We start from the raw sequence: 144,179 nt of genomic DNA, 5'->3' as shown, positions 1-144,179 counted from the left end.
TGGGCATTCAGCTCTCTTCACAGTCCAGCTCTCACATCCATACATGACCACTGGAAAAACCTTAGGGACCTTTGTTGGCAAAGTAATGTCTCTGCTTTTCAATATGCTATCTAGGTTGGTCATAACTTTCCTTCCAAGTAGTAAGCATCTTCTAATTTCATGGCTGCAATCACCATCTGCAGTGATTTTGGAGCCCCCAAAAATAAAGTCTGACACTGTTTCTATTGTTTCTCCATCTATTTCCCATGAAGTGATGGGGCCAGATGCCATGATATTCGTTTTGTGAATGTTGAGCTTTAAGCAAACTTTTTCACTCTCCTCTTTCACTTTCATCAAGAGGCTCTTAAGTTCCTCTTCACTTTCTGCCATAAGGATGGTGTCATCTGCATATCTGAGGTAATTGATCTTTCTCCTGGCAATCTTGAAAGTAAAATTAGAAAGGGGCAAAAGAGGATGAGATGGTTAAACAGCATCACTGACTCAATGGACATGAATCTGAGCAAACTCCTGGATACAGTGGAGGACAAAGGAGGCTGGTATGGTAAAGTCCATGGGGTTGCAGAGTTGGTCATGATATAGCAACTGAACAACAAAAGTAATACAGCTCTATTAAAAATGAATATAACTATTGAAGAACGTTCTAAATATGGTAGCTAGTATATTGAAGTGGGTATAAATTACTTGTTTTTTAATCTACTGAATGTAATTAGGCCCTGTCAAGTCTCCACATTTATCTGTAAACTGTATCTTGAGCAGATATCAAAATTATCTGATCACTTAGAAGTTTTAAATAAATAATATTTTTCTAATTAATTTTTCTCCTCCTCCAAAGACAATTCTTATTTTTTTTTCTGAGACTTTAAATGGTGCAAATAAAAAAGGAAGTTTATGTTTAACTTTAAAATCACTTTTTGTACTTTTCCTTTTTAAGGCTAGATTTTTCAAACTTATTGAGGAGATTGAAGAGAGCTGGGGGGGGGGGGGGGGGAAATCTTTTTACCCAACTGACACCTGCTTTATTTTACTTAGTTTTTTTTTTTTGACACTCTGGTTGACATTAATTGTCCATGCATGTCCTTTGTGTTGTGCAATCCAAGATTAACATTTAAGTTCTTTGGAGGACCTGGAGAAATTCTATCTACGTAGACCTAATTTGACCGAGTCCTTTTATAGGAATGCCCTGAACTTCTGCCCTCAGGCATCCACAGTTCATGTTGTTTGTGTTCATGATTTGCCCACAGTCTTCTGGGAGATATAACAACAGTTCAAGTTCTACTCACTTCTGGGGTATACACTTGCCCTGTTGAAATATTCACTTTTTCTGCCCTAGAAACACACAGTGGACTGTTGGCTTCCCTATTGCTTTTATCCATGCTCTATATCTCTTCAATTCTCTATTCTGTTGCTCAGAGATGAGCAAGAGAATGTTGGCATTTTTAAGTTTTCTTTTTAAAAGATACTTATATGGATCAACTTTATTCAAAGAGAATGCACAGAGATATTGCAGCATGCAGAAATTTCCCCAGTATTAATCCCTGTGTTAGAACTTTGTTTGTTTGTTTGTTTTAATTTATTATGAAGAAAATAATCTACTTATGGTGCATGTATGCTAGTTTGCTTCATTTGGGTCCAACTCTTTGAACCCTATGGATTGCCGTCTACCAGGCTCCTCTGTCCATGGGATTCTCCAGGAAAGAATACTGGAGTGGGTTGCCATGCCCTCCTCTAGGGCATCTTCCCAATCCAGGGATTGAACACATGTCTCTTATATCTCAAGCATTGTCAGGTAGGTTCTTTAACACTAGCACCACTTGGGAAGCCCAGTTATTTTTTTTTTTTCTTTATTTACTATAAAGAAAATAATCTGTTTATAGTATTAGCCACTTTTTTTTCCAAGAGTTCTTTGCTTTTCTGCATGCTCCACAATTTTTTTTTCCACGTAAAGATGTACTCTTTCATTTCCTAAATTAAGGTCTGGAGAGAGGGATCAGGTGGTTTAACGGCTTCATTCTTTTGACAAACTAAAGCATTTCACTTGGGTGTTTTGATCCAAGAGTAACCTTCGTAATAAGTGTGTTTTAAAGTTGAGTGATATAATCGTGGGCAGGATGACAAACTGCACAATGTTGTGACTTTAAGCAGAGAGTCTTAATGGTGTCTCATTATTCGTACATTTCCAGAAGTCCTTTGCTAGATCTCCCAGCTCCCTTCTGAGAAGATACAGGTTTTATAGATTACAGCATGTCATGTAGGGGGCCGGGGAGGTTCATCCCATGAAGATGAGAAATCTAAAGTCTGTTGTGGTTGTTTTACTTGCTAAGCCACGTCTGACTCTTTTGCGACCCAATGGACCATAGCCTGTCAGGCTCCTTCTGTCCATGGGGTTTTTCAGACAAGAATACTAGAGTGGACTGCTATTACTTTCTCCAGGGGATCTTCCTGACCCAGGGACTAAACTCAAGTCTCCTGCATTCAGTTCAGTTCAGTTGCTCAGTCGTGTCCGACTCTTTGCGACCCCATGAATCACAGAAGGCCAGGCCTCCCTGTTCATCACCATCTCCCGGAGTTGACTCAGAATCACATCCATTGAGTCAGTGATGCCATCCAGCCATCTCATCCTCAGTCGTCCCCTTCTCCTCCTGCCCCAATCCCTCCCAGCATCAGAGTCTTCTCCAATGAATCAATGCTTCTCATGAGGTGGCCAAAGTACTGGAGTTTCAGCTTTAGCATCATTCCTTCCAAAGAAATCCCAGGGTTGATCTCCCTCAGAATGGACTGGTTGGATCTGCTTGCAGTCCAAGGGACTCTCAAGAGTCTTCTCCAACACCACGGGTCAAAAGCATCAATTCTTCAGCGCTCAGCTTTCTTCACAGTCCAACTCTCACATCCATACATGACCACAGAAAAAACCATAGCCTTGACTAGATGGACTTTAGTCGGTAAAGTAATGTCTCTGCTTTTGAATATGATGTCTAGGTTGGTCATAACTTTTCTTCCAAGGAGTAAGCGTCTTTTAATTTCATGGCTGCAGTCACCATCTGCAGTGATTTTGGAGCCCCCAAAATAAAGTCTGACACTGTTTCCACTGTTTCCCCATCTATTTCCAATGAAATGATGGGACCAGATGCCATGATCTTTGTTTTCTGAATGTTGAGCTTTAGGCCAACTTTTTCGCTCTCCTCTTTCACTTTCCTCGAGAGGCTTTTTAGCTCCTCTTCACTTTCTGCCATAAGGGTGGTGTCATCTGCATATCTGAGGTTATTTTTATTTCTCCTGGCAATCTTGATTTCAGCTTGTGTTTCTTCCAGTCCAGCTTTTTTCATGATGTACTCTGCATAGAAGTTAAATAAGCAGGATGACAATATACAGCCTTGACATACTCCTTTTCCAATTTGGAAGCAGTCTGTTGTTTCATGTCCAGTTCTACCTGTTGCTTCTTGAAATGCATACAGATTTCTCAAGAGGCAGGTCAGGTGGTCTGGTATTTCCATCACTTTCAGAACTTCCCACAGTTTTACTGTGATCCACACAGTCAAAGGCTTTGGCATAGTCAATAAAGCAGAAATAGATGATTTCTGAAACTCTCTTGCTTTTTCAATGATCCAGCGGATGTTGGCAATTTGATCTCTGGTTCCTCTGCCTTTGCTAAAACCAGCTTCAACATCATGAAGTTCACGGTTCACGTATTGCTGAAGCCTGGCTTGGAGAATTTTGAGCATTACTTTACTAGCATGTGAGATGATTGCAATTGTGCGGTAGTTTGAGCATTCTTTGGGATTGGCTTTCTTTGGGATTGGAATGAAAACTGACCTTTTCCAGTCCTGTGGCCACTGCTGAGTTTTCCAAATTTGCTGGTATATTGAGTGCAGCACTTTCACAGCATCATCTTTCAGGATTTGAAACAGCTCAACTGGAATTCCATCACCTCCACTAGCTTTGTTCATAGTGATGCTTTCTAAGGCGTACTTGACTTCACATTCCAAGATGTCTGGTTCTCGATTAGCAATCACATCATCATGATTATCTGGGTGGTGAAAATCTTTTTTGTACAGTTCTTCCGTGTATTCTTGCCACCTCTTCTTAATATCTTCTGCCTCTGTTATGTCAATACCATTTCTGTCCTTTATCGAGCCCATCTTTGCATGTAATGTCCCCTTGGTATCTCTAATTTTCTTGAAGAGATCTCTAGTCTTTCCCATTCTGTTCTTTCCCTCTATTTCTTTGCACTGATTGCTGAAGAAGGCTTTCTTATCTCTTCTTGCTATTCCTTGGAACTCTGCATTTAGATGCTTATATCTTTCCTTTTCTTCTTTGCTTTTTGCCTCTCTTCTCTTCACAGCTATTTGTAAGGCCTCCCCAGACTGCCATTTTGCTTTTTTGCATTTCTTTTCGATGGGGATGGTCTTGATCCCTGTCTCCTGCACTATGTCATGAACTTCATTCCATAGTTCATCAGGCACTCTATCTATCAGATCTAGGCCCTTAAATCTATTTCTCACTTCCACTGTATAATTACAAGGGATTTGATTTAGGTTATACCTGTATGATCTAGTGGTTTTCCCTACTTTCTTCAATTTGAGTCTGAATTTGGTAATAAGGAGTTCATGATCTGAGCCACAGTCAGCTCCTGGTCTTGTTTTTGTTGACTGTATAGAGAATCTTCATCTTTGGCTGCAAGGAATATAATCAATCTGATTTTGGTGTTAACCATCTGGTGATATCCATGTGTAGAGTCTTCTTTTGTGTTGTTGGAAGAGGGTGTTTGCTATGACCAGTGCATTTTCTTGGCAAAACTCTATTAGTCTTTGCCTTGCTTCATTCCGCATTCCAAGGCCAAATTTGCCTGTTACACCATGTGTTTCTTGACTTCCAACTTTTGCATTCCAGTCCCCTATAATGAAAAGGGCATGTTTTTTGGGTGTTAGTTCTAAAAAGTCTTGTAGGTCTTCATAAAACCTTTCAACATCAGCTTCTTCAGCATTACTAGTTGGGGCATAGACTTGGATAACTCTGATATTGAATGATTTGTCTTGGAGATGAACAGAGATCATTCTGTCGTTTTTGAGACTGCATCCAAGTAATGCATTTCGGACTCTTTTGTTGACCATGATGGCTACTCCATTTCTTCTGAGGGACTCCTGCCCACAGTAGTAGATACAATGGTCATCTGAGTAAAATTCACCCATTCCAGTCCATTTTAGTTTGCTGATTCCTAGAATGTTGACGTTCACTCTTGCCATCTCCTATTTGACCACTTCCAATTTGCCTTGATTCATGGACCTGACATTCCAGGTTCCTATGCAATATTGCTCTTTACAGCATTGGACCTTGCTTCTATCACCAGTCACATCCACAGCTGGGTAATGTTTTTGCTTTGGCTCCATCCCTTCGTTCTTTCTGGAGTTATTTCTCGTCTGATCTCCAGTAGCATATTGGGCACCTAATGACGTGGGGAGTTCCTCTTTTGGTACCCTATCATACTGCCTTTTCATACTGTTCATGGGGTTCTCAAGGGAAGAATACTGAAGTGGCTTGCCATTCCCTTCTCCCGTGGACCACGTTCTGTCAGTCCTCTCCACCATGACCCGTCTGTGTTGGGTTGTCAGGCAGGCGTGGCTTGTATTCATTGAGTTATACAAGGCTGTGGTCCTAGGATGATTACACTGACCAGTTTTCTGTGAGTATGGTTTCAGTGTGTCTGCCCTCTGATGCCCTCTTGCAACACCTACCATCTTACTTGGGTTTCTCTTACCTTGGACATGGGGGTATCTCTTCACGGCTGCACCAGCAAAGCATAGCCGCTGTTCCTTACCTCAGATGAGGGGTATCTCCTTACTGCTACCGTTCCTGACCTTCAACGTGGGATAGCTCCTCTAGGCCCTCCTGTGCCTGCGCAGCGACTGCTCCTTGGGTTGCTACTCCTGGCTGCGGGCCCTGGCCTCGGGCGTGGGTGGCTCCTTCCAGCTGCTGTCCCTAGCCTCGGGCTTGGGGTGGATCCTCAGGGTCACCGCCCCTGGCCTTGGGCGCGAGGTAGCTCCTACCGGCCGCTGCCCTGGCCTCAGATGCAGGGTGTCTCCTCTTGGCCGCCCCGACCACGGACGCAGGGTAGCTCCTCGCAGGTGGATTCTCTACCATGGAGTCCCCAAGACAGCCCAGACTATAGGCACCCGCTACAAAAACCTCAACAGAAATGTATCTGGGCCCCAAGACGAAAAGAAATTTTTCCCCTTTGAACTGCACTAGTGAATAATTGAACAAATGCAATCGAAGACCATTGTTTCTTTCCTAGAGCACAGGTTTAGGGGTCATATTCTCAATCTCTTGCTCATCAGTTGTTGGCTCTTCTACCTTTGGATTCACCCATCCTGGGTGGCTCCAAGGAGGCCTATCCATTTGCAGCTATAAGCTTCTTTATGTTCTTTCTACTTGTATGATCACACATCTGAGCAATTTTATTTTAAATGAAATGTTTTGGCTTATTCTAAGTCAAAGCCTAAGCATCAGCTGCAAATGTTATGGGAACAAAGGTAATAACTGAAGCAGTATCTTCACTTACATATTTCATTAAACACACACACACACACACACACACACACACACACACACAAACACTTTAGTTGCCTGGGTTTCAGTGAAACAGAGTCAAGCACTTGTGATGTTCTGAGTCAAGGACACCATATTTTCCTTAATTCTCTCAGCTATGATATCCAGGGAACCAGGAATGGGATATGGGAGCCATTGACTGCAAATGACACTGATTTGAACTTATAAATCAGAATGTCATGCTTCCTGGGATCCAATTTTTAACCCTGCAGGAGTCACTACTTCATCAATTTTTTCTTTGTCATTTTTTAAAACAGTATAATACAAATTCCTTATATTTTTCAGAATCAAGTCTTGAAATAAAGGTTTTCTTTAAACCTTTTATAAAGGTTTGTTTCCATTTGCCTAAAATTCAGGTGATGAATAAACTTTCAATCTCTCCTTTTGGAGAACATACACACTCACACACATACATATGATGCTAATGGGAGAGCAAACCATGCTCCTCCTCAAAGCTTGGACACCAGACCCTGAGCAATTTGACTACACTACACTGCCTGTGAACTTGTGTCTCCCTCACTTCCACACTGGCTCAGGCTTTTTTCCTCCCTGGTATTTTTACCGAGCCTGGAAAATTTGGTCATATGTCTTGCTCACTTTAGTCCTAATGAAATCTGCTTTTGACTGGCTGTCTATGAATGTGGGTTAGTTTGGGCATTTCTTTGGCTCCAATTCTGATTCAATAGGAAAGGTACTACTAAATATCTTGCATTCTTATAATGATCAGTAAGTATTCTGGCTTTTACTCTGGATTAAACTAAATTGAGGGCTTCTCTGGTGACACGCTCAGTCATGTCTGACTTTGCGACCTCGTTGAGTGTAGTCTTCCAGGCTCCTCTGCCCATAGGATTAACTAGGCAAGAGTACTGAAGTGGGTTTCCATGCCTTTCTCCAGGGGATCTTCCCGACCCAGGGATCGAACCTGGGTGTCTAGCATTGCAGACAGATTCTTTACCATTGGGTTTACCTGGTGGCTCAAATGGTAAAGAATCTGCCTGCAATGCGGGAGACCCAGGTTCAATCCCTGGGTATGGAAGATTCCCTGTAGAAGGAAAGAGCAATCCACTCAGTATTCTTGCCTGGAGAATCTCATGGACAGAGAAGCCTGGGTAGCTACAGTCCAAGGGTCACAAAAAATAAGACACAATGGAAGTGACTTAGAATGCATGCATGCATGCATAGATTACCATATATATATATATATATGTATATATATATATATATATTCATATGATATAAATGATATCTACATTGAAATTATATACCTATATTTTTAGATATAGTTAATTTTCTTAATATTATTCCTTGCTGATTGATCAGAGTGTTGGTTGTTAAATATTGGGTGATTGTGACAATTTCTTCAAATTAGAAAACAATGAATTCTGCCTCGTTAATTGACTTTGTTCTTTTGTGAATTATTTCTCTGTAGCACACAGTGTTGTTTGATAGCATATAATCCATGGTAGATGGGTTTCCTTGAAACTCTTTCCTTGAAAATTACAGTCAGTGCTCTCAAAACCTGCTACTTACCATTACTAAGAGTGATAGTCTAAATCCTTTGTTGTGATTTCAATAATCTTCACACTGTCTTCACCAGGAGTAGATTCTGTCTCAAAAAAAAAAAAAAAAATTTTTTTTTTTTTCTTGCTCATTTATAAGAGGCAACTCCTCATCCATTAAAATTTTGTCATGAGTTTGTATTTAGAAATTTGGTCATATGCTCAGGTTCTTCTTGTAATTCTTTCGCATGTTTATGTTTGCTTTTTCTTCCTTATCTACAGTTATTTCCTCCACCAAAATTCTGAGCAGTTCAAAATAATCCATAAGGGTTGGAATCAACTTCTTCCAAATCCCTGTTAATGTTGATACTGTGATATCTTCTCATGAATGTTATTAATGACACTGAGAATGCTGAATTGTCTCCATAAGGTTTTCAATTTACTTTGCCTGGATCCATCTGAAGAATCACTACCTATACCACTTATAGGCTTATGAAGTTCATTTCTTAAATGATAAAACTTGAAAGGCTACTCTTTAATCCATGGGCTATAGAATAGATGCTGAATTAGCAAGAATGAAAATAAAATCTCCTTGTACATCTCTATCAGAGCTCTTTGATGACCAGATATCCTGTCAATATACAGTAGTATTTTAGAGATTTTTTTTTTTTTCTTGAGCAGTAGGTTTCAATGGAGAGCTTAAAATATGTGATAAACCATGTTGTCAATAGATGTACTATTATCCAGGCTTTTTTACTCTTCTTATAGATCACAGGAAAGGTAGATTTAGTATAATTCTCAAGGACCCTAAGATTTTTGGAATGATAATAAATGAGTAGTGATGCTATCGGTAAAGAGTCTACCTTCAATGCAAGAGAAGACCTGGGTTCGATCCTTAGTTTGGGAAGATCCCCTGGAGTAGGACATCACAACTCACTCCAGTATTCTTGCCTGGAGAATCCCATGGCCAGAGGAGCCTGGAAGGCTATAGTCCATGGATCCACAGAGTCAAACACAATTGAGCAACTAAGCACAAATAAATAGTGTTTTCAAATTAAAGTCAACAACTTCATTAGCAGTCAGGCTGTCTTTTGAAACTTTGAAGCTAAGTATTGCTTTATCCTCTCTAGCTATGAAAGTCCTAGATGGAGACTTTTTCTAATATAAAGTAGCTTTATCTACACTGAAAATACATTGCTTAGTGTATTCATCTTAATTATCTTGGCTTGATTGAATAACTTGGTGAGACTTCTATATCGGTGCTTATTGCTTCACCTTGTACTGTTACGTTTGGAGATAACTTTCCTTCAAGCTCATGAACCAAACTCTTGCTAGCTTTAAACTTTTCATCTGCAATTGCCTCAGCTATTTCTGCCTTCATACAATTGAAGAGAGCTAGGATCTTGCTTTGGACTGTCTTTGAGTTAAGGGGAATGTTACATTTGGTTTAATCAATCCACATCACTAAAACTTTCTCCATATTACCAAGAGGGCTGTTTTGCTTTCTTATCATTCAAGTGTTCACTGGAGTAGTACTTTTATTTTTCTTTTGAGAAATTTTCCTTTGCAGTCACAACTTGGAAAGCTGTTGTATGCAAAAGGTGTAGACTTTGGCCTATCTCAGCCTTCAACATGCCTTTATCACTAAGCTGAATCCTTTATTATTTTTCAATTCAAAGTGAGAGATGTATGACTCTTCCTTTCACTTAAAAGCCATTGGAGGATTATTAATAGGTCAATTTCAATATTGCTGCATCTCAGGAAGAGGGAGGCCAAGGGGAGAAAGAAAGATGGGGAATTACTGGTCAGAGGAGCAGATTGTCCAGAGAAGACAATGGCACCCCACTCCAGTACTCTTGCCTGGAAAATCCCACGGATAGAGGAGCCTGGTGGGCTGTAGTCCATGGGGTCGCTAAGAGTCGGACACAACTGAGCGACTTCACTTTCCCTTTTCACTTTCATGCATTGGAGAAGGAAATGGCAACCCACTCCAGTGTTCCTGCCTGAAGAATCCCAGGGACGGGGGAGCCTGGTGGGCTGCCATCTATGGGGTTGCACAGAGTTGGACACGACTGAAGCGACTTAAAAGCAGCAGTAGCAGCAGCAGCAGCAGGAACAGATTGTCACACACATTTATTAATTTCACTGTCTTACAGGTGTGATTCGTGAGATTTCAAAATAATTAGAATTACTGATTAGAATTACAGTTATAAAAAGATTACTGATCATCATAACAAATATAATAATAATAAAAAAGTTTGAACTATTGACTGTTACTAAAGGTGACCAAGTGATATATGAGGAAATACTGCTAGAAAAATGGGACCTATAAACCTGCTATATGTAGGGTTGCTACAAACGTTCAATTTGTATAAAATGCATTATCTGTGAACCTCAACAGAGTGAAGCACAATAAAAAAAAGAGACATACTGGAATGTGACCTCAACTGGGCCTTAGAAAGCATCACTATGAACAAACCTAGTGGAGGTGATGGAATTCCAGTTGAGCTAATTCAAATCATGAAAGATGATGCTGTGAAAGTGCTGCTCTCAATATGCCAGTGAATTTGGAAACCTCAGCAGTGGCGACAGGACTGGAAAAGGTCAGTTTTCATTCCAACGCCAAAAAAAGGCAATGCCAAAGAATGCTCAAACTACCAAACAATTGCACTCATCTCAGACACTGCTAAAGTAATGCTCAAAATTCTCCAAGCCAGGCTTCAGCAATACGCAAATCATGAACTTCCTGATGTTCAAGCTGGTTTTAGAAAAGGCAGAGGAACCAGAGATCAAATTGCCAACATTCGCTGGATTATGGAAAAAGCAAGAGAGTTCCAGAAAAATATATATTTCTCCTTTATTGACTATGCCAAAGCCTTTGACTGTGGAGATCACAATAAACTGTGGAAAATTCTGAAAGAGATAGGAACACCAGACCACCTGACCTGCCTCTTAAGAAACCTATATGCAGGTCAGGAAGCAACAGTTAAAACTGGACATGGAACAACAGACTAGTTCCAAATAGGAAAAGGAGTACGTCAAGTCTGTATATTGTCATCCTGCGTATTTAACTTATATGCAGAGTACATCATGAGAAATGCTGGTCTGGAAGAAGCACAAGCTAGAATCAAGATTGCCGGGAGAAATATCAGTAACCTCAGATATGCCAATGATACCACCCTTATGGCAGAAAGTGAAGAGGAACTAAAAAGCCTCTTGATGAAAGTGAAAGAGGAGAGTGAAAAAGTTGGCTTAAAGATCATGGCATCTGGTCCCATCACTTCATGGGAAATAGATGGGGAAACAGTGGAAACAGTGTCAGACTTTATTTTGGGGGGCTCCAAAATCACTGCAGATGGTGATACAGCCATGAAATTAAAAGATGCTTATTCCTCGGAAGAAAAGTTATGACCAACGTAGATAGCATATTGAAAAGCAGAGATATTACTTTGCCCAAACAAAGGCCCATCTAGTCAAGGCTATGGTTTTTCCAGTAGTCATGTATGGATGTGAGAGTTGGACTGTGAAGAAAAATGAGCACCAAAGAATTGATGCTTTTGAACTGTGGTGTTGGAAAAGACTCTTGAGAGTCCCTTGGACTGCAAGGAGATCCAACCAGTCCATTCTAAAGGAGATCAGTCCTGGGTTTTCTTTGGAAGGAATGATGCTAAAGCTGAAACTCCAGTACTTTGGCCATCTCATGCAAAGAGTTGACTCATTGGAAAAGACTCTGATGCTGGGAGGAATTGGGGGCAGGAAGAAAAGGGGACGACCGAGGATGAGATGGCTGGATGGCATCACTGACTCGATGGACGTAAGTCTGAGTGAACTCCGGGAGCTGGTGATGGACAGGGAGGCCTGGTGTGCTGCGATTCATGGGGTCGCAAAGAGTCGGACGTGACTGAGCGACTGAACTGAACTGAACTGACTATATATCAGCTTATCACTTGATATTAATAATGCCTAGATCATATATTACCTTAACGTAATAGGGCTTAAGCTCACTTAAGCACAGATATGAACTGGAACAATTACTCAGTTATACTTGAACCAAAAAATAGTGTTAATTTAGCAACTCAATATTCTGCAAGTCTTCATTATACTTGGAGGAATGAAATGATGATTATTTCTATGAGTGGAGATGTTAATATTAACAATGTTCAAAGATTTTTCTAATTTTTTTCTCACAAAGCTTACTATAAAATAGGATGTTTCCATGAAATTTGATTAATGAATGATTTTGTATATCACAAGGTGTTATATTTTCCCAGTATAAGAATCTGATATAGGCCATACATATATTTCACTGAATTATTCCCAATGTAACTGTATATTTAAATATCTGAATAGATTGTCTTGTGACATGAGATGGCATATTCATATTATGCTTTTTATTCATTCTGTTAAAATTCTGATATTTGAAAAAAATTAGAATCATTTATTTACCTGTCTATAAGATATATTTCTTTATAATCAGAAGCAAGGGTTTTACTGTAGTATAATTCTGAGTAACACTTTCAGTATTTCTAATTTCTTAATCTTACAAATATATCAATTTTATCATTATATTTAAGGTCCATAGACACAAATTAGAGATACAAGACATTATTTTTCCTTCCTTTTTTTAAAATTTTGGAATAAAAATCTTCAATACACTTTATCCATTCAGCTATTTTACATTGTACGGCAGTAATTTTTACCTGAGATAATCTCTTACTTATAAATGAAACCTATATATATATATGTATATGAAAAGAATATCTTAATCATCACATTGAATTGTAGATTTTCTATATATGATACATTTAAGTAATACGGGATCTATTATTTAAAGAATTATCACCATATAGAGGGGGAACAAATTATAATAAATATGAGTTAAAAAACTAAAGCAAATAACTTAGAAGCAAAGAATATAATCAAGCAGTTAGTGAACACTACTTAGGGAAATTTATATATTTGCCACAATAAGTAAAGTCTGGAATAGCTTAATATCAAACATTTGTAATATTCATGACTCTATTATCATCTTTTCATATGCATCAGCTTATTTAAAATCCACAAAAATGTAATGAGGTAGATATTACTATCTTCCTTTTATAAATGAGGAAACTGAAATGCAAGATAATATGTAACTTGTCTATGTTTGTATGTAAGAAAAAAGAAATGAGATTCACACCCAGTTTGTCTTTATCCTGAACCATTGAACTATATTGTCTTTTTGTGAGGTGTCCATTCTATTCCTTGTGTGTTTCTATTAATTTTTAAATTGTATCTTGGTAAGTGAAAAATGTATTATTCTCAAGTTTGAAGATATATAATTAGTTCACCCACAGTTCAAGCCAAGTCTATTGATCATTCAAACTCAGAGAAAAAGCTCATGACCTTAGTAGAATATATATCAAAATAAACACATAAAATTGGGAAGAATTGTTTTCATGTCTATTACTACTTTGTTGGATTTACCTAACATTGCAGTGTAATTGTTAGGGAAACAATTATGTCCTAAATTAAAGCAAGAACGTTTTATCAAATTGATACTAAATATCAGTTGATTATTTAACTTTATGTAATACCTTTTTTGTTGTTTCTTTGGGAACTCACAGCAAAACTGTATCTTTTACTCTTATTATTGTGATATTATAGTAAAAACAAAAACAACAACAAAGGAAAAACATTTGTTTTTACTATATTGAGATTGGGGTTCCCTGGTGGCTCAGACAGTAAAGAGTCTGCAATGACAGTGACAACTGTGACATAAGTAGCTTACAGCTTTTTTATTTTCTTTTTACTTGTTCTCTTGGGAAAAGAGTGCAGAACTTACTAACATGTATATAGCTTGAAATGCACTGGATCATTTCAATGTGAACCTGTGAGAAATGCTGCTGTCCAGTGGCCCTATGCTCTCAGTCCAGCAGTAGAATTGACTTAGGGCATTTTCTGGGCCCTTCTGCAATATCTCCTTCTCTTCCAATTACTCAAATTAAGTTAAGGTTCTTTAGATACATTTCCATCCTAATTAAAAAGTAAATAAGTATAAAAATATTTTTTGATTTTAGATTTCACAGTCCCCAGTTTTAATTATATATAATGAAACTTATATTTTTGTTTTCTAATATGAACGTATAAAAGGGCAACTTTCAGCAGAAATATAATTCAGTGTACATACAAAACATGTTTGACTAAAAAGTGAAAATAAAAAGTGAGTAAAAGAAGACATATTTCTAATCTATTCATGCTACAAAAGCAGCATAAACCAATACAATATATTGATCATGTTTTGTGAGGCTTTTTTATTTTTTTCTTTCTTCTAACTTCTGCTTAGAGGAATTTTTTTTTTTTTTAATACTTAAAATGGCAGTTGAAGCTGACATATTTTTGAAGTGCCATTTAAGAGAGAATTTTTGAAATTAAAGCTCTAAATGTGGTTAGCACGGTGTATGTGAACAGAATAAAGACATTGGTGAACTTACAGCTCATGATTAAGCTTTTACCTCCTTCCCTTAAATCTCACAATAAATCTTTTTTTATTTTCATTCTTCTATAATAGTTTTTTTTCTTTTCCTCTTGAGCTTGTTTCTGTAAACACCAGTCACTTGAAATTGAATATCCAGAGATCAAACATTTTAAGAATATATCCTACCTTACTAAATATACTAATATATAACATTCATATATGCTGTTCTCTATAATGATATACTTGGGAAATCAAATATCCTTAAAAGAAAAGTTGACTATAATAAATACAGTCGACTCTATTGTCACACTGCTTATTTAACTTATTTGCAGATTACATCATGAGAAACGCTGGGCTGGAAGAAGCACAAGCTGGAATTAAGGTTGCCGGGAGAAATATCAATAACCTCAGATATGCAGATTACACCACCCTTATGGCAGAAAGTGAAGAGAAACTAAAAAGCCTCTTGCTGAAAGTAAAAGTGAAGAGTGAAAAAGTTGGCTTAAAGCTCAGCATTCAGAAGACGAAGATCATGGCATCTGGTCCTATCACTTCATGGGAAATAGATGGGGAAACAGTGGAAACAGTGTCAGACTTTATTTTTGGGGGCTCCAAAATCACTGCAGATGGTGATGCAGCCATGAAATTAAAAGACTCTTACTCCTTGGAAGAGAAGTTATGACCAACCTAGATATCATATTGAAAAGCAGAGACACCACTTTCCCAACAAAGGTCTGTCTAGTCAAGGCTATGATTTTTCCTGTGGTCATGTATGGATGTGAAAGTTGAACTGTGAAGAGAGCTGAGCGCCAAAGAATTGATGCTTTTGAACTGTGGTATTGGAGAAGACTCCTGAGAGTTCTTTGGACTGCAAGGAGATCCAACCAGTCCATTCTGAAGGAGATCAACCGTGGGATTTCTTTGGAAGAAATGATGCTAAAGCTGAAACTCCATTACTTTGGCCACCTCATGTGAAGAGTTGACTCAATGGAAAAGATTCTGATGCTGGGAGGGATTGCAGGTAGGAGGAGAAGGGGATGACAGAGGATGAGATGGTTGGATGGCATCACTGACTCGATGGACGTGAGTCTGAGTGAACTCCAGGAATTGGTGATGGACAGGGAGGCCTGGCGTGCTGTGATTCATGGGGTCGCAAAGAGTCAGACATGACTGAGTGACTGAAATGACTGAACTGACTCTTTACATACTTAAATAGTGAATAGAGTTTCGTGTGTATACATAAGTTTACATTGTTTGTATGGTTCAGTTTGCAACTTATAGATTTAGAAAAATGTTAGCTCAAGTACAATAAATGTGTTTTATCAAAAAAAGTTATCTTGAGAATTACTGAGCTAATAGGACATCAAAATAACACATTCATGACAAACAACCAGATGATTGGCAGTCAACAAATTATGAAAGCAATTTAGGATGGGTTTAGGGGGAACGAGAGTTAATACACACTATAACAGTAGATGTCTTCAAATTACCTTCTGAACAAGGCTGCTGATTGCTCCTTTCATCTCCTCTTGTGAACTTTTGTTTCCTTAAAAAGAGAATCAGTGGAGTATCACAGTTGGCAATTTGATACAAGTTTTTGCACCTATACAATATACTCTGGCTAAATTACATGTTGTTTCCATATATGGACTTCCCTGGTAGCTCAGCTGGTAAAGAATCTGCCTGCAATGCAGGAGACCCTGATTTGATTCCTGGGTTGGGAAGATCCACTGCAGAAGGGATAGGCTACCCACTCCAGTATCCATGGACTTTCCTGGTGACTAAGATGGTAAAAAATCCACCTGTAATGCGGGAGACCTGGTTTGACCCCTGGGTTGGACAGCTCCCCTGGAGGAGGGCATGGCAACCCACTCCAGTATTCTCACCTAGAGAATCCCCATGGACAGAGGTGCCTGCAGGGCTACAGTCCATGAGGTCACAAAGAGTCAGACGCAACTGAGTAACTAAGCACAACACAGCACTACTACAAAGTAGGCTCAGCTGCCCCACCAGTCAATCCCCCAGCAGTTATAATTTCCTCCATATCCATCAACGTTCAAAACCTCCATCACTGCGCCCACCAAATTCTCTGCAGCTGCTTGTATTTGCCTCCACCACCTCTACTCCTGCTGGCACTGCTGCTATTGAAGCTGGAATTGCTGGCAACACGACTATGTTGATGACCTCTGGCACAAATCTGCCTCAGAATCTACTACTCTTCTAATGTCTATTGCTGCTCCCCTTTTAGAAGTGTTGATATGCCACCTTTTCAAATGACAGGGGCACTTTTTGTTTAGCTGCCACAAAAAAGATCCAACAAATCTTTGGTCATATTTATGATTCTTTAGTTAAAGAACAAGCTGACAAGGCCAAGATTTCCTACACATCCTGTACAGTAAAGGCAATACATATTTTCTTTCAATATCATCCTTCTAGGGAGAAAGCAAATTAGCCAAATTAGCCAAGTGAGTTCAGGCTGTCTTCCCCCATGTTTTGTAAATAATGACTATGCAAAAGCTGAGAGCACTTGTAGCACTGTGCATGCCAGTCACAAGGTACTCACATGCTCATGAGATACTTTATGCTGTCCCGATATATGGGCTCCACCTGAAAGTGGTGGCCTTTCTGTTGCATCACAGCCGTGTCTGCTGGGTCAGCCACAAGAGGAGGGAATACAGCATGTATACTGCTACAGCTGCTGCGTCAACCAGATGAGAATGCTGTTATGGCCGCTGCACCAGCCGGGAGAGAGGCTGGGTTGTGTTACCTTATGCTATGGTTGCTGCTATGCCTGCTGCATCAGCTGGAAGAGAATGAATGTGTCTGCAGCTCCTATAGTTCCTTGAGTCTTCTTCCAGCCTCTTAGCTCATACCTTGCCCACCAGTGAGCAGTGCAAACACTGTGAAGAGCAAGACAACCGGCTCTGTGAGGAGGATGAAGAGTGATACAATTCTGAAAATCAAAATTGATAACTTGTTTCCCATTGAAAATGTCCAGTCCTCTCACTTCTGTTGCTCTGGTCACTAGAAATGGACTTTTCCCTAAGAGGAATTTGTGAAATTTTCTTCATCATCTCTTTAAGATCATTCTCCCTGGGTCTTGGTTCAAGCATGTCCATCATGGTTTAAAGAATTCTACAGGGAATCTGTACCCTTTCCAGTTCAGTTCAGTCGCTCAGTTGTGTCCGAAACTTTGTGACCCCATGAATCACAGCACGCCAGGCTTCCGTGTCCATCACCAACTCCATCACTCAGACACGTCCATCGAGTCAGTGATGCCATCCAGCCATCTCATCCTCCGTTGTCCCCTTCTCATCCTGCCCCCAATCCCTCCCAGCATCAGAGACTTTTCCAATGAATCAACTCTTCGTATGAGGTGGCCAAAGTACAGGAGTTTCATCTTTAGCATCATTCTTTCCTGTACCCTCTTGGGGCTCCACAAACACTAAAGGTCAAGAAATTCTTTCCTGATGCATCTGCTTATCTGACTCTTTTAATGTGTTGTTCTCAAAGGTAGCTTCCCTTGTGGAGCAGATGGTAAAGCGCCTGTCTGCAATGCAGGAAACCCGGGTTCGATTCCTGTGTTGGGAAGATCTCCTGGAGAAGGAAGGATAGGGCAACTGCCAGTATTCTTGCCTGAAGAATCCCACAGACAGAGGAGCCTGGTGGGCTACAGTCCATGGGGTTGGGTCGCAAAAGTCGGACAAGACCTAGCGACTTCACTTTCACTTTCTCAAAGGTAGAGCCAACATTTCTACAACCAAAAAGATGTACTTGTGATTTCATCAAGAAATCATGAGCAAGTACCTGCATTTTCTTAGGGAAAGGAGTGCTAAAAATGTTTTGGTAAACTTCCTTCAGTAACATACTCTCTTGTTCAAATAGTCTATGTGTTTGAGCTTTACATCTCATATCAGTATCAGATTCACTTTACCCAATACCTTTGTGGAACTTTAATATTTCTCTTTCCTTCATGTTTACCATGCCTCCAGGAGTAGCTAACATGTCCCATCCACATTCTAAGTATCAAACCTGATAACCACTATCAGCATCACCATAAATGATGTAAGGACGATCTTCAGACAATTATGAAAAATTTCTGGCTTCCTTATAGATTGGTACTGCCAAATTTCTCTTGTTGGTGCTAATAGCAAGGAGACTGGATATTGTTGGCAAAGACCATATTTTACATTTTCCTTCCTGGCTCTCAAAAACTCTCCTTGACCATGTGAGTAAATCTGATTCAAGATCCACAAGAGAAATGCTGCAAGTTTTAGAAATGTTGTTTGAGTAGAAGACATCAAGTGTTTTGTTTGTTCGTTTGTTTTCTTTGTCTTTTGTAAAATGAACAGGACAGTTTTGCAATGGAGCCAAGTGAGTATAAAAACAAATAAGATTGATGTTTCCTATAATAATTTCTTCCATCTCAACATCAACAAAACTTTCAGTGTATAGGAGACAACTTTTGCCTCAATTTAAAGGTAATATTTCTCAGTTGATTCCAGTGTTATATTTAGAAAAAAGTTCCTATTAAAAATATTAACTTGGTGGAAATGGTTTTGACCAAATATCTTCATCTATTTGTCACCCCCGTGATTCCTTCCACCTTATTCAAATTTTTCAAAGCCACATCTGTCACCATGGCAATCAGTAATGTCATAGACACCACCTTCCATGTCAGCAAACCTTCCCTTTAGTCACTTGACAATCACTGAAGGATCTAGACTTCCCTCTTGAATAATGTGAGACTCAAAATACTGCCTGTGTCCTTATCTTTACTAGAACTCCACCCTGAATTCTCTTTATAGTGTGTAGGAACCTTGTTAGGTTCATGTTAGGTCCATGTCAAGGTAATTTTGAGTGGCAAAACAGGAGACGGCAAGAGTGATCATTGACATTTTAGGAATCAGTGAACTGAAGTGGAATGGAATGGGTGAATTTAATTCAGATGACCATTACATCTACTACTGTGGCAAGGATCCCTTAGAAGAAATGGAGGAACCCTCATAGTCAACAAAAGAGTCTGAAATGCAGTACTTGGATGCCATCTCAAAAACTACAGAATGATATCTGATCTTTTCAAGGCAAGCCATTCAATAGCACAGTAATCCAAGTCTATACCCCGACCAGTAATGCTGAAGAAGCTGAAGCAGAACAGTTCTATGAAGACTTACAAGATCTTCTGGAACTAACACTAGTGATTTTGGAGCCCAAGAAAATAAAGTCTTTCACTGTTTCCATTGTTTCCCCATCTATTTGCCAGGAAGTTATTGAACCAGATGCCATAATCTTAGGTCTTTTAATGTTGAGTTTTAAGCCAGCTTTTCACTCTCCTCTTTCACTTTCATCAAGAGGCTCTTTAGTTCTTCTTGCTTTTTGCCATAAGGGTGGTGTTATCTGCATATCTGAAGTTATTGATATTTCTCCCAGCAATCTTGATTCCAGCTTGTGCTTCATCCAGCTCAGCATTTTGCATGATGTACTCTGCATGTAAGTTAAATAAACAGGGTAATAATATACAGTCTTGACATATGCCTTTCCCAATTTGGAACCAGTCCATTGTTCCATGTGTGGTTGTATCTATCTGGTGCTTCTTGACCTGTGTACAAATTTCTTAGAAGGCAGGGAGAAGGTAGCCTGGTATTCTCATCTCTTTAAGAATTTTAAACAGTTTGTTGCAATTCACACATTTAAAGGCTTTCAGTTCAGTTCAGTCACTCGGTCATGTCTGACTCTGCGACCCCATGAATTGCAGCACGCCAGGACTCCCTGTCCATCACCAACTCCTGCAGTTCATTCAAACTCACATCCATCGAGTTGGTGATGACATCCAGCCATCTCATCCTCTGTCGTCCCCTTCTCCTCCTGCCCCAATCCCTCTGAGTATCAGAATCTTTTCCAATGAATCAACTCTTTGCATGAGGTGGCCAAAATACTGGAGTTTCAGCTTTAGCATCATTCCTTCCAAAGGACACCCAGGGCTGATCTCCTTTAGAATGGACTGGTTGGATCTCCTTGGAGTCCAAGGGATTCTCAAGAGTCTTCTCCAACACCACAGTTCAAAAGCATCAATTCTTTGGTGCTCATTTTTCTTCACAATCCAACTCTCACATCCACACATGACCACTGGAAAAACCATAGCCTTCACTAGATGGATCTTTGTTGGCAAAGTAATGTCTCTGCTTTTTAATATGCTGTCTAGGTTGTTCATAACTTTCCTTCCAAGGAATAAGCATCATTTAATTTCATGGCTGCAATCACCATCTAAGCAGAAGTAGATGTCACAAAGAATCAGACATGACTGAGTGACTGGACTGAACTGAACTGAACCCTGAACTGTCTTTATCATAGATTTCTTTACTAATTTCTTTGTGCCTTGAGTGAGAAGAAATATAATACCTTTTGTGGTTCTACTTCCTTGACTGATATTATCTATAGAATTCATGTATACACAAACTGCTGGCCCAGAGGAAGTGAATTTTCTACCATCACAGGATCCATCCATAAAGAATACAGAGAACTTGGACTCTCCCTCTGCTGATGAATACATTTGATTAACAGTAAAGGCGCTCTCATTTGAGAACTGTGGCTCTCTAACAAGTATAGAATTAGCTTCCAAAAAATAACGTCTCCAGATATATAACAGTGCTTGAAAGAAATGTCTTGGAATAATTTACAATACAAAAAAATATATAACATCACACAATGAACATAAATTTGGCTAAAATAAAAACATATAATAACTGTGTAAGTTAATATTTTATAAATTTTCTAAATAAATTTTAAATTACTTAATTTAAAAAGCCTCTTCAAATGTGTTTCATTGATAATTCTTTAATCATAGTATCATCTCTGTTTAAGCATTATACTGTATAATTCAGTTAGAAAGACTGATTGAGGTTTTATAATTTGTTTTTTTCTTCTTTATTCTATTCTGAGGTCCAGTATGACTTAATGGTCTATTCTTTGTGATAAGGGGTAAAGTTTTTGGCTACTAGGCAAAGAACTGTGAATTTCCTAATGTTCTGAATGTAGCATAATGCCATAATGTAATTGTGCAAAGTCAAAACAATTATTTTAGAGATTGGCTTGGATTTCAATTTTGCCTACACATGGGTTTATTTTGAATATTACAGGCAGTTAGAATTACTATAACTATGTGGGCTTTGGAGTATATTTTATAAATAAATTCACAGATAATGCATCTTGACATATTCAGGGTTAAAAACTGACAATTGCAGTGCAAAGTCTTTCACCTCAGTTCAGTTCAGTTCAGTTCAGTCAGTTCAGTTGCTCAGTATGCCTGGCTCTTTGCGATCCCATGAATCACAGTACGCCAGGCTTCCCTATCTATCACCAACTCCCAAATTTCGCTCAAACTCAAGTCCATTGAGTCGGTGATGACACCCAGCCACCTCATCCTCTGTCATCCCCTTCTCTTCCTACCACCAATCACTCCCAGCATCAGGGTCTTTTCCAATGAGTCAACTGTTCACAAGAGGTGGACAAAGTATGAAAGTATGACTTTCAGCTTTAACATCAGTCCTTCCAATGAACACCCAGGACTGATCTCCTTTAGGATGGACTGATTGGATCTCCTTGCAGTCCAAGGGACTCTTGAGTCTTCTCGCACACCACAGTTCAAAAGCATCAATTATTCAGCACTCAGCTTTCTTCACAGTCCAACTTTCACATACATACATGACCACTGGAAAAACCATAGCCTTGACTAGACGAACTTTTGTTAGGAAGGTAATGTCTCTGCTTTTCAATATGCTATCTAGGTTGGTCATAACTTTCCTTCCAAGGAATAAGCATCTTTTAATTACATGGCTGCATCACCATCTGCAGTAATTTTGGATCCCAAAAACTAAAGCCTGGCATTGTTTCCGCTGTTTCCCATGAAGTGTTAGGCCCAGATGCCATGATCTTTGTTTTCTGAATGTTGAGCTTTAAGCCAACTTTTTTTTTTCTCCACTTTCACTTTCATCAAGAGACTTTTTAGTTCCTTTTCATTTTTTGCCATAAGGGTGGTGTCATCGGCATATTTCTCCCAGCAATCTTGATTTCAGCTTGTGCTTTTTCCAGCCCAGCGTTTCTCATGATGTACTCTGCATAGAAGTTAAATAAGCAGGGTGTCAGTGTACAGCTTTGGCATATTCCTTTTCCTATTTGGAACCAGTCTGTTGTTCAATGTCCAGTTCTAACTGTTGCTTCCTGACCTGCATATAGGTCTCTCAAGAGGCAGGTCAGGTGGTCTGGTATTCCCATTTCTGTCAGAATTTTCCACAGTTTATTGTGATCCACACAGTCAAAGGCTTTGGCATAGTCAATAAAGCAGAAATAGATGTTTTTCTGGAACTCTCTTGCTTTTTCAATGATCCAGCAGATGCTGACAATTTGATCTCTGGTTCCTCTGTCTTTTCTAAAACCAGCTTGAACATCTGGAAGTTCGCAGCTCACGTATTACTGATGCCTGGCTTGGAGAATTTTGAGCATTACTTTTCTGGTGTGTGAGATGAGTGCAATTGTGCAGTAGTTTAAGCATTCTTTGGCATTGCCTTTCTTTGGGTTTGGAAAGAAAACTGACCTTTTCCAGTCCTGTGGCCACTGCTGAGTTTTCCAAATTTGCTGGCATATTAAGTGCAGCACTTTCACAGCATCATCTTTCAGGATTTGAAATAGCTCCACTGCAATGCCATCACCTTCACTAGCTTTGTTCGTAGTGATGCTTTCTAAGGCCCACTTGGCTTCACATTCCTGGACATCTGGCTCTACGTGAGTGATCACACCATCATGATTATCTGAGTCGTGAAGCTCTTTTTTGTTCTGTTCTTCTGTGTATTCTTGCCACCTCTTCTTAATAGCTTCTTCTGCTGTTATGTCCATACCATTTCTGTATTTTATTGAGCCCATCTTTGCATGAAATATTCCCTTGGTATCTCTAATTTTCTTGAAGAGATCTCTAGTCTTTCCCATTCTGTTGTTTTCCTCTATTTCTTTGCTTTGATCGCTGAAGAAGGCTTTCTTATCTCTTCTTGGTATTCTTTGGAACTTAGCATTCAGATGATTATGTCTGTCCTTTTCTCGTTTGCTTTTCACTTTTCTTCTTTTCACAGCTATTTGTAAGGGCTCCTCAGACAGACATTTTGCTTTTTTGCATTTCTTTTCCATGGGGATTGTCTTGATCCCTTTCTCCTGTACAATATCATGAATCTCAGTCCATAGTTCATCAGGCAATCTATCTATCAGATCTAGTCCCTTAAATCGATTTCTCACTTCCACTGTATAATCATAAGGGATTTGATCTAGGTCATACCTATATGGTCTAGTGGTTTTTCTTACTTTCTTCAATTTAAGTGTGAATTTGACAACAAGGAGTTCATGATCTGAGCCACAGTCAGCTCCTGGTCTTGTTTTTGCTGACTGTCTAGAGCTTCTCCATGTTTGGTTGTAAAGAATACAATCAATCTGATTTCGGTGTTGACCATCTGGTGATGTCCATGTGTAGAGTCTTCTCTTGTGTTGTTGGAAAAAAGTGTTTGTTACGACCAGTGCGTTCTTTTGGCACAACTCTATTAGCCTTTGCCCTGCTTCATTCTGTACTCCAAGGCCAAATTTTCCTGTTACTCTAGATGTTTCTTGACTTCCTGGTTTTGCATCCAGTCCCCTATAATGAAAAGGATATCTTTTTTGGGCGTTGGTTCTGAAAGGTCTTGTAGGTCTTCAGAGAACCATTCAACTTCAGATTCTTCACTGTTACTGTTTGGGGCAAAGGCTTGGATTATTGTGATATTGAATGGTTTGCCTTGGAAATGAGCAGAAATCATTCTGTCGTTTTTGAGATTGCATCCAAGTAATGCATTTCGGACTCTTTTGTTGACCATGATGGCTGCTCCATTTCTTCTAAGGGATTCCTTCCCACAGTAGTAGAGAGAATGGTCATCTGAGTTAGAATCACCCATTCCAGTCCGTGTTAGTTCGCTGATTCCTAGAATGGCGACATTCACTCTTGCCATCTCCTGTTTGACCACTTCCAATGTGACTTGATTCATGGACCTAACATTCCAGGTTCGTATGCAATATTGCTCTTTACAGCATTGGACCTTACTTCTATCACCAGTCACATCTACAACTTGGTATTGGTCTTTCTTTAGCTCCATCCCTTCATTCTTTCTGGAATTATTTCTCTACTGATCTCCAGTAGCATATTGGGCACCTACCAACCTGGGGAGTTCCCCTTTCAGTATCCTATCATTTTGCTTTTTCATACTATTCACGGGGTTCTCAAGGCAAGAATACTTTACCCTCCTTTTATGTAATGCAAATAAAATACAACATGTGTAAATGCTACATGTTAATGGATTTCCATAATTGTAAATCTATAAATAATTTTTTTTAGGTTTCAAAATGCAATGAAGAAAATCACAAGTCTAGTGCAAAAGAGTGTTTGTTATGACCAGTGCGTTTATTATTTTCTTAGTGTTCTTTCTTGGATTGTGCACGAATGAAGTATAACCAGTACTTTTTGCTTTTTGTTCCTTTGGAATTGATAAAGGATAATATTATTTAATTTTTAGAATTATCTGATTTTTCTTATTGTTAAAGACTTATAAAATACACATTCAGGCTATTACCTTACATATAAAAAAATAGGGATCAAGAAGTTAACTGACTTGCCAGTTCCAAGCTTGCAATCTAGTAGCACATTTAATAGAATAAGTTAAGATGCTTGATTCCTATGTCACTGAAACATTCTGTACAAGACACCACCTTTCCTTTTAAATTAACATTATTTCACAATAAAGAGGTATTTTACATAGATACTATTATTCCTTTAATTCAGCCTTCTCTTCTTACAATGGTCACAACTTCTGGATTAACTGAGAAAATATAAGATTTCTTCTTTATATTCTGAGTACACAGCTTTCCCAAACTCCACCTTATATGAAATTTGCTACCTCTACCAAAACCCAATGAATAAGAGAAAATTAATTTCTTTTTTTCCCAGTTATTCAGAAATTTCCCAGAAATAATTAAAGTAAAAGGCTTCATAAGAAGATGAGTCATATGCTTAAAAGTTTTGTGTTTAATGAGAGTTAAAGCATTCTTGGTAAAGAATATATAAGCATGGGAATGTACATTAATTCAACATACAGATTTGCTCTAATGAAACAGAATTCCATGAACAGAGGAGGCTGGTGGGCTTTAATCCATGTGGTTGCATAAAGTCAGACATGATTGTGGGACTAACACAGAATCTAAAACAAGAGGGAATATATATATAGATTTACTTTGCTGTACTGCAGAAACTTACACAACATTGTAAATCAACTATACTCCAATAAAATTTAATTTAAAAGTCCAGTTCAGTTCAGTCACTCAGTCATGTCTGACTCTTTGCACCCCCATGAACCGCAGCATCCCAGGCCTCCCTGTCCATCACCAACTTCCGGAGTTCACCCAAACTAATGTCCATTAAGTCGTTGATGCCATCCAGCCATCTCATCCTCTGTCATCCCCTTCTCCTCCTGCCTTCAGTCTTTCCCAGCATCAGAGACTTTTCAGATGAGTCTGCTCTTCGCATAAGGTGGCCAAAGTATTGGAGTTTCAGCTTCAACATCAGTCCTTCCAATGAACACCCAGGACTGATCTCCTTCAGGATAGACTGGTTGGATCTCCTTGCAGTCCAAGGGACTCTCAAGAGTCTCGTCCAACACCACAGTTCAAAAGTATCAGTTCTTCAGTGTTCAGCTTTCTTTATAGTCCAACTCTTACATCCATACATGACTACTGGAAAAAACATGCTGCTGCTAAGTCACTTCAGTCGTGTCCGACTCTGTGCGACCCCATAGATGGCAGCCCACCTGGCTCTCCTGTCCCTGGGATTCACCAGGCAAGAATACTGGAGTGGGTTGCCATTTCCTTTTCCAGTGCATGAAAGTGAAAGTGAAGTTGTGTCCGACTCCTAGCGATCCTGTGGACTGCAGCCTACCAGGCTCCTCCATCCATGGGACCTTCCCAGCAAGAATACTGGAGTGGGTTGCCATTGCCTTCTCCGTCCAGTTGCCAACTCAGCTAGTAGTTGGATTAAATATGGCAATGCATGTTAAAAAGACTATTTTTCCCTGTTTTTGTATATGCTTCAATATAGCATGATTAAAAATGAATAATCAAAATATTTCATAAGAAAAGTGTACTCTGGTAACTACAGAAATTGGCAGATTAACAAATTATTTTTATAATCTTAGGAGAGAAGCTCAAATGAGATAAACTTCAATATGTAGTTTAGCTTAATTTTACTTTCTGAACCCTAAGCTGCCAAGTGAAATATCAAAACTTTTATCTTTATGATTATTTAAATGGATAGCAAACTTTTCCAAAGCTGTACAGTGATGGATTTAATTCAGAGAGATTAGTTGTCCCTTGGTCCCTGGAACTGATTAGTTCATTCTCCCAAACTTAGATGAAATTTATTTATAGGTCCTCAGGCTTTTATTGTTTAAATTATAAATATTCCCCAAACTATCTCTTTCCCAAACTAAGTATATAAAAAATAAATTATCAGAAACAACACAAGTCTACACATACTTACATTTCTAATTCAGTGGATAATCAATTAGGTACAGGTCCCCATATCTTCACTGAGGCTGAGGTGGATCAGTGAGGAAGTCTTATAAAGATCTGCATCTTGATAAACTATCATAACTATTTAAAACTATTTTACCATTTTTATTCATAGCCCAAGAATTGAAAGCTGTGCCACTAGATTCATATTTTTTAATTATGATTTTCAATCCCTTTAACTTTTTTCACTCCCATAGATAAAAGGAAATGATCTGATTTCCTAGATAATGGCTATGGTGAGTTACTAACATCATCATTATTATACTTACATTATTAAGATATAACAGATGTGTTTATGCTGAAGAACTCTTTAAGTGATAACTCTTTTAATATTTCCAGGAAATATCTTACCCAGTGCATAGTCACATCCATCAGTTGACTAGCTTCGGAGGTATCATACTGAGGTAGTTTTATCAAGTTTAATTATAAAAAAGAGCACAGTAATGTAGGGTGTTTTATTTTTTTCTTAATTCATCTGTTTCCTTATTTTTGTCATCTTTTAATATTTTTTCCCAAGTTCCAGCACCTTTGACTGTCATTAACTGTTTGATTAAGAAAGAAATAATCAAGCATTTATAGAACCTCAACTGTGTGCCACTCAATATGTTGATGGATTTTTCCAAACATCTCATTTTTTTCAGCTTTACAGTTCTGTGGACTGCAAAATCACTCCTCATTTCGAATGAGGAATTTAAAGTGTAAAGAAATAAAGAGTGTTGGTCCAAGTCAAACACAATAAGTTTTAATTATGGTTTTACTCCCGACTTTCTGTAAGTCAGTCACCTCATAGGCACCTATATTAAATTGGGTGCCTTCATAATATTTTCATTTATTTCTTTATTTCCATACAGTGATATAATCTGCTGTGATAGTGTTGGTTTTTAATTCCTTCTCTCCCCCTTCATCTCTTCCTCTTTCTTTCTTCTTTTCAATAGTACTGATGTGATAATAAATTTTTCTTCAAAATAAAAATCTTTGGCATGTGACCTTTGGTGAGCATTTAGTGATTTTTATAATGGATTCTTAAAGCATATATATATATATATATATATATATATATATATACCACAGAAACCTCCTTTCTTGATGAGAAAATAAAATTCCAGAGTTATTTCTACTATCTTAATGTGATTTTTCTCTCTTCTGAGCATTTAACAGAAATATATTGGTTGAATCATATAAATTGCCTTCACAGTGAAGTCAGTATTAATATGCAATTTATTATAGAATAGACAAGTATTTTTAACATATTAATAGTATTTTTGAGGTCAGACAGAAAGTCTGAATGCCAGTTGCAAATGTAGTAAAAATTAAATTTATTTTCTAATCTGCCAAAAGTCCCTATAGTCAAAGCTATGGTTTTTTGAGTAGTCATGTATTGATGTGAGAGTTGGACTATAAAGAAAGCCTAGCGCCAAAGAACTGATACTTTTGAACTGTGGTGTTGGAGAAGACTCTTGAGAGTTTCTTGGACTGCAAGGAGATCAAACCAATCAATCCTAAAGAAAATCAATCCTGAATATTCACTGGAAGGACTGATGCTGAAGCTCCAATACTTTGGCCCCCTGATGTGAAGAACTGACTCATTTGAAATGACCCTGATGCTGGGAAAGATTGAAGGCAGGAAGAGAAGGGGATGACAGAGGATGAGATGATTGCATGGCATCACCAAATCGATGCAAATCAGTTTGAACAAACTCCAGGAGCTGGTGATAGGCAGGGAAATCTGGTGTGCTGCTGTCCGTGGGGTTGCAGAGTCGAACTTGAATCAGCAACAGAACTGAACTGGATCTTTCTGTTAAGCACTCACTTCTGTTTAATATTGATAAACAATTGTTTTAGGTTCTCATGATTCATGGATTATGTGCTAGCCTGAAAAAGACCATACTATTATGCCAATTTACTTAAATTTATATAGATTATATACTGTCTTAGTTCCTGAGGTGCTATAACAAAGTGTCACAGACTAAGTAGTTTATACACAATAAATACTGATTTCTTACAGTTCTGGAGGCTGGGAGTCTGAGATTAGCGTGCCATCATGTTAAGTGAAACTTTTCATTGGGTCCTTACATGGCAGAAAAAGAAAGAAAATGCTAGCCACTCAGTCGTGCCCAACTCTTTGTGACCCCATGGACTGCAGCCCAATAGGCTCCTCTTGAGATTTTCTGGGCAAGAATATTGAAGTGAGTTGCCATTTTCTTTTCAAGGGGATCTTCCTAACCCAGGGATTGAATCCAGGTCTCATGCACTGCAGGCAGATTCTTTACTGACTGAGCTATGAGGGAGGAATAATGTTGTTTATTCTCATAATGTTGTTTATTCTCATAATGTTATTTAAAAAATTCAATCCAATTTACTAGATTTACACCATCATGACTTTAACTCCTCCCAAAGATAGTACTACCATCACCTTTGAAAGTTAAGATTTCAACAGATAAATTTTGATGGCACGTAAGCATTCAGACCATAGCAAATAGGCTCAAAACAGCTAGAGGTTTTAAGATTTGAATTTTCATTTTCATTATACTTAGTTGTCTATAGGAAAGTTGTTCTATCTGTGTTATTTTCTTTTTGGTGTTTTAATTTAATATACTGAAAATCCCATGGACAGAGGAGCCTGGTAGTCTGCAGTCCATGGGGTTGCAAAGAGTCGGACGTGACTGAGCGACTTCACTTTGACTTTTCACTTTCATGTATTGGAGAAGGAAATGGAAACCCACTCCAGTATTCTAGCCTAGAGAACCCCAGGGATGAGGGAGCCTGGTGTGCTGCCGTCTATGGGGTCGCACAGAGTCGGACACGACTGAAGTGACTTAGCAGCAGCAGCAGCATACATTCTTGATATAGCAGAACTACAATGTTCATAGCAAGATTATTGTGAGATCAGTTAGCTTATATACATACCAGGGTTTCAGCCACGTAGAAATAATTTATCCTTTGACAGCAAGATCAGGTGTTGCATCTCTGTAACAATTTGTGCTTCCCTTTTAAGCTCTAATGGAATCACTTAATATTATAAGTCTTTTAAAATGTCATTAGTGAATCATAAGCACCTAAAATACAAATTTTGTCTGTTTTATTTGTGTTTAATCCCTGTCTACTAAGTATATTTCTAGCAAATAGTAAAATTTCAATGAAAATTTACTAAATAATAATTCTGGAGTTTCCAGTTGTGCATGTAAGAAGTTTAGAAGCCAGCACTTTGTTCAACAAATAAAAGTTAAACCACTGAAAAATCCTTCAATCCTACTAAAATCCCCATAGAGATGAGGACACAGGCACAGTAATGCTTACAAGGGAGACCAGATGGGCAAATACAGAGAATAGCAACTTACCAAAGCAGAAATGGGGAGAAACTGCCGTGGTCACCAGTGCCCAAGTAGAAAACCAGAACTGCATTTGCCATATTGCTGGAGGTTAGATATGGAAAGTTCTGAGAGTTAATGTTGAATGGGGGACAAATCCTAGGTGGGCCCACAACATGAGGCTTAACTCCAAGAACCCACCAACGTTTCCATGATTAACATCAGTAGAAAATTGCCTCCTACTTTAGTAAGAGGCTTGAGAAAAGAAATACACCAGAGCACTCTTAGCAAGGCTTGCTCTCAGCTGAAACTAGTTCAGCAGAACCTAACCTGCCTGCAGAAGTGTTATCAGATCCTAATTAGCTGGGATAAAGGAAAAAAACAAACAAGCAACTCAAGACCATGGTAGCCAAACTCTCCCATCTAAGGGGAATAGACAAAAAAGAAAAAAAAAAAATTAAACATGAGAATTTTACAGTCCAGAGGCAGGGATGGTAAAATAAATCTGACACTGTTTCCACTGTTTCCCCATCTATTTCCCATGAAGTGATGGGGCCAGATGCCATGATCTTCGTTTTCTGAATGTCGAGCTTTAAGCCAACTTTTTCACTCTCCTCTTTCACTTTCATCAAGAGGCTTTTTAGTTCTTCTTCACTTTCTGCCATAAGGGTGGTGTCATCTGCATATTTGAGGTTATTGATATTTCTTCTCACTAAAATACTGAGCCTTAATCTCAAGGTTCAAAATGCTTCTTCTGTGCCTTCACCACAACATTAGAGAAGGCCAATTTACACAGTTCCTTTATCCAATCCATTCTGTCTGGCTATCAAGAAAAATTATATGGTATAACAGAATGTCTTTTCCAATCAGTTGGCTCTTCACATCAGGTGGTCAAAGTACTGGAACTTCAGCTTCAGGAACAATACTTCCTGAAAAACAGAACTTGAAGTGGAAGAGTAAATCAGAATCAAACATAGTAAAGATGTTGAAATTATCCAAAGCAAAATTTAAGACGACTGTGATTAATCCCCTTCATGGATCACAAATCCAAAGAGTTTCATAACTCAATGAGCTATGAGCCATGCTTTGCAGGGCCACCCAAGACAGATGTGTTATAATGAGGAGTTCTGGGGAAAAAAAAAAAGATTTACTTCTGCTTTACTGACCATGTTAAAGACTTTGACTCTGTGGACCACAACAAACTGTTGAAAGTTTCAAAGAGATGAGAAGACCAGACCACCTCACCCGTCTCCTGATAAATCTATATGTGTGTCAAGCAGCAAAAGTTAGGATTGGACATGAAAAAATTGACTGGGTCAGTATTAGGAAAGAAGTAAATCAAAGCTATATATTGTCACCCTGTTTATTTAACTTATATGCAGAGTTCATCATGCAAAAAGCTGGGCTGAATGAATCAGAAACTGGAATCAAGATTGTCAGGAGAAAGAGCAAAAACTTCACAGCCACTATGGAGAACAGTGTGGAGATTCCTTAAAAAATTGCAAATAGAATTGCCTTATGACCCAGCAATCCCACTGCTGGGCATACACACCGAGGAAACCAGAATTAAAAGAGACACGTGTACTCCAATGTTCATCGCAGCAGTGTTTATAATAGCCAGGACATGGAAGCAACCTAGATGTCCATCAGCAGATGAATGGATAAGAAAGCTGTGGTACATATACACAATGGAGTATTACTCAGCCATTAAAAAGAATACATTTGAATCAGTTCTAATGAGATGGATGAAACTGGAGCCGATTATACAGAGTGAAGTAAGCCAGAAAGAAAAACACCAATACAGTATACTAACACATATGTATGGAATTTAGAAAGATGGTAATGATAACCCTGTATGCGAGACAGCAAAAGAGACACAGATGTACAGAACGGACTTTTGGACTCTGAGGGAGAGGAAGAGGGTGGGATGATTTGGGAGAATGGTTTTGAAACATGTATACTATCATGTAAGAAACGAATCGCCAGTCTATGTTCGATACAGGATACAGGATTCTTAGGGCTGGTGCACGGGGATGATCCAGAGAGATGATATGGGGTGGGAGGTGGGAGGGGGGTTCAAGATTGGGAACTCATGTACACCCGTGGCAGATTAATGTCAATGCATGGAAAAACCAATACAGTATTGTAAAGTAAAATAAAGTAATAAAAATTAAAAAGAAAAAAAAAATTCAGATATTCAAATGACACCACTCTAATGGTAGAAGGTGAAGGGGAACTACACAGCCTCTTGATACCAGTGAGAAGAGAGTGAAAAAACTGGCTTGAAACTCAACATTGAAAAACGTGAATCATAAAGGTAATGTCGTCTGCATATCTGAGGTTACTGACATTTGTTCCAGCAATCTTGGTTTCAGCTTGTGCCTCATCCAGTCTGGCATTTTACGTGATGTACTTTGCATATAATTTAAATAAGCAGAGTGACAATGCACAGTATTGACATTCCCCTTTCCCAATTTTGAATCAGTTCATTGAAACATGTCTGGTTCTAACTGTTGATTCTTGACTTGTAGGTTTCACAGAGGCAGGTAGGGTGGTCTGGTATTACCATCTCTTTAAGAATTTTACACAGTTTGTTGTGATCCATCCAGTCAAAGGCTTTAGCATAGTAGATGAAGTAGATGTTTTTCTGGAATTCTCCTGTTTTTCTGTGATCCAACGAATGTAGGCAATGTGATCTCTGGCTCCTCTCTCTTTTCTAAATCTGGATTTAACATCTGGAAGTTTTCAGTTCATGTACTCTTGAAGCCTAGCTTGAAGAATTTTGAGCATTACTTTGCTAGAACATGAAATGAGTGTAATTGTGCTGTAGTTTGAGCATTCTTTTGCATTGCTCTTTGTTGGAATTGGAATGAAAATTGTCCTTTTCCAATGCTGTGGCCACTGCTGAGTTTTCCAAATTTGCTGGAAAATTGGGTGCAGCACTTTCACAGCATCATCTTTCAGGAGTTGAAATAGCTCAGCTGGAATTCTGTCACCTTCACTAGCTTTGTTCATAGTGATGCTTGCTAACGCCCACCTGACTTTGCACTTGAAGATGTGCGGCTCTAGGTGAGTGATCACACCATCGCATGGGTCATTAAGATCTTCCTCATATAAGTCTTCTGTGTATTCTTGCCACCTCTTTTTAATATCTTCTGCTTCTGTTAGATCCATACCAAGACAAATGTAGACAGCATATTAAAAAGCAGAGACTTTTCTTTGCTTACAAATGATCATATTGTCAAACCTATAGTTTTTCCAGTAGTCATCTAAGGATGTGAGAGTTGGATCATAAAGATGACTGAGTGTGGAAGAATATATGCTTTGGAATTGTGGTGTTGGAGAAGACTCTCGAGAGTCCCTTGGACTGCAAGGAGATCAAATCAGTCAGTCCTAAAGGAAACCAGTCCTGAATATTCATTGGAAGGCCTAATGCTGAAGCTGAAGCTCCAATACTTTGGCCACCTGATGCGAAGAGATGACTTATTGGGAAATACCCTAATGCTGAGAAAGATTGAAGGCAAGATGAGAAGGGGGCAGCAGAGGATGAGAAGTTTAGATAGCATCACCGAATCAATGAACATAAATTTGGGTGAGATCTGGGAGATAGTGAAGAACATGGAAGCCTGGAGTGCTGCAGTCCAGGGGGTCCCAAAGAGTCAGGCAAACCTTAGTAACTGAACAAGAACGAACAATTAATATGCTAAGTGCTCTCTTGAATAAAATAGATGTCATACAATAGCAGATAGGCAAGGTAAACAGTGAAATGGAAACTCTGAGATTAAAAAAAAAAAAAGAAAGCCAGAAATAAAACTCAGTATAACAGAAATGAGAAAAACATCTGATGACATTACTAGTAGACTGGTCATAGCTGAGGAAAGAGTCTCTGAGCTTAGGGCTAGGGTATCTCAATAGAAACCTCCCAAACTGGAAAGCAAATAGAATAAAAACTTTACAAAAAAAAAAAAAAAAAGAGAGAGAGAGAGAGAAAAGAACAGAACATTCAAGTACTGTGGAACAATAATAAAAGGTATATCACATGCATGATGTAAATGTCAGGACAAAAAGAGAGAAAGAATATTTAAAAGACCAATGAACACTAATATCCCCAGTATAATGTAAGATACCAAACCATTAATTCAGAAAGCTCTGAGAACATCAGCAAGATAAATGCCAAAAAACATCCATGTAGGAATGCAATAATCAAATTACAAAAAAAGAAAAAGAAATCAAATATAATGGCTCACAGACTCTAACAAACATCTCACAAGGAAGATAAAGAGTTATGAAATAAGTATATGGAAAAATGCTCCACATCATAGATTAAAACAGCTTAAAATCTGGAACACTGACAAAAACAAATGCTGAGGAGAATGTGGGGATATGGTAACTCTTGGTGGAAATGAAAAATGGTTCAGACACTTTGGAAGAGAGTTTGACAATTTCTTATAAAAGTCAACAAGGTTTTACCATATAATTTAACAATTGTGTTCTTTGGTATTTACCCAGAGAGTGTGAAAACGATGTCCACATAAAACCTGCATATGATGTTTACAACAGTTTTATTCACATTTGCCAAAACTTAAAGCAATCAAGATGTCCTTCAGTGGATGAATGCATAAATAAATTGTAGTACATATAGATGAAGGAATTTTATTCAGTGCTAAAAGGCAATGAGCTTTCAAGTCACAAAAAATGAAGGATGAACTTAAATGCATATTACTAACCTAAAGAAGCCAGTCTAAAAAGACTACAAAGTATATGACATTCTGTAAAAGTAGAATTATGAGCCCAGAAAAAGATCAGTGTTTGTCAAGAGTCAGGGAGGAGTTGATGAGACAGGATGAATGGGCAAAGAACAGATGATATTTAGGGCAGTAAAAATACTCTGTATGATGTTAGGATGATGAACACATGTCATTATACATTGGTCCAAACCTGTAGAATGTACAACATTGAATGAACACTAATGTAAACTATGGACTTTGGGTGATTATGACATGGCAGTGTCAATTTATCAACTGTAATAAATATATCACTATAGAGGAAGAAGTTGATAATGGGAGTTAATATACATGTATGGGGACAGAGGATATATGGGAAATTTCTGCATCTTCCTTTCAATTTTTCTGTGAAGTAAAACTGCTTTTTAAAAGTCCTTTAAAATAACAATAATAATACTTCTGAATTGTGTGAATTTCTTTCTGTATCTTACTGCTTGCACTCAACAGATAATAATATTCACAATAATTTAAAAGTGAATATGATGTTGTAAAAGCTAAAAAGATAAATTTGTTATGCTATCAGATTTAAGCAATTGAAAATCAATTTTAAATAAATTCACTTCAGTAAAATATTTAGATATGCATTCAAAATTCACTTTTCCAAAATTATAGATTTATACATTTATAATTATCTCCACTTACAAACATCTGTATTATAGAAAAGCAAAAATGTATGAGATAAGATTTAAGCTGTGACTATATGTCCAAGGAGAATGCAATGGCAACCCACTGCAGTACTCTTGCCTGGAAAATCCCAGGGGTGGAGGATCCTGGTAGGCTACAGTCCATGGGGTCGCTAAGAGTAGGGCACGACTGAGTGACTTCACTTTCACTTTTCACTTTCATGCATTGGAGAAGGAAATGGCAACCCACTCCAGTATTCTTGCCTGGAGAATTACAGGGACAGAGGAGCCTAGTGGGCTGCTGTCTATGGGGTCGCACAGAGTCAGACACAACTGAAGTGACTTAGCAGCAGCATATGTCCAAACCCTTTGTACCTACTTTCCATAGGAGAATGTGTCCTGCCCACCAAATTGCAATGGATTCAGTAAGTTTCTTGAACTCATATGTTTGGCCCATAATATAACCAGCTTTCTTAGCTCCCAGATCAAAGATAAACAATGCCCTCTCTACAGAATTAAACTTCTATATACGGATACCAGAATACCAGACCACCTGACCTGCCCCCTGAGAAATCTGTATCCAGGTCAAGAAGCAACAGTTGGAACTGGACATGGAAAAACAGATTGGTTCCAAATCAGTAAAGGAGTATGTCAAGGCTGTATGTTGTCACCCTGCTTATTTAACTTATATGCAGAGTACATCATGTGAAATGCCAGGGTGGATGAAGCACAAATTGGAATCAAGATGGCAGAGAGAAATATCAATAACCTCAGATATGCAGATGACACCACCCTTATGGCAGAAAGCGAAGAACTAAAGAGCCTCTTGATAAAAGAGGAGACTGAAAAAGTTTGCTTAAAACTCATCATTCAGAAAGCTAAAATCATGGCATTCGGTCCCATTACAATATGGAAAATATATAGGGAAACAATGGAAACAGTGAGAGACTTTATTTTTAGGGGCTCCAAAATCATTGCAGATGGTGTCTGTGGACATAAAATTAAAAGGCACTTGATCTTTGGAAGAAAAGCTATGACCAACCTAGACAGCATATTAAAAAGCAGAAACAATATTTTACCAACAAAGGTCCATCTAGTCAAAGCTATAGTTTTTCCAGTAGTCATGTGTGGATGTGAGAGTTGGACTATAAGCAAAGCTGAGCACTGAAGAATTGATGCTTTTGAACGGTGGTGTTGGAGAAAACTCTTGAGAGTCCCTTGGACAGCAAGCAGATCCAACTAGTCCATCCTAAAGGAGATCAGACCTGAATGTTCCTTGGAAGGACTGATGCTGAAGCTGAAACTCCAATACTTTGGCCACCTGATGCGAAGAACTGACTCATTGGAAAAGACCTTGATGATAGTAAAGTTTGAAGGCAGGAGGAGAAGGGGATGCCAGAGAATGAGATGGTTGGATGGCATCACTGACGTGATGGACATGAGTTTGAGTAGCCTCTGGGATTTGGTGATGGACAGGGATGCTTGGCATGCTTCAGTCCATGGGGTTGCAAAGAGTCGGACACAAATGAGAGACTGAACGGAACTGAACTGAAATTTTAACTGGATATGATTCTGGGGATTTACCTATGGGAAAACTTTTACCTGAACATTTTATTTATGAACCTGTTTTACCAGCAATTTCATTAACTAGTTGTTCCCTATACGTCCATACTGTAACCACTGTATCCTGTACATCAATACACCATATATCTCCATAGAGAAGATTTTAATGCAGAATGAATATTTTTGGACTTTTGATACAAGAATAAAAAATTAATTATGTTGAGATCCTGCCTGTAGGATGGCCTTTAGAATGGGTTTTGAGAATATGTCATTGTTTTTTAAAGTAGCATTGTTGTAATAAAAATAACAAAATATTAAGTAGTGACACGAACATAATTGACATGGTTTAAATTACAGTACTTTTTGTGAGACTCTGGATTAATATACTCTGATTACATGTGGCATTTGATTAAATAATTTTATCAATTTCATTTAAATACTGCATTCTATAAATATCATTAACATACCACTTTCATTCAGATCACCAAATATTTGAGTGATATTTGAGAATTGTGATCATATGCAAAGCACTAGAGATTTTAAATGAATGCCATGTTATCTCTCTGTTTTTTCCCTTTAGTTGTAGTAAACCTATAGGGGAAGATATGAGGGTAAAATTATCACTTAATTTTGGTAAATAAAATGCTATATTATTTGAATGTAGATTTTCAGTGGCAGAGAAAGTGATCAAAGCAGCATGTTTGGGAAAAGAGACATGGACAGAACATATCTGTGAAACTTTTATCTAGTACAGGCTTTTTAACTGTCTTAATATGAAATCTTGAGCAAAGAGTGTTACAGTTGATCAAGTTCCTTTAATTGTTAAATAGTTAACTGACATTTAAACAACTAATATTTCTTGTCAAGCTTCAATTTATTAAAAAACAAACAAACAAACTACTCAAGCTCTTCTTAAGAATATGAAGATCTTACTGAGTAAGAAATGAAGTCTTAGCAATAGTATATAAAGAGAGCCCAGCATGAAAGAAACATAACACTGAGTTATACCCCCTGCAAGTTAATACATTCAGATCACAGTATTATTTTCTAAGATCCCAGAGGAAAAAGTAATATAATTGTCTGAAACATGAAGGAAAAATGGAAAAGATGGTAGGTGCATTCAGCTACCTACATGAGGAAGACAACATTTTTTTTTTATTTTTTAAATTGCATTTATACTAGTTTCTGTTAAGGTAACAACTATCAAAAAGATAAAATACAAATGAGACATTTTGAAGCATGATTTTACAATAAAAATCACATAAATCTGGATTATAGTGATGCTTTTGCTTTTGGTCTAGTTGGGGGTGTTATAATGTGTTGCAGGGTCTGATGAGAGTAAGAGTGCTAAAGTATTTCCACTGAAGTAACTGTGATTACAGCATGAAATTATAAAGTTTTCCCCACTACAAGTGAATTCTCTAATTTGTTTCTAATAATAAATTAAAATATATTTCCCCTCAAGGAATATCTCTTCTTTCTAAATTAAATTTTAAATGAATTTGTTGCAAGCTGATCTTTCTTTTAAAATTACAAACAAACATGGAAAAAGAGGGAATGCATGTAGTCTTAGGTATGCTCATAAACACATTCAGTTAATGTAAAATGGAATTATTTATCTTTCCTGAAAGTGTTCAAAAACTAGTACCCTAAGTAGCTAACCTTGTGTCAACAAGATAGATGAATATTGAATTGCACACAGAACCTGAGATACATAAAATAAGTGCATACAATCTACAAATTTCTGCACAAATATATCCTCTTCCAAGAAATGATTTCTGTCAGTTTTTGTTCTCCACTGATACTGCTAGATGTCATGATGACATACGATAAGGGTTATAAGATGTTAAGACATAAAGTTTCAGAAATACATTTTTTTTTAAACATCAATCAGTGAAAATATTGACTGACCACTGTTTAAGAAAGTTAATCCTGAGCATAAATAAACCATTAAACCTTGAAAAAAAATGTCTAAAAAAATGTGCTGTTACCCCCATGGGTAGCTATATTTTCCATCTGGGTGAATTGAGCTGTGCATATTAGAGTGCAATCACAAACCAAGACCAAAATAAATCCAAGTCATAAGGGAAAAATATCAAACAGGGAGGATGAGAGAAAAGTAAAAAAGAACCCCTGTCTCTTTTCCCAACTGCTTTCCTTTTAGGTTTTCAAAGAAATCTGTGTTGGACGAGAAACACTTTTATTTTCAGAACCACAGACATATTTTCTTATATATATGGAAACAGTGGGGGGTAAAAAAAAAAAAAAAATGGCCTGAAGGTAGAATGACCAAGTCAATAGTATCTGAAAAGATACAATGAATTGGAAAATATTGTCTATTCTTAAAGTGTCTACAAACTTGGCTAAGTTAAATATATCTAAAGAGAAATCACAATTCTATTTTGGAAATATTTATGAAAATAAAAAATATTTAATTGCATTTTATTTTAAACCAAGATAAGCATTCCATTTCTTTGGATTATATTTTTGATTACTTATTATAGGTCATTATGTTACTTTCTACATTTACCCTATATGTGTGTAAATCACACAGACATACTTAAGATTTGAACACAGATGATAACACATATGCACCAAGAAAGTATAGGAATATTTACTACTCACATACTAAAACTTTCTACACAGAAGATGGTTGATTCCCAAGTAGGTCCAAAAATGTTTTGAAAAAGCAGTAAATAAAGGCTGGCTTTGGTTTCTCCAGCACGTAGGGTATAAGATTGTTGGCAAAGTTCCCTGTGTGATGACAATATCTGTGGTCTGAAGCTTCCTAGAGTGCCCAAAGTGGGAGCACTCAGACTTTCTTACCAACCTGCCCAGATCAGTTCAGTTTTATGGCCTGAATGTGATGTACGTTTGTAAATATTTCAAGTATGCTTGAGAAGATGTGTTTTCTGTGGTTGGATGGAAAATTCTGTAAAGTTAGTTTGATCAAGTTAGTCCATAGTCCTGTTCAGGTCAACTCTGTCCTTCCTGGTTTCCTGCTTGCTTAATCGATCAATTTGTAACAGAGAGGTTTCAAATTCTCCAACTTTTTTGTTGATTCTATATTTTTTTTTTTAACATTTTCCCTTTGTGTATTATTTAGTTTTTGTTTCCCTTAAATCTATGTTAATGGTTGTCCTAAAATTTACAATACGTGTGTTTACATAATGTATGTGCACCGGCCCTTCTCACTATAACACTTTCGTCGCAACTGTCAGGACCTCAGCTGAGTTGAGCTAAAAGAAACCTAGCCGACAAATGTCGGAGAAGCCAACTAAAACAACAAACTAACAAAGGAAAGTTAAGTCTTTAATCATTTACTGCAATGGGGAATAAGCAAGAGGCTAAAACCAAGGAAGCCCAGCTTCCGCCTTTCCTTTCCTCAGATGGACCCGCTTAGATGTGGGGACTGGCTTACTGCTGAGAGCCTAGAGAAGGACCCTGAGTCAGGGGGGTGGGGGTGTGGGGTGGCAGGGGGGGAGTGGACAGGAGTGGAAAGCACTTGGGACTGAGTCAGAAAGTGCCATGGAGAATGTGAAGAACCTGACTGCCTGGGAGCCTCAGACCCTCCTGCAACTCTCTTCAGTTCACTTCAGTTCAGTTCACTTCAGTTCAGTTCACTTCAGTTCAGTCGCTCAGTCGTGTCCAACTCTTTGTGACCCCATGAATCGCAGCACGCCAGGCCTCCCTGTTCATAACCATCTCCCAGAGTTCACTCAGACTCATGTCCATCGAGTCCATGATGCCATCCAGCCATCTCATCCTCGGTCGTCCCTTTCTCCTTCTGCCCCCAATCCCTCCCAGGATCAGAGTCTTTTCCAATGAATCAACTCTTCATATGAGGTGGCCAAAGTACTGGAGTATCAGCTTCAGCATCATTCCCTCCAAAGAAATCCCAGGGTTGATCTCCTTCAGGATGGACTGGTTGGATCTCCTTGCAGTCCAAGGGACTCTCAAGTCTTCTCCAACACCACAGTTCAAAAGCATCAATTCTTCGGCGCTCAGCCTTCTTCACAGTCCAACTCTCACATTCATACATGACCACAGGAAAAACCATAGCCTTGACTAGACGGACCTTATTCGGCAAAATAATGTCCCTGGTTTTGAATATGCTATCTAGGTTGGTCATAACTTTTCTTCCAAGGAGTAAGCGTCTTTTAATTTCATGGCTGCAGTCACCATCTGCGGTGATTTTGGAGCCCAAAAAAATAAAGTCTGACACTGTTTCCACTGTTTCCCCATCTATTTCCCGTGAAGCGATGGGACCAGATGCCATGATCTTCGTTTTCTGAATGTTGAGCTTTAAGCGAACTTTTTCGCTCTCCTCTTTCACTTTCATCAAGAGGCTTTTTAGCTCCTCTTAACTTTCTGCCATAAGGGTGGTGACATCTGCATATCTGAGGTTATTGATATTTCTCTCAGCAATCTTGATTCCAGCTTGTGTTTCTTCCAGTCCAGAAAATCTCTTCAGAGACTGAAATGCAGGAGTTGTGCACCAAGTCCAGGGTGGAGAAGGAAGCTTTGGCTTTTAAGACATGACAGGCAAAGTCTTTATAATTGACTATAATCAAGTCTGAAAATACACACATTTCTTTTTTATCCCAAAGCCAATCTGGTGTCTCAGATGGTAAAGAATGTGACTTCAATGCAAGAGACCTGTGTTCAGTCCCTGGGTTGGGAAGATCCCCTGGAGAAGGGCATGGCAGCCCACTTCAATATTCTTGCCTGGAGAATCCCCATGGACAGAGGAGCCTGACCTGCTACAGTCCATGGGATCTCAACGAGTCAGAAACAACTGAACGGCTAAGCATAGCAAAATTTCAATTACCCCTAAGCATTTATCCTCACTTCCTCTGTCCGAGAGCTTGTGATATTACTGTCATTTATATCGATTGTCATAGATTCTACATTCTTGATATGTCGTTACTAGATTGCTTTAAACAAACAGCTGTCTTTTATATCAGTAGAGAATAAGAAAGAAAGACTTTATTATGTTTTCATTTATACCTTTGGCAACCCTCATTTTATGTAGATCCAGTTTCTGACTTATATCTTTTTTTCTTTTTTTTTGCCTGAAGTACTTCCTTTCACATTTCTTGCAGAACAAGTCTGCTAGAAATGCTTTTTTAATTTTTTTTTCCCCAAGTCTTTATTTCTTCTTCACTTTTGAAGGATAATTTCACTAGATATATATAGATTGGATATAGATTTCTAGTTGTTTCTTTTTTTACACGAAATGTTTCAACCCACATTCCTTTTTTTGTTTTTCTGCATGGTTTCTGATGAAAAGTCTGCTGAAATTCTTATTCTTATTTATCTTTAAATGAGCATCCTAAATGAGAAAAGAATCTGAAAAAGAATAAATACATATATTACATGTATAACAGAATCATTTCACTATACACTTGAAACTAGCACAACATTGTTAATCAACTATGCTCCAATATAAAATAAAAATTTCAAAGAATGAATATTCTGTTTTTATTTATCATTCAATGATTTCTCTTCCCCCCCTGCAGTTTGAATATGGTATACCTACTTGCAGTTTTTTTTTTTCTTTTTATTAAGTCTCTCTTGTTCTCTTAGATTATTGAATTTATAGCTTAATGCCTGTCATTAATTAGCAATTTCTCAATTACTTATTTACTAATTACTAATTTATAACTGGATATATGAATTAAAATATTTCTTCCATACTCTCTCTTTCTTCTTTTCTGGTATTCCAATTGTATGTTTTGCCTTTTTAATTATTATGATTTTCCCACAGTTCTTCGATGTTCTGTTTATTATCTTTCCTTATTTAATTTTACTTTTAATTCATATTTCTCTTTACATTTCAGTTTGTAAAATTTCTATTACTCTGTCTTCAATTTCACTTACTGTTTCCTCAGCTATGTAGAATATATTAATGAATCTGTCCAAGGCAATTTCCAGTTCTGTTAATGTATTTTTAATTTCTAAAGTTTCCTTTGACTCTTTCTTAGTGTTTTCATCTGTTACATTATCAACATAACCTGTCATGTTTTTTAGTTTTTTCCTTTTGAACAATTACCTTAGTAATTTTAATGATTTCTTCTGATAATTCCTACATGTGTCATATCTGAGTCTGGCTCTGATTAGTTGCTTTACTTTTTCAGAATATTTTTTCTTGCTTTTTAGCATGCTTTGAATTTTTCTTCTTTCATTGAAGCTGACATGTTATGTAAAGTAATGGGGATTTAAATATTTCAGCAATTTATGTTAATCTGGCTAAGAATAGGGCTATGTTAGTGTATACTGTAGGCACATATACAACAGATATCAAATTCATTTAGAGTCCTTATATTCATCTCCTTACATTTTAAGGCTTCCCTTGGTACAGATCCTTAGAGAGAGTTTATGTCTGACATTTCTTTTAGCGACAATTCTTAGTTATAATCCTGAGGGCTCATAGGAAGTAGGAGGCTTTGTAGGAATCTTGGAGGCTTCATAGAAAGTAGGAGGGAATGGTCTATAATTCCATGATTTTGTCTCCATCTTTTTATGGACTGTTTCTCAGGTGTGTGGTTTTTCACTAAGATTTCTACAGCTCTTCCACGTGTACAGGTTTTTATCATCTGATCTCTGTTCCGTTTCACATCTACTTTCTGTAGAATGTGAAAGCCCTTTTTCTGTTGAATGTTCCCTCCTTTGGTGAGATAAGGACTGAGACAGAATCACATTTTCAAAGTGCAGTAAGGTTTCAGAATTTCCCTTTGTGGAAGTCTTTCCCCCTCAAGATTAGAACTTGGATAGGGAGAAGAATCTAGGTGGTTTTCCAAATACTACTTTCCCCCTCACTTTGACCAAAGTCATAAAGACATTTTTCTGACATCCACTTCATGGGAAACTGCTGAGTATCCTTATATAAAATCCACCATGCCAGTATAAGAATTTCTCATTCTCACACTAGTGTTCACTAAACCTGCAGTCATTCTCTAAAATAGACATTTTGGTTACTATCCTATTGATTCTAGCAGCTTTTGCTGTAGGTAATAAAATTCAGGATCATATCCTTCTGAATATGATTCTTTCAAAATTTTAGTAATAGTGATTTGTTGAGCTACATCAATGATATACTTATCTGATGAGTCTCAGAAAAGCCTCAGATTTTCAGTTGGTATATCTTTCTCTTGTCATAAGGACGACAACAAATTTCAAGCACTTTTCTTTTCAGATCTGATGCTGTCCATCCTGAAGAATAGCTTTTGATTCAGAAAGTTCAAGCAAGTCCAACTAATGGTGACCAAACAATAATCATACATCAAATTCACATCACTCCAAACATAGTAGTGCTTCTAGTCAATTTAATTACAAGTCTTTGAGAATGGTTGACTTGCAGATCATTTTGCCCTAGAAAATGTATTCTAACAATAATTATTTTTAATTTAAAATGTATTTTAGCTACAATATGGCAGTCGAACATGGAAGATTGACTTGGTAAATTAACCATTGTAAAATGCCACTCTTCATATGGTGAAAATATGTTTCAGGTTTCTCATAAGTAGTGATAAAGAAGTCTTGGAATAAAACTAGACTGTAAATTATAGCCTGCTTTCAAAAGGTAGATATATCTGAAACCTGAAGAAACTTCTACAGCTTAATACTAGGATTAAAGTTTTTATGACCAAAAAATAAACAAACAAACAAACAAAACCCCTTACTTGAATGTGCACTTATTACTCTGATGCTCTGTTTACTTCTATTTATTATATACGTATAAGTTTTCACTTCCATAGAGATGAAACCTGGAGGTACACTCTTTAGGAGTAAGTGTTTTGCTTGATTGAGGCTTCATTATTTCAAAGAAATCAATAAAATTTACTGTGGGAAGGGGAAAAAGAAGAAAAAGAGAATAAGAATCAATTGTATTATAGTGATATGAGTAGCTAATTCAATGGGAATAAGTAATTATATATTCATATTCAGAAAAAAACAAATTATTTTAACAATAGTGTCTCCCATTACTCAAAAGCAGAGTTTGGTTTTCATCAATAATTCACAGTAAAATAAATAATTACACATTCAAAATTAATTTTAGAATGTTATAATCTGCCTTATGTTGAAGATTGTGTGAAAGAAAATCCTTAAAATACAAAGAAGCATTTTCACCAAAATAGTTTTGGTGAGTTATGTACATAGCGGGCCAAGGGTGAATTTACTGTTTGAGTCACATAATCATCACTGTCAAATTACATGGAGAAGTATGCATGACAAATTGCAAGGATAAACTGTGTGATATTTTTTCTTTGTGTTCAGGGATGGAGAGTTTAGTAATATATCTTTCTTATTCCCTCTGTCTTCTCACTGACTTAAATGCCATTAAAGGAAACTAGCTTACTTAATTTCAACAGCTTCTGATCTTGTGAGGATTCAAGTTACCATAAGAGATTACTCTAACGTAGATTTATTTCTTCCCCAATGACTGAACTTTCTGAAAATGAACCCCAATTAGGCGTGAATCATGTCTCCCAGAAAAGACTGGGTTTCATCCTTGCCTTTTCAAAACTTTCAAATAATTAAAATCAGATAGTATAACATTTTCATTCTTCCATCATGAAAATTTCTCAACCTATCTATTTACTTTTCCAGAAGTGAGAAAGGTGGGGTGTTGTATCAATACTTCTTGCTGAATAATAGTTAAAGCTACCCATTATATTTGTCTGGGAAGTTCAAACTCAATAAGACAGTGATGGGAAACTTCCCAAGCTAGTTCTTTTAATGGGTTTAATTGAAACATTTCAACTATATGTTAATGTAATTATGGTTTCTACATCATGGTAGTCCAGATTTATGCCCCAGTGACTTTTAATTTCAGAGAGTGTAGAGAAATAAGGTTTTCGAGTTGTTGATGATATCAAACACTACAATTTAGTTTCATCTCATTTGTAAAACTATAAGGTTGGATTAAATGCTATTATCTCGCCATCTATTTCTTTTGTTCCATTAAAGCAATTACATTATATCTTGTTGAAGAATGAAGATGTGCCTCTATAATACCAAAATAAACCTTTATTAACAGTCTACTATATTCTTATAGCTTACATGTGATTTAAGGAGTAGAAAAACCCATAGATAACAAAGCAATGTTGTCATAAATGAAATAGTCCCATCCTTGGGCCATTATGGAGACTGCTGATACTAGCTAACTTATAAAAATATGCAATTTTTTTAAAGTCCAAACTTCTGGAAAGAGTAATCTTAACCTCTAAACATCTTATAAATACAAACACTGATATTGACTTTCTGGGCAATTAAATTAATCCAATGAAACTGTCCCAAGTCATTTTACCTGAAAGAGAAATAATAGATGATAACTATAATAAAAGCTTAAAATGAGTTGAGGAATTGAGACAAATGATATTAGAATAGGACATATGAAAGAAGACTGAATTTTAGTTGTGTTTACTCTGACCTCAAAACATATAGGTAATTTTTAACATGTGGTATTAGCTTTAGACACACGGAGTTTGAAGTAATGGAAGCAATTTTAGTACAGAATATATAAGTAGAAATAGATATGGAATAGATTGGTATGGAGCTGGTGGTTCAAGATACTTAAATAAGTGCATTCACTTTACCATCATCATAGAAAATTAAATATATATTTATTGGTCACTCCTCTACATTTATGCAGGAGTCCTTTCTATTCTGTGAACAAATCAGAAATGGCATTGAGGGATTTTGTGCTTGCTATTCCCCCTACTTAGACTGTTACTTCTCAATACACTTTTTTTTTTTTTTTTTTTTTGCAGCGGGTTTGGGGGGGAGGTGGTCAGTTTTGTCAAGTTCTTACATTTTTGGCCCATGTGTCATGAAATATACAACAACCGCCTTCATAAAATGTATATGATATTTGCAGGGTGGTAGTATACGAAGCTCCATAATTTCTGTTCTCACTCAGACAACCATGATTTGTTTTTAAAAATCACTTTAAAAGGCAAAATTTAGTCTCTGAAAATTATCTTAAGATTTATATATCTGCTGCTGCTGCTGCTAAGTCGCTTCATTCGTGTCCAACTCTGTGCGACCCCATAGACGGCCTTCTACCAGGCTCCTCTGTCCCTGGGATTCTCCAGGCAAGAACACTGGAGTGGGTTGCCATTTCCTTCTCCAATGCATGAGAGTAAAAAGTGAAAGCAAAGTTGCTCAGTACCATCCGACTCTTAGCGACCCCATGGACTGCAGCATACCAGGCTCCTCCATCCATGGGATTCTCCAGGCAAGAGTACTGGAGTGGGGTTTATATGTCTAAGATAATGAGTAAAATAAATTATAAATAAATTGAGAAATATTTATTCTGGAAAATCTTCTACATCTTGATAAAAAGAGTGACAGTTCTTGACATTTGACTCAAGACCCACACACTCTCTGCACCTACATTTCTGCTATAGAACTTTCAGAGTACAATAAGACATGGCTCCATCTTCATTCAACACTGATCTCTTTTCAGGAAGAGAATGAAAGAGGTGAGGCTTTGTTGGGAGCTGTGTTAGGCATTAATGACAAAATGGAGGCTCGGCCCCAGGTCCCCTCTCCTCATTCCACAGGCACGGATCCCGGGATGAAGAAGTTAGGCCTTGTAATTCTGACTTGTCTTTTCCTCTCCTCGGCTGAGTTGACTGAAAAGGAATATTAAGGTGCTTATTGTTCTTGAGAGGAGCACGAGAAGGCACAAAGCCTTCTGCAGCATTGCTCAGAAAATAATTCATAAAGTTAATCATTGACATTTGTTCAAGAACTTTTACAAAAGGGTATTCCAGGATGAGCACATAGGCCGTAGCTTGAGGCTTTAGGAGGGATTAATATCTGACGCCTATTTGAGAGGAGAATGTTTATGGCAAAGGAATTTACTGAATTTAGATCTTAGAAATAATTAAAATGGTTAGAAGTTAAAGATTTAAGGAATGTTGTAAAGTTAGCATATTTTACTATAGCTTATATAAGTTAGGAATTTTTAGAGACACTATAGCTAGAAGCCTTTTTAAGAGACAGTGAGCTCAGGATGTTAGGGGCAAACAGGATTTAGGAAGATAAGTAGTAAACTGAGGAATGTAGCATGAGTTACAATGTAATCACAAGTTAACTATAGGACACATTAGAAGAGAGAGAATAGATGATAAGGCTGATTCCAAGAAAATCACTGAAGCAGGAACTTTGTTTGAAGAGCAATGATGATTTATGGAGATAATAAATCTGGGAGAGGGGGAACTGAAAATGTCAAACTTCTGGCCTAATGTTTTTGTAAAAGTATAAAAGAGAATCTTAAACTTGAAATAAACAGGCAGTCCATAGAAAACAGAGGCTGTCTAATTCACTGACACCATTCACCTCTTCAGGTTGAATCCCTGGCTGCTGGAGTTGGACTCTGACAAGGCTTCACTCCTCCACCCAGCTTTCATTAGTGCAGCAGAATGCAATGATTTTTCAAAAAATGAAAGTGTTAGTTGCTCAGTCATGTCTGCAATCCCACAGACTGTAGCCCATGTTCTTCTGTCCATGGAATTCTCCAGGCAAGAATACCCAAATGGGTTGCCAATCCCTTCTCCAGGAGATCTTCCTGACCCTGGGATCAAACCGGGGTCTCCTGCACTGCAGAAGGATGCTTTATCATCTGAGCCACAAGGGAAACCCTTCTCATGGAGAGAAGACTGAAAATATTTCATCTTGATTTCTCATGCTTCAGCTTCAGATGGAATAAAGGTTCCATGGTGTATGGAGCAAGTCAAGAATCCTAGATACTCTCACTGTATCCAGGGCACCGAAAAGGATATCACTTCAGTAGCAGTCTCTGCTCCTAGGCCTGGAGACTAGTAAAAAGATCTTTGCCATGGGGAGAAGCCAACCATAAAAATAAATATGTCTATAAATAGCTCTTCCAGGAACAAACTTCTTTAGGGATACAGTTTGGGGGAAATTCAAGAATATGAGTATTGTTGAAAACAATAGCTATGTTGGTGATAAACAACTAAGGCAAAGCTGGTAGTTTCATTAGAACCAAAACTGAAACCAGAGAACATTCAGAAATTTAACAAAGAGAACAAGGAAAAGAAATCACTAGAAGATGAGTTTGGATCAAGTTTTAAATATTGACCTCAAATACTTCCCCTGGGAAGGAGCCTGGATTTAACTGTGTCAATAAATATGCAATAATATAAACTATATTATATGTGATTCAGTATATGTTATACATAATACTATATACTATACTATGTATAATACATTATAAAGTGATTCATTATTGAGGGCATTTAGAAAATAAACAGCAACAGAACATATGACAAGCAGTAAGCAATTAGTAGACGTAAACAACTGGGTGTAATGGCAACAAGCAGGAACCTTAACAGAACAGTTGATGAAAGAGACATTCCAAGAGAACTGTGAAAAAGCCATTATTATTCTAGAGTAGCTATGCGCACATCCATGGCTGAACCTTTTGAGAAGCAACATTGGAGACTCGATACTATGGGGATAATATATATCATTAATACAGTCAACCAAATCACTAAAGAAAAATAAACATGCAAACCACAAGAATAAGCCACAGAGTTTGTGAATTATTTCCAGGCTTACTTCTAAACTTTAACAAAAACGTTCATTTTCAACAAAAAATTCATGAGAAATTCAAAGGAACAGGAGAGTATGACCCATAAACAGTGACAAAAGCATGCAACTGAAACTGCCTTTAAGAAACCACACAAAACATGCTTTGTTCTAGCAGACAAAATACTGACATCACTATTATCAGTTCAGTTCAGTCGCTCAGTCGTGTCTGACTCTCCACGACCCCATGAATTGCAGCACGCCAGGCCTCCCTGTCCATTGCCAACTCCCTGGATTTTCTTAGACTCATGTCCATCGAGTCAGTGATGCCATCCAGCCATCTCATCCTCTGTCAACCCCTTTTCCTCCTGCCCCCAATCCCTCCCAGTATCAGAGTCTTTTCCAATGAGTCAACACTTTGCATGAGGTGGCCAAAGTACTGGAGTTTCAGCTTTAGCATCATTCCTTCCGAAGAACAGTCAGGGCTGATCTCTTTCAGAATGGACTAGTTGGATTTCCTTGCAGTCCAAGGGACTCTCAAGAGTCTTCTCCAACTCCACAGTTCAAAAGCATCAATTTTTCGGTGCTCAGCTTTCTTCACAGTCCAACTCTCACATCCATACATGACTACAGGAAAAACCATAGGCTTGACCAAATGGATGTTTGTTGGCAAAGTGATGTCTCTGCTTTTCAATATGCTATCTAGGTTGGTCATAACTTTCCTTCCAAGGAATAAACATCTTTTAATTTCATGACTGCAGTCACCATGGGCTGCAGAGCCCAAAAGAATAAAGCCTGACACGATTTCCACTGTTTTCCCATCTATTTCCCATGAAGTGATGGGACCGAATGCCATGATCTTTGTTTTCTGAATGTTGAGCTTTAAGCCAACTTTTTCGCTCTCCTCTTACAGTTTCATAAAAAGGCTTTTTAGTTCCTCTTCACTTTCTGCCATCAGGGTGGTGTCATCGGCATATCTGAGGTTATTGATATTTCTTCTGGCAATCTTGATTCCAGCTTGTGCTTCTTCCAGCCCAGCGTTTCTCATGATGTACTCTGCATAGAAGTTAAAAAAGCAGGGTGACAATATACAGCCTTGATGTACTCCTTTTCGTGTTGGGAATCAGTCTGTTTTTCCATGTCCTGTGCTAACTGTTGCTTCCTGATATGCATATAGGTTTCTCGAGAGGCAGGTCAGGTGGTTGATTATAAATATATTCAAAAAACTAAAAGAACCTATGCGTACAAGTGTATAGAATGGTATACACACAGTGTCTTATCACGTAGAAAATGTCAGTAAAAAGAAAGAAATATGAAAGAGAATAAAATTGAAATTCTGAAATTTAAATAGTGTATTTCTATCAACAGGAGAAGGAAACAGCAAATGTGAAGATATATCAATAGAGATTTTGCAAAGTGAACAAAAGAAAGCAATATAAGAATTACTCAGAAAGCCTCAGAGAAAGCTTACCAGATGCAGAGGAGAGAAACAGGAGCAGAAAAAACAAAAACAAAAAACAGGAAATTTCCAAAATTATATGAAAAACATTAATCCACACATGAAGGAATCACAACTAACTCTAAGTAGGATAAATGAAAGAGATTGTAGTCTAGACTAATCACAGGAAAAATGTTGAGAGACAAAAAAATAAATAAATAAAAATCCTGAAACAACAGAAAAACAACTCATTGACAGAAGCCACATTAAATTAGCAACTTATTTCTCAATCAAAAAGGAGGCCAGAAGGCATATTAAAGGTACTGAAAGGAAAAAAAAAAAAAAAAAAAAAAACCAACAAACAAACCCCTTATGTAAACTTATATAGAGTAAATCTCTGTTTAAATAATGATGGAAAAATAAAGAACTTCCCAAATAAACATAAATTGAGAAAATGTAACACTGGAAAAGATTTATTAGCCAAAAAAAAAAGTTTTCAGAATGAAAAAGTGACACCAGATAGCAATTCAAATCCACATTAAAAATAGAGGACAAGTAAATATGATCATGGAGATAAGTATAAAACAGTATGCTTAACCACCTAACCTGTCTCATGAGAAATCTGTATGCAGGTCAGGAAGCAACAGTTAGAACTGGACATGGAACAACAGACTGGTTCCAAATAGGAAAAGGAGTACGTCAAGGCTCTGTATTGTCACCCTGCTTATTTAACTTATATGCAGAGTACATCATGAGAAACGCTGGGCTGAAAGAAGCACAAGCTGGGATCAAGATTGCCAGGAGAAATATCAATAACCTCAGAAATGCAAATGACACCACCCTTATGGCAGAAAGTGAAGAGGAACTCAAAAGCCTCTTGATGAAAGTGAAAGAGGAGAGCGAAAAAGTTGGTTAAAGCTCAACATTCAGAAAACGAAAATCATGGCATCTGGTCCCATCACTTCATGGGAAACAGATGAGGAAACAGTGGAAACAGTGTCAGAATTATTTTTTTCGGCTTCAAAATCACTGCAGATGGTGACTGCAGCCATGAAATTAAAAGACGCTTACTCCTTGGAAGGAAAGCTATGACCAATCTACATAGTATATTCAAAAGCAGAGACATTATTTTGCCGACTAAGGTCCGTCTAGTCAAGGCTCTGGTTTTCCTGTGGTCATGTATGGATGGTGACAGTTGGACTGTGAGGAAGGTTGAGCGCCAAAAATTGATGCCTTTGAACTGTGGTGTGGGAGGAGACTCTTGAGAGTCCCTTGGACTGCAAGGAGAACCAACCAGTCCATTCTGAAGGAGATCAACCCTGGGATTTCTTTGGAAGGAATGACGCTAAATCTGAAACTCCAGTACTTTGGCCACCTCATGCAAAGAGTTGACTCACTGGAAAAGACTCTGATACTGGGAGGGATTGGGGCAGGAGGAGAAGGGGACGACAGGGGATGAGATGACTGCATGGCATCATGGACTCGATGGACGTGAGTCTGAGTGAACTCCTGGAGATGGTGATGGACAGGGAGGCCTGGCATGCTGCAATTCGTGGGGTCACAGAGAGTTGGACACGACTGAGCGACTGAACTGAACTGAACTGAACTTTGCTTTATTGACTATGCCAAAGTCTTTGACTATGTGGATCACAACAAACTGTGGAAAATTCTTCAAGAGATGGGAAAACCAGACCACCTGACCTGCCTCCTAAGAAATCTGTATGCAAGTCAAGAAGCAACAGTTAGAACCAAACATCGAACAACAGACTGGTTCCAAGTCAGGAAAGAAGTACATCAAGGCTGTATATTGTCACCCTGCTTATTTAACTAATATGCAGAGTACATCATGAGAAATGCTTGGCTGGATGAAGCAAAAGCTGTAATCAAGACTGCTGGGAGAAATATCAATAACCTCAAATACGCAGATGACAACACTTTTATGGCAAAAAGTGAAGTACTAAAGAGCCCCTTAATGAAAGTGAAAGAGGGTAGTGAAAAAGTTGGCTTGAAACTAAACACTCAAAAAACTAAGATCATGGCATCTGGCCCCATCACTTCATGGCAAATAGATGGGGAGACAATGGAAACAGTGACAGACTTAATTTTGGTGGGCTCCAAAATCGCTGTAGATGGTGATTGCAGCGTGAAATTAAAAGACACTTGCTGCTTGGAAGAAAAGCTATGACCAATCTAGACAGCATATTAAAAAACAGAGACATTACTTTGCCAACAAAGGTCCATCTAGTCAAAGCTTTGGTTTTTCCATTAGTCATGTACAGATGTGAGAAATGGACTATAAAGAAAGCTGGTTGCCAAAGAATTGATGCTTTTGAACTGTAGTGTTGCAGAAAACTCTTGAGAGTCCCTTGGACAGCAAGGAGATTCAACCAGTCCATCCTAAAGGAGATCAGTCCTGAATATTTATTGGAAGGACTGATGCTGAACCCGAAACTCTAATGCTTTGGCCACCTGATGTGAAGAACTGACTCATTTGAAAAGAGCCTGATGCTGGGAAAGATTGAAAGCAGGAGAAGGGGATAACAGAGGATGAGATGGTTGGATGGCATTACCGACCTAATGTACATGAGTGTGGATGAGCTCCAGAAGTTGGTGATGGACAGGGAGGCCTGGCGTGCTGCAGTCCATGTGGTTGCAAAGAGTCAGACACGACTGAGAGACTGAACTGATTGAACTGATAGTATGGTATGTAACTAAAGTATTTATCTCAATAAAGCTACTTTAAAATACAAATAATTTTAAAAAAAATTTGAGTCATCCCTTAACCCCATCGTTTTTACTTATTTTGGCTTTTTATTTTTTACTTAAAAAAAATAAAAATCCTAGAATGGAGGAGAAAAGGGACAACAGGTATAACTTAAATGACATTTGTGATGTTGGCTTTCTGATGGAGAGTTTTACATCATAATAAGATGAGCGGATCCTCTGGTTTTTAGAGTAGGCAATGCATACAGTATATAGATGTGATAAAGTATCATATTTAAATTATAAATTTCACTTCTAGAACAACTCATTCTGTGTCTATACCATGAAGGGAGGGAGAAGAGAGGGAGAAAGAGAAAGGTGGGAGGGGAGAGATGTAAAATAATATGCTAACATTTGTGGTACCTGGGATAAAAGGTTTGAGACTATTTGTAAGGCTCTTGCATCTGTTTTACAAGTTTGAATTCATTTCAAGTGAAAGTAATAGAAGGAAATAATAAAATGAACACATTAATGAATAATTTTAATTCATGGAATACATATATGGGAGAGAAAATACTAGATGGAGTGTCCATGTTTATAAGAAAAGTTGGAAAATAGGAAAAAGTAAGAAATTACACAAATGAGAATATTTATCAAATTGAAGACTGCAAAAAGAAATTTTCCAGTACATGAGTTGATCAAAGTCATCAAATTCCATTGTGATTTCAAAGAAAACATTTGCAGGTAATACCATGGTAATGTTCATCTACATTTCTATTTTCTCAGCTGAGCCCTTTAGGTGTTTTACACACAGGGATCTAGGGAAAGAGATAAATGAAAGGAAATTTTCTAATACTTCATCAGAGCAGAAATTTAGCTGACAAGGGCTCACAAAAAGCAGTATGACTGTGTGATATCTTTTATTTAAAAAAGAAAATGACATGAATATTCATAAAAAATAGGTTATGAGACATAATTTATCCCTTTTTTCCATGTCATCTATTTAATTAGATTATTTTTCTGTGATCAGAAATATAAGACATAGGAGTTTCTTCACATTTTTTAAGAGGCATAGAAGCAAAGATATAGTCCCTCTCCCTTTTCTTTCTCTGATGAACTCTTAGTCATTTCTTAATATATACCTAGTATGTCCCTCTCTAAGAATTTGCTGGTACAGTCTGAGTTTTCTATGTTCTGCCCTGCTGCACATCCCTATGTATACCTGTAGTGTACTACATATGCAATGTGCTGACAATATTCCTGTACTTCTAATTGTAAGGTTTTCAATGACAGATGACAGAGATAAAGCCAGACTTTAGAATATGACAGGTACACACCAGATATTGAAAGCTTGAGATATGAATGAATAAAGAAAATTGAATAATTCTAGTGTAATACTCCATTCTTCGTCTTTAACACAGTGAAAAATATTAACTGATGATAAATTGAAATGTCAGCAGGTAACATCCTCAAAAGAGGAGATGTTATCAACAGCCCAGTACTCCTCTCATTAAATAGCTCTTTTGTTCTGTGAATGAGAGGATACTTGAGTTTTTGAACTTCTCAGAAAAACAGCACTCTAGTTCATGACTAAGAGACTAAACAATAGCAACAACTTCATCTTACCTTGATTTGTAGTTTTGTTTTTTGGTTTCTGTTGCTCAAATACTGATTTTTTTAATGTAAGGCAGAGAAAGGCTAGTGGTGTAAAAAAATAATAATAATAACTGGGATACACTTTAAAGATCCTATTGACTTTATTCCGTGATTCATGGATTGGACAGTAGTCAACCTAGAAAAACACTCTTAGAAACTGTATGAAATGAGAGAATTTTATACAAGGAGGAAGGAACAAAGAAGCTACACTAAAAAAAAAACAAATTGGTTTGTTATGGCAAGGTTAGTTTTCTTTAGGAGAGGGCTGGAGTCTATCAGGCGAATGACACAGCCACTGCTGATTAGATAATTGATTGGTTTAAGATGCTATTTCTAGGAGACCTGAAACTGCAGTTAGCTTAAGTTTCCTGATATGGGACTTAGAATAAGAAACTTCATTTTGGGCCTGTCATTTTGTTTTCACCAATAGGGAGTCATGACTATTAACTAACTTATGCTTTGCTCACCAACTAAGGAATGCAATTTTCTAGAAAGTGATAACATAAAACTTTAGTAGATATTAAACTATTATGTCAAAGAAAAAATGGTGCAATTCTTTGAAAACATTTTCTAACTGTTCCAAAAAGTTGCAGAGGAAGGAATACACCCCAACTCATACTATGAGACCACCAGGAGCTTGATAACAAAACTAGACAAAATATACTACATAAAAAAGAAAATTGCAAAACAATATCGCTGATGAACAGAAACAAAATAATTCATTGTAAATTTAATCTCCATTAAGATTTAGAATAAGTAATCATTGGTTAAAAATGCAATTGAAACTTGTTTAAACAACAAACATCTACTGGTAGTCTATTCATCCTAATAATATTTTCTGTCCATGTAAGGATCACTGCATCTAAGTTTCCTAGAGATGAAGGGAATTTAGGATTACTCTTGAGTATTATACTTTTAATTGATAAGGTGGTTTTCCTACACAAAAAGAAGCTTTATTCACATAGTTTTTTTTACTTATAACAATTTGTATTGACTATTGTTAGAAAGGGGCAGCGGCCAAGAGGAGCAACCCCATGACCAAGGAATCGTGGCTGCTCGGGTGCAGGACAGCCTAGAGGAGCTACTCCACATTCAAGGTCAGGAGGGGCAACGGTGAGGAGATACCCCTCATCCAAGGGAAGGAGCACTGGCTGCCTTTAGCAGGAGCATCCCTGAAGAGATACTCCAAGTCCAAGGTAAGAGAAAACCAAATAAGACAGTAGGTGTTGCAAGAGGGCATCAGAGGGCAGACACACTGAAACAATAATCACAGAAAACTAGTCAATCTGATCACATTAGGACCACATCTGTGTCCAACTCAATGAAACTAAGCCATGTCCTGTGGGGCCACCCAAGATAGGGGGGTCATGGTGGAGAGGTCTGACAGAATGTGGTCCACTGCAGAAGGGAATGGCAAGCCACTTCAGTATTCTTCCCTTGAGAACCCCATGAAAAGTATGAAAAGGCAAAATGATAGGATACCAAAAGAGGAACTCCCCAGGTCATTAGGTGCCCAATATGCTACTGGAGATCAGTGGAGAAATAACTCTAGAAAGAATAAGGGATGGAGCCAAAGCAAAAATAATACCCAGTTGTGGATGTGACTGATGAAAGGACCAAGGTCCGATGCTGTAAAGAGCAATATTGCATACGAACCTGGAATGTTAGGTCCATGAAACAAGGCACGTTGGAAGTGGTCAAACAAGAGATGGCAAGAGTGAACGTCGACATTCTAGGAATCAGCCAACTAAAATGGACTAGAACGTGTGAATGTAACTCAGATGACCATTATATCTACTACTGTGGGCAGGAATCCCTTAGAAGAAATGGAGTAACCATCATGGTCAACAAAAGAGTCCAAAATGTAGTACGGATACAATCTCAAAAATGACAGAATGATCTCTGTTCCTTTGCAAGGCAAACCATTCAATATCACAGTAATCCAAGTCTATGCCCCAACCAGTAATTCTGAAGAAGCTGAGGTTGAACGGTTCTATGAAGACCTACAAGACCTTTTAGAACTATCACCCAAAAAAGATGTCCTTTTCATTATAGGGGACTGGAATGCAAAAGTAGGAAGTCAAGAAACACCTGGAGAAACAGACAAATTTGGCCTTGGAATACAGAATGAAGCAGGGCAAGGGCTAATAGAGTTTTGCCAAGAGAACAGACTAGTCATAGCAAACACCCTCTTCAAACAACACAAGAGAAGACTCTACACATGGACATCACCAGGTGGTCAACATTGCATCCAGATTGATGATATTCTTTGCAGCCAAAGATGGAGAAGCTCTATACAGTCAACAAAAACAAGACCGGGAGCTGACTGTGGCTCAGATCTTGAACTCATTATTGCCAAATTCAGACTGAAATTGAAGAAAGTAGGGAAAACCACTAGACCATTCATGTATGACCTAACTTAAATCCCTAATGATTACACAGTGAAAGTGAGAAATAGATTTAAGGGCCTAGATCTGATAGAGTGCATGATGAACTATGGACTGAGGTTCATGACATTGTACAGGAGACAGGGATCAAGACCATATTCATGGGAAAAAAAAAGGCAAAAAAGCAAAATGGCTGGCTGAGGAGGCCTTACAAATAGCTGTAAAAAGAAGAGAAGTGAAAAGCAAAGGAGAAAAGGAAAGATATAAACATCTGAATGCAGAGTTCCAAAGAATAAGAAGAGATAAGAAAGCCTTCTTCAGTGATCAATGCAAAGAAATAGAGGAAAAGAACAGAATGGGAAAGACTAGGGATCTCTTCAAGAAAATTAGAGATACCAAGGGAACATTTCATGCAAAGTTGGGCCCAATAAAGGACAAAAATGGTATGGACCTAACAGAAGCAGAAGATATTAAGAAGAGGTGGCAAGAATACATGGAAGAACTGTACAAAAAAGATTCACGACCCAGATAATCACGATGGTGTGATCACTTATCTAGAGCCAGACATCCTGGAATGTGAAGTCAAGTGGGCCTTAAAGAGCATCACTACAAACAAAGCTAGTGGAGGTGATGGAATTCCAGTTAATCTATTTCAAATCCTGAAAGATGATGCTGTGAAAGTGCTGGATCCTATATGCTAGCAAATTTGGAAAACTCAGCAGTGGCCACAGGACTGGAAAAGGTCCGTTTTCATTCTAGTTCCAAAGAAAGGCAATGCCAAAGAATGCTCAAACTACCGCACAATTGCACTCATCACCCACTCCAGTGTTCTTGCCTGGAAAATCCCAGGGACAGGGGAGCCTGGTTGACTGCCGTCTATGGGGTCGCACAGAGTTGGACACGACTGAAGTGACTTAGCAGCAGCAGCAACAGCACATGCTAATAAATAATGCTCAAATTTCTCCAAGCCAAGCTTCAGAAATATGTTAACCATGAAATTCCAGATGTTGAAGCTGGTTTTAGAAAAGGCAAAGGAACCAGAGATCAAATTGCCAAGATACGCTGGATCATGGAAAAAGCAAGAGAGTTCCAAAAAACATCTATTTCTGCTTAATTGACTATGCCAAAGCCTTTGACTGTGTGGATCACAATAAACTGTGGAAAATTCTGAAAGAGATGGGAATACCAGACCACCTAACCTGCCTCTTGAGAAACCTGTATGAAGGTCAGGAAGCAACAGTTAGAACCGGACATGGAGCAACAGACTGGTTCCAAATAGGAAAAGGAGTACGTCAAGGCTGTGTATTGTCACCCTGCTTATTTAACTTATATGCAGAGTGATTGCAGCCATGAAATTAAAAGATGGTTATTCCTTGGAAGAAAAGTTATGACCGATCTAGATAGCATATAGTAAAGCAGAGACATTATTTTGCCGACTAATGTCCATCTAGTCAAGGCTATGGTTTTCCTGTGGTCATGTATGTATGTGAGTGTTGGACTATGAAGAAGGCTGAGCGCCAAAAATTGATGCTTTTGAACTGTACTGTTGAAGAAGACTCTTGAGAATCCCTTGGACTGCAAGGAGATCCAACCAGTCTATTCTGAAGGAGATCAACCCCTGGGATTTCTTTGGAAGGAATGATGCTAAAGTTGAAGCTCCAGTACTTTGGCCACCTCATGTGAAGAGTTGATTCATTGGAAAAGACTTTGATACTGGGAGGGATTGGGGGCAGGAGAAGGGGACGACAGAGGATGAGATGGCTGGATGGCATCACGGACTCGATGGACGTGAGTCTGAGTGAACTCCGGGCGTTGGTGATGGACAGGGAGACCTGGTGTGCTGCGATTCATGGGGTCGCAAAGAGTCGGACACGACTGAGCGACTGAACTACTCCTTGGAAGGAAGTTATGACCAACCTAGACAGCATATTAAAAAGCAGAGACATTACTTTGCCAACAAAGTTCTGACTAGCCAACCGTATGGTTTCTCCAATAGTTATTTATGGATGTGAGAGTTGAATTATAAAGAAAGTTGAGCATCAAAGAATAGATGCTTAAAACGGTGGTGTTGGAGAAGACTCTTGAGAGTCCCTTGGACTGAAAGGAGATCCAACCAGTCCATACTAAAGGAAATCAGTCCTGGGTGTTGATTGGAAGGAACGATGCTAAAGCTGAAACTCCAGTACTTTGGCCACCTCATGTGAAGAGTTGACTCATTGCAAAAGACCCTGTTGCTGGTAGTGATTGGGAGCAGGAAGAAAAGAGGAAGACAGAGGATGAGATAGCTGGAAGGCATCACCCACTCAGTGGACATAAGTGTGAGTAAACTCCGGGAGTTGGTGATGGACAGGAAGCCTGGCATGCTGTGATTCATGGGGTTGCAAAGAGTCGGACACAACTGAGCATCTGAACTAAACTGAACTGATGGATTAAAAAATTATACTATTTGCCCTGATCAGTTCCCTGTATTCAATTTATGCCTTAATTTTTAACTTCAAAAAAAAACACACAGAAGACATGTCACAAATTAGCTACTTCCTGACTAAAAAAGCATACATCATATTTAGTGTTGAAAGTCCCAGAATTCTTAGATACAAAGACAGGATTGATAGATTTCTTGTACAGAGTACATCTCAATTCTCCTACTTTGTGCCATATTTCAAAAATCAAGATTTTGTTTAGCAACAATGTGTCAATATTTATTCTGTAACATTTTATTCATATACAAATAATTATGTCCCTGATAATGGACATATATTTTCCATTAAACCAAACTTCTCTCAATAGTAACAACACAATTATTTATTCTTTAAATGAAAATGCACACACTCTGACTGTTTTATATTAAAAACACATTTAATAGACCCTGGTTGTATATTATTTCAGAACTCAAAAAGATGACCCAATTTTTAAATGTTTTTACTTTGAACTCTTCTATATTTAAACCCACTAGTGAAAACTCTTCCATGCAAGATATAGTATGACAACATGAAATTAAATTAGAATATGAGATACAGCATAAATATTTTCAGTTTTGTAAGATTCTTACATTAGGTGTCAAAATAATACCGGAAAAAAATCTTAAATACTGAACAATGTAGATCAAATACGATAAATTCCCTCCCAAAAGAGAATGACCAAATAATTAGAAAATAAATTCCCTCTAAAAATAAAATGTTGAGCATTTAAACAGAAAAAAGTTCAATATCACATAACTTTAATACCATTTCTGTAATTTCACATATCATTCTGATAGATGGCATATAATATTTGACATGAAAGAATTCAAAAGATTCCAATCTAGAAACTAAAATTGTAATACAATTTGAGGCAAACTGCCTTGCTCAACCAAAGTGTTTTAACTTCCAAGAATTCCAACAAGCAAAACTATTCTAGAACTTAATATTTTAATTAAGGAAATACAAATGCATTAGAATTAAGTAAACATTCACTAATTGGGTAACATTAGTGGAAAGTTAAATTTAAATCAGGCTCAATTGGTAAGGAATCCACCTGCAATGCATGAGACCCTGGTTTGATTCCAGGGTCTGGAAGATCCACTGGAAAAGGGATAGGTTACCCACTCCAGTATTCTTTGGCTTCCCTTGTGGCTCAGCTGGTAAAGAATCCACCTGCAATGTGGGAGACCTGGGTTTGACCTCTGGGTTGGGAAGATCCCCTGGAGAAGGGAAAGGCTACCCACTCCAGTATTCAAAGAGTCAGACTTGACTGAGCCACTTTCACTTTCAATTTAAATTAGTGCATAATTTGGGTCTTGAAGATGTTATATTATATAAAATTTAAAAACATTATTTTAAAATATTGATTAACAAATCAACATATGGTCAATAAATAAATGGTTAATTGCTAAACTTCTCAGAGAACCTGAGTAAGCAGATGTTTCAAATAAACACAAAGGCACATGAGTATTTGAGGAGTAACAAAGTGGGAAATGAATCAGATACATATTTGTATTTTTACTTTCCTACTTCATTTTTAGGATGTTGTATCTTACCTCAGAGACCATGTTTTTTGATGACATAAAATGGAAATAGCAGTGTTTCCTTAACGTGACTGATCAAAACAATCAAATGGAAAGTATACAGTTTTAGGCAAGTACTCGTGTACTCAGTGCAGTTCAGTTCAGTCGCTCAGTCATGTCCAACTCTGCGACCCCATGTAACACAGCACGCCAGGCCACTCTGTCCATCACCAACTTCCGGAGTTTACCCAAACTCATGTCCATTGAGTCAGTGATGCCATCCAGCCATCTCATCTTCTGTGGTCCCCCTCTCCTCCTGCCCTCAATCCTTCCCAGCACCAGGGTCTTTTCAAATGTGTCAGCTATTCACATCAGGTGCCAAAGTATTGGAGTTTCAGCTTCAACATCAGTCCTTCCAATGAACACTCAGGACTGATCTCCATTAGCATGGACTGGTTGGATCCACTTGCAGTCCAAGGGACTCTCAAGAGTGTTCTCCAACACCACAGTTCAAAAGCATCAATTCTTCCGTGCTCAACATTCTTAATAGTCCAACTCTCACATCCACACGTGACCACTGGAAAAACCACAGCCTTGACTAGATGGACCTTTGTTGGCAAAGTAATGTCTCTGCTTTTGAATATGCTGTCTAGGTTGGTCGTAACTTTCCTTCCAAGGAGTAAGCGTCTTTTCATTTCATGGCTGCAATCACCATCTGCGGTGATTTTGGAGCCCCCAGAAATAAACTCTGCCACTGTTTAAATTGTTTCCCCATCTATTCGCTTGGGTATGCATCTACGAAGCTTGGATTCTAGTGGTAGATTAATAAATGCTTATTTCTTTTACAATTAGTATTTTTTTGAAATGTGTAAGGATCTTTGCAAACATTTTGAATATTATGAATATATTTAAAATGTTTTTCTTCATCATTGTATTGATGGTGTTTAGTTAAGCATAAATTAAATTAATACAAAAATAAATCATAGATAAAACAAACCACAAGGCATGGAAAAATTTAGTCAACGTAAGATATATTTAAGCAGCATTTGAATATAGGAATTCTATTCCTATATTATATATTTATGAGTTACTTTTTGATCAGAAAATGGGATTAAAAGGCCAAAAGATAAAGTCACATTTAATATCAATATTTACATTTAAATAGCACAATAAATCTAAAATAATTTAATTCATGGACAAAAATAGCAGATATCTAATATTAAGCATTGCTATGTGATCTCAAGATACTGAATAATTGCAATTTTGAGGACTCTGGTAATTTATTTCACAATATTTTAATGTTTCCTTGAAATCTACTTCTGATTTATGGTTACAGTAAACTCTGCTAATCAAAATACTTTTGACATAGTAAACAATAATTTGAAACTAACATTTTACACAAATTCACTTGTATGGAAAACTGGTTCAATAAGATGCATGTATATAAAATGCACATTTGCTTCAGTTGATTAAAGAAGAGAATATAGATTATATACTTTCCTACTACTTTTACTTTCATTTGTAACTGAGATATCCTGAGTTGTCCAAGAAGTAATATTTAAGTAGAAGAAAAAATAGTCAATAGCATATTCTCATATGTAAAAATGATAGTTTATATTTCCAGTGGTGTTTCTCCTGTCCAGATTAGTAATCTCAACTAATCTCTTTTGCTTTTAAAACATATTCTTTAAAGTCAAACTTGAAAGTTCTTATCATAAAATAAAATAATCTTGTAAGTCTGTATAGTGACAGATGTTAAGTACAAGTATTGAAATGATCACTCTGCAATGTATACACATATCAAGCATTATACGATATGGCGTACTTGAAACTAATATAATTTTTTTGTCAATTATGTCTTAATGAAAATTTTAAAAATAAAGTAATAAAAAATTTTAAAGAAAGGCAGTTTGCGATACAAAAGGAAGATACCAAATCATCTCAAATCCTCTAAAATTTAATTGTCAATTTACTTTTGAAAGGTATAACAGGAGATCTTTTATTCAATTTGTCATTTTCATTTAACAATTTCAAAATTGTAGATTGTGATAATTTTCAAAAAATGCACTAATATTTGAGGTCAACAAGTTCTGATTCTTATATTTCTTTTAGAGAAACAAAGATCGTTTTTATTAAAATGCCTTTTTAAAATTGGTTATTGTAGGACAGAGAAATCCAGAAATACTGTAACAAATGTCCAGCTTTTTAAAATGTACATATGTACATTTAAATGTATTTTTAAAGTGTTTTCTTTTAAAGTATTATTAAATATAAAATTATTTTATACATTGAAATTAGATTCAATGTGACAAACACGATTTTACCCTTAACCTTCTTTGTCTCACATTGCATACTGAAAATTTTGGTTACAAGCTTCCTTTAACAGACTGTGACATATCTTGCTAGAGTAGAATATATACAAAAAAAAAAAAAAAAGCAAAGGTTGGAAAAACAAGTTTAGATTTGACACATCATGTAGAATGAGTATAATCATGTCCATTACATTTTCTACTTGAGAGGATTAGTCCTCTACTCACAAAATGATATGCTATCTCCACTAGTTCATATGAATGACAAAAAGAGAAAATAATTATCCCATGGGGCTTCCTTGGTGGCATAATGTTAAAGAATCCACCTGCCAATGTGGGAGGTGAGAGTTGGGTCCTTGGGTCAGGAAGATACCCTGGAGAAGGAAAAGGCAACCCACTCCAGTACTCTTGTCTAGGAAATGTCATGGTCAGAAAAGCCTAGCAGGCTACAGTCCATGGGGTCTTAAAAGTGTCAGACATGACTTATGACTAAACAACAGCAACGATCACCACATGTCAAAATGCTTTGCAAATTGAAAATTAATATAAATATGAGGTGGTGTTCTATTTAATGTTGTTGTTCTTCAGTCCGTCAATCATGACCAACTCTTTGCAACCCACCCCATGGATTAGAGCATGCAAGGCTTCCCTGTCCTTCACTATCTCTGGGAGTTTGCTCATAGTCTATTGTATATTGAGTCAATGATGTCATCCAAACATCTCATCCTCTGTCACCCCCTTCTCTTCATCTTTAATGTATATTTGCAAAAACATAGCAAACAAGTGGACTCCACTTTAAACCTAAATATATACCTGATTTCTAATGCCTCTCTAGGGTAAAGGTTTCTGAAATTTTTCACAGTTGATGTTGAAGTTTTTAGCACTAGGAATCCAGTGATCAAGAAATAAGTGTTATAGAGGTTCAAACCTGTTGATCTTTCTCAAGTTTCAGTGACTTATGATGAGCAGAATTCAATGCTGCTTACCATTATGTTTTAAGTTCTTTAGGTTGAATGATATTATCAGTGCCTTCTATTTTTGCAAACCAGATAGATACAATTATTAGAATGATTTTGAAACCAACTGAAGTCTTAGGAAAATTGTTAACTAGTTCCTGCTGTTGCATAACACAATACGTGAAACCAAGAAAAACACAGCACTATTCTTACGGTGGATAATTATGCGGCATAATTTTTAAAATGTCATAGAAAAACTGCAATTTTAAAATATAAATAAAGAAAATTTGACCTCTTAAATATTATATAAATAGACTCAGTTCAGTTCAGACGCTCAGTCGTGTCCCACACTTTGCGACCCCATGAATCGCAGCATACCAGGCCTCCCTGTCCATCACCAACTCCCAAAGTTCACTCAGACTCACGTCCATCGAGTCCGTGATGCCATGCAGTCATCTCATCCCCTGTCGTCCCCTTCTCCTCCTGCCCCAATTTCTCCCAGCATCAGAGCCTTTTCCAATGAATCAACTCTTCGCATGAGGTGGCCAAAGTACTGGGGTTTCAGCTTTAGCATCATTCCTTCCAAAGAAATCCCAGGGTTGATCTCCTTCAGAATGGACTGGTTGAATCTGCTTGCAGTCCAACGGACTCTCAGGAGTCTTCTCCAACACCACAGTTCAAAAGCATCAATTCTACGACACTCAGCTTTCTTCACAGTCCAACTCTCACATCCATACATGACCACAGGAAAAAGCATAGCCTTGACTAGACGAGCCTTAGTCGGCAAAGTTATGTCTCTGCTTTTGAATATACTATCTAGGTTGGTCATAACTTTTCTTCCAAGGAGTAAGTGTCTTTTAATTTCATGGCTGAAATCACCACCTGCAGTTATTTTGGAGCCCCCAAAAATAAACTCTGACACTGTTTCCACTGTTTCCCCATCTATTTCCCATGAAGTGATGGGACCAGATGCCATGATCTTCGTTTTCTGAATGTTGAGCTTTAAGCCAACTTTTTCACTCTCCTCTTTCACTTTCATCAAGAGGCTTTTTAGTTCCTCTTCACTTTCTGCCATAAGGGTGGTGTCATCTGCATATCTGAGGTTACTGATATTTCTCCCGGCAATCTTGATTCCAGCTTGTATTTCTTCCAGCCCACCATTTCTCATGATGTACACTGCATATAAGTTAAATAAGCAGGGTGACAATATACAGCCTTGACATACTCCTTTTCCTACTTGGAACCAGTCTGCTGTTCCATATCCAGTTCTAAGTGTTGTTTCCTGACCTGCATACATATTTCTCAAGAGGCAGGTCAAGTGATCTGGTATTCCCATCACTTTCAGAATTTTCCACAGTTTATTGTGATCCACACAGTCAAAGGCTTTGGCATAGTCAATTAAGCAGAAATAGATGTTTTATTGGAACTCTCTTGCTTTTTCCATGACCTAGCAGATGTTGGCAATTTGATCTCTGGTTCCTCTGCCTTTTCTAAAACCAGCTTGAACATCAGGGAGTTCTTGGTTCACGTATTGCTGAAGCCTGGGTTGGAGGATTTTGAGCATTACTTTACTAGCATGTTAGATGAGTGCAATTGTGTGGTAGTTTGAGCATTCTTTCGCATTGCCTTTCTTTGGAATTGAAATGGAAACGGACCTTTTCCAGTCCTGTGGCCACTGCTGAGTTTTCCAAATTTGCTGGCATACTGAGTGCAGCACTTTCACAGCATCATCTTTCAGGATTTGAAACAGCTCAATTGGAATTCCATCACCTCCACTAGCTTTGTTAATAGCGATGCTTTCCAAGGCACACTTGACTTCACTTTCCAGGATGTCTGGCTCTAGATGAGTGATCACACCATCCTGATTATCTGGGTCGTGAAGATCTTTTTTGTACAGTTTTTCTGTGTATTCTTGCCACCTCTTAATATCCTCTGCTTCTGTTAGGTCCAGAACATTTCTGTCCTATATTGAGCCCATCTTTGCATGAAATGTTCCCTTGGTATCTCTAATTTTCTTGAAGAGATCTCTCGTCTTTCCAATTCTGTTGTTCTCCTCTATTTCTTTCCATTGATCACTGAAGAAGGCTTTCTTATCTCTTCTTGCTATTCTCTGGAACTCTGCATTCAGATGCTTATATCTTTCCTTTTCTCCTTTGCTTTTCACTTCTCTTCTTTTTACACCTATTTGTAAGGCCTCCTCAGACAGCCATTTTGCTTTTTTTCATTTCTTTTCAATGGGGATGGTCTTGATCCCTGTCTCCTGTACAATGTCACAAACCTCAGTCCATAGTTAATCAGCACTCTATCTATCAGATCTAGGCCCTTAAATCTATTTCTCACTTCCACTGTATAATCATAAGGGATTTGATTTAGGTCATACCTGAATGATCTAGCGGCTTTCCCTATTTTCTTCAATTTGAGTCAGAATTTTGTAATAAGGAGTTCATGATCTGAGCCACAATCAGCTCCTGGTCTTGTTTTTGTTGACTGTATAGAGCTTCTCCATCTTTGGCTGCAAAGAATATCATCAATCTGATTTCGGTGTTGACCATCTGGTGATGTTCATGTGTAGAGTCTTCTCTTGTGTTTTTGGAAGAGGGTATTTGCTATGACCAGTGCATTTTCTTGGCAAAACTCTATTAGCCTTTGTCCTGCTTCATTCCGCATTCCAAGGCCAAATTTGTCTGTTACTCCAGGTGTTTCTTGACTTCCTACTTTTGCATTCCAGTCCCCTATAATGAAAAGGACATCTTTTTTGGGTGTTAGTTTTAAAAGGTCTTGTAGGTCTTCATAGAACCATTCAACTTCAGCTTCTTCAGCGTTACTGGTTGGGGCATAGACTTGGATAACTGTGATACTGAATGGTTTGCCTTGGAGACGAACAGAGATCATTCTGTTGTTTTTGAGATTGCATCCATGTACTGCATTTCAGACTCTTTTGTTGACCATGATGGTTACTCCATTATTTCTGAGGGATTCTTGCCCACAGTAGGAGATATAATGATCATCTGAGTTGAATTCACCCATTCCAGTCCATTTTAGTTTACTGATTCCTAGAATGTCGATGTTCACTCTTGCCATCTCTTGTTTGACCACTTCCAATTTGCCTTGATTCGTGGACCTGACTTTCCGGGTTCCTATGCAATATTGCTCTTTACAGCATCAGGCCTTGCTTCTATCACCAGTCACATCCACAGCTGGGTATTGTTTTTGCTTTGGCTTCATCCCTTTATTCTTTCTGGAGTTATTTCTCCACTGATCTCCAGTAGTATATTGGGCACCTACTGACCTGGGGAGTTCCTCTTTTGGTATCCTATCATTTTGCCTTTTCATACTGTTCATGGGGTTCTCAAGGCAGGAGTACTGAAGTGGTTTGCCATTCCCTTCTCCAGTGGACCACATTCTGTCAGACATCTCCACTATGACCCGCCTGTCTTGGTTTGCCCTGCGGGCATAGCTTGGTTTCATTGAGTTAGACAAGGCTGTGGTCCTAGTGTGATTAGATCAACTAATTTTCTGTGATTATGGGTTCAGTGTGTCTGCCCTCTGATGCCCTCTTGCAACACCTACCATCTTACTTGGCTTTCTCTTACCTTGTGTGTGGAGTATCTCTTCATGGCTGCTCCAGCAAAGCTCAGCCGCTGCGCCTTACCTTGGACGAGTGGTATCTCTTTAATGCCACCCTTTCTGACTTTCAACATGGGATAGCTCCTCTAGGCCCTCCTGAGCCCACACAGGCACCGCTCCTCTGGTTGCTCCTCCCAGCCGCTGCTCCTGCTCTCGGGCACCAGGTGGCTCCTCTTGACTGCAGCCCCTGGCCTCGGAAGCAGGGTAGCTCCTCTTGGCCACCGACCCTGGCCTCGGACACGGTGTAGCTCCTCTTGGCCATTTCTGCTAGAATTAAAATAAATAGTAAAAGGTATGTTTTACTACCTGCTTTCAATTATTCAAAGATGTTTACTGATCATCTGCCTTTGCTTTATGGAAAACTAAGTCAAGTGTCATATAAGACATTTTCCTTCAATTCAATGTGTAGTACAACTAAAATCATACTAAAAATGAGGCAAGGGATCTAATAGAAACATATTCAATTTATATATAGGAGCAAAGAGGAGAAACTTCCACATAATTCATTAAATTAACTAAGAAAAGTCAAAGGACAAATTATACTAGAAGGCATCTAGGTCTGACATAGCATATATATTAAGAGAAATGTCCTTTACATCTTTTTTCATGATGATTTTAGTCTATTCTGTTAAATTCAAGGAAACTTGATAACAATTTTAGACATATTGCACATACAAAGGTCACCATTCCGATTTTCAAAAGGGATATATAATTTTTTTTTTTTTTTTACAATTAATCTGAGCTCACAGAAAGTTTTCCAATTTTTTTAGTGTAGAAAAAATTTCAAAAAGTACTAATAATGAATAATTTTAAAATCTACACTGGTAGTCCAGTGATATCATAGAAATTGGTGGACAAGGCTGCTCTTGTACTTGGTTCTTCACTTTTAGGTTGGCATAAAATGATAGAATCGGTTTTAAAATTCTATAATCAAATACAAAATCTATAGCAATCTATTGAGAGGAGTGCTCAATAAACAATCATTAAGTATTAGCAAAAATATATTTTTACGTATGTGAACAAAACACAGACATCCCAAATATATGAAGCACACATTGAAAGAATTGAAAGTGAAAAAAAAAATAGTTCTACAGCAATAGTTGGAAATTTCAACATATCACTTTCAATAAGGCATCTAGACAAAGATCAATAAAGAATTAAGGGCTTAAACAATATTATAGATGCACTAGGCCTAATAAACATACATAAATTTTTCTAGAAAACAATAGATTTCATGTCCTTATCAATGTACATAGAATGCTCTCCAGAATAGACCAAATTTTAAGCCACAAAACAAGTCTCAATAAATTCTAAAAGATTAAAATCATGCAAAGTATTTTCATCATGCAAAGATGACAATGGAATAAATCTAGGAACCAACAGAAGAAAAATTAGAAAGCAAACAGGTAATGTGGAAATTAGGGAACCCATCGTTAAACAATGAAGGTGTCAAAGAGGAAATGACACAGAACATTAGAATGTTGTTCTTCAGTCGTTCAGTTGTCTCCGACTCTTTGCGACTCCATGAACTGCAACTTGTCTCTCACTATCTCCCAGGGTTTGTCCAAGTTCATGTTCATTGCATCGGTGATACCATCCAGCTATCACATCCTCTGATACCCTCTTCTCCAGCAAATGTTGGCAATTTGATTTCTGGTTCCACTGCTTTTTCTAAACCAAGCTTGGACAACTGGATATTCTTGGTTCATGTAATGTTGAAGCCTAGCATGCAAGATTTTAAGCATGACGTTATTAGTATGGGGGATGAGTACAATATTCATATTAGGAGTGCAGCACTTTGATAGCATCATATTTTAGGGTTTTGGATAATTCTATTGCAATTCCATTGCATCCATTAGCTTTATTCACAGTGATGCTGCCTAAGGCCCACATGACGTCATACTCCTAAGTTCTGGCTCTGGGTGACTGATCACAGCATCATGGTTATCTAGTTCATAAAGATCTTTTTTGTATAGTTCTTCCATGTATTCTTTGCATCTCTTCTTGATATCTTCTTCTACTTGCTCTCTATCATTTCTGTCCTTTATTGTGCCCATCTTTGTGTGAAATTTTCACTGGCTATCAGAATACCTAAAGACAAATGAAAGCATAGCATATCAAAACTTAAGAGATGCAGTAAAGGCAATATTCTATGGGAAATTTAGAGCTGTCAGTTACTTTGGGCTTCCCTGATAGCTCAGTTTGTAAAGAATCCATAAGTAATGCAGGAGAGCCTAGTTAGATTCCTGGGTCGGGAGAATCCCCTGGAGGAGGGATAGGCTACTCACTCCAGTATTCTTGGGCTTTCCTTGTGACTCAGCTGGTAAAGAATCTGCCTGCTATGTGGGAGACCTGGGTTCAATCCCTGGGTTGGGAAGATCCCCTGGAGAAGGGAAAAGCTACTCATTCCAGTATTCTGGCCCAGAGAATTCCATGGACTCTATTGTCCATGGGGTTGTAAAGAGTCAGACATGACTGAGTGACTTTCACTTCACTTTATGCTTACATTAAAAAGAGAAAAACAGTAAATCAATAATCTAATTTTATATCTCATGCAACTAGAAAAAGAACCAACTAAATGAAAGCCAAAGATAGAAGAAAATTATAAAGGTTATAGAGAAATTACACAGACAATAGAAGAAAACAGTTAAAGAATCTATTATACTGAAGACTGGCTCTTATTGACAAGCCTTTAGCTAAGAAGATGAAGTAAAAACAAAGATTGGAAAACTGCAAACAGAAACCAAAGTGGGGATTTTACTATGGATCTTATAGAAATAAAGAAAATTATAAAAAATTATGTAACCATTTGTATGTTGACAAATTAAATGACAAATAAATTGGATACACTTCTTGAAGTATAGAAGGCTCCAGAAGAAATAGAAAATCTCACAATCTCATAACAACTAAACAAGTTAAACATGCAATCGAATACATCAAACCAAAGCAAAGTCCAAGAACAGAGATCGTCACTGGAAAAAGATACCAAAACCTTAAAGATAAATTTACAACAATCCTTCTCAAATTCATTTAAGAATGAAAAAGACAAATCACTTTCTAACCCATTCTTTAAAATCAGTATTACCCTGATATCAAGACAGATAAATCACAACAAAAGAAAATTACATAAAATCCTTTATGAATGTAGTTGCAAAAATCATCAACAATATATGTCAAAATAAATTCAACAGCATATTAAAAGGGTTATTGATCATGACCAAGTGTAATTTATCCCAGGAATGCAAGGGTAGTTCAACACAATAATATAATCCTTATAATATTCAACATAGATAGAATTAAGGGAAAATCCATATGATTATCTAAGTTGAGACAGAAAAGGTATTTGATAAAACCCATCCCCATTTTATGATAAAAACCCAGAAAACTTGGAATAGAAGAGAGCTTAAATATGATAAAGGCATTAATAAAAAAAGAAACACATTGATAACATCATGTTCAAATCTGAAAGAATAAAAAAAAATTCCCCTAAAATCAGGAATAAGGTTATACTACTCACTTTCACCTCTGCTGTTTAAACTTGTACTTGTTCAGCCAGAACAATACAGCAGGAAAAGGGATTAAATACTATCTAAAAAGGAAATAAATAAGGAAAACTATATCTACTTACAAATTACATGATTCTAGGTATATAGAATATACTAAAGAATTCACAGGAAAGAAACTAGAGCTAATAAAACAAATTAAAGTAGCAAAGTACAAGATCAACCTGAAATTTTGAATATATCCACACTAAAAAATTGAAAAGTATATTAAGTAAAAATTACATTAACAATAGCATGTAAAGATTAGCAAGAGGAAGATTAAATTTAAGGGTTGTATAAGGAAAACTAAAATCATCATTGAAAGAAATTTAAGAATGTATTCAGTTAGATGGTAAAAAAGGAAGTTGTAGTCCATAGAGAGATAATTTTAGCAAATGCTAATGGATGATGCTGAAGTTGAAGTTCCAATACTTTGGCCAACTGGTGCAAACAGCTGACTCGTTGGAAAAGACTTTGATGCTGGGAAAAATTGACGGCATAAAAAGAGGGTGTCAGAGGATGAGATGGTTTGATAGCATCACCAAATCAATTTGACATGAGTTTGAGCAAGCTCCAGGAGATGGTGAGGGACAAGGAGGCCTAGCATGCTGCAGTCTATGGGGTCACAAAGAGTTAGACATGACTTGCTGACCAAACAACAGCAACATGGATGAGAATACTGTTATAGGGACCTGGGAATCTACCTGAGAGTTTCCACTTCCTCAGTGGAAAAAAAAAAATATGAGAATAGATACATTGAAGAAGACAAAAATAGTTTTTCCTTATGTTGGTCACACTTCCTCTGAGGCAGCACAGCTCAGTGCCAAGAGATACTTCATGGTCTCTGACTTCACAGGAAAATGTGACAGCAAATTCCAGCTATCCCAGGTTTGTGGGATTTGTCCCAAAGGGTCCCTTTTCATCGGAAGCAAAATACTGAGAGGATCAGTGTGAATTAGGCTACTCAGTCTGGAGAGAGATAAGATTAGGGAAAGGAGGTGATGGTCATCACAGTTGATGCCTGAAACTCAATAACTAGCTTCAGATTCTGCTAACTGGTCCAGGGATTCCACCAAGAATGTTTCACAAAACCCTGAAGGACACTTCAACTTTAGAGGGACTCAACTCTCTGATGACCTACCCCAACTCTTGACAATAATAAACCTGAAAGTTGGACAGATCTTTTGGTTATAGGTTGAATTGTGTCACCTCCAAAATTAATATGTGCAGGGTCCAAATTTCCCATACCTCAGATAGTGAGTTTACTTGGAAATATTATCATTGCAAATGCAGTTAGTTAAGTTGAGTAGGGTGAGCCCCTGTTCCAATATGACTCCTGCCATAATAAAAAGGAATTTGGATACAGATACATATGTAGCGACATATACAAATGTCAACATGAAAAATACTTCTCCAGACAAAAATTACCAGAGATGTCCAGCAAATAGAAGCTAAGCTAGAGGTATTGAAGTGATTCTTCCTGACAGCTATTAAAAGGGAAAAATATGGCTGACATCTTGATCTTCGAATTCTAACTTCTGAAACTATTCAACAAATATGAGTTGGCTTACCCACAATTGCAATTTAATGAAACGTTCAGCCAACTAGATGTAAGAGTTTGCTGGTCCCATCATTTAATGGCAAATACATGGGGAAACAATGAAAATAGTGAGAGACCTTCTCTTCTTGGGCTCCAAAATCACTACAGATGGTGACTGCAGCCATGAAATTAAAAGATGCTCGCTCCTTGGAAGAAAAGCTATGAAAAACCTACACAGCATATTAAAAAAAAAAAAAAAAAAAAAAACCAGAGACATTAATTTGACAACAAAGTTTCATCTAGTCAAGGCTATGTTTTTTCCAGTAGCCATGCATGGATATGAGAGCTGGACGACAAAGAATGCTGTTCAGTTCAATTCAATTATTCAGTCGTGTCTGACTCTTTGTGACCCCATGGACTGCAACAAGCCAGTCTCCCCTGTCCATCATCAAATCCCAGAGCTTGCTCAGATTCATGTCAATCAAGTTGGTGATGCCATCCAACCATCTCATCCTCTCTCGATCCCCTTCTCCTCCCAATTTCAATCTTTCCTAGCATCAGAGTCTGTTCAAATGAGTCAGTTCTTCACATCAGGTAGCGAAAGTACTGGAGCTTCAACTTCAGCATCAGTCCTTCCAATGAATATGCAGGACTCATTTACCTTAGGATGGACTGGTTGGATATCTTTACAGCCCTAAGGATTCTCAAGAGTCTTCTCCAACACCACGGTTCAAAACCATCAATTATTTGATGTTCAGCTTTCATTATAGTCCAACTCTCACATCCATACATGACTACTGGAAAAACTATAGCTGTAAGTAGATGGACTCTTTTGGCAAAGTAATGTCTCTGCTTTTTAACATGTTGTCTAGATTGGTGATAGCTTTTCTTCCAAGGAGCATGCATCTTTTAATTTCATGGCTGCAGTCACCATCTGCAGTGATTTTGGAGCCCAAGAAAACACAATCTGTCACTGTTTCCATTGTTTACCCATCTACTTGCATGAAGTGATGGGACCAGATGCCATGACCTTAGTTTTTAAAATGTTGAGTTTAAAGCAAACTTTTTCACTCTTCTCTTTCACTTTCATCAAGAAGCGCTTTGATTCTGCTTCACTTTCTGCCATAAAGGTGGTGCCTTCTGAATATCTGAAGTTATTGATATTTCTCCTGGTAATCTTGATTACTGCTTGTGCTTCATATAGCCCAACATTTCACATGATATACTCTGCATATAAGTTAAATAAGCAGGGTGACAATATGCAGCATTGACATACTCCTTTTCCTATTTAGAACTAAGATTTTTCCACAGTTTCTTGTGATCGACACAGTCAAAGGATTTGGTGTAGTCAATAAAATAGAAGTAGATGTTTTTATGGAACTGTCTTACTTCTCCAGTGATTCAACAGATGTTGGCAATTTGATCTCTGGTTCCTTTGCCTTTTCTAATTTCCAGCTTGAAGATATGGAAGTTCACGGTTCACGTACTGTTGAAGCCTTTCTTGGAGAATTTTGAGCATTACTTTGCTAGCATATGAGATGAGTGCAATTGTGCAGTAGTTTGAACATTCTTTGGCATAGCCTTTCTTTGGGATTGGAATGAAAACTGAGCTTTTCCAGTCCGGTGGCCACTGCTGAGTTTTCCAAATTTGCTGGCATATTGAATGTAGCACTTTCACAGCATCATCTTTAGGATTTGAAATAGCTCAACTGGAATCCCATCACTTCCACTAGCTTTATTGTTAGTGGTACTTCCTATGGCCCACTTGACTTCACATTCCAGGTGTCTGGCTCTAGGTGAGTTATCACACCATCGTTGTTATCTGGATCATGAAGATCTTTTTTGTATAGTTCTTCTGTGTATTCTTGCCACCTCTTCTTAATATCTTCTGCTTCTATTAGGTCCATACCATTTCTGTCCTTTATTGTGCCTATCTATGAAAGGTTCCCTTGGTATCTCTAATTTTCTTGAAGAGAACTCTAGTGTTTCCCATACTAGTGTTTTCCTCTATATCTTTGGACTGATCACTGAAGAAGCCTTTCTTATCTCTTCTTGTCATTCTTTGGAACTCTGCATTCAAATGGATATATATTTCCTTTTCTTCTTTGCCTTGAGCTTCTCTTCCTTTCTTAGCTATTTGTAAGGCCTCCTCAGAAAACCATTTTGCTTTTTTCATTTCTTTTTCTTGGGGATGTTCCTGATCACTCTCTCCTATACAATTTCATGAACCACTGTCCATAGTTCTTCAGGCACTCTATCAAATCTAATCATTTGAATCTGTCACTTCCACTTTATAATCATAAGGGATTTGATTTAGGTCATACCTGAATGATCTAATGGTTTTCCCCTACTTTCTTCAGTTGAAATCTGAATTAGGCAATAAAGAGTTCATCATCTGAGCCACAGACACCTCCTGGTTTTGTGTTTGCTGACTGAATAAAGTTTCTCCATCTTTGGCTGCAAAGAGTATAATCAATCTTACTTTGGTATTTATCATCTGGTGATATCTATATGTAGAGTCTTCTCTTGTGTTGTTGGAAGAGAGTGTTTCCTATGACCAGTGCATTCTCTTGGCAAAACAATGTTAGGCTTTGACCCTCTTCATTTTGTACCCCAAGGCCACATTTGTCTGTTACTCCAGATATCTCTTGACTTCCTACCTACGCATTACAGTCCCTTATTATGAAAGTACATCTTTTTGGTGTACTAGTTCTAGAAGGTCTTGTAGGTTTTCATAGAGTCATTCAACTTCAGTTTCTTTAGCATTACTGGTCAGGACATAGGCTTGTATTATTGTGATATTGAATGGTTTGCCTTGTAAACAAACAGAGATCATTCTGTCATTTTTTAAACTGCATCCAAGTACTGCATTTCAGACTCTTCTGTTGACTGTAATGGCTACTCCATTTATTCTAAGGGATTCTTGCGGACAGTAGTAAATACAATGGTCATGTGAGTTAAATTCGCCCATTCTGGTCCATTTTAGTGCACTGATTCCTAAAATGTTGATGTTCACTCTTGCCACCTCCTGTTTCACTACTCCCCATTTGCCTTGATCCATGGGCCTAAGACTCCAGGTTTCTATGCAACATTGCTCTTTACAGCACTGAACTTTACTTCCATCACCAGTCACATCCAACAACTGAGCATTGTTTTTGCTTTAGCTCCATCTCTTCATTCTTTTGCAGTTATTTCTCCACTGATCTCCAATAGCATATTGGGCACTTATTAGCCTGAGGGATTCATCTTTCAGTGTCACATCTTTTTGCCTTTTCACACTGTTCATGGCAAACCACTTGATTATTATTGTCTTGAGAACACTACGAATGGTATGAAAACAAGGCTGAACATCAAAGAATTGATGTTTTTGAACCATGGTGTTAGAGAAAACTCTTGAGAGTCCCTTGGATTGAAACAAACTTAAATGAGTCAATCCTAAAGGAAATCAATCCTGAATATTCATTAGAAGGGCTGATGCTGAAGCTCCATTACTTTGGCCATCTGATGCAAAGAACTGACTCATTAGAAAATATCCTGGTGGTGGGAAAGATTGAAGGCATGAGGAGAAGGTGATAACGGAGGGTAAGATGATTTGATGGCATCACCAACTCAATGGGCATGAATTTGATCAAGCTCTGGGAGATGGTGAAGGACAGGAAGTCTTGTGTGCTGCAGTCCATGGGGTCCCAAAGAGTTGGACATGACTGAACAACTATTCATTAACAACAAGATGTAACAAACATACATGAAATGCATGGATACATGTATGCTAAGCCACTTATGTTGTGTCTGACTCCTTATGCCCATATGGACTGTAGCCTCCAGGCTTGTCTGTCCTTAGTATTCTCCAGGCAAGAATAATAGAGTGGGTTGCCATGTCCTCCTCTAGGGAATCTTTCTGACCCAGGGATGGAACCCTAGCCTCTTATATCTCTTGTATTGGCAGGCAAGTACTTTACCACTAGCGCCACCCAGGAAGCCCCATACATAGTATACATCCCCCCAATTCCACAGAATACATACTCTTCTTCCATTCCATTCAGTCACTCAGTCGTGTCCAACTCTTTGTGACCTCATGGACCGCAGCATACCAGGACTCCCTGTCCATCACTGGCTCCTGGAGTTTAGCCAAACTCATCTCAGGTGAATCGGTGATGCCATCCAACTATCTCATCCTCTGTCGTCCCCTTCTCCCCTAGCTTTCAATCTTTCCCAGCATCAGGGTCTTTTCTAATGAGTCAGTTCTTTGCATCAGGTGCTTCAACATCAGCCCTTACAATGCACACCCAGGGCTGATCTCTTTTAGGATGGACTGGTTGGATCTCCTTGAAGTCCAAGGGACTCTCAAGTGTCTTCTCCAACACCACAGTTCAAAAGTATCAATTCTTCGGTGCTCAGTTTTCTTTATAGTCCAACTTTCACATCTATACATGACTACAAGAACAACCATAGCCTTGATTAGATGGACCTTTGTTGGCAAAGTAATGTCTCTGCTTTTTAATATGCTATCTAGGTTGATCATAGCTTTTCTTCCAAGGAGCAAGCATCTTTTAATTTCATGGCTGCAGTCATCATCTGCAGTGATTTTGGAGCCCTCAAAAATAAAGTCAGCCACTATTTCCCCATCTATTTGCCATGAAGTGATGGGACCAGATGCCATGATCTTAATTTTCTGAATGACACCCAAAAAGCATTCTCCAGGACAGACCATATGTTAGGCCACAAAATAATAATATATTTTGAAAGCTAGAGGATAGACATAAATTATAGAAAAAATTTGAAAAATTAATAAAATGTGAAAATTAAGAAATATACTTTTTTAAAATATAAATTTATTTATTTTAATTGTAGGTTAATTACTTTACAATATTGTATTGGTTTTGCCATACATCAACATGAATCTGCCACAGGTATACATGTGTTCCCCATCCTGAACACCCCTCCCTCCTCCCTCACTGTACCCCCACAATCCCTCTGGGTTGTCCCAGTGCACTATTTATAGAAATATACTTTTGAAAAGAACACAATAGCACAAAAAGGAGGAGAAAAAAAAAAAACGCAACCATCTCAGGTAATGCAGTAAAACATTTTGACAATGCATAGCATGTCTTTATGACAAATAAAATCCAGAAAGCTAAGATGATGACTGAATTAATTTATCAGATGCTCTCCACAACACTGTAGATAGTGTATTAAACAACATTGTGAATATGTAAAATATTTTCTTCACTCTGAAATGATTACTCTTATGTTATATTAATTTCACCTCAGTCTAAAAAAGATGAGATAAAGACCAATATCATATGATAACACTTATATGTGGAATCTAAAAAAAAAAAAAAAAAGATACAAATGAACATATTTACAAAGCAGAAATGGACTTAGTGACATAGGGAACAAATCTGTTTGATGGGGAAAGAAGTGAGAGAGGAATAAATAAGCAGTTTTAGATTAACAGATGCACACTGTGTGCATATTAAGTTGCTTCAGTCATGTCTGACTTTTTGTGACCCTATGGACCATAGCCCGCCAGGCTCCTGTGTTCACAGGATTCTCTAGGAAGAATGCTGGAGTGGGTTGCCATGCTTTTCTCCTGGGGTTCTTCCTGACCCAGGGATTGAACCCGCATTTCTTATATCTCCTTCAGTGGTAGGCATATTCTTTACCGCTAGCATCATCTGGGAAGCCCAACAGATGCACACTACTCTATATAAAGTAAAGAAGAAAGGGCTACTGTATACCACAGGAACTATATTCAGTATCTTATAATAGTCTACTATGGAAAAACTCTATGTGTATAACTGAAGACTTTGCTATACACCTGAAATTCTCTATACTTCAATTTTTTAAAAATGAGATGAAAATTTACATTTTTGTTCATCAATATTAAGAAATTGGTATAAAGTTCATAAGTGTTGCAGAAGTAAAATATTAACCAAACTTAAAAATACAGTGTAGATGATGTGATGAAATATAGGAGACTGATAACAGCTCCTTTTCATTTATAGTATAATCATACATCTTGCCTGTTGGCTTTTATTTGATCTTTATTTTGATAAATAAATTTTCTCCTAAATATTTATGATAATTATTTTAACATATTTTATTAGTTAATTATTTAAAGGATGGTAATAAACAATGAAATGCAAATTAGAACTTGTCCAAAATATGGAAGAAATATAAAAATTTAAGGTGTACCTACACTTCACGTTTAAGTGGAAATAGATAAGTTGGTCTCATATTCCCATCTCTTGAAGAATTTTCCACAGTTTGCTGTGATCCACACAGTCAAAGTTATTAACATCTTCAGTGAAGCAAAAGTAGATGTTTTTCTGAAATTCTCTAGCTTTTTCTGTGATTCAATGGATGTTGGCAATTTGATCTCTGTTTTGTCTGCTTTTTCTAAATTCACCATGAACATCTGGAAGTTCTTAGTTAAGGTACTGTTGAAGCTTAGCTTGGAAAATTTTGAGCATTACTTTGCTAGTATATGAGATGAGCGCAATTGTGCAGTAGTTTGAACATTCTTTGGCATTGCCTTTCTTTGGGATTGAAATGAAAAGTGACCTTTTCCATTCCTGTGGCTGAATTTTCCAAATATTCTGGTATATAAAGTGCAGCACTTTTCAGTTCAGTTCAGTACTTTAACAGCATTGTACAGTTCAGTACAGTTCAGTCGCTCAGTCGTGTCCGACTCCTTGCAACCCCATGAATCGCAGCACGCCAGGCCTCCCTGTCCATAACCGACTCCCGGAGTTCACACAGACTCATGTCCATCAAGCCAGTGATGCCATCCAGCCATCTCATTCTCTGTCGTCCCCTTCTCTTACTGCCCCCAACCCCTCCCAACATCAGTCTTTTCCAATGAGTCAACTCTTCGCATGAGGTGGCCAAAGTACTGGAGTTTCAGCTTTAGCAGCATTCCTTCCAAAGAAATCCCAGGGCTAATCTCCTTCAGAATGGACTGGTTGGATCTCCTTGCAGTCCAAGGGACTCTCAAGAGTCTTCTCCAACACCACAGTTCAAAAGCATCAATTCTTCAGTGCTCAGTCTTCTTCACAGTCCAACTCTCACATCCATACATGACCACAGGAAAAACCATAGCTTTGACTAGATGGACCTTAGTTGGCAAAGCAATATCTCTGCTTTTTAATATGCTGTCTAGGTTGGTCATAAGTAATCAAGTTATTTATTACTTTATTTTAACCTGATGGTGTTAATAACACTGAGACCAATACCAAATATGTGGTATGATCGCTAATCAATTGAGGCAATAAAATCAGCTATTTATGTTACATTCTAATAGAGTAAAATCCCCAACCTATGAAAAATTTTACCTCTCTCTCTCTATCTATATCTATATCTACCTATCTACCTATCTATCTATTTATAGAGTATGTGTGTGTGTATGTGTGTGTGTGTGTGTGTGTAACTGTTCATTTGTTAAGTCATGTCTCACTCTTTTTGACCCCATGGACTACAACAAGCCAGACTTTTCTGTCTTTCACACCTCCCAGAATTTACCCAAATTCATGTTCATTGAGTCAGTAATGCCTTCACTTAAATGACTAGCCTCTTAGCAGAAAGATTTGTAAACCTGGTTCCTGCTCTCTTTTCATGTAGTCTCAATATCTCTACACATGTTATTTCTATAAGCTAACTGAACCTTTCACACAGGATCTGAAAGCTTCAGGAAGGAAGTCTTACAGACTGGTAGGAAGAACATGTGTAGAAATACTGGTACAATGTTCATTCTGCCATATTTTTCAGGCAAAGCAGTTACAGAGAGCACTCAGATTGAAAGGGAAGAAAGAATGAATACATCATGTGACTGGAGAATCTTCAAAGATACCACTACAGTCTGTCATAGTGACCCATATATATTTACTGGCATGAATATGGTTTTTATGTTCAGTAGAAACAACATCTTGAATTTTCCATATAAAACCAGCCACAGAAATCAAAACTCAGTCAAAATCATGTAGAGAAGAAGAATTAGCCAGCAGATCTGTTCATGTCACTGAATTACAAAATCATGAGATGTAATAAAATAGTTGCTTTATTTCACCTGCCAAAAAAACAAATCAGAGCACTGGCCAGATTCATTCAAACTTGCTGTTCCTCTATCTTCATTATGAAACTTCTACACATGACTGTCCACATGATTGGCAACATGCCAGCTATCATTTTTAGATCTTGTTAGTATGAAAGATAAAAAAGCAAAATTCAGGATGTGCACCTTTCATGATGTTATAAGCAAAATTTTGAAAATATAACTTATTTTCCCCATGTGATAATATGAGCAAATATTTTTGCATTTCTTTGTTTAGGTCTTTTTGACCAGGTTTTGCTGAAACTTGAGAGCTAGACCAAAAGAGTGAGACTTAACATATTAATTTAAAACAATATAGAAGCCATATCCCAGGTGGTGCTCCTTTGATACACATCTTAATGGGAGGTCCACAATTTTGACACATCCAAGAGGAAAATAAAACTCAAAGATTTTAGGGCAGCTCTATGCCACCTCAAAGAGCATCCAACAGAAGAATGGGGAGGCCTGAACAGTCCCCACATGGCACCCTCTGGACAGAATTTGAAGGAAACACTTGAAAGTTACAAGGAGTATGAGATGCAGTCAGACCTGGGTTTAAAGATTCATCTTTCATGCAACATTGTGATCTGGGATATTAAGCCCTGAGCCTTTGGGGTAGGAGCAGTCTAGTGGACTGCCAGGGGACTAACCCTTGTGAGTATCAAATAGTGAGAATTCACACAAAGAAACCACTAGAATCTAAGATCTGTCATAATCCAACCACCAGTAGCATCCTGTGCAGAATGCCTCATCTAAACAACAAACAAAACAAAAATACTAACGTAATCACCAGAAGACAGGATTACCACCTCATTCAGCCTTGCCCATGAGAGGAAAAACAAACATTTAAAAAAAAAAAAAAAAAAAAACTCTACAAAAATCTCACCCTATATGAAGCTCATACAAACCACAGGAGCAACCATAGGAGGGTAGAAGCCAAAAGAAAGAAAGAAGTCAACCTTGAAGCCTCGGAAAAAGAGACCTCAAATCCAATAAGATAAAAAATAATAATGAAAAGGTGGAGAAATACTACACAAATAAAAGAACAAACTAAAAACACAGAAGTCCAAATAATGAAGAGGAAATAGGCAAGCTACCTGAAAAAAATTCAGAATAATGATAGAAAAGATGTTTGCAAACATTGAAAACAAAATGGAGAAAATGTAAGAAACAATTGATAAAACCTAGAAGAATTAAAGAATAAACATACAGACCCAAAAATTACTGAAAGTAAAAATACTCTAGAAAGAATCAATAGCAGAATATCTGAAGAAGAATTAATCAGTGATCTGGAAGATAAACTGGTGGAAGTAACTTCTGAAAAACAGAATAAAGTAAAAAGTATGAAAAGAAATGAGGATAGTCTCAGAGATCTCTGGGAAAATATCAAATGCATCAACATTCAAATTATAGGGGTCCCAGAAGAAGAAGATAAAAAGAAGGGTATGAGAAAATTTTTGAAGAGATTATAGTTGAAAAGTTCCCCAACATGGAAAAGGTAATAGTCAATCAAGTTCAAGAGGGTCAAAGAGTCCCACACAAGATAAACCCAAGGAGAAACACACCAAGACACATCCTATTCAAACTAACAAAGTCTAAATACAAAGAAAGAATATTAAAAGCAGCAAGGAAAAAGCAACAAGTAACATACATGGGTAACCCTATATGCTTAACAACTGATCTTTCAGCAGAAACTCTGCAGGGCAGAAGGGAACAGCAGCATATATTTAAAATACAGAACGGGAAATATCTATAGGCAAGATTACTCTACCTGGCAAGGATCTCATTCAAAACTGATGGAGAAATCAAAAGCTTTTCAGACAAGCAAAAGTTACAATTCAGTACCAGCAAACCAGCTTTACAACAAAAGTTAAAAGGACTTATGTAGTCAAGAAATACAAGAGAAGAAGAAGAAGAAATAATCACTACAAAATCAACCCCGAACAATTGAGAAAATGGCAACAGGAATTCATATATTAATAATTATTTTAAATGTAAATGGATAAAATGCTCCAACCAAAAGACAGGGACTGGGTGAATGGATACAAAAACAAGACCCATATGTATGCTGTTTACAAGAAACCCATTCAGATCCAAAGACACATATAGACTGAAAGTGGGAGGTTGGAAAAATATATTCCAAGCAAATAAGAAGCAAAACAAAACATGAGTAGCAATCCTCATATCAGACAAAATAGACCTTAAAATAAAGAATATTACAAGATGTAAGGAAGGACACTACATAGTGATCAGGGATCAATACAAGAGGAAGACATAGCAATTGTAAATATCTATGCACCCAACATAGGAGCACCTCAGTACATAAGACAAACACTAAGACAGACATAAAAGGAGAAATTGTCAGCAGCACAATAAGAGTAGAAGACTTTAACACCACACTCACACCAATGGACAGATCATCAAAACAGAAAATGAACAAGGAAACACATGTCTTAAATGATACATTAGATGAGATGGATCTCATTGATATCTTCAGGACATTCCATCCAAATGCAGAAGAGTACACCTTTTTCCTTTATTGGGTGTTAGTTCTAGAAGGTCTTATATGTCTTCACAGAACTGTTCAACTTCAGCTTCTTCAGCATTGCTGGTTGGGGCATAGACTTGGATTAACGTGATATTGAATGGTTTGCCTTGAAAAGGAACAGAGACCATTCTATCATTTTTGAGATTGCATCCAAGTACTTCATTTCAGATTCTTTTGTTGACTATGATGCCTATTCCATTTCTTCTATGAGATTCCTGCCCACAGTTGTATATACAATGGTCATCTGAGTTAAATTCACCCATTCCAGTCCATCTTAGTTCACGGATTCCTAGAATGTCGATGTTCACTCTTCTCATCTCCTGTTTGACCACTTCCAATTTGCCTTGATTCATGGACCTAACATTCCAGGTGCCTATGCAATATTGTTCTTTACAGCATCAAACACCAGTCCCATTCACAACTGGGTGTTGATTTTGCTTAGGTTCCATCTCTTGAGTCTTTTTAGATTTATTTCTCCACTGATCTACAGTAGCATATTGGGCACCTACTGACCTGGGGAGTTCATCTTTCAGTGTCCTATCTTTGTACTTTTTCCTACTCTTCATGGGGTTCTCAAGGCAAGAATACTGAAGTGGTTTGCCATTCCCTTTTCCAGTGGAAAACATTTTGTCCTTTTCATTATACATGATTGGAATTCAAAAGTAGGAAGTCAAGAAACACCCAGAGTAACACGCAAATTTGGCCTTGGAATACGGAATGAAGCAGCGCAAAAGGCTAACAGAGTTATGCCAAGAGAACACACTGGTCATAGCACGCACCATGTTCCAACAACACAAGAGAAGACTCTACGCATGGACATCATCAGATGGTTGACACTGAAATCAGATTAATTATATTCTTTGCAGCCAAAGATGGAGAAGCTCTATACAGTCAGCAAAAACTAGACCAGGAACAGGTCGTGAACTCCTTATTGCCAAATTCAGACTGAAATTGAAGAAAGAGGAGAAAACCACTCATCATTCAGGTATGACTTAAATCAAATCCCTTATGTCTATACAGTGGAAGTGAGAAATAGATTCAAGGGACTAGATCTGATAGACAGAGTGCCTGAAGAACTATGGATGGAGGTTCATGACATTGTACAGGAGGCAGAAATCAAGACCATTCCCAAGAAAAAGAAATGCAAATAACCAAATTGGCTTTCTAAGGAGGCTTTACAAATAGCTCTGAAAAGAAGAGAGGCAAAAAGCAAAGGGGGAAAGGAAAAATATACCCGTTTGAATGCAGAGTTTCAAAGAACAGCAAGGAAAGATAATAAAGCCTTCCTCAGCAATCAATGCAAAGAAATAGAGGAAAACAATAGAATGAGAAAGACTAGGGATCTCTTCAATAGTATTAGAGATACCAAGGGAATATTTCACTCAAAGATGATATCGATAAAGGACAGAAATGGTAGGGACCTAAAAGAAGCAGAAGATACTAAGAAGAGGTGGCAAGAATACACAGAAGAACTATACAAAAAAGTGCTTCATGACCCAAATAATTACGATGGTGTGATCACTCACCTAGAGCCAGACATCCTGGAATGTGAAGTCAAGTGAGCCTTAGAAAGCATCACTACGAACAAAGGCAGTAGAAGTAATGGAATTCCAGTTGAGTTATTTCAAATCTGAAGATGGCGCTGTGAAAGTGCTGCTCTCAGTATGTCAGCAAATTTGGAAAACTCAGCAGTGGCCACAGGACTGGAAAAGTCCAGCTTTCATTCCAGTCTCAAAGAAAGGCAATGCCAAAGAATGCTCAAACTACAGAACAGTTGCACTCTTCTCACACGCTAGTAAAGTAATGCTCAAAATTCTCCAAGCCAGGCATCAGCAACACGTGAACCGTGAACTTCCTGATGTTCAAGCTGGTTTTAGAAAAGGCAGAGGAACCAGAGATCAAATTGTCAACATTCGCTGGATTATGGAAAAAGCAAGAGTGTTCCAGAAAAACATCTATTTCTGCTTTATTGACTATGCCAAAGCCTTTGTCTGTGGATCACAATAAACTGTGGAAAATTCTGAAAAAGTTGGGCATACCAGACCACCTGACCTGCCTCTTGAGAAACCTGTATGAAGGTCAGGAAGCAACAGTTAGAACTGGACATGGAACAACAGACTGGTTCCAAATAGGAAAAGGAGTACGTCAAGGCTGTATATTGTCACCCTGCTTATGTAAATTATATGCAGAGTACATCATGAGAAAACTGGGCTGGAAGAAGCACAAGCTGGAATCAAGATTGCCAGGAGAAGTATCAATAACCTCAGAAATGCAGATCACACCACCCTTATGGCAGAAAGTGAAGAACTAAGGAGCCTCTTGATGAAAGTGAAAGAGGATAGTGAAAAAGTTGGCCTAAAGCTCAACATTCAGAAAACGAAGATCATGGCATCCAGTCCCATCATGTCATGGCAAATAAATGAGGAAACTGTGGAAACAGTGTCAGACTTCATTTTTCTGGGCTCCAGATGGTGATTGCAGCCGTGAAATTAAAAGACACTTACTCCTTTGAAGGAAAGTTATGACCAATCTAGATAGCATATTAAAGAAGCAGAGGCATTACTTGTCAACAAAGGTCTGTCTAGTCAAGGCTATGGTTTTTCCATTGGTCATGTATGGGTGTGAGAGTTGGACTGTGAAGAAAGCTGAGCACAGAAGAATTGATGCTTTTGAACTGTGGTGTTGGTGAAGACTCTTGAGAGTCCCTTGGACTGCAAGGAGATCCAACCAGTCCATTCTGAAGCAGATTAGTTTTGGTTGTTCATTTGAAGGACTGATGCCGAAGCTGAAACTCCAATACTCTGGCCACCTGATGCGAAGAGCTGACTCACTGTAAAAGACCCTCATGCTGGGAAAGATTGAGGGCAGGAGGAGAAGAGGATGACAAAGGATGAGATGGCTGGATGGCATCACTGACTCAGTGGGCATGGGTTTGTGTGGACAGTACTTTGGGTGTACTCCGGAAATTGGTGATGGACAGGGAGGCCTGACGTCCTTCGGTGCATGGGGTCGAAAAGTGTCGGACAGGACTGAGCGACTGAAATGAACTGATACCTCGTTCTCAAGTGAACATGGTACATTCTTTGGGATAGACCACATCTTGGGTCACAAATCAAAACTCAATAAATTTAAGAAAATTGAAATTGTAACAAGCATCTTCTCTGACCACAACAATATGAGACTAGATATCAATTACAAGAAAAAAAATGTGAAACACACAAACAGGTGGAGATTAAACAATTTGCTTCTAAATAACCAATAGGTTAATAAAGAAAGAAAAAGTGAATTAAAAAAAAATGCTGGAAACAAATGTCAATGAAAACACAACTCAAAACATGGGATGCAGCAAAAGTAGTTCTAAGAGGGAAGTTTACAGCAATACAATCCCACATCAAGTAACAAGAAAAACATTGAATAGACAACCTAAGTTTACACCTAAAACAATTGGAAAAATAAGAACAAAAAATCCAAAAATTAGTAGAAGTAAAGAAATCATGAAGATCTGAGCAGAAATAAATGAAAAAGAAATGAAAGAAACAATAATAAAGATTAATAAAAGTAAAAGCTGGTTCTTTGAGAACATAAACTAAACTGACAAACCTTAATCCAGACTCATCAAGGAAAAAAGAGAGAAGAATCAAATCAACAAAATTAGAAATGAAAAAGTAGAGATTACAACAGACAATGCAGAGATACAAAGGATTATACAAGACTGTTTTGAACAACTATATGTCATTATGGATAATCTGGAAGAAACGGACAGATTCTTAGAAAAGTTCAGTTTTCCAAGACAGAACCAGGAAGAAATAAAAATTATGAACAAACCAATTCAAAGCACTGAAATTGAAGCTGTGATCAAAAATCTCCCAAAATACAAAAGCCCAGGACCAGATGCCTTTTCAGGAGAAACACTTAGACATTTAGAGAATGTTTAAAGAATGCCTATTCTTCTAAAACTCTTTCAAAAGTTACAGTGCCGGAACACTTCCAAACTCATTTTATGAGGCCACCATCAATCTGATAACAAAACCAGTCAAAGACGACACACAAAAAGAAAACTACAGGCCAATTAGCAAACAGAATTCAGCAACATATCAAAAAGCTCATACATGAGGATCGTTAGGTTTATTCCAGGTATGCAAGCATTCTTTAATATTCACAAATCAAGCAATGTGATATACCATATTAGCAAATTGAAAGATTAAAAAACAGATGATAGTCTCAATAGGTGCAGAAAATGCCTTTGACAAAATTCGGCATCTATTTATGATTAAAACTCTTCAAAAAATGAGCATAGAAGGAATGTACCTCAACATAGTAAAGGCTATATATGATAAGTCTACACCAAACATTATTTTCAATGGTAAAAATCTGAAAGCGGTCTCCCTAAGATCAGGAACAAGACAAAGTGTCCACTTTCACGACTATATTCAACATAGTTCTGGAAGTCCTAGCTACAGCAATCAGAGAAGACAAAAAAGATAAAAGGATTTATGAAGAGTTGACTCATTGGAAAAGACTCTGATGTTGGGAGGGATTGGGGGCAGGAGGAGAGGGGGATTACAAAGGATAAGATGGCTGGATGGCATCACTGACTCGGTGGATGTGAGTCTGAGTGAACTCCAGGAGCTGGTGATGGACAGGGAAGACTGGAGCGCTGCAATTCATGGGGTTGCAAAGAGTCGGACATGACTGAGCGACTGAACTGAACTGAACTGAACTGAAGATCAGAAAAGAAATAAAGCTCTCTCTGTTTGCAGATTATATTGTACTATACATAGAAAACCCTAAAGATAGTATCAGAAAATTACTTGAGCTAATCAGTGAATTTAGCAAAGTTGCAGGATACAAAATCAATACGCAAAAATCACTTGCATTTCTATACACTAATAATGATAAATCAGGTTGAGAAATTAAGGAATCAATCCCATTCACCATTGCAACAAAAATAATTAAATATCTAGGAAAAAACTTACCTAAGTAGACAAAAGAACTGTACACAGAAAATTATAAGACACTAATGAAAGAAATCAAAGATGACATAAACAGATGGAGAGATATTCCATGTTCCTGGAGGGAAGAATCAGTATTGTGAAAGACTACACTATCAAATGCCATCTACAGATTCAATGCAATCCCTATTGAATTACCAATGGCATTTTTCACAGAAGTAGAACAAAAAATATCACAATCTATATGGAAATACAAAATACCCCAAATAGCCAATGCAATCTTGAGAAAGAAGAATGGAGCTGGAGAAATCAATTTCCTGATTTCAGATTATACTAAAAAGCTATAGTCACCAAGACAGTATGGTACTGGCACAAAAACAGAAACATAGACCAACTGAAAAAAATTGAAAGCCCAGAAATAAACCCATGCACCTACAGGTACCCTTATTTTTGACAGAGGAGGCAAGAATATACAATGGGGCAAAGACAGCCTCTTCAGTAAGTGGTGCTGGAAAAACTGGACAGCTACATGTATAAGAATGAAATTAGAACACTTCCTAACACCATACACAAAGATAAACTCAAAATGTATGAAAGACCTAAATGTAAGACCAAAAACTAAAACTCTTAGTGGAAAACATAGGCAGAACACTTTGATTTTGATGACATAAATCAAAACAAGATACTTTATGACCCATGTCCTAGTGTAACAGAAATAAAAACAAAAGTTAACAAATGAGACCTGATTAAACTTAAAAGTTTTTGCACAGCAAAGGAAACTATAAACAAGGTGAAATGATGACCCTCGGGATGGGAGGAAATAATAGCAAATGAAATAAGGACAAAGGACTAATTTCCAAAATATATAAGCAGCTCATACAACTCAATACCAGAAAAACAAACAACTCAGTCAAAAAGTGAGAAAAAGACCTAAGCAGACATTTCTCCAAAGAAGACGCACAGATAGCTAACAAACACATGAAAAAATGTTCAACATCACCCATTATTAGAGAGACACAAATCAAAACTGCAATAAGATATTACCTTGAACCAGTCAGAATGGCCATCATCAAAGTCTTCAAACAATAAATGCTGGAGAGGGTGTGGAGAACAGGGAAAGCTCCTACACTGTTGGTGGGAATGTAAATTGATACAGCCACTATGGAAGACAGTATGGAGATTCCTTAAAAAATTTAGAAATAAAACCACCATTTGAACAAACAATCCCACTCTTAGGTATAAACCCTGAAGAAACCAAAATTGAAAAAGACACACATTTCCCATTGTTCATTACAGCACTATTTACAATAGGTAAAACATGTAAGCAACCTAGATGTCCATTGACAGATGAATGGATAAAGAAGTTGTGGTACAGATGATAGCTTATGGTGAATCATGTTGGATTTGTGATCTCTGAAGAAAAAAAAGAAAAAAAATAGCTTCAGGACCAACTAGGGACCTGGCTTGATCACTTGAGAGCTTTTATTTAGCAGTTTTATTAAACTAAGAAAAGGGAAAGAGAAAGGTTCTGATATAGACATCAGAAAGGGGTGGAGAGTGCTCTTCTGCTAGTTTTCAGTTCAGTTCAGTCTCTCAGTTTGTTCAACTGTTTGCGATCCCATGAACTGCAGCACACCAGGCCTCCCTGTCGATCCCCAACTCCTGGAGTCCATCCAGACCCATGTCCATCGAGTCAGTGATGCCATCCAAATATCTCATCCTCTGTCATCCCCTTCTCCTCTCAATCTTTCCCAGCATCAGGGTTTTTTAAAATGGGTCAGCTCTTCACATCAGGTAGCCAAAGTATTGAAGTTTCAGCTTCAGCATTAGTCTTTACAATGAACACCCAAGACTGATTTTCTTTAGGATGGACTGGTTGGATCTTCTTGCTGTCCAAGGGACTCTCAAGTCTTTTCCAACACCACAGTTCAAAAGCATCCATTCTTCAGTGCTCAGCTTTCATTACATATAGTCCAACTCTCACATCCATACATGACCACTGGAAAAACCATAGCCTTGACTAGGCAGACCTCTCTTGGCAAAGTAATGACTCTGCTTTTTAATATGCTGTCTAGGTTGGTCATAACTTTCCTTCCAAGGAGTAAGAATCTTTTAATTTCATGGCTGCAATCACCATCTGCAGTGATTTTGGAGCCCAGAAAAATAGAAGTCAGCCACTGTTTCCATTGTTTCACCATCTATTTGCCATGAAGTAATGGGGCCAGATGCCATGATCTTAGTCTTCTGAATGTTGAACTTTAAGCCAACTTTTTCAGTCTCCTCTTTCACTTTCATCAAAAGGCTCTTTAGTTCTTCTTCACCTTCTGCCATAAGGGTGGTGTCATCTGCATATCTGAGATTATTGATATTTCTCCCAGCAATCTTGATTCCATCTGGTTCTTCCTCCAGCCCAGTGTTTCTCATGATGTACTCTGAATATAAGTTAAATCAGCAGGGTGACAATATACAGCCTTGATGTACTCCTTTTCCTATTTGGAACCAATCTGTTGTCCCCTGTCTTGTTCTAACTGTTGTTTCCTGACCTGCATACAGGTTTCTCAAGAGGCAGATCAGGTGGTCTTGTATTCCTCTCTTTCAGAATTTTCCACAGTTTATTATTATCCACACAGTCAAATGCTTTGGTGTAGTTTTAGCAAACTTTCTGTTTTTGTCTTTTAGAAAGCTCTTAACCAGATAAGAGAGACACCTCAAGCCTGATTCAGTTTCACCAGGCCTGTCTCCCACAATAAGCATTTTTGAGATAGTATGGCACAAGGTGTGTCATTCCCAAACCATAAAACAATTGATATGAATACTGGTTTGTTGAGCTATTCTCAGCCCCATGTTTGAGAAAAGAAAAAAAACAGAAATGTTAGTCTTAGGTGGAACCATTTTGAGGAAAGGCAAATTCCAAATCAAATACATAGTTTCATTAATATAGCATAAGAAAAACATTTCCATTGAGAAAGCTCCTTTTTATTTTGTGTGGAGAAGGAAAAAAGCTGACACTTGTAATTTGTTACCTCCTGCTGTTGAAGGGAGAGATAAAAAAATGTCTGACACTTACAGCCTGTTTCCTCCCTTTGGAGACCCCTGGCCTTCCTGCCTGTTACCCTCTCACATATACACAATGGAATATTAATCAGCCATAAAAGAAGGAACACATTTGAGTCAGTTGTAATGAGGTGGATGAAACTAGAACCTATTATACAGAGTGAAGTAAGTCAGAAAGAAAAGAATAAATATTGTATTCTAATGCATTTTTCTAATCTAGACAAAGGGTACTGAATAATTTATTTACAGGGCAGCAATGGAGAAACAGACATAGAAAATAGGCTTATGGACATGGGGAAAGGGGAGGAGAGGGTGAGATGTATGGAGAGAGTAACACGGAAACTTACATTACCATATGTAAAATAGATGGCCAATGGGAATTTGCTGTATATCTCAGGAAACTCAAATAGAGGCTCTGTATCAACCTAGAGCGGTGGGATTGGGAGGGAGATGGGGAGGGTTCACAAGGGTGAGTATATATGTATACTTATGGAGTGTATCAAGGATGTATATTGTCACCCTGCTGATTTAACTTATATGCAGAGTATATCATGAGAAACACTGGGCTGGAGGAAGCATAAGCTGGAATCAAGATTGCTGGGAGAAATATCAATAACCTCAGATATGCAGATGACAACACCCTTATGGCAGAAAGTGAAGAAGAACTAAAGAGCCTTTTGATGAAAGTGAAAGAGGAGACTGAAAAAGTTGGCTTAAAGTTCAACATTCAGAACACTAAGATCACGGCATCTGGCCCCATCACTTCATGGGAAATAGATGGGGAAACAGTGGAAACAGTGGAAACAGTGTCAGAGTTTATTTTTCTGGGCTCCAAAATCACTGCAGATGGTGATTGCAGCCATGAAATTAAAAGATTCTTACTCCTTGGAAGGAAAGTTATGACCAACCTAGACAGCATATTAAAAAGCAGAGTCAATACTTTTGCCAACAAAGGTCTGCCTAGTCAAGGCTATGGTTTTTCCAGTGGTCATGTATGGATGTGAAAGTTGAACTATAAGGAAATCAGAGCACCAAGGAATTGATGCTTTTGAACTGTGGTGTTGGAGAAGACTCTTGAGAGTCCTTTGGATTGCAAGGAGATCCAACCAGTCCATCCTAAAGGAAATCAGTCTTGGGTGTTCATTGTAAAGACTGATGCTGAAGCTGAAACTCCAATACTTTGGCCACCTGATGTGAAGAGCTGACCCATTTGAAAAGACTCTGATGCTGGGAAAGATTGGGCAGAGGAGAAGGGGATGACAGAGGATGAGATGTTAGGATGGCATTACCGACTCAATGAACATGGGTTTGGGGAACTTTGGGAGTTGGTGATGGACAGGGAGGCCTGGTGTGCTGTGGTTCATGGGGTCACAAATAGTCAGACACAACTAAGCAACTGAACTGAACTGATGGCTGATTCAAGTTAAGGTTTGACAGAAAACACAAAATTTTGTAAAGAACCTATCCTTCAATTAAAAACTAAATTCATTAAAAAATGCAATATAGATACTAAAGACCCAGAGAGATTAACTGCAGATGGCTTCCCAAGTGGCACTAGTGGTAAAGAACCCGCTTGCCAAAGCAGGAGGTATAAGAGACATAGGTTTTTTCCCTGGGTTGTTCTTTACAGACAGGAATATGCCAAATAGAATTTTCTGGGATATGATATAATTAAAAATATAAGTGGGCTTCTCTGGTACCTCAGCTGGTAAAAAATACACCTGCAATACAGAAGACCTGGGTTCAACCCCTGGGTTAGGACGATCCCCTGGAGAAGGGCATGGCAATCCACTCCAGTACTCTTGTCTGGAGAATCCCATGGACAGAGGAGCCTGGTGGGCTATAGTACATAGTGTCACAAAGAGTCGTGCATGACTGAAATGACTTAGTACACACATATTTGCTTATATTCAAAGATTTTTCAGAACAACAATCATAGAAGTATCACAAATGTGTCTTAAGCACACATCCTCATCTTCTATCTGGAGATATTTACTGACATATCAGTGTTCAAAGAAAGATTCTGCACATTAAGTTTACAAGGTGATTCCTTCAGAAGGGGAAGGGTAATTTACTCTATGTAAATACTCCAAATTCAATTTTTTGAGTGGTTCTATCCTAAAACACAGACCACTTATGTATTTAGTTCTTTCTCTGCCCACTCCAGGGTAAAAAGTGGGTACAGAAATAACACGGATATTACTTGCTCGTAAGTAAAAATTCAGTTCATTTCAGTCCCTGAGTCCTGTCTGACTCTTTGCGACCCCATGGACTACAGCACGCCAGGCCTCCCTGTCCATCACCAATTCATCGAGTTTGCTCAAACTTATGTCCATTGAGTCGGTGATGCCATCCAACCATCTCATCAAAATAGTCTGCTCTATTGCTGAAACCTTGTATGTGAATTCACAACATTAATTAATAGGGATATTGAAAACCCAATGGACGTGTTACAAGATATTAGCTAAACGGTCATATTATGCTCCAAAGGCGACTGAGGTATTTAGCTCAGATGCCAACATAGGCTAAAATTCTAATACTATGTAAAAAGGGGAGCATAATATTAAGGCAAAACTGGCATATTTGATCACAGTAAGAGAATAGATATCTACCACTGTTAGAAACATGATACTTCATTATGACAAAACAATCTATTTAAGCTTTACTCCTGCAGTTATATCAATTTTCTGCATATCATTGATTCAAACTATACTTATCCACATGTCATCTATTTTTTTTTTTTTATACTTTGTGTATGTATGTGAATTCTTTTGATGTGTTTTCCTTCCACTTTCTGGCTTATCACTGTACCAATTAACAATCTGGTTTCATGAAATAAACCATATTTAGTCAAGACATTTTGGGGGTTTTTTGTTGTTGTTTTGTATTGTTAAAACACAATTTGCTAAGATTTTATTAAGAATATTGGCATCTATATTTATAAACTATATTTAACTTTAGCTTTGTTTTTTCACAATATCTTCATGTGGTTTTAGTATCAGAGTAGTGTTCACTTCATTGAATGAATTGTCCCTGAGATGGTTGATCTTATGTTTCAAGTTGACCACACTAAGGGATGCCAAGTCCCGTCAACACTATTTCTGGATATGCCTGTGTGAGTATTTCTGCAAAGGATTTCAGTATTTGATTCAGTAGACTGAGTGAAGAAATTCACCCTCAGCATTATAGGCTGACATCATTCCATCACTTGGAACATGAATGGAGCAAAAAAATCTAAAACTGGCAAATTCTTCTTGAGCTGAGCTATCCATCTTCTCTTGCCTTCGGACATCATAGCTCCTGAATACTGGGCTTTCAAACTCCTGTACTTAACACCAGGGACCCAATTCCCAGGCCTTTGGCTCCAGACTAAATTATACCAAGAGCTTTTCTACTTTTCCAGTTGTTATTCAGCCTCAAAAATAGCCACATTTTAAAAACTGTTGTGTGTGTGAACATGATCAGATTTATATTTTAAGAAAATATATTATTTAACATGATTATTAGCATTTTTCACACCCATTTAACATTTCAGCTTATACTATGTTTCATTTCAGAGATTATTAATTGCCTAACAAAGCACCATCTCATCTTGCCTAGAGAAGGAAAATCTTGATTTTTAGCTAGGAAATGTATCCCAGACTAAAAGACTATATTGTCAACCTCCTTTATATGTGACTATGTGACAAAGTTATGACTTATTAATTTCAAATAAAAGTATTTTAAGACCTTAGAAAGGCTCCCAAAGGGGGCTGACTCAGTCAGAATGGGTCCTTCTTTGTCCTGCTCTCTCACTTTGTTCTTCAGTTATATAATTCAGATATTGTGGCTTAGTATCCACCTGGGCTTAAACCATGAAGGTGCCTTTGGGGTTGGAAGTCTTTCACCATATATTTCAATTTATTTTTGTTTTTAATTTGTGTTTAGCTGTATCTTTTTAATCTATTCAAAAATCTATGATTTTTTTCTTCCAGTTATTTTGCTATGTAATTGATACATAACACTGTGTAAGTTTAAGGTATTCACTGTAATGATTTGATTTGCATACATCATGAAATGATTACCACAATAATGGTTAGTGAACCACAGTCATCATATACAAATACAGAATAAAATAAATAGAAAACATTTCCTTGCTATGAGAAATCTTACAATTGTGTCTCAACAAATTTCATATGTATATATATACATAAATATTAATCACAATAACCATGTGGTACCCTATTTATCTTATAATTGGAAATTCATACTTTTGATTTTGTTATTGTTGTTGTTTAGTCTCTAACTTGTGTTCAACTCTTTTGCAAATCCACCAGGCTCCTCTGTCCGTGGGACTTCCCAGGCAAGGATACTTGACTGGGTTGCCATTTTCGTCTCCAGGGGTTTGTCCCAGACCCAGGAATCAACTAGTTTCATTCAATTCCCTTATCTCTACCCACTATCTTTGGTAACTTCAAATCTAATCTCTTTTTCTGTTTGTTTGTTTCCCACCTCCCCCCGCTTTTTGAAATGTAGCTGACCTACAACACTGTTTAGTTCTTGGTGCACAACCTAGTGTTTTAATCTTTCTCTACATTTCAAATGATGACCACAGTAAGTCTAATTATAATCTATCCCCATACAAAAATATATAATAACTATCTCTATTTCCACACTGTTCATTTCATACCCATGACATTTATTTTGTAATTGGAAGCTTATACCTCTTATTTCTCTCTCACCTGTTCCTCTCATCCTCCTACCCACTCCCCTTTGGCAACCACCTGTTTGTTTTCTACATTTATCACTGGTTCTTGTTTGTAGAATATATATACACTATCACCTTTTTTTACATATAGCAAAAAGAAATGAATAAAACAAATAGATTTTTTTCTATATGTATGAAGGTCCTGAAGTTGTCAAGCCAGTATGATGTCTTCATAGTGTTTTTCATCAACCAAGCTTCAATTATTCTATGACTGACTACTGAAACCCGGGCTGTCTAGCAGAGTTTATGGAGAGAATGAAGAAAATGTAAAAGTTCTGAATTGTTGTAAATGATGAAATATTTATTATTAAATATCATTATAACTACTACTATATCAATATATGAGACATTATAAAAAAAAAACTTAGAACAATGCCAGGCAAATAGTAAGCACCATGTAAGCAATTGTTAAACCAAAATGTTGAGAATTTATCTAAGAAATCTATAGTTGTTGTCTTTATAATTGCCATAAATGCAGAGACTGTCTTTCATTTAGGTATTCTAACTGATTTTGGCGTGGCTAGTAAAATAAATAATAAAGGAAAGACAAGCACACAGTCTGCACAGACAATATTTAGCAACTGAATTGCAATACAAAATGTAAAAGTACATGTAAGAAAACTACCTCAAGAAAGAAAAATTGGTAGGTTTAAATAACATCTTCTTTCAGTGATACTGACACTTTGACTTACAGGAAAAGAGCCTTTCTCAGGGAAATGTCTTTGAAGCCATAAATATAATAAACTTAAACCTCGAAAGGATGTTCACAGTTGTAGCATTTTGGGGGAATAAAAAACTCTCTGTGCCATCTTTCTTTAGCTTATTTTCTATCACAAGCTCATGCATCCATAAAAATAATGTTAAAACTCTTTGAATTAATTTTCTTATAGTTTCTTTCAAAAATTTGTTATTTACATTGAAAAAATAATATAATTGTTAATTATAAAGGTATTCATGGTATTTATGCTGCTGCTACTGCTTAGTCGCTTCAGTCATGTCTGACTCTGTGCCACCCCATAGACGGCCAGGCTCCCCTGTACCTGGGATTCTCCAGGCAAGAATACTGGGGTGGGTTGCCATTTCCTTCTCCAGTGCATGAAAGTGAAAAGTCAAAGTGAAGTCACTCAATCGTGTCCGACTCTTAGTGACCTCATGGACTGCAGCCTACCAGGCTCCTCTGTCCGTGGGATTTTCCAGGCAACAGTACTGGAGTGGGGTGCCATTGCAAGATATTAATTTTCTAAACTGAAATTACTTCCTAAATGCCATTTATCATTAATTTTTGTTTATGGTCTTTTAGTCAGTTTCGGTCCAAGTGACAGTGTTCATATCCAAGCCATTTTCAATTAATTTCTTCATAAGTTTTTTTGAGACATGGTGTCAACTGATTTACTAAAGCCAACTTATATTACATCAAATGAATTAATAGTAGTTCCTATTTATATCAAATAAGTAAACTATTTTTTTCTGACATAGCTTATTTTCCATCCTTTATTCTACATTGAATTTTATTATGCAGTATAGCATGTTATCTTTTTTCAAAATTTTTATTTTCCTAAATATGCAGTTGTTGAAATAATTTGTGTTGATCATTAACAAAATTTAGCCACTCTCTGTTAACAAAATCCAATTTTTTTCAGATATTCAAAATTTAGTGAATTTAAGATATTTGCAACTTAGACCCTAACTCAAGAGGGCAATTGCAGTTGTTATAGTCTAATTATGGAATTCAATTCCACTTGGTGGTGGGAAAAAATATCTAAAAGCACATGGGATAATTTGGGCAATATTTCTAAAGGGAAATATATTGATAATATTCTTAGGAATTTTCCTTGTTTTTTATAGGATTTACTACTCTCCTGACTAGCGAGACAAGTATACAGATGATTTAAGTTATGCATGTGGTTGCAGTAGTTTTTCTTGAGACCTAGAGAATAGTTACATAAAGAAAACATACTGAAAAGTACAATTTGAAAAAAGAAAGAAATTAGAACTCTGAAAATAATGTTGAGCCTTTGTTATTGATATTAAAACATTCTGATTTCCAGAATGTTGACATTGCTTAAACTAATTTTATTTGGATTTTTGTTATTAAAGCTATGTGCATGCTCAGCCACTCAGTTGTATCCAACCCTGTCAGTTTCCTCTATCTATGGAATTTTCTGGGCAAGAATACTGAAGTAGGTTGCCATTTCCTCCTCCAGGGGATCTTCCTGACCTAGGAGTCAAACCTATGTTCCCTGCATTGAAAAGCAGATTCCTTACCATTCCGTCACATGGGAAACCTGATATGAGGCTGACTGTATTTTAAATATACTGTGGTAAAATATTTTTTACAATAAATTTATCCACAGAAATATTATTCTACAGGATAAAAATTTCTCAGAAAAAGACAAAATACACAAACTAAGTTATCTACAATAGCATAACAGTTTTTATTGTGCTCTTCAGTTTCAAAAGTCTATAGGTTTAATCATTTTGTAAAACTTTTGTAATATAAAGATCTAATAAAATATTATAAACTTTTTTTTTCTGTTCTTAATTGACACAGTTGACTTACAGCATTATATTAGGTTTAGGTTTACAATATAGTAATTTGCTATTTTTACAGATTATACTCAATATAAAGTTATAAAATATTGGTGGTACTCTGCATGTTGTAAATTGCTTTCCTGTAACTTATTTACTTTACACCTGTTAATTTATACTTCTTAGCCCTTCTCATCTACTGTGTTCTTCCCGGCAACACCCTCGTCTGGCAATCACCAACCCGTTTTTGGCATCTGTGAGTCTATTTGTGTTCCTTTGTTCAATTCCTTGGATTTCCCATATAAGTGAAAGAATGCAGGTTTTGTCTTTCTCTGTTTGATTTATTTTACAATTCATAGCACCCTCTAAAGTCATCCGTGTTGTCACAAAGGGCAAAGCTTCACTCATTTCTTACTTCTGAGTAATATTCTATTTATACATATTTATATACATTTGCCTACTAGAGATCCAGGTTTGATCCCTGAGTTGGGAATATCCCTTGGAGGTGGGACTAGCTCCACCTTGGCTCAACTGATCGATGTGGTGTGGTCTTGCTCTCCAGGGTTGCTGAGCTGGACGAGGGACGGATGTTCCCGGTGAACGTGTCCACTCTTGGTTTGTCCGCTGGGCCCCTCACCTGTCTTTCCCCCTGCCGATCGGGGAGGGTAAGAAAGGCAGAGGTTGGGGGTGGCCTCTGGCCCTGGCCTTCAATCTCCTGTCCCACGCCTCAGGGCATTAGTAGGGCCATTGGTCTTCTGACACAGCAGATGCTCTTGCTTCGCCTTCTCAGCGTGTGCCATGCGCGGCCCTCCCCGAGTTGGGGAGGGCTGTGCCGCTGCCCCACTGCTTTGAAGTTGGACTTCCCTGATGGCTCAGAGGGTAAAGTATCTATCTACAATGAGGGAGACCTGGGTTCGATCCCTGGGAAGATTCCCTGGAGAAGGAAACGGCAACCCACTCCAGTACTCTTGCTTAGAAAATCCCATGGACGGAGGAGCTTGGTGCACGCTACTGTCCACGGGGTCACAAAGAGTCGGGTATGACTGAGCGACTTCACTTCACTTTCTTTAAAGTATTCTTGCCTAGAGAATTCCATGGACAGGGGAACCTGGCAGGCCACAGGGCACAAGTTTGCAGAGTTGAGCATGACTGAGTGGCTAACATTTTGACTTTCACATGTACATGTATATTTATATACATGATGTTGAGCATATTACCATGTGCCTGTTAACCCTCTAAATGTCTTCTTTGGAAAAAAAAATATGTATATGCATATATTCCTTCTTATTCATCTGTTGATATGTAAATAATCTTGGATATGTAAATAATGCTTTAGGATGCATATATCTTTTAAAATCAGTGTTCTCATTTTCTTCAGATAAATACCCTAGAGTGGAATTATGGAATTATACAGTGCTTCTATTTTTAATTACTTTGAGGAAGAGCCATACTATTTTTATAGTGGCTGAATCAGTTTACAATTCCACCAACAGTGCATGAATTCATTTGTTCTCCTCATCTTCAGCAACACATTATTTATTATCTTTTTGCAAGTAGTCATTCTAACCAGTGTGAGATGGTACCTCATTATAGTTTTGATTTACATTTCCCTGATAATTAGTGATGTTGAACATCATATCATGTGCCTGTTAACCCTCTCTGTGTCTTCTTTGGAAAAATACCTTTTCAGGTTCTCTGACCATCTGTTTATTCAGATTGTGTTTCTGTGTGTGTGTGTTTTTTTAATACTGAGTTGTATGAGTTCTTTATATATTTTGCATATTAATTTTAAATCAAAATTATTATTTGCAAATATCTTATCTCATTAAGTAGTCTTTTTTATTATCAATGATATAAATAACTGTAATAAGTAAAAATAATATGCTATTCATTAATATTAAATATGCATGTCTATACTTGTGCTAAATTCTCATAAGCTATATGCTATATATATTCTTATTTATTTATTTATCTTTAAAGTAATTGCCTCAAATAAAATTTAAAATTTAGTTTCTTAGCATTATTACAGATTTCTAGTGATCAAAAGCCAAATGTTGTTAGTGACCTCCACATTGCACAACATGTCAGAAAGCATTTCCATCCTTCCAGAAAATTCTATTGAAAAGCACTCATCTAATCAAAGGTCAACAGATATGATTCATAGACCATTATCTAATTTTGTAAATAAAATCCTGCTGAGGATCTCTATACCCATTTAAAAATATATGATTTATGGTAGTATTCACACTATATTGACAGAATTAAGTAGTTTCAACATAAACTATATGGCTTGCAAAGCCTAAAATATTGATAATTGGAGTATTTAACAAACTCTTCATCCATGGTCTACACAATAGTCTAAACAGAATAAAACATAGACTAAATATAATAAATACATGTGAACATTTTTGTAGAGGAAAGAGTGTAGCAAAATCCTTCTTACTGTCGTGAAAAAAATTTAAATATATGTATTTGAATTATAAAATTCATTTTATTCATCAATATTCAGTCTTGCTTATACAAATTAAAACTTTATATTCATAAGCATATAAAATTTTTAAAAAAGATGAACTTCAATATAAAACTCTAAAAACACTATCAGATTATTTGACACTGCTCACACAAAGCTCGCTTGTTATGTATTTGAAGAGTTTTCATTTCTTTCAAAGGGTTTGTTTCTATCATATGTTCAAAAGATCACTTTTCATAATGCCATCATTACTAATACCAACTTAAATTGAATCATTTCTTGCACCTGTTAAGTTTACATATCTGTAGAATGCAAATTGATTTGGATGTATAGTTTTATCTTTATGAGAAAACTTCACATCTCTTTGTATCCAGAATAATAAAAAATATCACATAATTAGAAAAGCAGATTAGAAGTGAAATTGACTTATAACCTCAAATGAAGCATTTTAAGAATTTCTAGAATCACAAGAAATATGCTTCTTCCCCATGAACTCTCATGATTTTGATATCAAGGTTTGCTTAAAAACTAATTTTAAAATATGTTTAGAAGCCAGTGTTTGCATGCACAGTGGGGTTGGAAAGAACAAGAATGTTGTAAAAGTATGGAAAGTATCATTTGTTTACCATCACTTTAGAAAATATGGTGTACAGCTTAAGAACCCCAGGCTTTCAGTTAAAATTCTGTGTTTTGATTTTTTTGTTTCCATTCCTCTCACGTTCTCAGTGGGCAAACTGAACAGTATTTTAAGGTATAAGCTGAGATATGGTAATGAACATACAAGAATTGCAGTGACTTTAGCAAGATAATCTTTCTCAGTTATATAAAATTCTGCAGTTAAAAGCAATTCTGAGCAGACCATATGAATGACAAATCAGCTCAATTAGGGCTTTCACAATATTCTCTCTCGTTCCCTCTCTCTCTCTCTTTTTAATCTGGTGATACATTGCTCCATTTTTTATGGTCAAAATTAGATTAATAAAGTCTGCTTTTTAACCTGAAGACTTGGAAAGAACAATGAAATGGTAAATGATTTCCTTTTCAGCAAGTTTAGAACATCACTGATTATTAAATTACATTGGTTAGAACATAATTAAATTGATATAACTGGCTTCAAATAACTGAAGGCTTTGTACCTAACTGTATAGTTAGGAAAACTAGTATTGGGGAAACGTTGCTTCATGTTTCACAATTTTCTCATATATAAACTTTATCTTTTCATGGATTTATTGTGACAAGTAACCATGCAAACCTATAGACAACTTTGGAAAAGCACCTGACACAGAATAGGCCTATAATAATTCTTATGTCTTTTTTCTATTTGCATAATGCCTTTCTTTTGTGAGTAGCTTCAATATATAGATTATAAATGAGAATAAAAATGTTTTATCCTGTGAAAACAATGCACTCTTTCAGCAAATTTGGAAAACTCAGCAGTGGCCACAGGCCTGGAAAAGGTCAGTTTTCATTCCAATCCCAAAGAAAGGGAATGCAAAAGAATGCTCAAACTACCGCACAACTGCACTCATCTCACATGCTAGTAAAGTAATGCTCAAAATTCTCTAAGCCAGGCTTCAGCAATACGTGAACCGTGATCTTACAGATGTTCAAGCTGGTTTTAGAAAAGGCAGAGGAACCAGAGATCAAATTGCCAACATCTGCTGGATCATGGAAAAAACAAGAGAGTTCCAGAAAAACATCTATTTCTGCTTTATTGACTATGCCAAAGCCTTTAACTGTGTGGATCACAATAAACTATGGAAAATTCTGAAAGAGATGGGAATACAAGACCACCTGACCTGCCTCTTGAGAGTGTATATATACTCTTCCTGTATGCAGGTCAGGAAGCAACAGTTAGAACTGGACATGGAGGAGTAGACTGGTTCCCAATAGGAAAAGGAGTACATCAAGGCTGTATATTGTCACCTTGCTAATTTAACTTATATATAGAGAACATCATGAGAAACACTGGGCTGGAAGAAGCACAAGCTGGCATCAAGATTGCCAGGAGAAATATCAATAACCTTAGATATGTAGATGACACCACCCTTATGGCAGAAAGTGAAGGGAAGAACTAAAGAGCCTCTTGATGAAAGTGAAAGAAGAGAGTGAAAAAGTTGGCTTAAAGCTTGACATTCAGAAAACGAAGTCATGGCATTTGGTCCCATCACTTCATGGCAGATAGATGTGGAAACTTTGGAAACAGTGGTTGGCTTTATTTTTCTGGGCTCCAAAATCACTGTGGATGGTGATTGAAGCCATGAAATAAAAAGATGCTTGCTCTTTGGAAAAAAAGTTGTGACCAACCTAGACAGCATATTAAAAAGCAGAGACATTACTTTGTCAACAAAGGTCTATCTAGTCAAGGCTATGGTTTTTCTAGTAGTCATGTATGGATGTGAGATTTGGACTATAAAGAAAGCTGAGCACTGAAGAATTGATGCTTTTTAACTGTACTTTTGGGGAAGACTCTTGAGAGTCCCTTGAACTGCAAGAGATCCAACCAGTCCATCCTAAAGGCAATCAGTCCTGGGTGTTCATTGGAGGGACTGATGCTAAAGCTGAAACTCCAATACTTTGGCCACCTGATGTGGAGAGCTGACTCATTTAAAAAGACCTTGATGGTGGGAAAGATTGAAGGTGGGAGTAGAAGGGGATGACGGAGGATAAGATGGTTGGATGACATCACTGACACGATGGACGTGTGTTTGGGTGGACTCAGGGATTTGGTGATGGACAGGGAGGCCCTATGTGCTGCAGTTCATGGGCTCTCAAAGAGTTGGACACGACTGAGTGACTGAACTGAAGTGATGAATTAAAACTGTATATATCAGTTGTTGTGTTGAAAAAGCAATCAATAATAAAAATTAAATAATTAATAATTTAGTCTGGAATCCCTCACTTGAAGAATATTTTTAAAATTCTAGTTCAATGGATTATTAAATTGGTTTTCCAGTATACCACGTATGTGCTTTCTGTTAAATAGTATATCGTGAAGGAATATAATAAATAAGTTAAGAGAACCATTACACTATTAAACAAAATAGATAAATGCTTAAGATTCTAGATAAAGATAAAAAACACGTAATTTTAATATAATTTTGAAAATATGCAAAAATGAGACAAAAAGAAAATTTGAATTTCTAAGACATAGGATAAATGACAATAAAGCCTAGCATTCTGTTACCAGAAGCTTTATTTAATATATTCATGAAATTTAAATGTAGAATTTATTTTTCTCACTTTAGCACCCATGGCTTAGCAGCTTAATTACTCAGGCATCTCCAGGTTATCATGGGTAAGAGCCAAGGGGGGAAAAAATGTTTCTGGCAGAGGTAAGGGGAAAAAGAGTTTTCTAAAAATATATTCCAATAATGTTTTCCATAACAAAGTCCCAATCAGCATAGTAAAAATTTAAGCAGTACCATTTCTTAACCATACTTAACCGTACCATTTCTGTCCTTTATTGAGCCCATCTTTGCATGAAATGTTCCCTTGGTATCTCTAATTTTCTTGAAGAGATCTCTAGTCTTTCCCATTCTGTTGCTTTCCTCTAATTCTTTGCATTGAACACTGAAGAAGGCTTTCTTATCTCTTCTTGCTATTCTTTGGAACTCTTTATTTAGATGCTTTTATCTGTCCTTTTCTCCTTTGCTTTTCACCTCTCTTCTTTTCACAGCTATTTGTAAGGCCTCCCAGAGAGCCATTTTGATTTTTTGTATTTCTTTTCAATGGGGATGGTCTTGATCCCTGTCTCCTGTACAATGTCACAAACCTCATTCCATAGTTCATCAGGCACTCTATCAGATCTAAGCCCTTAAATCTATTTCTCACTTCCACTGTATAATCTTAAGGGATTTCATTTAGGTTATATCTGAATGGTCTAGCGGTTTTCCCTACTTCAATTTAAGTGTGAATTTGGCAATAAAGTGTTCATGATCTGAGCCACAATCAGCTCCTGGTCTTGTTTTTGTTGATTGTATAGAGCTTCTCTATCTTTGCCTGCAAAGAATATAATCAATCTGATTTTGGTGTGATGTCCATGTGTAGAGTTTTCTCTTGTGTTGTTGGAAGTGGGTGTTTGCTATGACCAGTGCATTTTCTTGGCAAAACTCCATTAGCCTTTGTCTTGCTTCATTCCACATTCCAAGGCCAAATTTGCCTGTTACTCCAGTTGTTTCTTGACTTCCTACTTTGGCATTCCAATCCCCTAAAATGAAAAGGACATCTTTTTTGGGTGTTAGTTCTAAAAGATCTTGTAGGTCTTCATAAAACCATTCAACTTCAGCTTCTTCAGCGTTACTGGTTGGGGCATAGACTTGAATTACCATGATATTGAATGGTTTGCCTTGGAGACGAACAGAGATCATGCTGTCATTTTTGAGATTGCATCCAAGTAATGCATTTCAGACTCTTTTGTTGACTATGATGGCTACTCCATTTCTTCTGAGGGATTCCTGCCCACAGTAGTAGATATAATGGTCATCTGAGTTAATTCACCCATTCCAGTCCTTTTTAGTTCACTGATTTCTAGAATGTTGACGTTCACTCTTGCCATCTCTTGTTTGACCACTTCCAATTTGCCTTGATTAATGGACCTGACATTCCAGAGTCCTGTGCAATATTGCTCTTTACAGCATTGGACCTTGCTTCTGTCACTGGTCACATCCACAGCTGGGTATTGTTTTTGCTTTGGCTCCATCCCTTCATTCTTTCTAGAGTTATTTCTCCCAATCTACAGTAGCATATCGGGCACCTACTGACTTGGGGAGTTCCTCTTTTGGTATCCTATCATTTTGCCTTTTCATACTGTTCATGGGTTTTCAAGGCAAGAATACTGAAGTGGTTTGCCATTCTGTTCTCCAGTGAACCACATTCTGTCAGACCTCTCTACTGTACAAAAAAGATCTTCACGACCTGGATAATCATGATGGAGTGATCACTCATCTAGAGCTGAACATCCTGGACTGTGAAGTCAAGTATGCCTTAGAAAGCATCCCTATGAACAAAGCTAGTGGGGGTGATGGAATTCCAGTTGAGCTGTTTCAAATCCTGAAAGGTGATCCTGTGAAAGAGCTGCACTCAATATGCTACCAAACTTGGAAAACTCAGCAGTGGCCACAGGACTGGAAAAGGTCTGTTTTCATTTCAATCCCAAAGAAAGGCAATGCCAAAGAATGCTCGAACTACCACACAATTGCACTCATCTCACATGCTAGTAAAGTAATGTTCAAAATTCTCCAAGCCAGGTTTCCACAATATGTGAATCATTAACTTCCCGATATTCAAGCTGGTTTTAGAAAAGGCAGAGGAACCAGAGTGCAAATTGCCAACATCTGCTGGAATATGGAAAAAGCAAGAGAGTTCCAGAAAAAAACATATATTTCTTCTTTATTGACTATGCCAAAATCTTGGACTGTGTGGATCACAATTAACTGGAAAATTCTGAAAGAGATGGGAATACCAGACCACCTGACCTGCCTCTTGAGAAATCTGTATGCAGGTCACAAAGCAACAGTCAGAACTGGACATGGAACAACAGACTGGTTCCAAACAGGAAAAGGAGTACGTCAAGGCTGTATATTGTCACCCTGCTGCTTTAATTTATATGCAGAGTACATTATGAGAAATCGCTGGGCTGGAAGAAATACAAGCTGGAATCAAGATTGCTGGGAGAAATATCAATAACCTCAGACATGCAGATGACACCACCCTTTATTGCAGAAAATGAAGAGGAACTCAAAAGCCTCTTGATGAAAGTGAAAGAGGAGAGTGAAAAAGTTGGCTTAAAGCTCAACATTCAGAAAACTAAGATCTTGGCATCTGGTCCCATCACTTCATGGCTAATAAATGGGGAAACAGTGGAAACAGTGTCAGACTTTATTGTTTTGGGCTCCAAAATCACTGCAGATGGTGATTGCAGCCATGAAATTAAAAGACGCTTACTCCTTGGAAGGAAAGCTATGATCAACCAAGATAGTATTTTCAAAAGCAGAGACATTACATTGCCGACTTAGGTCCGTCTAGTCAAGGCTATGGTTTTTCCAGTGGTCATGTATGGTTGTGAGAGTTGGACTATGAAGAAGGCTGAGCACCAAAGAACTGATGCTTTTGAACTGTGGTGTTGGAGAAGTCTCTTGAGAGTCCCTTGGACTGCAAGGAGATCCAACCAGTCCATTCTGAAGGAGATCAACCCTGGGATTTCTTTGGAAGGAATAATGCTAAAGCAGAAACTCCAGTACTTTGGCCACCTCATGTGAAGAGTTGACTCATTGGAAAAGACTTTGATGCTGGGAGGGATTGGGAGCAGGAGGAGAAGGGGACGACAGAGGATGAGATGGCTGGATGGCAACACTAACTTGATGGACGTGAATCTGAGTGAACTCCGGGAGTTGGTGATTGACAGGGAGGCCTGGCGTGCTGCGATTCATGGGGTTGCAAAGAGTCAGACACGACTGAGCGACTGAACTGAACTCAACTGATACTTAACCAGGGTGAAAGAAAATTACCTTGTCCAGTATACACTATCGTTTCTGTTTTAAATAAAAGGTTAAATAAATGATGAGAAACTTTTGTGAAAAGTAGAGCCCAGTAATACATGTCCTGAGATTTAATCATAAGGTTATAGAACATTACACTTCTGACATGTTGCTATCACACCTATACAGCTTCAGTATAACTGAACTGCAGTCCAAGGGGAAAAAAAAGAGACCTACAAGATGAAGAATCAGTCTAAAGAAGAAGGGTAGTTAGGGAATCAAAGAATCAAGGGAAAAAATATCAGAAGACAAGAGGAGTTTAAGTCTTTGCCACAGTTATAAGAAACACTAAATACAGCTCAACTCCTAGCCAAATTAAAATGAGACTTCAATCTCAATCAAAATACCAGGAAGCTCTTCTGTGGGTTTAGACAAAAAGAGTCTGAAATTTGTATGGAAGAGCAAACGGTTCCCAAATAATGAATACTATATTGAGGAAGAAGAGCAAAGTTGGAGGAGTGACACTACCCAGCTTCATAGTTTATAAAAAGCTACCATATTGAAGAGAGCTTAGGTAGGACGTGCAAAATAATATACTAACAGGTCAGTTGAATGAAATAAAGTGCCCAGCAATGTACTGCCCAGTATCTGGTTAAAACACACACACACATACACAATTCCTTTCAATAATAGTACTTTTTTTTCTTGGAAGTCTACATGCAAGACATCAATCAACTGATCAATAATTTAAGCAAAGTTGTTACACTGTTCATAAAAAATGACTTGGAACAATAGTTTATAGGTTGCTTTTGGGATGACCCGGAGAGATGGTATGGGGAAGAGTGTTCAGGATTGGGAACTCATGTACACCCGTGGTGGATTCATGTTGATGCATGGCAAAACCAATACAGTATTGTAAAGTAAAATAAAGTATAATAAACAAATACTTAAAAAAATAAATTCAGTATTATAAAACTAATAGAAAAAAAAGAAAATATCAGGTTACCTTGAGGTTGGCACTAACATTTCAGCTACATAACCAAAATGATAATCCATGATATAAACATCAATAAATGATTTTTTATTAAAAGTTAAAACTTCTGCTCTGTGAAAGACAGTGGTAAAGAAGTAAAAAGACTACTAGACATCAAGAGAAATATTTGTAAGTAGAGCTGACATAGATCATATCTCTCTATATATAGGATCCAGCTCCTCAGGCAAGGGAAACAAAAGCAAAATAAATATTAATATAGTTATTTAATCAAGCAAAAGCTTTGGCACAGTGAGGAACTCATCTCTCCCCTCCAAAAAACCCATATACCTATTAAACAAAGAAGATATCAATATATGTAGATATGTCTGACAAAGTGTTAATAATAAAAATAATTAAAGAACACATATATTCCTGCATAAAAAAATATAACCCATATTTGTAGAGGATCGAAATAGGAATCCTTCCAAAGGGAAAAATATGACCAAAAAGGACGTGAAAAAAAATGGTCAACATCACTAATCATCAGGGGAATACAAAATAAAACTTCAATGAGCTATCACTCCTGTCAGAATGGCTAGAAAGACAAAAAAGTAGAGAAAAAGAAACTCTAGTAAACTATTGGTGGGAGTGTAAATTGGTGTAGTCACTATGGAAAACAAGATAGAGGTTCATCAAAAAAACATAAAACTAGAAGTAACATGCTTGTTTGAGCTCTTTTTCTTGGTGCTGTGCTAATTTGATTCAGTTTTGTCCAACTCTTTGTGACAGTAGCCACCAAGCTCCTCTGTCCATGGGATTCTCCAGGCAAGAATATTGCAATGGGGTGCCATGCCCTCTTCCAGGGGAACTTTCTGACCCAGGGATTGAATCTCAGCTCTTATGTCACCTGCATTAGCCTATAGGGTCTTTACCGCTAGCCCACCAGGGAAGCCCATAAGTATCATATGGCTCTGCATTTCACTGCTGGATATATAGGAAAAATACAAAATAAAAGCAAAAACATTAAATCATGAAGATATATGCACCCCGTGTTCATGGCAGTATTAATTACAATAACCAAGATATGAAAGCAATTTGTCAGTAAACATATGAATGGATAAAAATGAAGTGGTATGGGAGTTTAGATAATGTCTAACATGTACATGCAAAGAGCAATATTGCATAGGAACCTGGAATGTCAGGTCCATGAATCAAGGCAAATTGGAAGTGGTTAAAAAAGAGATGGCAAGGGTGAACGTCGACATTCTAGGAATCAGCGAACTAAAATGCACTGGAATGGGTGAATTTAACTCAGATGATCATTATATCTACTATTGCAGGCAGGAATCCCCCAGAAGAAATGGAGTAGCCATCATGGTCAACAAAAGAGTCCGAAATGCAGTACTTGGATGCAATCTCAAAAACGACAGAATGATCTCTGTTGATCTCCAAGGCAAACCATTCAATATCACAGTTATCCAAGTCTATGCCCCAACCAGTAACGATGAAGAAACTGAAGTTGAACAGTTTTATGAAGACCTACAAGACCTTTTAGAACAAACACCCAAAAAAGATGTCCTTTTCATTATAGGGGACTGGAATGCAAAAGTAGGAAGTCAAGAAACACCTGGAGCAACAGGTAAATTTGGCCTTGGGGTACGGAATGAAGCAGGGCAAAGACTAATAGTGTTTTGCCAAGAAAATGCACTGGTCATAGCAAACACCTTCTTCCAACAACACAAGAGAAGACTCTACACATGGATATCACCAGATGGTCAACACCAAAATCAGATTGATTATATTCTTTACAGCCAAAGATGGAGAAGCTTTATACAGTCAACAAAAACAAGACCAGCTGCTGACTATGGCTCAGATCATGAAATCCTTAGTGCCAAATTCAGACGTAAATTGGAGAAAGTAGGGAAAACCGCTAGACCATTCAGGTATGACCTAAATGAAATCCCTTAGGATTATACAGTGGAAGTGAGAAATAGATTTAAGGGCCTGGATCTGATAGATAGAGTGCCTGATGAACTATGGAATGAGGTTTGTGACACTGTACAGGAGACAGGGATCAAAACCATCCAATTGAAAAGAAATGCAAAAAAGCAAAATGGCTGTCTGAGGAGGCCTTACAAATAGCTGTGAAAAGAAGAGAAGCGAAAAGTAAAGGAGAAAAGAAAAGTTATAAGCATCTGAATGCAGAGTTCCAAAGAATAGCAAGAAGAGATAAGAAAGCCTTCTTCAGCAATCAATGCAAAGAAATAGAGGAAAAGAACAGAATGGGAAAGACTAGAGATCTCTTCAAGAAAATTAGAGATACCAAGGAAACATTTCATGCAAAGATGGGCTCGATAAAGGACAGTAATTGTATGGACCTAACAGAAGCAGAAGATATTAAGAGGAGGTGGCAAGAATACACAGAAGAACTGTACAAAAAAGATCTTCACCACCCAGATAATCATGATAATGTGATCACTAATCTAGAGCCAGACATCTTGGAATGTGAATTCAAATGGGCCTTAGGAAACATCACTACGAACAAAGCTACTGGAGGTGATGGTATTCCAGTTGAGCTATTTCAAAAGTTATAACATGATGCTGTGAAAGTGCTGCACTCAATTCACCAGCAAATTTGTAAAACTCAGCAATGGCGACAGGACTGGAAAAGGTCAGTTTTCATTTCAATGCCAAAGAAAGACAATGCCAAAAAATGTTCAAACTACCACACAATTGCACTCATCTCACGGACTAGCAATGTAATGCTCAAAATTCTCCAAGCCGGGCTTCAACAGTATGTGAACCGTGAAATTCTACATGTTCAAGCTGGTTTTAGAAAAGGCAGAGGAACCAGAGATCAAATTGCAAACATCCGATGGATCACTGAAAAAAACAACAGAGTTCCAGAAAAAACATCTACTTCTGCTTTATTAACTGTGCCAAAACCTTTGACTGTGTTGATCACAACAAACTGGAAAATTCTTCAAGGGATGAGAATACCAGCCCACCTTACCTGCCTCCTGAGAAATCTGTATGCAGATCAAGAAGCAACAATTAGATCTGGACAAGGAACAACAGACTGGCTCTAAATTAGGAAAGGAGTACGTCAAGTCTGTATATTGTACCCTGCTTATTTAACTTACATGCGTAGTACATCATGTGAAATGCTGGGCTGGATGAAGCACAAGCTGGAATCCAGAACGCCAGGATAAATATCAATAACCTCAGATATGCAGATAGTGAAGAAGAATTAAAGAACCTCTTGAGGAGACTGAAAAATTTGACTGAAAACTCAGCATTCAGAAAATAAAGGCAATGGCATCTGTTCCCATCACATCATGGCAAATAGATAGGAAAACAATGCAAAGAGTGAAAGACTTTATTTTGGTCGGGGGTGGGGGGGGGGACGGTGGCATTAAATCACTGCAGATAGTGACTGCAGCTATGAAATTAAAAGACGCTTGCTCCTTGGAAGAAAAGTTATGACCAACCTAGACAGCATATTAAAAAGTAGAGACATTACTTTGCCAACAAAGGTCTATCTAGTCAAAGCTATGGTTTTTCCAGTAGTCATGCATAGATGTGAGAATTGGACTATATAGAAACCTGAGTGGCAAAGAATTGATGCTTTTGAACTGTGCTGTTGGAGAAGACTCTTGAGAATACCTTGTACTACACGGAGATCCAATCAGTCCATCTAAAGGAAATCAATCAGTCCATCTAAAGGAAATCAATCAGTCCTGAATATTCATTAGAAAGACTGATGCTGAAGCTGAAACTCCAATACTTTGGCCACCTGATGTAAAGAACTGACTCATTTGAAAAGATCCTGATTCTAGGAAAGATTGAAGGAGGAGGAGAAGAAGATGACAGAGTATGAGACGGTTGGATATCATCACCAACTCAATGGACATGAGTTTGAGCAAGCTCCAGGAGTTGGTGATGGACAGGGAAGTCTGGCGTGCTGCAGTCCATGTATGATTTCACTTATGTGTGGAATGTGAAGAATAAAACAAGCGAACAAATGTAGCAAAACAAAAATAACCTCAGAGATGTGGAGAGAATATTAATGGTTTACCAGAGGGGTGAGGGGTGTGGAAATGGGCAAGATAAGTAAAGATGATAAAGAGGTACAATCTACTAAGCATAAAATAACTTACAAATTTGTATTATGTAGCACAGGGATTCTGAACAATACTTTATAATAGTGTTATATTATCTATAATCTATAAAATTTTTGAATCATTTTATTCTATGTCTTTAATGAATATAACATAGTAAGTCAATCTTGCTTTAATTTAAAAAATGTAGGCAAGTATTTTACACCATGAAACCAAAAAATGAATACTTTGGAGCCGATCATAAATTTAAATGTAAAACCTCAAACCATAAGATGTCCAAATGAACACACAAAAGAAAAACACAACTAACTAAACATATCAAAAATATTGCCCATAAAAATATGATAAATTATGCTTCATCAAAATTAAAAAAAAAAATCTGCTATTTGAAAGGCAGTTCCAAGATTAAGAAAAGATTAGCCACTAACTGGAAATATATGAAAATCAAATATTCAACTCATGACATGAAAACCACTCATATGAACACTCCTCAAGCTCAATAATAGAACAAATATAAAGAGGTTGAATGGTTAAAGCAGGACTTAACCAGAGAAGACATTTCAATAGCAACTAAGCTCTTGTAAAGATGCTCACTATCATGATTCTTTAAGGAAATGCAAACAAATCCCCAGAGATGCTACTGCATAACTTTTAGGATAGTTACAACTTTAAAAGACTGACTATACTAAGAGAGCATGTATTTAAAATTCTCACAGATTGCTGAAATAAATGCAAATTTAAAAAAGAAAATGTTGGAGATCAGTTGCATGTTCTTAAAAAATTAAACATATACCTATTATATGATCCAGTCATTCATTTCTAAGCTTATGTAAGAGAAATTAAAGCATAGATATACAAAATTTGCATAAAGATAATTTTCATAACAATTCTTTAGTAATAGCCCAATACTGGAAAACAGCCCAATACTGGAAAATGACTGTTAAAACAGTCAATTGGACCAAAAACTATGGTATACACACATAATGAAGTAATATTTAGCCATAAATAGGGTGAGCTAATGACACACTACTGCACTGATGAATCTCAAAATAATTTTGCTGCATGAAAATAAAGAATGCACACTGTATGATTTCCTTGATGTAAAATTCTAGAAAATGCAGATGAGTCTATAATGAAAATGAACATGTTAATAATTACCTTGATGCAGGACAGGGAGGAATTAAAATAGGATATGGAAAGCATTTGAAAAATCTAGGTGCATTCATTATCTTCCAGGACTTCTGGATGGTAGAGTCTGATTGTAATGCAGGAGACCCAGGTTCAGTGCCTGGGTTGGGAAGATCCCCTGGAGAATTAATGGCAACCCACTCCAGAATTCTTGCCCGGAAAATCCCGATGATGGAGGAGCCTGGAGGGCTACAGTCCATGGGGTTGGACACGACTGAGCAACTAACATACACACACATTCATTATCTTGCTTTAGGCATTGATGATTACAATGTGTAAATATATGTCAAACTTTTAAAATGGTACACTTTTTTCAAGTCATTGTTATGTCAAAATCAATCCCCCAAAAATAGATTGGCATGTAAACTAAAGAAATTTTCTTAGCAGTATGAAAGTAACCAGTTAAACTATATTTTCATCACCAAATATATCATTATAAATGTAAAAAACTTCACAGCATTTTTAACAAATTTGTATATTTATAGATACATATGCTAAAAAGCATGAAATCAAAAAAGGTCAATAAGATTAAAAGTGCCACAACTGAAATAAAATTAATTTAAATTTTAAATTCATGAAATAAAATTACCCAAGATCATTAAAATATGTTCATCAGGAAAGAAACTGATTATGATTGTGTTAGAGAAAACATATGAGTTAAATGGTACCTAATTTGGATCTCACATCATAGCTAGGTAAATTAGTTAAACAAATAAAACTTGGAAAAGGTAATGTGTTGATGAAATTGCAGGTGGGTTTTCTACTGCTTAACATTATTAATATTCATGTCATATTGGTACATTCTCTCAATATAACAAATAAAGATGAATAATATGCTTAAAACAAAGCTTTTATTGTCTTCTCTTTGATAAAGATATATCTGCAAGTATAATAAATAGAATAATCAATCATATAAACACTTTCTCTAAAATGAGACTGAAGAGCAGAATATTATGAAGCAAAATAATTTAAATTATGTTTAACAAAATTTCAAACTCTCTACCAGACATTTTGCTAAGGGTTAGGGTGTCAAGCAAATATATATACATCCTGATCTTGAGGATCTGATTTTTTAGTATTTCTCTGAAAGTTATTATATTTTTGAGATATAGATTTATAAAATTTGGATGATAGGAAATTATAAGCAACTTCAGGAGAACTTCCCAGTTGCAAACCATACTTTTTTTTCATTTTATTTTTAAAATTTCACTGGAGTATAGTTGATTTACAGTGTTGTATTAGTTCCAGGTGTACAACAAGGTGAATCATTTATATATACACATTTATTCATTCTCTTTTAGATTCTTTGTCCATATAGGTCATTACAGAGCACTGAGAGAGTTCGCTTTGCTATTAGTTCAGTTTGGTTCAGTTCAGTTGCTCAGTCATGTCCGACTCTTTGCAACCCCATGAATTGCAGCATGCCAAGCCTCCCTGTCCATCACCAACTTCCGGAGTTCACTCAAACTCATGTCCATCGAGTCGGTGATGCCATCCAGCCATCTCATCCTCTGTTGTCCCCTTTTCCTCCTGCCCCCAATCCCTCCCAGCATCAGAGTCTTTTCCAATGAGTCAACTCTTTGCATGAGGTGGCCAAAGTGCTGGAGCTTCAGCTTTAGCTTCATTCCTTCCAAAGAACACCTAGGGTTGATCTCCTTCAGAATGGACTGGTTGGATCTCCTTGCAATCCAAGGGACTCTCAAGAGACTTCTCTAACACCACAGTTCAAAAGCATCAATTCTTCGGCTCTCAGCTTTCTTCACAGTCCAACTCTCACATCCATACATGACCACAGGAGAAACCAGAGCCTTGACTAGACGGATCTTGATTGACAAAGTAATGTCTCTTCTTTTCAATTTGCTATCTAGGTTGTTCATAACTTTCCTTCCAAGGAGCAAGCGTCTTTTAATTTCATGGCTGCAATCACCATCTGCAGTGATTTTGGAGCCCCCAAAAGAAAGTCTGACACTGTTTCCACTGTTTCCCCATCTATTTCCCATTAAGTGATGGGACCTGATGCCATGATCTTCATTTTCTGAATGTTGAGCTTTAAGCCAACTTTTTCACTCTCCTCATTCACTTTCATCAGGAGGCTTTTTAGTTCCTCTTCACTTTCTGCCATAAGAGTAGTGTCATCTGTATATCTATAGTTATTGCTATTTCTCCCGGCAATCTTGATTCCAGCTTGTGCTTCTTCCAGTCCAGCGTTTCTCATGATGTACTCTGCGTGTAAGTTAAGTAAGCAGGGTGACAATATACAGCCTGACATACTTGTACAATATGTCCTTATTATATATTTTCTATATAGTAGTTTCAATCCCAATGTCTAAATTTATCCTTCCCTGCCCATTTCCCATCTGATAATCTTAAATTTGTTTTTTCTTTAACATCTGTGAATCTATTTCTATTTTAAATAAGTTCATTTGTATCATTTTTTTTAATTCCATATATAAATGGGGCTTCCAAGATGGCACCAGTGGTAAAGAATCTGCCTGCCAATGCAGGAGATGTATGAGACACGGGTTTGATCCCTGGGTCAGGAAGATCTCTTGGAGAAGGAAATAGCAACCCACTCCAGTATTCTTGCCTGGAGAATCACATGGTCTGATGAGACTGGAAGACTGTGGTGCATAGCGTCACAAACAGACATAACTGAAGCAACTTAGCATGCACACACAAACACGTAAGTGATAACATATGATATTTATCTTTCTCCATCTGACTTACTTCACTCAGTATGACAATCTCTACATCCATTCATGTTGCTGCAAATCACACTATTCCATTCTTTCTTATGGTTGAGTAATCTATTGTATATACATACAGAGCTGCAAAGTAAATGTGAAGTGTTCTAAAAGATCTCTCATGTCAATGTATGGCAAAACCAATACAGTATTGTAAAGTAAAAAAATAAGATTTAAATTAAAAAAAATAAAAGATCTCTCAATAAAATGTCCTGAAACAAATACCCAAATAAGAATTAATCTTGTTAATTTTGACCTTATTTTTCTTTTTTTACTTTACAATAATAGAGAACAGTCACTTCAGAAAGAGTTAAATTATAGACACTGTTTTACATTCTAATAAAATAAATGATTTGGGGTCATAACACAGGTAAAAATAACAAACCAAAAAAATAACTTTTCTTATTAATACTGATGTTTTATTATATGAATATATACTTACTTGACTTTTTTGAAAGATAGATTTCTAGGGACTGGTAAAATTGCAGTTTCCAACACGTGTCTTTTTTAAGTTTTCTCAAAGTCTGAATTACAATATATAGCTTGAATAATGCTGAAGTTGAATATTGCTATTTTCCCCAATTTTAATGCAACAATTAAGTATATTTGAACTGTAATTTATTTATATTTTTTCAGTATAAAAATCCAAAAGGAAATCAGTGAAGTGTTGCCTTCTCCTTTGTATACTAGAGCTATTCCTTACCAAAAAAAAACTGTTACAAATTTTGTTTATAGTATTCCATGAATATTTTATTTTTTACATGCAAATCTCTGCTATTTTAAATGTGTACTTTTTCCATTTTTAATTAATAAGACTTATTTTTAAATAATTTTAGATTTAAAGAAAATTCAGCAGAGAATTTCCGTTTGCTACATACTAACACTTCAGCACATTTTTCCCTAAAAAAAAAATCTTAATTTGATATGATTTATGTATTACAATAAAAACAGAAATATTTATATGTTACTGATAATTAAATTCCATAATTTATACTAGGGTTTACTCCTTGTGTTTTGCTTTCTATTGGTTTTGACAAATAGATGATGTCATATATCCACACTTATAGCTTTCCCTGATAGCTCAGTTGGTAAAGAATCTGCCTGCAGTGTTGGAGACCTGTGTTCAATTTCTGGGTTGGGAAGATCCCCTGGAGAAGGAAATGGCAACCCACTCCAGTATTCTTGCTTGGAAACTCCTAAGGACAGAGGAGGCTGACAGGCTACAGTTCACAAGGTCGCAAGAGTCAGACACGACTTAGCACTATATTTCTTTATCCACCATTACATGTCATGCAGAAAAGCTCCGCTGGAAAAATCCCATGTTTCACATAATGAATTCCCTACCTTGATACTCTTTCAACTACAGATATTTTTCACTCCCACTGTAGGTTTGCATTTTTCAGAATATTATGTAGCTGGAATCATATAGTCTGTAGTCTTCTCAGGCTGACCTCTTCCATTTAGCAATATACCTTTAGAATCTTTTTATGCTTTGTCTTTTTATGGCACAATATGTACTTTTTGTTGCTGAAAAACATGCCTTGACTGAATTAACCATCATTTTTTTCCATTCACCTATGAAAGATGTTTTTGTTGACTTCAATTATAGGCAGTTATGAAGAAAACTGCAATGAACATCAGTGTATGGACATAAGTTTTCAACTCAGTTGGATGAATACCCATGAGTGCTATTTCTGGATCATATGGTAAGACTATGTTTAGCTTTCTTAAAAAAAAAAAAAAAAAGCTTCCAGCTATTTTCTAAAATGGCTTTGCAATCTTAATTTCAGCTAACAGTGCTTGAGAATTCATTTTGCTCTACATCCTTGCTTCCATTTGGTATTTTCAGGTTTATCAATTTTAACACTCTTAATAGGTATCACGTTGTTTCTATTATAGAATTACTTAAAGGCATAGGCAATTTATCATTTTCTCATAGGCTTATTAGTAATCTATATATCCACCTTGATGAAATTTCTGTTCAGATGGTTTGCCATTTTCTAACTGTATTGTTTGCTTTGAGTTTTAAGAACTCTGTAAATTTTGGACATATTCTTTATAAATACATATAATTTTATTTATTTATTGTTGACTGCTGGGTCTCCACTGCTGTGCATGCTTTTCTCTAGTTGTGGAGAGCAGCTGCTACTCTCTAGGTGCATTGCCCAGGCTTCTCACTGCAGTGGCTCCTCTTGTTGCAGAGAATGGGCTCAAGGGTGAGGCAGCTGCAGTAGCTGCAGCCTGTGGGCACAGTAGCTGCACTCCCAGGCTCCAGAGCACAGGCTCAATTGTTGTGGTGTATGGGCTTAGTTGCTTCATTACATGTGGTATCTTCCCAGACCAGGGATCAAACCTATCTCTTCCGCATTGGCAGGCATATTCTTTACAACCAAGGGAGCAGGAACATAGCCAGACCTGGAAACATATTCTTTATAAGATACATATTTTATAAATATTTTTCCCAGTTTGTGGCTTATTGTCTTATTTTCTTAGCAGGGCTTGTCACAGATGGAGGTTTTAATTTTAATGGAGACTAACATTAATTTTTAAGTGCATTGTGCTTTTGGCATATTTTATTTAAACACATTCTCAAACCCAAGGTCACCCATTTTTACCTATATTACTTTCAAGAAGTTTAATAGTTTTGCTTTTTCATTCATGTGTATGATCCATTATAAATCAATGTTTGTAAAAGATTTAAGGTTTATGTCTAGATTATTATTTTTTTTAAGTAAAGTTTCAATTTTTCCATCATCATAGAAAGGACTATTCTTGCTCCATTGAACTGCCTCTGCCCCTTTATTGCTGAGCTCTCTTTCCTGTTTGATTGATCTATTTGTCTATTTTTTGCTAATACCAAACGGCATTTATTATAGAAGCATTATGGTTAGGAGATATCAGTCCTATAATATTGTTCTTTTTAAGAACTACTAATCTAGGTCTTTTGCTTTTCAGCATAAATTCTAGATGCAATTTATCGATATCCTCAAAGTATTTTTCTTAAATGTTGATTGGAATTGTGTAAAATAATAGATTAATTTAGAAGTCTGTGTGCTTGGGCTCAGTCATGTCCACCTATGAGACCCCATGGACTGTAGCCCTCCAAGTTCCCCTGTCCACGGAATTTCCAGGCAAGAATACTGCAGTGGATTGCCAATTCCTGCTCCAGGGGATCTTCCTGATTAAGGGATTAAACCTGAGTTTCTTGTGTCTCCTTCACTGGCAGGTGGATTCTTTACCACTAAGGCCACCTAGTAACTGACCTCTTAACAAATTAAGACTTCTCATCCATGAACAATTATTTTTTTTTCCTTTTATTTATAGCTATTTTTCATCAGAGTTTTATAAATTTCCAAAAATAATTCTGTTACATATTTTGATAAATTTATAATGGAGTGTATATTTTCTCTTGCTTTACCTATATATTTTTATGATAAAGTAAATGATACATGTTTCTTATTTCTAATTCCAATTGTTCATTACTAGTATATAGGGAAAAATTGCTTTCCTATTTTAATCTTATATTCTAACAGTACTGTGATGACATTAATTCCAGGATTTTTTTAGTTATTTTTGATTTTCTGCATAGATAATCATATTATCTGAAAATAATAGCAGTTTACATTCTCCCTTTTCAAAGTATATACCTCTCCCCCATCCACATTTTGTATTAGTTTTCATGAACTAGAATTTCCAGCAGTGCATTGAATAGAAGTGTAAAGAAGACCATCCTTGCTTTGTTCTTAAACTTAGGCCAAAAGCATCCAGATTCTTAACATCTTAAATATGTAGCAATTGTAGGGATTCTGTAGATGTACTTTACGAAGTTTAGGAACATCACCTCTACTAGTTTCCTAAGAATTTTTATCATAAGTGGGTCATAAATTTTGACAAAGATTTTCTTCTTCACCAGTTGTTATAATCATTTGATTTCCTTCTTTGGTCTGTGATTGGAAGACTCAGATTGATTTCTGAATACTGACCAGCTTTGGATACCTGGAATTAATCTCAAATGACATTTATGTATAATTATATCAATATAGTGTGGTTTTAATTTGCTAAATTTTTCTTGATAAATTTTGTATCTGTGTTCATTAGAGACCTTGCTGTGAAGATTTTCCTTCTGTAATGGCTTATTTGGGTTTTGATATTGGGGTTATGTTAACTTCATAGAATGTGTGAAGAAGAATTCCTGCTGCTTCAATCTTCTGGAAAAAAGATTGTAGAGAATTGATATTATTTATTCTTTAAAAGTTTGGTAGAAACAACCAGTGAAACCATCCAGGAATGATGCTTCAAGTTTTTGAAAGTTATTACTGTTAATTGAATTTTTAATGGAGAAGGGCATATTTAGACTATTTACTTCTTGTGTAAGTTTTGGTATTTTGATGTTTTAGGATTGGTTTATTTCATCTGTTATTAAATTTGTGGACACATTTGTAGATATTTCCCCTCTGAGTTGTTGTTCAGTCATTAAGTATTTTCTGACTCTTTGAGATCCCATGAACTGCAGCTTGACAGGCCTCTGTGTCCTTCACTGTCTCCTGGAGTTTGTTCAATCTCATGTCCATTGAGTCAGTGATGCCATGAAACAATCTCATCCTTTGTCATCCCTTTTTCCTCCTGCCCTCAATCTTTCCCAGAATCAGAGTCTTCCAGTGAATAGGCTCTTTACATCAGGTAGCCAAACTATTGCAGCTGCAGTTTCAGCATCAGAAGGGAAGTAAAGTGAAAGTCGGACAGTCATGTCCGACTCTTCACAACTCCATGGACTATACAGTCCATAGAATTATCCAGCTAGAATATTGGAATGCGTAGCCTTTCCTTTTTAAGGGGATATTCCCAACCCTGGGATTGAGCGCCAGATCTCCCACATTGCAGGCAGATTCTTCACCAGCTGAGCCACAAGGGAAACCCATTACCAGTATATATTCAGGGTTGATTTCATTTAGGACTGGGTGGTATGTCCTTACTGTCCAAGGGATTCTCAAGAGTCTGCTCCAGCACTGTCCATGGGGTTATTACTGGTAACTTTCTTTTCATTTTTAGTAATATGCATCATTCCTCTTTTTTATTGACTAGCCTAACTAAATTATTTCTCTATGATATTGATATTCTGAGAAAACTGTATACAAGACAAGAAGCAAGAATTGGAACTGGACATGGAACAATGGACTGAATCAAAACTGGGAAAGGAGTACTTCAAGACTGTATATTGTCACCCTGCTTATTTAATTTCAATGTTGAGTACATCATGCTAAATACTGGGCTGGATGAAGCACAAGCTGTAATCAAGACAGGGGAGAAATATCAATACCTTCAAACACACAGATGATACCACACTACGGGAGAAAGTAAAGAGCCTCTTGAAGAGGATGAAAGAGAAGAGCAAAAAAGCTGGCTTAAAACTCCACATTCAAAAACCTAAAAATCATGGCATCCAGTCCCATCAGTTCATGGCAAATACAAGAGGAAAAGATGGAAATTGTGACAGATTTTATTTTCTTAGGCTCCAAAAATCACTGCAGAGTTGTCTGCAGTCATGAAATTAAAAGACACTTGCTCCTTGGAAGGAAAGAAATGACACACTTTTGCTGTTGTTATTGTTCAGTCACTCAGTCATATCTGACTTTTTGTGACCCCATGAACTGCAGCATGCCAGGCTTCTCAGTCCTTCATAATCTCCCAGAGTTTGCTCAAACTGATATCTATTGAGTTGGTGATGCCATCCAACTATCTCATCCTATGTTATTCCCTTCTCCTCCTGCCTTCAGTCTTTCCCAGTATCAGAGTCTTTTCCAATGAGTCAGCTCTTTGATCAAGTGGCTGAAGTGCTGGAACTTCAGCATTAGCATCAGTCCTTCCAATGAATATTCAGAGTTGATTTCCTTTAGAATTGACTGGTTGGATTTCCTTGCAGTCCAAGAGATTCTCAAACATCTTCTCCAACACCACAATTTGAAAGTATCAATTATTCAATGCTCAGCCTTCTTTATGGCCCAATTCACACATCTGTACATGAGTACTGGACAAAACCATAGCTTTAACTATAAAGACTTTTGAATAACAAACTAGACACCGTATGAAAGCAAAGACATCACTTTGCTGACAAAGATGCATCTAGTCAAAGCAATGGTTTTTCCAGTAGCCATGTATAGATGTGAGAGTTGGAACATAAAGAAAGCTGAGTGTTGAAGAATTGATGTTTTTGAAGTGTGGTTTTGGAGAACACTCATGAGAGTCCCTTGCAGAGCATGGAGATCAAACCAGACAATCCTAAAGAAAATCAGTCCTGAATATCCGTTGGAAAGACTGATGCTGAAGCTGAAGCTCCAATACTTTGGCCACCTGATGTGAAGTACATATTCATTGGAAAAGATCCTGATGCTTGGAAAGATTAAAGGCAGGAGGAAAAATGGGCACAGAGAATGAAATATCTAAATAGCATCATGGACTCAATGAAGGTGAGTTTGAGCAAACTCCAGGAGACAGTGAAGGATAGGGAAACCTGGCGTGATGCAGTACATAGGGTTGCAGAGAGTCGGACACAACTTCAAGACTGAACTACAAGTTCATCTTTTGAATAGACAAACTCTTGCATCATTTATTTTCTGTATTTCATAATTTTAATTTCAATCTTGTATTATTTATTTTGTATGTTTACTTTGTGATTATATCACTGTTTTCTCTGTAGTTTCCCAATGTGAGAGCTTAGATTATTGATACAATCAGTTCAGTTAAGTCACTCAGTCGTGTCCAACTTTTTGCTACCCCATGAATCGCATACGCCAGGCCTCCCTGTCAATCACCATCTCCCGGATTTCACTCAGACTCACTTCCATTGAGTCTGTGATGCCATCCTCGGTTGTCCCCTTCTCCTCCTGCTCCCAATGCCTCCCAGCATCAGAGTCTTTTCCAATGAGTCAACCCTTTGCATGAGGTGGCCAAAGTACTGGAGCTTCAGCTTTAGCATCATTCCTTCCAAAGAAATCCCAGGGTTGATCTCCTTCAGAATGGACTGGTTGGATCTCCTTGCAGTCCAAGGGACTCTCAAGAGTCTTCTCCAACACCACAGTTCAAAAGCATCAATTCTTTGGTGCTCAGGTTTCTTCACAGTCCAACTCTCTCATCCATACATGACCACAGGAAAAACCATAGCCTTGACTAGATGGACCTTAGCCGGCAAAGTAATGTCTGTGCTTTTGAATATGCTATCTAGGTTGGTCATAACTTTTCTTCCAAGGAGTAAGCGTGTTTTAATTTCATGGCTGCAGTCACCATCTGCAGTGATTTGGGAGCCCAAAAAAATAAAGTCTGACACTGTTTCCACTGTTTCCCCATCTATTTCCCATGAAGTGATGGGACCGGATGCCATGATCTTGATTTTCTGAATGCTGAGCTTTAAGCCAACTTTTTCACTCTCCTCTTTCACTTTCATCAAGAGGCTTTTGAGTTCCTCTTCACTTTCTGCCATAAGAGTGGTGTCATCTGCATATCTGAGGTTATTGATGTTTCTCCAGGCAATCTTGATTCCAGCTTGTGGTTCTTCCAGTCCAGCGTTTCTCATGATGTACACTGCATATAAGTTAAATAAGCAGGGTGACAATATACAGCTTTGACGCACTTCTTTTCCTACTTGGAACCATTCTGTTGTTCCATGTCCAGTACTAACTGATGCTTCCTGACCTGCATACAGATTTCTCAAGAGGCATATTAGGTGGTCTGGTATTCCTATCTCTTTCAGAATTTTCCACAGTTTATTGTGATCCACACAGTCAAAAGCTTTGGCATAATCAATAAAACAGAAATAGATGTTTTTCTGGAACTCTTTTGCTTTTTCCATGATCCAGCGGATGTTGGCAATTTGATCTCTGGTTCTTCTGCCTTTTCTAAAACCAGCTTGAACATCAAGGAGTTCACGGTTCATGTACTGCTGAAGCCTGGCTTGGAGAATTTTGAGCATTACTTTACTAGCGTGTGAGATGAGAGCAATTGTGCAGTGGTTTGAGTATTCTTTGGCATTGCCTTCTTTGGAATTGGAATGAAAACGGACCGTTTCCAGTCCTGTGGCCACTGCTGAATTTCCCAAATTTGCTGGCATATTGAGTGCAGCACTTTCACAGCATCATCTTTCAAGATTTGAAACAGGTCAACTGGAATTCCATCACCTCCACTAGCTTTGTTCGTAGTGATGCTTTCTAAGGCCCACTTGACTTCACATTCCAAGATATCTGGCTCTAGATTAGTGATCACATCATCATGATTATCTGGGTCATGAAGATCTTTTTGTACAGTTTTTCCGTGTTTTCTTGCCACCTCTTCTTAATATCTTCTGCTTCTGTTATGTTCATACCATTTCTGTCCTTTATCGAGCCCATCTTTGCATGAAATGTTCCCATGGTATCTCTAATTTTCTTGAAGAGATCTCTAGTCTTTCCCATTCTGTTGCTTTCCTCTACTTCTTTGCACTGAACACTGAAGAAGGCTTTCTTATCTCTTCTTGCTATTCTTTGGAACTCTTCATTCAGATGCTTATATCTGTCCTTTTCTCCTTTGCTTTTCACCTCTCTTCTTTTCACAGCTATTTGTAAGGCCTCCCCAGACAGCCATTTTGCTTTTGCATTTCTTGTCCATGGGGATGGTCTTGATCCCTGTCTCCTGTACAATGTCATGAACCTCATTCCATAGTTCATCAGGCACTCTATCTATCAGATCTAGGCCCTTAAATCTATTTCTCACTTCCACTGTATAATCATAAGAGATTTGATTTAGGTCATACCTGAATGGTCTAGTGGTTTTCCCTACTTTCTTCAATTTAAGTCTGAATTTGATAATAAGGAATTCATGATCTGAGCCATAGTCAGCTGCTGGTCTTGTTTTTGTTGACTGTATAGCGCTTCCCTATCTTTGACTGCAAAGAATATAACCAATCTGATTTCGATGTTGACCATCTGGTGATGTCCATGTGTAGAGTCTTCTCTTGTGTTGTTGGAAGAGGGTGTTTGCTATGACCAGTGCATTTTCTTGGCAAAATTCTATTAGCCTTTGCCCTGGCCATAAACCAAGGCCAAATTTGCCTGTTACTCCAGGTGTTTCTTGACTTCCTACTTGTGCATTTCAGTCCCCTATAATGAAAAGCACATGTTTTTTTGGTGTTTGTTCTAAAAGGTCTTGTAGGTCTTCATAAAACTGTTCAGCCTCAGTTTCTTCAGCGTTACTGGTTGGGGCATAGACTTGGATAACTGTGATATTGAATGGTTTGCCTTGGAGACCAACAGAGATCATTCTGTCGTTTTTGAGATTGCATCCAAGTACTGCATTTTGGACTCTTTTGTTGACCATGATGGCTACTCCATTTCTTCTGAGGGATTCCTGCCCACAGTAGGAGATATAATGGTCATCTGAGTTAAATTCACCCATTCCAGTCCATTTTAGCTCGCTGATTCCTAGAATGTCAACATTCACCCTTGCGATATCTTGTTTGACCTCTTCCAATTTGCCTTGATTCATGGACCTGACATTCCAGGTTCCTATGCAATATATCTCTTTATAGCATCAGATCTTACTTCTATCACCAGTCACATCCACAACTGGGTATTGTTTTTGCTTTGGCTCCATTCTTTCATTCTTTCTGGAGTTATTTCTCCACTGATCTCCAGTAGCATATTGGGCACCTAATGACCTGGGGAGTTTCTCTTTTGGTATCCTATCATTTTGCCTTTTCATACTGTTCATGGGGTTCTCAAGGGAAGAATATTGAAGTGGCTTGCCATTCCCTTCTCCAGTGGACCACATTCTGTCAGACTTCTCCACCATGACCTGCCCATCTTGGGTTGCCAGGCAGGCATGACTTGGTTTCATTGAGTTAGACAAGGTTGTGGTCAGTGTGATTAGACTGACTGGTTTTCTATGAGTATGGTTTCAGTATGTCTGCCCTCTGATGCCCTCTTGCAACACCTACCATCTTACTTGGGTTTCTCTTACCTTGTTCGTGGAATATCTCTTCACATCTGCTCCAGCAAAGCACAGCCGCTGCTACTTACCTTGAACGGGGGGTATCTCCTTACCGCCGCTGTTCCTGACCTTCAACGTGGGGTAGCTCCTCTAGGCCCTCCTGTGCCTGCACAGCCACCGCTCCTGGGGTCGCTCCTCCTGGACACTGGCCCTAGTCTCGGGCACGGGTGGCTTCTCCCAGCTGCTGCCCCTGGCCTTGGGCTCGGAGTGGCTCCTCAGGGTCACCGCCCCTGACCTCGAATCGGGTGTGTCTCCTCCCGGCCGCCACTAGCCTTGGACATGGGGTAGCTCCTCCCAGCTGCCACCCTGACCTCGGACGCGGGGTATCTTCTTCTGGCCACCAGTGACCTCGGACGCAGGGTAGCTCCTCTCAGCCACCGCCCCTGACCTTCTTTATTTATTCTACAGCAGGGATACATGGCTAAAATTTCTCACCAAACATGTTTTTATTACATTCCACAAATTTGACAATTTCTTTGCTTATTTTCATTGAGTTCAAATATTTTAAAATCTCTTTTGACAGTTCCATTTTGATCCATGTATATTTAGACATCACTGTTTAATCTCAAACTACTTTTAGATATATCTACTTCTTTCTATTATTGATAGAGAACAGACTACCCCATCTTTATGTTATGCACCTTTTGATCATGATAATGTTAACTGCATTTCCAAACACTGTTCTTTGTTTCAGAAATAAATAAACCATTCCAGCTTTCACTTTGTTAGCATGATATATCTTCTTCCATCTCATGAATTTTAGGCTGTATCTTTGTAATCAGAGTGAGCTTCATATGATAAATATAGTTGTGTTTTTGATTGTTTTGAAATTTAGGCAGGCAAACTTTGTCTTTTTAATTGGTATATTTAGAACTGTCGTATTTACATCAATCATTAATATATTTGGATTAGAATCTACTATGCATGTACCTGTCTCCTTTTCCCTTGGTCTTTGCTTTATTTTATTTTTATTTTTCTGTCTTCTCTGGTTTGAATTAATAAACCAATGAAAGCATTTTATAAGATTTCATCTTTTCTCATAGCTTTATCATTTATACATACTTTAATTTTTCATCTTTCCCTGTAGTTTGTGATATGCATATATAAATAATATAGCTCAACATTCAAATAACACTTCATCTCTTCATAGTTAATACAAGCACCTTTTACTAGATTGCTCCCAATTCCTCTTGTCATCATTTACAATATTGCTGTCATTTGTTTCACTTTTATATACTATGATCAATCAATATATGTTGCTCTTATGGCTTGAAATAGTTATCTATGTGATCAAGATTAAAGAAAAAAAATTCTTGCTTTGTCTTAATTTATTAATTCTTTGACCATCTTCTATTATTGAAAAAAAAAAAAAAAACCTGGAGTATGATTGGTTTGCAATATTGTATGAACCTCGGCACTGAAAAGTGATTCAGTTATATGTATTTTTTTCAGACATTTTTCTATTACACTGTATTATAAGACATTGAATATGTTCCCTGTTCTATACCTTAAATCCTTGTTGCTTATCTATTTTATGTGTAGCAGTTTGTATCTAATAATCCCATAGTTCTTTTTTTCATTTTTTTATCCATCATCTCCTCCCTTTGTTAGTCGTGAGTTTGTTTTTAATGTTTGTGAATATTTCTGTTTTGTATATAGGTTCATTTGTATTATTTTTTAGGTTCCACACATAAGTGGTAGAATATAACATTTGTGCTTTTCTCTCTGACTTACTTTTATTAATGGAACATCCTCTAGGTCAATGTATGTTGTTGCAAATGGCAATACACCGTTCTTTTTGTGGCTGCATAATATTTCCTTGTATATACATATTATCTCCTAACCCAATTACCTAATGATGGACACTTGAGTTTCTTCTGTGCTGTGGCTATTGTAAATTATTGCTATGAACATTGGGGGTACATGTATCTTTTCTAATTAGAGTTTTACTCTTTTCTGAATATGTGCACAGGATTGGGATTGCTGGATCGTACGGTAGTTCTATTTTTAATGTTTTAAGGAATCTTCATACTATATTCCAAAGTAACTATACCAGTTTACATTATTACCCACAATGTAGGAGGTTTCTGTTTTCTCTACCCCCTCTCCAGCATTTATTATTTGTAGACATTTTTGATGATAGCCACTTTGACCAGGGTGAGGTGATATCTCATTGTAGTTTTGATTTGTATTTCTCTAATAATGAGTGATATTGAGCATTTTTCACATGTCTGTTAGCCATCTGTATATTTTCTGTCTGCTTGAAACACAAGAGGATGTATTTTTAGATTTTCACCGTGAAAACCTGGTATCGTTCATAGAGGCACAACCATATAAAGACTGTGTCTCAGGAGATTTTAACTCTCAAGAGAGTTTATGCTTGATCTCAAGCAATTTGTCAGATTACAAGTAGTGTTCCTTTGAGTTACAGAATTCACTGGCTTGTTTCAGGTAAGTTAATTTCAGCCATGATTCTCTGTATTTGTCTGTCTCCAATGCTTTCCATCTGAGGGCCTTTAGTTCTCTCTTGAATCTTTAAAAAAGAAGTTCTACATTTTCTATTTATTAAAATGTTTTCTTGTTTTTAAAATAGAAAGGAAGATTTCCAAACTTTTTGCATATTATAATTAAAAGGAGAAATTATATTTTAAATTCACATTATCAGCAAATTATATTCCCTAGTGATTATTTTTATAATTAATATACCATCAAGATTTTGTTTTTTCATTTTACAGTTGCTTGGTGCTTAATGTTTAAAAGGTCATCAGTTTCTCTAAGTAATATTTATTTTTCCAGTCAGTGGGTTTATAAAGAAAATTTTTCATAACTATGTAGACCAGGCATATTTAAAATTTGTATTGTTAAAGATCATTTGTTGGGTTAAAATACCTTAAGAATTTCACATTATACCCAGAGTAAAAGGTAAACAGATTAGAATTTGTGTAAGAAATAAAAAGCATTCTAAATCACACAAAGGATACAGTAGCTATGGTATTAATTTCAGAAGGATGAAACAAACAGAACAACAAGTGAAACTAAAACATATGGTAAAGAATTCCTGAGAATAAATTGGTTGGTTTAGGCAGAATATTGAAAAAATTTGTCATATTGATATACAACCTCTATTAATTTTTGAATTTTGAAAGCTGTTTTTAAAGTCTACAAGCCCCAAATGAAGTCACTTATGCTAGACCACATCAACAATCTGGGTCTTAGATACCTAACTAATTCAGCTTAACTTTGAAATGTAGTCTAAGATAGTCAGAAAATTTCTGATCAGTGTCAATGAGGTAATCTGAGATGAGGTAATCCACCTAATAAGATTTATTTTTATCCAACCCAAACATGAACAAATTTGAAATAATTCTGTTTTCTGTTGATGACCTACTTGCCCTGCCTTATAAAACCCTTCCATTTCTGTAGCCCTTTGGAACTCCCCTTTACTTGTTAGATGGAATATTGCCTAATTCAAGGAATCATTCAATAAAGCCAATCGGATTCTCACAGTTTACTGAATTGAATTCTGTTTTTGTAACAAAAAAGAAAGCAAGCAGAGAGAAATGTATAAGAAACAATTTTATTTTTTACGTTTAACATATTTAATTTAAAATATACTTTATACATATTTACTCTTTTTGTATTATTAAACCAGGGCTCCTCTTGGAAGTCATTCAATATATTCTATACAGCATACATTTCATATAATTATGTAACTTTGATTCACAAATGTAACTTCAATATTTTAATTAATTTAGGTAACACACTCAGGAATCGATTAATAATAAATATATCCTGGAACTGTCAGTGGTGTGTGCATATAGGTAAAGTATGTTGCAGGTACACTATTTACATCATTATCAGGAAGAAATGAGATTATTAAAGTCATACATCCATCTCCATTTTCTACTGCTTTACATTCTAGTTAAGTCATTATGATTAAAAAATATAAACATTTGTTAAGCTGCATTAATGTAAGCAATGACAACATTTTATTAATGGGACATGCTTAGACATTATTTTTGGAGCACTGAACTTTAAATAAGCTTTATGGAAAGAAACATTGCAATGTGTGTCAATACTCTTAACATTGTTCATGTACTGATAATCAACATTTCTGTATTTTTAATCTTTAAAGAGAAAAAAAAAAAGATGCATGACACATTTAAATGAGAGAGCAACTGTTGTGTTAATTTAATAAGAAAACACAGAAACAATTTATAGGTATAACCATATTGAGTTCAGTTAAATATTATTGCTTATTCAGAAGATAGATTTATTTTTGAAACCCTTTCAAAGGTGTGTAAAATAATCAGTATTTAACGTTACATTTTAAAAAGTAATGTACAAAACAATAAAACACATATTGCCTATTTTAATACCCCACCACTGAAAAAAAAGAAAATAAAAATGTGGAATTTAGAGAGATATATCAACATTTCTTCTAGTTTTTGGATCATACAAAGACAACGGGTAGTGTTAGGAGTGCACCTATATATGTCTCTTGATACACATATGTGTGAATTTCTTCAGGGTATATATTTAGTAGTGAAATACCAATGTCAAAGAGTATGTCTGTGTTCAAGTTGAGTATATACTGACAATTTTCCATCATGGTTGTAGCATTTTTGTACTGTATTCCCACCAGTAAAGTGTGACCATTCGAATTGCTTTACAACCTTGCCAATACCTGATACTGGCAACAATATTTAGCTCAGAGTTGTAAATCTACTGATGATCTTTTCCGTTTACATTTCTCTTTTATGGTGTAACATTTCAGAACTGAATTAAAAGTAAACAATATAAAAGCCATATATAATTACATACTAAAGGTTTAACTTCTATAGACCTTTTCCCGAGCTTTTGTATTTCTTAGGTTACCCATTCAGAATCCACCATATAAAACAGTTAAGTAAAAAGGTTAGGATTAATTTAAAATATGTTGTGAAGACAAATTGTTCTATAGATTTTAAATGACACAGGATGAACCCACACTGTTCTGTCAAAGGAAATTCCAGATGTGGCAGAAGGAGAGAGGCACTGACTTCAGAAGCCTCTTGTGTCCCTTATGTGCCTGCATCTGTGATGATAACAGTCCTTTATTAATAAGAGTGTTCTTTTCCTTAATTGGAATTTCTTGGCCTGCTGTTCAGCACTTATTCAGAAAAGTTGGCAAGAAAATGTAGTGTCACTTCTGTTTATATCATAAGTACTCTTGTAAATAATTGTATAAAATCTTGCTACTCACATTTCTTAAATAACAAAGAATGATTATTAGCCCTTGTGAACAGAGCTCATTATCTTTAATCTCTAGTACAAAATATCATAGAGGGTTTTGTTTTCTGAGGTGTCCTCTAAAAGAAATGTATCATTGTATGCATGAACATATTCATGACTTGCCATTTTTCTGCTTCCCCTACATGAGAATTTTCTGTACTATTAATGTGTCATAGTAAATATACCATATATGGGGTATGTCTTCTAGCTTTTCAGTCTGTTCCCAGGGATTTGCATGTCCTTACTTAACATGTTCCTTGTTTCTCTTATTATGCAAGAAATCATGCTTGATTAAGTTCAGACAGTTTGCAAGGCAGGGGGTTTGTGTAATTGCGATCATGCTCTGCAGGTTTTTACTTAATTGTCATCTCTTTTGAAACTAGATTAAAGGGTTTCTTTAGAGTGTGCTGCTCACCTGTTTGTTCATTACATTAATTTAAGATGTCTTCCCTGCTATTTGTTAAAAGCCTGCCACCAGGAGGATTTTGTGAGGTTCTTTTTTTTTTCCTTTCCTGCCTACAGGCATTATATCAGTTTGTCATATAAGACCATGTGTCCATATAATAAGTCCTTTTATCCCTAGGTATAACTATGTATACTCTTCTAATCCATGAGAGTGAAATTTAAAATAGTCAAAGTATAAATATCTAGGTTTGATATTCTCAATAAGAAATGCTATATTCCTCTTTTGACTCAAGGTGCTGAAAATCTAAATGTCATTAGATGACTCATTTTTTGTCTCTTGGAAAGGGTCAGAAATAAGAAACTTATTATGTGACTAAAAGTTTAATTCTTTATTTGCTATGGACATGGCAATAAACACCATACATATTTGTTCACTTGTATTATCAATTAAATTTTGTATCTATAATTTCTGTACATGGAAGTTTAAGAATAAAGATGTTGACATGGTAGAACATTAAATATTAATGTGATTTATTAAAATATTTTATTGTATAATATTTTTAACAATCCCTTCAAAAGACATAATTGAGTGAAAAAGTAGTTAACTTATATGCTGACACCAAAATAACTAGTAAATGTTACAGTTTATATTAAAAACCAATTTTTAACATGATTTTTATGGTTAATATGGTTGGGTGGCATCACCAACTTAGTGGACATGAGTTTGAATAAGTTCTGGGTGTTGGTGATGGACAGGGAAGCCTGGCCTGCTTCAGTCCATGAGGTCACAAAGAGTTGGACATGACTGAGTGACTGAACTGATATTAAAAACTGATTCTCTCTGGTTTTATTTTTGGCACATTCTGTGCTAACTATATATTTTAGCTTGTTTTGAGCTATTACTTGAACCATAGTTGTGAATTAAGGCAAAAAAATACTGGGTAGCACACTATGAAAACAATTGCAGACATTGGAAATGTGTCAGCTTAGCATGAACAAAGCAAGATAAAGAAAAATGAAATCAATCATTCACAAAGTATGTAGTTTTATTATTTTAATAAAATATTATGTTTTCATGTAAGCAGCATTTTGAAATTTAAAGACTAATACTATTGTCTGCCTGTCATATATGAACAGTTTTACACATAACTAAATTGAAGTCTTTTGTGTTAAGCCACATACAAGTTTAAATCTATAGTATGTTGGAATTATTATCAATTCTTGTTAATAACCTCTTGCAGTTTCTCCTAATGAAGCCCTTTGAACACTGTAGACAAAGATAATTTCATTTTGTAAACTTTATCTACACAACAGAACATTTTAAAAGTTAATCTAAAAAATAATTTATGTGACCAATATGTTAGTCGGAAAGATGTTTATCTGTGGACTATATAACTGGTTGAAAGAAATAGTGTCCACAAACAAAGAAAAAAAAAAAACCTGATAACTTGTTTTCATAAGAGAATACTATAATAATACTAAACTTTGTCTCATAGTCTTAATATAACTGAAAATGCATATTGTGTTTCCTAAAGAGCAAGACGCTTGATTTTTCCATTATATTATGATATCTTTTCATCAAGTGAATAATTTGTTTGAAAATACATGATAATACTGGACAATTTAGTTTTTAATAAGATAGAAACATTCTTCTGCCTGTCAAAGTGAAAACCATAAAGACTTTTCTCCTTGGAAGGAAAGCTATGACGGACCTAGAGAGCATATTAAAAAGCAGAGACATTACTTTTTCGACAAATGTCAGTCTAGTCAAAGTGATGGTTTTTCCAGTAGTCATGTATGGATGTGAGAGTTAGAAGAGTTGATGCTTTTGAACTGTGGTGTTGGAGAAGACTCTTGAAAGTCCCTTGGACTGCAAGGAGATCCAACCAGTCCATGTTAAGAGATTAGTCCTGGGTGTTCATTGGAAGGACTGATGTTGAAGTTGAAACTCCAATACTTTGGCCACCTGGTGCAAAGAACTGACTCATTTGAAAAGACTCTGATGCTGGGAAAGATTGAGGGCAGGAGGAGAAGGGGACAACAGAAGATGAGATGGTTGGATGGCATCACCGACTCTATGGACATGAGTTTGAGTGAACTCTGGGTGTTGGTGATAGACAGGGAGGCCTGGCATGCTATTGTCCATGGGGTCACAAAGAGTCAGACATGACTGAGCAACTGAACTGACTGATAAAGGCTGGAGTGCTCAGATTCCTCATAAGAATTTTAAATGTGCAAAACAGGAGTCCAAACCTGGTAGGGCTATAGAATTTTAGTTCAGAATATCAGTTTTTCAAATGTCATAAGCACCAAGATGGTTAGTGAATTTTGAGGAATCCCAGAGTTAGCAAGAGTTGGCAGATACTATGCACCTCAAAACTGAAGGAACCAAGGAATGGGTTTTGTACCAGGGCCCAAGAACCAGGCTACTCAGTGGGTGCTGAAGGTGAAGAAAAGGAAGTCATTTTTGGATGTGTGTACATGTGTGCTCAGTTGTGTCTGACTCTTTGTGAGCTTATCAACTGTAGCCTGCCAGGCTCCTCTGTCCATGGGATTTCCCAAGCAAGAATAGTGGAGTGTATATCAATTTCCTCCTCCAAGGAATCTTCCTTTCCCATGGGTTATTGTCAGGAGAAATATTCTGGGTTCCTTCTTTCTCTTGTTCCCCAACCTCCTGGCAATGATTTCCATAATCCAGACTTAAAGGAAACCAGTTGGTAAGGGAACCGCAGTTTTGTGCTTGGAAAATACGTAGCTGGGTGAAGATATTTAAGGATAGAAAGACAGATGAATTGATAGTCAGGCTCTGCTCTTTCTTTTTTTAAATCAACATTATTTTAACTTTTCCATCAATATTTCATAAAGCAAAAAGTTTGTGGTTTCACCTAACATGAAGTAATTATTTTTTGCCCCAAAGAATATCATCTCAACTTATCCTCTGTTGGGAAAATATAACTAAAAAAAATTTCCTTCCAACCTAGAAAACCTTCCCACAAAATTAGAAGAGAATAAAAAATGTTATTATTGAATAACCATTGAAAGAAAATGGTTCACATCACAGGAAATTTGCTAACAGATTGCAAGAACAGGAAGAAATCTCAAGATTTTTACAGTTCAAACAGATACAGGCTGTTACTTACATATTCTCAAGATAAATAATAACTAGTTTTCAATTAAGTTGACTCAACTGTATAACTTGTCACTCATAATTCATCTTAAAAATCACTTGAAAATTGGTGTGGTCATCGACTGGCAAATTGACTTTATTGATAGAAAGATGAATTCACTTGTTTGTGATGAGGTAGTTTTGCAATTTGGAAAAGAACCACCTAAATTACTCTCCTACCCACCCGCACCCCCACAGACACTGGGAGGGGCACCATCTTCCTTGATATTTATATTTCATGGAGTTGATTCCCAGGCCATTGACAAAAATATCTCTGTGTCTGAAAGCTGGCAAGAGGCTTAAAAGAGCTTAACAAGATTTATAGTCATTTCAGAAACAGAGAAAGAATTTACAATTGCAAATTTTCTAAAAACTATGATTTCCCTTATTTTCAAGTTGAGAATGAAGCATTTACTGTTTTTCTTTTTGTTTGTTTGTTTTTCATATCTGCGTATTAGGCTCTGCTGGATCTTGGTTGTTGCACCTGGGCTTTCTCTAGTTGTGGCAAGTGGGGTCTACTCTTCATTGTGATGTGCAAGCTTCTCATTTCAGTGGCTTCTCTGGTTGCTGAGTACAGGCTCTATGCACTCAGGTTTCAGTAGCTGCAGTGTGAGCTCAGTAACTGTGACTTGCAGGCTCTAGAGCACAGACTCAGTAGTTGTTGTGCATGGGCTTAGTTGCTCTAGGCATGTGGGACCTTCCCAGACCAGAAATTGAATCACGTACCCTGCATTGCAAGGTGGACTCTTAACAACTGGACCACCAGGGAAGCCTCAAAACATATTATTTTTAATTCATATTTACCCTTATACCCCAAAGTAAGTGACAAGACACACTGTCCCATCAGTCACTATTGTTGTTTTTATTCAGTTGCTCAGTCGTTTTTGACTCTTTGCAACCCTATGGATTGCAGCATGCCAAGCCTCTCTGTCCCCCACCATTTCCCACAGTTGCCCAAGTTCATGTTCATTGCATTGGTGATACCATTCAACCTTCTCATCCTCTGTTGCCCGCTTCCCCTCCTGCTTTCAATCTTTCCCAACATTAGGGACTTTTCCAATGAGTGTGCTGTTCACATCAGGTGACTGAAGTAGTGGAACTTAAGCTTCAGCATCTGTCCTTCCAATGAGTATTTGGGGTTGATTTCTTTTAGGATTGACTGGTTCGATCTCCTCACTATTCAAGGGGCCTTCAAGAGTCTTCATAACCACAGTTTGAAGGGATCAATTCTTTGGCACTGTTCCTTCTTTATGGTCCAGCTCTCACAACCGTATGTGACCACTAGGAAGATCATAGCCTTGACTATATAAACCTTTATCAGGACCTGTCACATTGTGCAGGTTTGTCATACTTTCCCTGCTGAGAAGCAATAATCTTCTGATTTCATGGTTGCAGTCACCATCTGCAGTGATTTTAGAGCCTCAGAAGAGGAAATCTGTCACTACTTCCTCTTCCCCCACCTCCATCACTTCTATTTCCCATGTAGTGATCGGACCAGATGCCATGATCTTAGTTATCTGAATGTTGAGTTTTAAGCCAACTTTTTCACTCTTCTCTTTCACTTTCATCAAGAGGCTCTTTTGTTCTTCTTCACTTTCTGCCATAAGGGTTGTGTCATCTACATATCTGAGGTTATTGAGATTTCTCCTGGCAATCTTGATTCCAGCTTATGCTTCATCCAGTCCAGCATTTCTCAGGATGTACTCTGCATATAAGTTAAATAATCAGGATAACAATATACAGCCTTGACATACTCCTTTTCCCACTGGGAGCCAGTCTGTTGTTCCAAGTGCAGTTCTAGCTGTTGCTTCTTGACCTACATACAGATTACTCAGGAGGCAGGTCAGGTGGTCTGATATTCCCATCTCTTGAAGAATTTTCCAGTTTGTTGTTATCCACACAGTCAAAGATTTTGGTGTAGGCAATAAAGCAGAAGTGGATGTTTTTCTGGAACTCTTTTGATTTTTTGGTGATCCAACGGATGCTGGCAATATGTACTCTATTATGATAGTAATAATAATAAAGTTGTTGGGTCTTTGTAAAGCTTTTTGTGAATGACGCCACCATTCAAATAGTCTCTGTGATTCTGAGTCTAAGCTCTTAAAGGGGCAGATGGTTCAATCAGATAGCACATTGGAATAGGAATATATTATTTATGAAAGAATTATAATTTTCCACTCACTATTTAAAAGTGTATAAACACCATGTTGTAGCCTTACTTCATTCTGAGATCATCAAGTTACCCAATGCTTCATTATGAAACTTTCTTCCTGTGTCTTTCAAACTTAAAAAACAAGCTTGTGATTTCACTGTCATGACTCATGTTCTGCTCCAGCTGCTAGTCAGACTGTCCCCATTTTCATCCAAATCTCCCTAAATAGTCTGAATCTCATATTTTCTCTTTCTCACCCTCTCATTTACCCACCACTGACAGAGATCTGATTTCTGCCCTTTATGTTAAGATCTCCAAAAGTTTATTTTTGCTAAAATCTTTTTGTTTTCTGAGTGTAGCTACAACATTTGACAACACCAGTCAGTCTTCTTCTGTAAAGTTTATCCTTTGATTTCCACCATTAAGCTGGTTTGCCTACTAACTAGGTAAGAAGGAAGAAGTGCGTTCACCAACTCATTATATATGAGGAAGCAAAAAGCTTTAACTCTACTTCCATCTACCCTTCTCTGTCCCCAATGGCTAATTGTCCTTTACGCATGGCTGGTGTTGCTGTGTACTGACTGACATGATGACATTCTGAAGTTGGGCACTTGGGCTTTAACCATGGCTCTATGACTTTCTAGCACGTGTTTAAGAATGTTAAGAAAAATAACAACAACAACAAAAAACAACCTGTGTTTCCTTGCTCTCATCGGTAATATGGATACATTTCGGGATAAAACAAAGATAATTTGTTTAACTTTAGCATGCTTCCTAACATAAAATTGCTTTGGATTCATCAGGTTATTGGGGAAATCAATGATAAACTATCACAGTGCTTGACATACAGAAAGCAGGGCTGCTAAAGCCATGTGTACATGGCTTTAAATTATGAAAACTTTTGGAACAGACACATGGTTACTGTTGTAAATGACTGTGGTAAATGAGTATTTTGCTTTCAATCCAAACAGAATTCTGCAGTATAAACTACAATGGTGACAGTGGAAATGCTCATTAGGAAAAAAAAAAAAAAAAAAAAAGTCTGGTATTTGGAAACTGAGTAATAAGATGGAAAGCAAACAAAGCTGGTACCTGAACAAATTGATTACCAGCATTTTAATCTAAAATTCAGTAACGTATATGCTTTTTTATTCTATTTTTTCTTCAGTTCAAAAAGTTATCCCCAGATCTTTCTCTTAAATTAGCAGTCCTCATGATTTCATGACTTTCACCAAGGCCATATTGCAAGTTCACAGTTTAGCTTGCTTTGGGTACCACTATGTTTCCAGTTACAACTGGTGTGAACTTGTTAAAGTAATATATAAACCATACAATTAAAACAAAGTGAAAGATGATGTAATAAGACTAAAATTAGAAGGGAAATTCCAGGAGATAGAGAAGGCCAACAACCTTTATGAAAAGCCACATACACACACACATAAATATCCATCACTATAACCTGAAGGCTTACATATGTGATCTCTTATTTCTGAACAACAGGATAAATCTCTCCTGTATCTCCCTGTGCAACCTCTTTTTACAGATCTTGATAAACTACCAGATCTTCATTTTGTGAAATACTGCTCCAGGGTACACTGACTACAATGTAGCTATTAGCACTTGACTATGGGTTTTAAGAATTGTATTTAGAGGCTTCAATACAATATTGATTTCATTCTTTTATATGTTTATGTTTTGAAATATGAATTTGCCTGGGATTCTAGACAGAGACATTTTAAGTGTTCACATCTTTGGCACGCCAATGCCATTTAGGTATGGATTTTCTGTTTGGCAATTTCATGAAAATTGACTTACTCAGACTTAGTGAAGCCAGTCTCTTTGCTCTGAAAGAATATGACTTTTGTTGTCTAATTCAAATACTCAAAGTTTTTTATACTTATTTTTTGTTTAATTTTAGTTCTAAGAACAATATGCTCCACGTAGATAATCCTTGATTTCTATCAGTTGATATAAAAAATGAGAAAAAAATATATTTTACTGGTAATAAAATTTAATACTTTTAAGACAGTCATAATACTAGGCCAAACTTCTTTCACTTTTAGATTTTCTTAATTGAACTAATGATGATTTGATGGAGGTGAGTAGCAGTCCATATTTTCAGATGGTATGAGTATAAATTGGGAACAAATTAGCTTTTAAATAAGTGAATAGTTTTATAAACTCTGATTATTTGCAAATGAAATCTGTCAATATAACTTTTTAAACACATAGTGGTTAATATGTTGGTTTGTTTTAATATTTAAAATTATTTCTATATATCTATTCACAGACACCTCTAAATGTAAACATGTATTTCCTTCTGATTACTGAGAGTATGTCTGCTGAAAATAAAATTACACCTGAGTGATTTTCTTGGCATTGTTTTAGAGATGCAATTCTTCTATCAATTTCCACAGGAACACTAGAAGAGTGTACTAGATAATGTCTTTCTTTATTTGGAGGTTGAATATTCCTGTTTACTATATATCAACCTAGTGACTGAAATAGAATATCCTTCTGCAGGATGCTCACTGCCATCCAACAAATAATTCATTTGCTAAATAAGCCTACAGATTTAATTTACATTAATCTTTGTAGGGAAGACCTGCAAATATGGTTCAGTGAAAAGTCACTAAATAGAATATTGCTATTTTCCTTTTTTGCCTTATGCTCAGTTTTTGGAAAATAGTTTTATAATTAAATAAGTAAAAATGTTTGTCATCATTTGCCACAATCCCCTTTTCTGGAATATTTGGCCATTTTTTTCTAGGTCAAAAATAGTTTTCAATGTACTCTTTATGAGAGGAACATACTTTACTACATTTGTATCTATTTATTGTAAATAATGGAGCTTCCCAGGTGGAGATAGTGGTTAAGAACACACCTGCCAGTGCAAGAGACTTAAGAGATACGAGTGCGATTCTTGGGTTGGGAAGATCCCTTGGATAAGAAAATGGCAATCCACTCCATTATTCTTGCCTGGAGAATGCCATGGACAGAGGAAACTAGTGGGCTACAGTCCATAGGGCCGCAAAGAGACAGGCAGGACTAAAGTGATTTAGTACACACAGGCACACATATGTAAACAGAGCCTGAAATACAACTTTCATAATCCAAAGTGATTGAAAGACAATGTTTAATCACATACCTGCTCTCCTACTTATTTTACATTCAATTTTGTTTCCTTGTGAGCTTTCCCACACTTCATGGCAAATAAATGGGGAAACAATGGAAACTGATCAACTTTATTTTCTTGGGCTCCAAAATTACTGCAGATTGTGATGCACCCATGAAATTAAAAGACACTTGCTCCTTGGAAGAAAAGCTATTACAAACCTGGACAGTGTGTTAAAAAGCAGAGGCATTACTTTGCCGACAAAGGTCCATCTAGTCAAAGCGATGGTTTTTCCAGTAGTCATGTATGAGTGTGAGAGTTGGACCATAAAGAAAGCTGAGCCCTAAAGAACTGATGCTTTTGAACTGTGGTGATGGAGAAGAATCTTGAGAGTATCTTGGACTGCAAGGTGATCCAACCAGTCAATCATAAAATAAATCAATCAGTCCAATATTTTGGCCACCTGATGCAAAGAACTGACTTATTAGAAAAGACCCTGATGCTGGAAATGATTGAAGGTGGGAGGAGAAGGGGAAATCAGAGGAGATGGTTGGATGGCATCACTGACCCAATGGACATGAGTTTGAGAAAGCTCCAGGTGTTGATGGTGGACAGGGAAACCTGGCATGCTGAAGTTCATGGAGATGCAAAGAGTCAGGCATGACTGATTGACTGAACTGACTGACTGATAATGTGAGCTTTCTCATTTCTTCAAAAAGCTAAAAGTTAAAAAAAGAAAAAAAAAAACGCATTTTAAGTGTGTTTATTTAAAGTATGGACAAAATAAATAAGTCACTTAATGCTTTTATCATTAATTGCACTACTCATTTTTAAAATGGCTATTAATAGTCTACTGAGTCAAGAGTACAGATTTAATATGTATGAAAATGCAAAATCATGTATGTCATTGCTGATATTTCTAAGATGAAGTTTTTGAAAAATTGAAAAAAATACATACCATTTATTACAGCTGAGTAATGAACATTTAAGTGGGAAGGAGAAATAAATGAATTTGACCACTTTTCTACACAGTAAAATAAATGAATGTTCTTGGTATGCATCGGTGTCCTTATAGCAACCACTGTATCCTGGGATAGCCAGCCACTGCTCTTAAAATAGTGTAACTTAAGTAGTGTTATTTAATTCCAATTTGTTAACATCAAAATTATTTAGGACCATCTTAACTGATTTTCTATTTCTTCTCTTTGCAAAATGGATGCTTAGTAAACATGTCTTGCTTGTGAATGATGTCTGGTAAAATCAAATTTAAGGGTAAACTTAATTAGATCCACAGATGGTGAAACATAATTGATGATAATATGTTAATACAAGTTGGAAGTAACTGTTTCTAGAACTGTCAACAGTAGGAACAAAATAGCACCATTATCAAGCACTGTACTTAAGTACTTTGAAGAGTGATGCAGTCAATTTCTAATTTTAGTTCAGATATCCTAAACCCAAGAAACTCTGGTTTATGTGAGCTGTTTGTCATCAATAGGATAGGTTTCTTTGTCTTATATTGTTGGAATAAAAGAAAAACTCATTTTCATTTGGATAATATATATAAGCTATTCTTTTTATGAAAACCATCTGTGGCACTGCCTACCACCTGGACAATGAATAAGATAATACATAATCTTTCCTTTCAGTGATTTAGTATCTGCTGTAATGAAATAACTTTGATTTTGTGATTCTGTGTGCCAGTGGTCACCCCTCATTTGTATATGACAAGATGTGTGTGTAAGTATGGAAATAGTACTATTGGATGAAAAATGACCAGAGGAAATGTTTAAGGAAAAAATATCAAAAAAAATGTAAAGTTTTATGTGCAGTGGACTTTGACATTTACTGTAAATTATAGCATGGAACTTTGACTTTGAAATTCAATTAATCAAATTAGGAAAATCATAGCACACCACAGATTACAAAATAACTAGAACACCAATCTTTTTCAAGAAAAACAGATAATATTTTGCAGTGGAAAACAT

Source organism: Budorcas taxicolor, chromosome 12, assembly GCF_023091745.1.
Source record: "Budorcas taxicolor isolate Tak-1 chromosome 12, Takin1.1, whole genome shotgun sequence".
Classification (NCBI taxonomy): domain Eukaryota; kingdom Metazoa; phylum Chordata; class Mammalia; order Artiodactyla; family Bovidae; genus Budorcas; species Budorcas taxicolor.
This window is presented reverse-complemented; position numbering follows the sequence as displayed.